Source organism: Polyodon spathula, chromosome 20 (assembly GCF_017654505.1).
Source record: "Polyodon spathula isolate WHYD16114869_AA chromosome 20, ASM1765450v1, whole genome shotgun sequence".
NCBI classification, from domain to species: domain Eukaryota; kingdom Metazoa; phylum Chordata; class Actinopteri; order Acipenseriformes; family Polyodontidae; genus Polyodon; species Polyodon spathula.
Window position 1 is genome coordinate 7,661,671 of NC_054553.1, and position 144,179 is coordinate 7,805,849.

General features: G+C 37.5%; 7 protein-coding genes across 9 annotated transcripts; 4 read left to right on the forward strand and 3 right to left on the reverse strand.

Moving 5' to 3' along the window:
* Positions 1 to 59: 59 nt before the first annotated feature.
* On the reverse strand, positions 60 to 5,534 carry LOC121295793 (glutamine amidotransferase-like class 1 domain-containing protein 3A, mitochondrial). Its single transcript, XM_041220842.1, has 5 exons — positions 5,445 to 5,534; positions 4,390 to 4,514; positions 2,707 to 2,878; positions 2,040 to 2,241; positions 60 to 837 (listed from the first exon to the last, which is right to left on the reverse strand). The coding sequence occupies exons 2-5, from the start codon at positions 4,495 to 4,497 to the stop codon at positions 645 to 647; spliced, it is 675 nt and encodes a 224-aa protein (XP_041076776.1). The 5' UTR covers positions 4,498 to 4,514; positions 5,445 to 5,534; the 3' UTR covers positions 60 to 644.
* Positions 5,535 to 8,106: 2,572 nt separating this feature from the next.
* Positions 8,107 to 14,741, forward strand: LOC121295740. The gene is made up of 9 exons (XM_041220744.1): positions 8,107 to 8,230; positions 9,342 to 9,455; positions 10,000 to 11,682; positions 11,812 to 11,911; positions 12,296 to 12,444; positions 12,715 to 12,827; positions 12,946 to 13,035; positions 13,374 to 13,496; positions 13,924 to 14,741. Exons 1-9 carry the CDS (start codon positions 8,164 to 8,166, stop codon positions 14,101 to 14,103), a joined length of 2,619 nt encoding a protein of 872 aa, XP_041076678.1. The 5' UTR covers positions 8,107 to 8,163; the 3' UTR covers positions 14,104 to 14,741.
* A 10,888-nt stretch (positions 14,742 to 25,629) lies between these two features.
* Positions 25,630 to 33,462, reverse strand: LOC121295759. Its single transcript, XM_041220777.1, has 11 exons — positions 33,435 to 33,462; positions 31,634 to 31,808; positions 29,771 to 31,237; positions 29,305 to 29,397; positions 29,060 to 29,164; positions 28,530 to 28,639; positions 28,129 to 28,326; positions 27,830 to 27,992; positions 27,095 to 27,260; positions 26,617 to 26,711; positions 25,630 to 26,503 (listed from the first exon to the last, which is right to left on the reverse strand). Exons 2-11 carry the CDS (start codon positions 31,788 to 31,790, stop codon positions 26,418 to 26,420), a joined length of 2,640 nt encoding a protein of 879 aa, XP_041076711.1. The 5' UTR covers positions 31,791 to 31,808; positions 33,435 to 33,462; the 3' UTR covers positions 25,630 to 26,417.
* A 258-nt stretch (positions 33,463 to 33,720) lies between these two features.
* LOC121295760 (cis-aconitate decarboxylase-like) lies at positions 33,721 to 37,197 on the forward strand. The gene is made up of 6 exons (XM_041220779.1): positions 33,721 to 33,827; positions 34,009 to 34,069; positions 34,254 to 34,441; positions 34,743 to 34,835; positions 35,647 to 35,852; positions 36,190 to 37,197. Exons 1-6 carry the CDS (start codon positions 33,810 to 33,812, stop codon positions 37,112 to 37,114), a joined length of 1,491 nt encoding a protein of 496 aa, XP_041076713.1. The 5' UTR covers positions 33,721 to 33,809; the 3' UTR covers positions 37,115 to 37,197.
* Positions 37,198 to 50,798: 13,601 nt separating this feature from the next.
* LOC121295187 (exocyst complex component 1-like) lies at positions 50,799 to 73,222 on the reverse strand. 3 transcript variants are annotated; one of them, XM_041219600.1, is made up of 18 exons: positions 72,870 to 72,951; positions 71,372 to 71,485; positions 69,853 to 69,977; positions 68,550 to 68,709; positions 65,222 to 65,400; positions 63,338 to 63,565; positions 62,616 to 62,748; positions 61,368 to 61,477; positions 60,626 to 60,775; positions 59,543 to 59,645; positions 58,919 to 59,040; positions 58,519 to 58,632; positions 57,089 to 57,147; positions 56,701 to 56,932; positions 56,001 to 56,184; positions 54,861 to 55,060; positions 54,270 to 54,461; positions 50,799 to 53,710 (listed from the first exon to the last, which is right to left on the reverse strand). In XM_041219600.1, exons 3-18 carry the CDS (start codon positions 69,892 to 69,894, stop codon positions 53,549 to 53,551), a joined length of 2,370 nt encoding a protein of 789 aa, XP_041075534.1. In that variant the 5' UTR covers positions 69,895 to 69,977; positions 71,372 to 71,485; positions 72,870 to 72,951; the 3' UTR covers positions 50,799 to 53,548. The 3 variants fall into 3 exon arrangements, with proteins under 3 accessions (XP_041075534.1, XP_041075533.1, XP_041075532.1); XM_041219599.1 differs by lacking the exon at positions 71,372 to 71,485 and having other exon boundaries at positions 50,800 to 53,707; positions 72,870 to 73,222; XM_041219598.1 differs by lacking the exon at positions 71,372 to 71,485 and having other exon boundaries at positions 50,800 to 53,710; positions 72,870 to 73,222.
* A 2,427-nt stretch (positions 73,223 to 75,649) lies between these two features.
* LOC121295640 (BTB/POZ domain-containing protein KCTD12-like) lies at positions 75,650 to 77,553 on the forward strand. The gene has a single exon (XM_041220551.1). It carries the CDS (start codon positions 76,509 to 76,511, stop codon positions 77,364 to 77,366), a length of 858 nt encoding a protein of 285 aa, XP_041076485.1. The 5' UTR covers positions 75,650 to 76,508; the 3' UTR covers positions 77,367 to 77,553.
* A 14,555-nt stretch (positions 77,554 to 92,108) lies between these two features.
* Positions 92,109 to 93,247, forward strand: LOC121295641 (BTB/POZ domain-containing protein KCTD8-like). Its single transcript, XM_041220552.1, has one exon. The coding sequence runs from the start codon at positions 92,385 to 92,387 to the stop codon at positions 92,940 to 92,942; it is 558 nt and encodes a 185-aa protein (XP_041076486.1). The 5' UTR covers positions 92,109 to 92,384; the 3' UTR covers positions 92,943 to 93,247.
* The last annotated feature ends 50,932 nt before the right edge of the window (positions 93,248 to 144,179 follow it).

Genomic DNA, 144,179 nt, shown 5'->3' on the forward strand with positions numbered 1-144,179 from the left:
TGAGGTCTTGAAAGCTAGTGATTGTCATTTAGTCCAATAAAAAGTATCACATCTCTGTCTCTTTGTCTAGTTATTTATTGAAACATAAACATATACACACACTGAATAAGAAGCAGGATAACTCACAGTGAAACAAACATAAGCATATACTGTTGTACCATCTAAAGCCACTATACAATAGTTTCCTAGACAATATTATAGTAAATACTATAGGTAACTATATTGTTTTAAAACAGTACTATCATATTTTTATACGGATTTTACAAAATGCACATTTTACTATGTTAAGCATCAGCTGAAACAGAACAAGTGACACTCCTTAAAATGACATTCTCTAGTACAGGAGTTTAGCTGGCTAGAGTTTCTTTAAGGATGTGATAAATAAGGCCCAACATTAAACTGCAAACTCAATACACTATGCCGTTACATGGATTTTCAACTGCAGTTTCAGGGTCATTCCACTGTTTTGGTTAGTACTGTATGTGATCTCTGTCTGGTGCAGTGTAGTCCCACATTTGAAATGGTACAGTAGTACACCTAGAAACAAATGCCTTGTAATTACACTGTAGTTTAATACCATGCTACTGTAGCTATGCTACATCTCTCTCCAGACAGTTGCACAAGGACTCCCTGTTTTGGTCCAGCTAGACAAGTTTCAGCACCTCTTCAACCATGACCCCGATCCCATCGAAGATCTCGTGCACTGGGGCGTTGCACATGAAAGCACTGGTGGTCACTAGCTTGTTTTTGACATCCACGTGAGCCTCCTTTACATGCTTGTTAATGTGTTTGCAGCCAAGCTCCTTCATCACTTTGGCTGTATTTGCATTAGGCCACCTAGAGGATAGGAGGAATAACTGTACTATTATATACAGGATATAAGAAAGGTATTGCCTTTCAGCAAGCTGTAGTATCAAAAGTATTCATGGCAATATATTTGGTATGTTGCAGATTATAAATTAAAACATGCTGAAGGCTTTTAATCACAAGTCATGTGCTGCCTTTGCACATTTTCAAACTACTGAATCTATTCTATTTAGATTACTCGTATTTTATAAACATGTAATTTTATTAAAATTTCTGTACACTAAAACCTTATTACCCCATTTATGAATACTACATTTTTTTAAAAACCTTTACTAGGTAAGCAAATTGAGATTAAAGTCTCTTTTACAAGTGCAACCTAGCCAAGAAAGGCAGCAGCAACACAATAAAACACGGAACAAAAACAAAGATACAAAATTAAAATATAAATCATAATAATACAGTCAACAATCAGTGATTATCGTGCAGTTTACTCTTAAATTGAACTAAAGTTATTTGGGACTGCAACTAAAGTTTAGATTGTAAAAAACTCCAAGACCAAGGAGCAAAATAGGCAAATTATCCTTTAGCAGTCTCTGTATGCACTTCAGGAACCGTAAAATTAAAAATGTATGCGATCTAATACTGCAGTTGCAAAAAGCGACTATAAAGTATTCATGGAGGTAATTTACAAAGAATAGCCTTATATAACAGAATATGCCAGTGCTTCAACCTTCACAAAGCCAAGGAGGTTCAACCAACCAAATGATGACTACAACACACAATGATGAGTACTGTAATTTGAATTCGTAATACATCTCAAGGCTGCCTGATATATAGGATCCAGTTTGCTTAATGTTAAGAGTGATGCAAACCTATAGACTGTGTCATCGTAATCAATTTGTGGTAGGAACATACAAGCAATTAGCCTTTATAACTACAGAAACTACAGCCTTTTGTAACTACAGAAAAACAAGATCAGAGGCTATAAAAGAAACCTATTATGAATTTCAATTTTTTTGCAAGATTTCCCATATGGATCTTAAAATCGAGATTACTATCCAACCAGATACTTTCAACTATCTCAATAACTTCATCTAAAGTAACTGAAAATCATTTTTTAGTAGCATTTGTCCTTGTAGAAGAAAATACCATATTGTCTTACTAGAATTTAAAAAGAAGCCTTAGATTAATTAAGGCTCGTAGAATGGAATTAATAGAACAGCTGCACTTACATTTCACACTCCTTGTCATGGCCCACAGTGAGCTCACAGCCAGGCAGGAGCTTGGCTGCCAGGACAGGGGAGATGCAGCACAGCCCCAGGGGTTTGCCAGCTTTGTGGAAATCCTTGATGGCTTTCTCCACAGCCGGGTTCACCTCGCAGTCCTTCCCCTGCGTCGCCCATGTGCTCAGGTTCTTGGCTACACCGAACCCACCTGAATAAAGCAACTCAATTATTATGTGGAACAAATGTGGCACAGTCTCAAAGGAAAAACTAGGTTAGGTTAGGTGCAATCCCAGCTTCTATCATTGTGCTCATCCATGCCTTCATGTAGAATGGTAACTTTACACTTACTGATAGTCAATGAAAGTACCTCAGAGCAATGTGTTATCTGTTACAGCAGTGTGTATATAACTGTGAATGTGTCTACTACTAATATTGATAAAGATCTGGCCAATTGATACATAAAATATACTGAGAACCAACAGCTTCTCATTTTGATAGGAATGCCTGCAAGCACGTAGGAACTCATTTTGATAGGAATGCCTGCAAGCACGTAGGAACTCATTTTGATAGGTGCACAACATGTTTGTGTGTGTATGCATGAACATGATAGAGCGGGTTGTTTTCTCTCTGTAAGACAGAGTGGGCTGGCTGCCCCTCCCTCTCTCTCACTCACCGGGGATGATGAGAGCATCGTTGTCGGCGAGTTTCAGTGTGGCCAGGTCCTGGATGTTTCCGCGGACAATCCGGGCGCTCTCTGTCAACACGTTACGCGACTCTCCCGTCGGCTCCCCCTTTATGTGGTTCACCACGTGCATCTGATCCACATCGGGGGCATAGGCATTAACCTGGAACACAGCACACAAACAGCCATGAGCTACCACGGGTTACTTGAGTGAATTACCATGAATGTATTGATTTGCTTGTGCATGTTACATGACTTTGCCATTAGTCTTTCCATGGAAGCCTCATCTCTGCTTGACCCAGGCCCAAGGCCCAGGGGCAGGAGCAGTGAAGTAAGGCTGGTTCTGCAATGCATTATAATATGTGAAATATGACACTACATTTTTCAATACATATAGCAATCAAGGCTGTCAATTATTGGCAGTTAACTTCTGCAATTAACGCATTAGTTTCTTTGGAGATGTGCGTTAATCTCGCGTTTTTATTATTTCTGTGTCCATATAGTGTGTCCATAAAAATACCTCTGAGGTAAGGCAATGATATGTGAGGTAACAAAAGAATCTTACCGAACTTAGCATCGCCTGTTTTATACAGAATATTCTTATTATTAGTGAAATTTGACTCTATTGCAGGTACTTTTTTTAAACACACATACACACACACACATATATCAGTATAAAAACGTTTTTGGTATATTAGTGCTGACAGTCTGTACATTACTGGGACCTGAAAATGTATCAATTCATCTCAGCCTGACAAATACTGTTTCGCCAAAATAAATAATCATGATAATAATTTACCTGTGTGTGTGTGTGTGTGTGTGTGTGTGTGTGTGTGTGTGTGTGTGTGTGTGTGTGTGTGTGTGTGTGTGTGTGTGTGTGTGTGTGTGTGTGTTTATAAACAAAGTCCAGTAAAATAATTGTAATGCAAATTGAAGTTTTAAACAGTTTGGGTTTATGTTTGCAATGTTCTATTTAAAGAATGTGTTCTATATATGCCAGCAAGCCAGCACAACAAAATTAAACAGAGAGCAATTGGGAGCAGGTCTAACATGACCAGTCAGGGATAGGGACTGTTGGACCAATGAGTGAGGAACAGGGAGGGACTTAAGGGTGTGTGTGGAGATGAAAGAGAGAAGCGGAATCTGGCAGCATAAGAGTTGAGAGAGAGTGTTGAGATGTGAGGTTTAGTCTGCGAGTGAGAGAAGAGGAATGAGAGCCACTGTTCACTAAAAGCTAAAAGAAAAAAAAGAAAAAGAAAGTAAATACAGCAGTTTCTGACTGCTTTGAACCACAACTTTTGTCTGTCTCATATCACAGAAACCCCACAGCTCAGCGCTACAATGATAATAATAATGCAATGACAATACAACACACACACACACACACACACACACACACACACACACACACACACACACACACACACACACACAATATTCTTCGAGGTTCTGGTACATTGGCCTTATTAAAGGCAATAAGAAAAACTAAAATAATAATAATAATAATAATAATAATAATAATAATAATAATAATAATAATAATAATAAAACCAGCTAATGAGATGGATGCATTAATTGTATCAATTAGATATGCAATTAAAGCCAAGATTAACTAAGATTAATTTTTGTAATTACTTGACAACCCTAGGAGCATTATATGCCAAGTCTGCCTACCTTCACATTGGCTCTGCTGAGGTGGATCATAACTGCTGAAGACTCATAGATTTCACTTCCATCGTACACCCCACAGCCAGACAGGATCACAGCTACACGCTTTGCCATGGCAACCAGAGCTCCTTCTGAACACAAACACACAGAGAGCACCATCATTAAAGCAACCTATAAGTGTGAAGAGGAACATTATTGAATTCTGACAATATATGTTTAACTGAATATGAAATGCTTTTGAGTCTGTAGCAGACAGTGATTACATCAGCTAAGGGTCACAGTTAACCCTCAAGCTTCTGAATAACATTACACCCCACTTCTTGGTCATCACCTCTGATAACAACTCGGTTTTGATCTTATCTAGGGCTATATCCTATCTATTGTCCTACTGAGCTTTCTGGTAGCACACTTGTAAAATGCACCAGCCACACCCTATCTTCAAGCTTGTAAAAATCCTGTGTATATATATATATATATATATATATATATTATATATATATATATATATATATATATATATATATATATATATATATACACACAGTTAGCTGATTCTTCCCTTGTATACTTTGATTAAAATATCTGGACCTATAATCAACCTGAATCCTGAATCTCTTTGGATAGCAGAGAATAAATTCACTACAGATTTTCCAATACAAGTGCAATGTACTATATGGAGACAGACTTGCTCTGTCACCCTCCCACAATAGAGTGGTCAATCCAGTACAGGGCAGGCTTGAGGCATGCTCATTGGACTTTGTGTGGAAGCTCACAATGCCATTGCAAAAGAGAGGACTAAGAGATTAAAAAAAAACAGAATATATCACAAAAACAACAGGAAAATCATATAATAACCTAGTAAATATGCACAGTCATTTATCTAATATACTTTACTGTAAATATTCTTTACTATACTACAGTACCTATAATATACTACGACACTATATACTATACTATACAATATATACTATGATATACAATATTCATCACAAAGACACACACCTGATCTGTAACACATTCTTCAAATATCTAAAAGTTTCTTTTAAAAATAAAACTCTTACCAGTAACGTTCCTTGAGCTTGTTAAGTAGCTTGGGGAGAGATGTTGAGGTGTAGTAGTGATCTTTTCATTTAGTGTTTCCTGCTGTTTGAAGCTTGTTTATATGCCTAGATCAGTTTTGGCAAACCCTTTGGGGGTGGGGCCTGTGTGCCTGAGTCCTGCCCCCAAGCAGAGAGGTGAGCAAAAGGGACTTTCCATGGAATAAAAAATTGCAGACTCATTGTTAGTACTGTAATTGAACACAGCCATTATTTGAATATGATTATAATTATAACAGTTTTATCAGGATTAGCATGCAGCAGTGTCCCTAGATCATACACAGCTTCAGTCTTCCTTGAACTGGGAGACTACACGTTTAGACAGAATCTTGGAGAGTTCTTCTTAAATGAAATGAAATCAGAATCTCAGTCCTGTGTGATAATTAAGTAGTCAAGTAAATTAAAATGTGACTTTGCCTTGAAGTTTGACCTACCCTAACATTAACAGGTAGTGCAGTAAACCCCCATTAAATATTGCATTTTTATTTTTGTTGAGTGCATCCAAAGATGTGAAACTGCCCTCAAGCAGTGTGTTATCTATTCAAATGAGTTTTTCACATGGTAATTTGTGTGAAATTTCAATTACATTTGGCTTCTAAACATCAGTCTTTTCTAAAATTGTTCTTCTTTCACTAACTAGCATCATCAGTAAACATTTCAATTTAATGTATGTGTCAAAGTTCAACTAAAGCAAACACATGGCGGCACTCACGTTCTTTATTGACTGCCACAACATTCTGTTTGAATGAAAATCAGCTTGACAAGGTGAACCACAAAGCATAGGGAATTTTCCAGGAAGAATTTGTTTGCAGATGTTGTCACGGTGAGCAGAATGAATAATGTAACAGGCAGCAAAGAAATGGTCACATAAAGACACCTGGCTATTGAAAAGCAAAGAGAATGGGGGTTGCTAAAAATTTAGATTTTACTTTTTAGTACTTAAATAGATACCTTTCCATACTGGATTGAATATCATTTGAATCCAAAATTATTTGACTACAAGCTTCCTTTTCACAAAATAATCAATTTCAACTCTATCTCAGAAAGCAAAGAGCTAACAGCTGCTAAAAACAGCTTGTAAAAAAAGCATTCATATTAGGTCTGGCTACCGAAACCCCACCTTTAAAATTTAAAAATTATGTAACCAATACAGAAATGAAAATTCATGCCTTAATCTGGTGAATAAGTAAGCAATAACACACAAATGGGTGTGTGCTCAGACATATGTTACACACATCTGGGTATGTGTAGGAACACCCAGCATGTTTGACTGAATAAAGACATGCAGCAGGGAGAGATTGGCACTGAATTGTTTTTATTGAATGCACCGTTCAGCTGATCTTTAATGTTTCAGTAACACAGATCAGCTTAATCAATAATCTAATCAGGGTGTATACATGACAAGGTAGTTTCTTGCAATAAGAATGTTTCTGGTAAGTCTTTGATAGTGTACCTGAATGTTAGGTGGGTTGGTGATATGTTAATAAAGCTTTTTAGAAAACAATGTACTACTTTAAACTCTCATGCATATGTGCATGTATTTAAGCAGTGTGATCAATCTTATCCATGCTTCACACTGCACCCCTGGAGTTGAAGAGCTATTTGTTCTATTGTGTGTGTGGGAGTGCCACCCTTAGTTGATCCAAACTGACTGAAACCTGTAAAACTGCTTCAGTTCACTTTTTTAAATCAGCATGTAGTATCTCTGTAAGTTTGCAATACAGTCATATGTTACCTTTCAGAGCTTCATTACTCTTATTTAATCCAATATGATTTTTGCTTTACACACATTGCCACATTGGCGACCGAATATTGCAATTTCAGTTTTAATAATAACTTTGAAAATGGTGCAACCTGGTGATCAAAGGTTAGAATTGCATCTAAATACTATCTAGTCCCCTGTCCAAAATTTGAGTATGATTTTGGGGGGTAAAGGGGGTGTGAGTACATTTTTCGGGGGATATAGAAGCTTAAAATAAAATCAAAGTTCGGGTAGCTTTACTCCTGGTGCTAGAGATTGCATATAAGGGGTAAGTTGTGTAAATGTAACTGCTTCACATTGGTTTCCTGTTACACAACTATCCTGCTTAAAAGCAGACCTACGGCTCTGTTTAATACTGCTGAAATATGACATATGTCCTAAGTTATAGAAACTATAGATTATGGAAATGTATAGAAAATAAGTGATTGTACTGTAATCTATTTTATGAATGTGCTGGTTCCACTGTATTGGGATTGTTGACTCATACACCAAATTACTGACATTTCTATATTCCATGTTGTACCCCCACAACCCAAATAACACATACATATGTATTTATTTACCCACCCATACAAAATAATTCCACAGACAGGTGAGGTCACACTGTCTGAGGTAGTGGGCAGGGTTTTTTGTTTTTGTTTGTTTTTTGTTTGTTTTTTAATCAGTATTAATATATTCTTCATTAGAAAGAATGTGCATGTTCTGCACAAACTTCCTTGTTAAAACCAAAAGACATCTCCTTTTAAGGATCTGATGCAGGTGGTTTACGTTGAAGGAAGAGGAAGGATTTTTTCTTTTTTTTTTTTTGTTGTTGTGTTTTAGAGTGACGTTCTAGTGGGAGTCTTTCTAATCAGCAACTCTATAGATACTGGGGTAGAGAAGTTTGAGCAAGTTAGTATTCCTGAACTGCGAGTCTCAGCGATGACAGAGCCACGGGTAGAGATTGAGTCCCTGCATTTCTCTGTTGGCATCCTTGGAATATCCGCAGGTAAGAAACTATATGCACCCAATGTCGCAGTTGTGTTTCTCCAGAATTGAACGCCGAAGTTAAAACCACAATGTGAAAATAATGTTGTTATGTGTGTCATACTTAACTTATACACACATTCAAATATTCCTTTCAAGATAAATGCTTTTCTTTTTTTTTTCAATTAATTTTTTTTAACGTTTTCTGTACTGGGTTACAGTTTTTCAAAACATGGCTTAGTTCAGTACTTTTTTTTTTCCTTGCCCACTAAATGAATATTAAACTGAATTTTAAACTAAATGATTCAGTCAGATTTAGGGATGTAGTATGTAAAATATTTCATAATTGCTTTTGTAGGATACTGTTAGTGCGTTTTACAACGTACATCTGACTGCTTTATTTATTCATTTATTGTGTAGTCTAGTATTACCTGTGTAAATACCACGGCCAATGGGGATATATTTCTTGATAATATCAATTCCGTTTCTGTCACACTCCGGTTATCATCACTCAGCGATACACCTGATTTCCACCCGTTATTCTGGCAATTAAAAGCATAGAATTGCAAGGTCTACATGTAAGTAGCTTTCTGTACGTTATTTAAATGTAAAGTACGGTAATGGCATACAGCATGCTGAACACTGGTTAATCGTCACAATGCACAAGAAGGCATGTGTTGTAACAACGCCTGTTTTCTGTTTAAATGCTTATTTCGGCAGATTAATCGGTGACAACCACAAAGCTAACTGCTATTTGTGATTAACTATGTTCAGTCCATTTGAAATAATATCATGCAGCACTTCAATAGTGTATAGCTAGTACACCACCACCAAAATTAATCTCTTTTGCAGTTAAATTAATTGTGCTGCAGTAGTACTGATTCATGTTACTGAACTACTCAGTTTACTATTCTGAGAATAATGCAGTAATGCTTATTTGTGTAACAGGTTGACCACTTTGCAGTGCTTCATTATTTTTGAACGTTACTCAATGCCTCGTCATTCTGCGGTTTTTATTACTCAATAACGTTAACAATTTCTTCTTTCGCTAATGATTTTGAAATGTATGTGTAGTGTGAAAACCAATCAGCAGGAATAGCGACATGTATATAATAATGTCTCAATACTCCCAGGTTCCCTTTTGCTGTTGGTCAATGGCTACAGTCACACCCAGACAGGCCCATTTATTCCAAGCACTGCACTGGGAATCTTGCTACTAATCGTTGCTGCTCTCCTGGCCTATGCAGGTAAGTGTCATTTGCCTCAGGCTCTGCAGTACACATAATGAATGACTAGGGTAACTCTTGCATGACAACCACCATGTGGCAATATTAATGATGTCAACCACGTGTAAACCTGTGGATCACATGAGCCTCACATGTTGCTTATATATTGGATTGGATATATTTATATAGATGGTTTATCCCATCTGGTATCAATGTCTGATGAATCCTGCAGCGTTCATCTGTCTATAAACCACAAGTATATGCTGTCAGTTGGGTGAAAGTAATGCAATGTTATACAAAGTTACCATTTGATAAAGACAGCCCACACCCCCCCCCCCCCCCCCCCCCCCCCAAGCTAATTTTATGGAAAATGAGTAACACTTTGTAACATTTACAACACATACAAAAGGATAATGCTCAGGCTGATTCATGATTGCCCAAACATTCTGAGTTTATTTATCTCAATTTGTCACATGTATGTTACTGTTCATCTTGATTGTATAGTAGGGTTGGAGCTGACTGCTGTGTTTATCTCCACCCCCCACCCCCCACCCCCCACCTGCAGGTGTGAGACGGAGCTTGAACCATGCCCCTCTGTTTGTGTCAGTGTTTCTAACCATTTCTGCCCTGTGGTGCGGCTCAGGACTTGTTCACATCCTGGCTGGGCAGGGGGTGGTGGTGGGGCAAGCTGAGCTGCGTGATGCCATGGTTCCAGGACTGGTGGCATTTACCCTGGCTCTGCTGATAATAGGGGTGGTGGGGGTCATGCAGAGGGAGGTTGTCCTGTCGGTCATCTCCTTCGCAGTTTGTCTGGCATGTGCACATGAAATTGCTGGGCTATATGATCGCTCCTTTGGACAGGGGGCCACGGCTGCCAATTACCTGCTGGTCTGCCTTTTGGGGGCATACTTTGGCACAGGGCGGATGCTCAAATACATCACCAAGGACAAGCTCCAGCTACCAGGCACCGGCCTGGTTAAGAAAGACAAGCTAACAGCCTCACAAGCTCAGGACAAAAATGACATTGTGATAACTGGCTTAGTGATGAACCTGCTCTCAGCCAGCGTCTTCGCTTGCCGTCTGTTGGGGGTGGTCTCCACTCTTTTCTGGGGTCATGTTCCGTGGCTGTGGACAGCTGGGGTTTACCAGATTGGGGTATGCATCCTGTCTTACCGCTGCCTTGAGACACTCTCTGCCACCTTCTACGGTTTCACCTCGGTGCTGAAATTCGCTGAAGGCTACACCCTCCTTCTGACTGTCTGGCACCCAACTGAGCCCTACTTCCCAGTCCCCTTCCCTGCTGTATTTTCCATCCTATTCTTTGTGCTGGCCCTCTTTATTACCCAGAAGAGTCTGGCATATGGGCTTTACCTCCTGTTCTATGTGTCCTATTGCATTGCCATTGCTGCCCAGCCCAAAGGCTTCTTCCAGGGAGGCACCCAGGGAGTCCAAGCCGCCATTTTCATTGTCTCTGCCATCATGATACTTGTCTCTCTCCACAACATGGCATCACCTTGGAGGATCCCCACTGGAGAAGGGCTGGTGAAGGCTTTAGTCTCCAGGACCAATGCATTAAACCTGCGAGAGCAAGATAAGGACTTGCATGCACCCTACTTGGGTTACTCCAAATATGCTGATGCAGAAGTGCTAGGCCATGCCTGCAGCGTGCTGGCTGCCTTTGCAATTACTGCAACCGTTGGCCCAAGTGGACCTCTGGGCATCGTGATCCTGCCCTGGGCAGTGGTAGCTGGTGGAGCCCTCCAGCTGCTGTCTGGCTCGGTGGCATTTGCACGGGGCAAGACCCTAGAGAGCACAGCCTTCATCCTCTATGGCATCATGTGGGTGGTGTGGGGGCTGACCAGATATGGCGGTCTTTATGGTGTCACAAGGGGCTTCAACGTGGCCGTGGGCATCATTTGCTTCATGCTTTTCAACTGCTTTGTGATGGTGGGGACCCTCTTCCTCAGTAAGGCCTGGTTTGCCTACGCTCTAACTTTCGAGCTCATCCTGATCAGCTTCCTGCTGGACGCAGTCAATGCGCTCCCCTTTGGCTACGACATCGGGGTAACCATCATCTTCGGCCTGGTCAGCTTCTACTGCTTCCTGGCCAACCTCTTTAACAGCAGCTTCCAGAGCCCCCAGCTGCCTGTCGGCGATCCCTTCATCAAGCTGAGCGGCTACGGGGGTGGCAGTGGAAAGTGTCCCCATGTCCCTGCCAGGAAGGCTACCTCTGTCCAGAAGATTGCAGGTATTTTGAAGTCTGTGGTGATGAGGTTAAACTTTATTACTACTCAATAATATAATATAATGTTATTTATATTAGTAGGGATATCCGAAAGTGAATATAAACTTTTATCCCTCCCCCCACCGGTTTCAGACATCCTAAAGAACGGTGGCACCTGCGGGATTCCCACGGACACAGTCTATGTGCTGGTAGCTGCTTGCAATCGGCCCGATGCTGTAGAAAAGGCATACAAGTAAGTTTTTACTGTGATTATAGTACAGATCCTATATCTTATCTTGTCATCTGTGTATTGTTTGGTCCATCTGTCTTCTGCCTTTTAGAACAAGCTTTAGTCATGTACAGTATTATCAACCTGTCTTATCTACTGTACACTTTCTTCCCCTGACTTTAAAGCAGCTCAACCATACAGTTGTATTGCAGTCACCTTCACAACAGCTGAAACAACATATATTAGACAAATTCATAGGGTGGTTTAAAAGTCACGACCAGCTTATGGTGGGCCACAGAGAAACGAAAACTTATGTGGTGAAGATTATGTTTACCTTGAGCACTTATCAGTGTACAGTTTGATGTCTTGGTATGCATTTGCCTAGACTTTACCTTCTTTCTGTTCCAGAGCGAAGGTGCATGCTCAGGACCGGCCCATGTCCTTGTGGATCTCCAGCATCAAGCAGTTAGAGCCAGCCAGACACCTCATTAACCCACTGCTCTGGGACTTCATGGAGGCAGCCTGGCCCTCCTCCATCAGCATGGTCATCATGCGAGGTAGGGGGCACTGCTGAGCTAGGTTGGGGTCACGTACCACTAGGACTGGGTGGGTAAGGATTAATCTGATTCCTACATTGGTAGCTTGCATTGTTTTTGGATGGTCTTTCTTTGCTTTGTACACGGACAGTGAACGATCAATATGTAGTAAGTCAACTGTGCTTCTGTTCTGTACCACACCCCAGTAGTTCTCTGCAGCTCTGCAAGTTCTATGCATTGGTGTTGTCATGCTCTGTTAACAGAGATGTTGGTGCTTGTTTTCACTTGTAGGTAAGTGGCTTGAGTGCTTTGGGCTGAAAGACTCCGCGAAGTACATCGGCACCCCTCAGAGCATCGCCATCCGTAACCCCAACTGCACCGTCACCACGCATCTCATCGACTTGGTAAGGAGTGTTGGGTTAAAGGTTGAGACCTACTGTATGAGATCAAGGCCTAAATTCCTGAGCTATATGTTAATACCCCTGGAGAGTCTTATCTAACCGAACCACTTCTTTCTGGCAGGTGGGTCCCATTGCAGTGACGTCAGCAAATCCAACAGGAGAAGCAGACACTACCCACCACAACCAGGTCTACGCTAAACTGGGAGATAAGGTGGGGCAGCTGAGATACAGTAACAGAGATACACATACATATAGAAACAAACCAAGCTTGGACCAAAACACTCAAACAAACCCAGTATCAAACGGTATCTGTGGCAGCTTAAAACAGTTGGATTTGAAAAAAGAAAGAGCATGACTACACATTGATGTAGTGAATTAGTAAATAAGGAGTTTAAGCATCTATATTATTAATAGCTGTTAATGTGTTATTAGATAATAAGAGCACGACTACACATTGATGTAATAAATTAGTAAATAAGGAGTTTAAGCTACATTGTTAGTAGTAGCTGTTAATGTGTTATTAGAGAAGTCGCTTGTTTTCTCTCTCAGGTGGACGGGGTTTTGTGTGACGGGCCTTCCCCGGAGAATATTGCCTCCACCGTTGTGGACTGCACCAAGATAGAAAGCGGGAACATTGGCTTCTTCAGAGTGGGCATCTTCCCCAAATCCCAGGTACCTCCCTGCCACCTCGGACAGTGTGGGCTTCAGTGGTGGCTTCAAACATTTTAATATTAGAAGCTTGGCTTTACTATCTACTGTTTTACAAAAACAGTGATAAATATAATTGCAATGGTTATATCACAAAATTACCCCAAACTCTTACAATTGTTCGTACTTCACAGTGGTAACAACCAGTACACACTGGTAATTGATAGCACCAGTATCACATTTGTACCAGTGTGGTACTATATCATTACCACTGTACAATACTGTTGCCAATGCTGGTCTGCTAGGGTTTATTCTGGTTATTACACTAGTATGAGAAGAGTTTCCCAATGCTATTGTTCATAACCACTGTTGACAGCATTGTGACTTCCATTTCAAAATGATGTGTATGGTATCTGTGTATTTCCACTGATAGTTATGTTCTTAAATAAAGGTGCTGCAAATCTTTGAGAGGGTTCAGAGAAAACACAAAGGAGGAGGAGTGGACAATACTGCCTTTGTGAGTGATATCGCTGAAGAGACCACAACTCCCGAGACGGCTATTCACTCCAAAGGAGAGCTTAGCTCTGTGAAGGAGGAGGTCGAACTTCAAGAAGAGGGGCAGGATAAATAGGGAAGTCTATAGGAACTTCAAGGCTATTATTTCAGAGATTCTGCATAAGGTGAAACATTCAAGAACATGTTCTTATTTGAAGTGGATACCTGGTTGAGGATGCTCCCAAGCTATATACTCATAAGAAGTACCCAAACATACAAGTATCTTATAGTTGAATAGCAACTGTTGTGACATGTCTGCTTGGCCAAGCTAGCCTGACTTGCACAGGTAAAATAATATTACTGTAAATAAGTAGACCCAGCTACTGTTCTCTGTCAATCCTGCTCACTGTATATACTGTACAGGCAACTGCCTTTGTAAACACACAGAAAAATGAGTGAAGTTTTATGTTCTTATTTAGATGTAAGCAAAGCAAATACACTGTTGAGGTATACAATTGTGTTGAGTTGTCAGTCTTGGCAGGGATGTCACAGGCTTAATCCTATGAAATTTTAATTAAACATAATAGTAAATGGTTGAAATAAAGGAAGCTTTACAGCAGATTGTACTAGTTTATATAGCTATTCCAGTTAACATTTTTAATGCCTTCTGAAGCTATCAATGTGATTAATGTTTGTAGCTTTTTATTGATATATTTATATAATTTTTGTATTTATTTTTTTAAAGTGTTATTTCAGAATTACACAAATAAAACACCCACACACTGATGTGTTTTTTTTAGAATGGTTTGCTAATAACTTTTGGACGTAACATATAAAGGAACAGCAACATTACAGTCAAATTGTCTCCAACGAGACCTACAGTTTTTATGTTTTTTACATGCGTGTGGTCCCTTTGTTATTCACTGTGGCAAAGTGGGTAAGTGTGTGCAGGTGAAGGTAATACAGCAGTGCAGAAGAAACAGACAGACAATGATATTCAGGTGCAAAGGTGTTTATTAATTGTTATTTTTCAAGAGCCTGACGGCAAATGACGGTAAGCAATAATGAAGTAAAGTGATATTGCGGTGTGTATCACTTTATCTGTAATCCCCTAGTTTGACCCGCAACCAAAAAGTCCCATTCTTTATACACCCACACGTAACACAAAACACAGTTCCTTTAGTGAGTGAATTAGTGCTCATGGTGCAGAATACGATTCTTTGTGACAACAAGGGAAGTGCTGGTGTCCTAGTTTGATGCTGGCCTTTGGCTACAGCTCTGGATCGTGTTAGCAGTCTTAAACAACAAACAAAAAGTTTTTACCAGACAAACAAATACAACATTCACGTTTTTATCACAGGGTTCTCCTTCTAGGTTGTTCTAACCACTTACAAAGGAATAGATCACTTTTACTACATCCCCTATTTATGCACTCCCTCATGACCCTTAGTTAACGAGTGCATCCATTCCTCCAATCCGCGGATGCCACGTCATTTCCCGTCTGGGTCATTGAGTTCGGATACCGTAGCTCCGCCCCTTTTCAAGATGGCCGATTTCCACCTGGCTCTGGGATTAAACTGTCATGCCATTTAGTCCAGGGTACTCTGTTACACAGCGTCCTCGCAGGTCGGGAGGGAGATCTAACACCAAGAATCATTGATCTCTGTCACATTCACTAATACATTTGAAGAGTTAATACTGTTTATTAGATTAATTATAATATACAAACACAAGCTTTCAAGTCTATTCTTCAGTTGCACAATAAGTGGATCTTGAAGGGACCAGGTGAAAAATATAACGTTATTGTCACAGAGACGGCCGAAGTGGGCGGCGTCAGAACCAGGAAAGGTAATGCAATACACAAAACACGGGACGGATGAATGAAGTGATGAAGACGCCTGTTGGCGCCGGTTTAATACCAAATAAAAGGTTTACACAAACACGAAAAACACAGGACACGGCACTCTACGCCAAAATAAATAGACAAACGAAAACAGACTAAACTTAACAAAACGGTGCACGCACAGACACTGACAAACACGGTGAGCGGATACTTTCTCCTCTTATCATTACTACTACTGCTGCTGCTGCTGCTGCTGCTGCTTATTTCCTCCGTCTCCAATCCCGTTCTCCGCTCACCGAACACCCAACCCCAGTATGTGACAACGTGCATCTATATATACTATTGTGCTGGGATTCAATTACCAATTAATTATTCACTTGAATCCCAGCACGTGAATTAATAAAGTGCAATTCCCCGTGCTCACATATTACTACATTTTACTTGCACGTGAAGTGCTGTGCAATCCTCGTGCCTAAATACACATATACATTTTTAAACACTCGTGTTACACAGACCCGTTTATATCCCGTGTACCAATGTCTATACACCAACATTTAAACACACCACACGCAACACATAACAGATAATATACACAGGGGCGGGCACTTTGTTACAGTTATACATCACCACTTGTTGCTACAACTGTTTAAATAATGTACGTGTCATTTTTATTTTCACTGTAAACATCCTGACAACATTTTACAGTTGAAAGTCTGTTTCAAAGCTCTTTTCAAAATGTCCACTCTGGTGCACTGGGGTTTGAGATCTGTTCTAAAAATCACTGCAGGAATAGCGATTAAAAAACCATGGAACAATGAGTACTGCAAATTTCATTGAAACGATTGTCATTTAATTTACTTAGTTTCTTTTAGTAACTGACACATCATGAAACATGTTGCATTACAGTGGGCAGGTACAAAAAACTGAGAGAAAGCAATTTGGATTGAAATCATAAAAGCTGTTGATCTTAATGCACGGAATGAAAGGTGGTTTGAACCATTGTTTGAAATGTATGGCTTTGGAATGTCAGCAGCCAATCAGAATGCTGGACATTTTCAAGCCATTTTATAAATCACAATAATGTGTACTGTGTTGTTGGTATGTTCAAATATTCAAATACATGATGTAAGCTACTTGGTCCACATATAACTGCTTGGTAAGGTACTCAACTGAAAGTACAAAACTGACAAAGTTTTTCCAAAAGCCTTATTGAGTATTCCTCATTTAACTGAGATTACAAGAAAAAGAATTTAGAAAGCCATTGTCAACATCTTTTTTTATGATATGCTGTTATTATAATTTAAGTGCCATATAGCTATATCCCCTGTTTCATATGTCCTTTTTAAATGTAACCTCATAGATTTAATCAGCTGTGGTGAAGAGGACTGAAGCCTAAAACCAAAGACCTCATTTTACCTGGCGAACTTAAACAACCGATGTTCCCAATGCTGCTGTACTGCTCCCAGGAGGCGAGAGCTCACCTTGGCCTGTTGCCAGTGCAGGTTCATCATTGTTCTATAATCCACGTGTTTGTTTCCTAGGTTACACAATGAATTTTCTTGTTCCAGGAAGTGCTAAAAGTGTTACAGTAATCCACCTAATATGGTTAGTGGGCAGCTCTATTTCTCTTTCAAGCAATAGTAGATTAAAAGGAATGACACAGCAACAGTCCTCCAGCCGAGTTATTTTCATGTCAACACCTTTCAATGAATCTCTGTGATAAGGAACTCATCAGTCTAGTATTTATTTTGTTTGTTTGTTTCCTCCGTATTGACATCATTTTTCAGTAAGGGCTTCCAACGTGACTTTCTGACTTGCTCTAAGTCCTACAAGGTGTGTGTTAGACATGAATGCTACCCACGTTGTCTGCTTGTAGTCCTTCATCTCTCTGCCATTACTGCACTTATGTCAGGCTGTGTTTCAGATTGTCAGAAACAGCAACTGTTTTGTATGTTATCACATAATTCTATATTACAGTTTTGTGTTCCTCAAAAATAAACACAGAAACCCTACAGTAGTTATAATACACTCCCTGTCATCTACTATTCTATATGCAACATGAAATGGTTACCAAGGGAACATAAAGATCCGAGATGGGAAGGCATATTATCCTTTGGTTGTGCATAGGTTCAAAGTTGTGAATTGAAGCCTGTACAACACTAAAATATTTCCTCCATTTCACTTTTACCAGAATCATCCAACAGGATTATTTCCACAAGTATTTTCTGGAGTAGTTAGCAAGAAATTATTGATCTTAGGAGGAACAGCAATGGAGCATTACACAGAATACTGACATTAAACAGGAAACTAAATTAAGATGATAAAAATAGTCTTTTAAAATAACATGTTACCAAAGCTGCAACAAATAATGAAGTATAAAATAAACTTGGGGGAAGATAATCAGAACAGGTGGATCTATCATGTTTTCTTTTTTCACAGTGGATGTGTTATATGTGTTTGGTACTTTAATATTTATGTAGCACAAAGAGTATGTACCTTTGTCAGTTAGACCCCCCCCCCCTCTCCCCTGTTTATTTATCTCTGTGTATGCTGGCTAGGTACGCTTCCTGGTCCGGGGTCTTTCCTCAAGAGCTGCGAATTCCTAGACAGTGTGCTGATGTCTCGCTGGGAAGCTATGATGGACTGACATTCTCTTGCCAAGAACAATTATCACAATGGAAACTGATCAGACCAAGGAACAAGAACATCATGTAGATAGTATTGTGTACAGTATATAATTAAGCAACAACTTGGCTGTAGGCATGAAGAGCATCTCTAATGGGTTGTTCCTGCTATGACTAATTAAAGCAAATGGCATTCCTGAGGTGTGCTGACCCATCCCGAGAAGCCCATACTGTGCCATTATGTGTCGTCACACCTTTGGAATCTTAAAATCAATTGTGTCATTGGTATCTGATGGTGAAGTCGCGCATCTAGTTCTGTGTTGCATAACTGCTTGGATTAGATAGTTATTTCCCAGAATGTTTAAAGAAAAGCACATAACTGACCCAAAAAAACATAATTAAACATTCCTCAGTGAGACAAATCCAAAGACTTTAGAAACCCCCTTTGACAACATCTTTTTTATTATATGTTTTTATTCTAATTGAAGTGCTGTGCTATTTACCCCTATTTTGAAATGACCATTTTAAATGTAACCTCATGGATCTAACCCACAATGTTGAGGAAAACTATAGCCTTAAATGAAGACCTCATTTTACCTGGCGATCCTAAGCAGCAGAAGATCCCAAAGCTACTTTACTGATCCCAGGAGGAGAGGACTCAGCTTGGCCGCACTATCAGGACACCTGTGACACTTGACCATTAGGGGTTGCAATGGAACGGTGAGAAAAACCATCCTTGGACGAGTTTCTCTTGCCTAACCTATGGGAGCGAAAGAACTAACGTAGCGCTCCCTGTGATCCTCAGCCTAGCTCAGCCCAGTTCCAACATTTTTAAGGACACAGGTACTATAGGTATGTCAGAGTAAATAAGGACTGTTGTCAGTTCTGTGTGTATTAATTTACACCGGATATACACACTATGGCCTATGCTAAGATATTGCCAAATACATTCTTTAGTTTTATGTGTTAGCTTGTTGTTGCCATAAAAAAATTGTGTTTTTTGATGTAAGTTCTCACTTTGTGGTTTTGTCACCAGAATCTCTCAAATATGTTGTAGACTTTCTGACTTGTTCTAAGTACTACAAGGTGTATGTTAGACATGAATGCGACCCAGGTTGTCTGCTTGTAGTCCTTCATCTCTCTGCCATTGCTGCACTTATGTCAGGATATGTTTCAGATTGTCAGAAACAGCAACTGTGTTGAATGTTATCACATGAAGCTGCAAAGGCTCCACCTTTATCAGAAACCTGTAACAGTCGTCTCAAAATAAATGCACCAGTCTAAATGGTGAGTTCTATATTACAGTACTTCCTTGTTCCAGGAAGTGCTAACAGTGTTACAGTGATCCACCCACAATAGTAGATTAAATGGAATGACACAGCAACACTCCTCCAGCCAGAGTTATTTTCATCAACACCTTTCAATGAATCTCTGTTGTAATTAACTCATCAGTCTAATATTTTTTGTTTGTTTGTTTCTTCCGTATTGACATCATTTTCCAATAAGGGCTTCCAACGTGACTTTCTGACTTGCTCTAAATCCTACAAGGTGTGTGTTAGATATGAATGCTACCCAGGTTGTCTGCTTGTAGTCCTTCATCTCTCTGCCGTTTCTGCACTTATGTCAGGCTGTGTTTCAGATTGTCAGAAACAGCAACCGTATTGATTGTTATCACATGCAGCTGCAAAGCCTCTACCTTTATCAGAAACCTGTAACAGGTTTGAATATTATTTCCATGAAAAACCTGAGTCGTATCAAAACAAATTCACCACTCTACAAGGTGAATTCTATATTACAGTTTTGTGTTCCTCAAAATAAGCACAGAAACCCTACAGTAGTTATAATAAACTCGCTGTCATCTACTATTCTATATGCAACATGAAATGGTTATCACAGGAACATAAAGGTCTGAGATGGGGAGGCATATTATCCTTTGGTTGTGCATAGGTTCAAAGTTGAAGTATTATGCTTGTGCATTGAAGCCTGTGCAACACTGAAATATTTCTCCTATTTCACATTTACCACAATCATCGAACAGGATTATTTCCAGAAGAATTTTCTGGAGTAGTTAGTAAGCAATTATTGATCTTAGGGGGAACAGCAATGAAGCATTATACAGAATACTGACATTAAACAGGAAACTAAATGAAGATGAGAAAAAATAGCCTTTTAAAATAACATGTTACCAAACCGGCAACAAGTAATGAAGTATAAAATAAACTTGGGGGATGGATCTATCATGTTTTCGTTTTTCACAATGGATATGTTATATGTGTTTGGTACTTTAATATTTATGTAGCACAGAGAGAGTATGCACCTTTGCCAGTTAGATCCCCTGTTTAATTATCTCTGTGGACGCTGGCTAGGTATGTTTCCTGGTCCGGGGTCTTTCCCCAGGAGCTGTGAATTCCTAGTCGGTGTGCTCATGTCTCGCTGGAAAGCCATGATGGACTGACATTTTCTTGCCAAGAACAATTAGCACAATGGAAACTGGTCATTGTACAGACCAAGGAACAAGAATACAATTTAGATGGTATTGTGTACAGTATATAATTAGGCAACAACTTGGCTGTAGGCATGAAGAACATCTGTAATGGATTGTTCCTGATATGACTGATTAATGCAAATGGCATTCCTGAGGTGTGCTGGTCCATCTAGAGAAGAAAATACTGTGTCACTGTGCATCATCACACCTCCGGAATCTTAAAATCAATTGTGGTATCTGATGGTGAAGTCGCACATCCAGTTCTCTGTTGCATAACTGCTTGGATTAGGTAGTCATTTCCCAGCATGTTTAAAGAAAAGTACATAACTGGCCAAAAAAACATAATTCAACATTCCTCAATGGGACCAATCCTAAGACTTTAAAAACCCTTTTTGACAACATATTTTTCATTATATGTTTTTTATTCTAATTGAAGTGCCATGTAGCTTTTCACCCCTTATTTCTCCTCTATTTGAAATTACCTTTTTAAATGTAACCTCGTGGATGTAACCCACAATGGTGAGGAGAAGTGAAGCCTGAAACTAAACACCTCCTTTTACACTGTGAATCTAAGCAGCAGATGTTCACAATGTTACTGTACTGATCCCAGGAGGAGAGAGTTCAGCTTGGCTGCACTGTCAGACCTCCTGTCACACCTGACCATTAGGGGTTGCAATAGAATGATGATAAAAAACATCCCCAGATGACTTTCCCTTGCCTAAACTACAGGAGCAAAATAACTAATGTAGCTTTCCCTGTGGACCTCAGCCTTGGTCAACCAAGTGCACAAATTTTGAAGTACACAGGTACTGTAGGTATTTTAGAGTTAATAAGGACTGTTCTCAGTCCTGTGTGTATTCATTTACACCAGATATACACAGTATGCCCTATGCTGAGATATTACCAAATACTTTCTTTAGTTTGGCATTTTAGTTTGTGCATGCCAATAAAAGTGAATCCTTCAAATATGTTGTAAACTAGTCTTCATGGATTTTGCTTATGTGGTGACACACTAAAATAAAAAAAATAAATAAAAAATGGTTTCTTTTTACAAGATAAATTATTCAGAATAATTAAAAGCATGGTACCTTTGTAATATGCTTTCTATTGTACTATTTTGACTTTTCTTGATCTGAGATACATTGGTAAGAATTTTAAAATAGCACGTAATGGATATTAAAAACATGTCTTCTTCCTGAGTTGTGTTATTCCCAGTTTCCTTTTGTGGTTGCTGCACAAGACAGGAACATCATACATACATTTTTCTTCTTGAGTTCAAGGAGTGTCATAAATATCCTTGTCTGGAAAGTCCAAGAATCACAGACACTCTGCTGTTCAGATTCATGACAAACAACATTTTTTTAGTGCTGCTCTTAGCTGTTGGTAAAATAGCTGAAATATGTTAGTTTGTGACCATGTTATACAACGTGACTGTGTTATATTTGCTGTGGAAACGGTGAAAGGAAAAGTGTTTTAAATGGTCAAACTGTAGTGTATAATAAGATGTTTCTGTAGCTTTTTTGCAGTTGGAATGGGTTCTGGTTGATGTTATAATAAACCTGTTAATGGAACAACTTGGGCGTGTTTGAGAAATTCCAGGACAAAACAGGGACAAGTTTGTTACGTGGGTGTTCAATAAATAAAAGAAACCATTCTGTGTCAGAACTGAGTATTTCATTATGGGGAACTTTTCTCACAGACTGTAGCCTCCTATTGTGTCTCCTCTGATTTAATTGCCCTCAGATTCCCTTTTCTTCTGTTTCAGATTTATGTTCACTAATTCAGGGTTACAGGACATTACCGTGTGTCCATTACCGCGAACTCACCACCGTCTCTGTTCATCAACACGTGACCCAGTACAGCACAACCCCAACACCACATTACCCAGTACAGCACAATTCCAACACCACGTGACCCAGTACAGCGCAACACCACCACCACGTGACCAATACATCGCAACCCCACCACCACGTGACCAATACATCACAACCTCACCACCACGTGACCAGTACAGTGCAACCTCACCACCACGTGACCAGTACAGTGCAACCTCACCACCACATGACCAATACAGTGTGACTCCACCACCACAGGACCCCATCACTGCGGCACACATTTACAGTGATAGACCACCATCGCAAGCCCGTTACAGCATATCACCACACACGACTTTGTAGCTATACTTGCAGCCTGCCCCAGATGCATTCAGGGTCTTTTATTTCTGAAGTAGCTGCATGGTTTGTTTCAAGTTTTTGTTATTATTTATTATTTTTTACACATTACCTTAACAAGTTGCTCTTCTTCAGTAAAGATGTATTTTCCATGCAGAAGCAATTCATGTTCAAAGCACTTTGTTATTATTATTATTATTATTATTATTATTATTATTATTATTATTATTATTATTATTATTATTATTATTATTATTTGGCATACAGTACCAAAATAAACAAATCAACTCAAAACTGCTTCCCTCTCTAACAAAAAATAGTTCCAGTGTCATGCTAATATCTGCTCGGTTGGAAAATAGAAAAAAATTACATAAATAATAACAATAATTTGAAACAAACCATTCAGCTACTTCACAATAACTTAAGACTCTGAATGCATCTCAGGCAGGCAGCAAGTACAGCTACAGCTACACCTACTGGGTCACGTGGTGGTGGGGTTGTGCTGTACTGGTCACGCGGTGGTGGGGTTGTGCTGTACTGGTCACGCGGTGGTGGGGTTGTGCTGTACTGGGTCATGTGTTGATGAACACGCACAGTGGTGGGTTTGTGGTAATGAACACACGGTAATGTCCTGTAACCCTGAACTAGTGAACATAAATCTGAAACAGAAGAAAAGGGAATCTGAGGGCAATTCAATCAGAGGAGACACAATAGGAGGCTACAGTCTGTGAGAAAAGTTCCCCATAATGAAGTACCCAGTTCTGACACAGAATGGTTTCTTTGAACACCCAAGTAACAAACCTGTCCCTGTTTTGTCCTGGAATTTCTCAAACACGCCCAAGTTGTTCCATTAACAGGTTTATTATAACATCAACCAGAACCCATTCCAACTGCAAAAAAGCTACAGAAACATCTTATTATACACTACAGTTTGACCATTTAAAACACTTTTCCTTTCACCGTTTCCACAGCAAATATAACACAATCATGTTGTATAACATGGTCACAAACTAACATATTTCAGCTATTTTACCAACAGCTAAGAGCAGCACTAAAAAAATGTTGTTTGTCATGAATCTGAACAGCAGAGTGTCTGTGATTCTTGGACTTTCCAGACAAGGATATTTATGGCGCTCCTTGAACTCAAGAAGGCAAATGTATGTATGATGTTCCAACTCAGGAAGAAGACATGTTTTTCATATCCATTACGTGCTATTTAAAAATTCTTACCAATGTATCTCAGATCAAGAAAAGTCAAAATAGTACAATAGAAAGGATATTGCAAAGGTACCATGCTTTTAATTATTCTGAATACTTTATCTTGTAAAATGAGACAATGTATAATTCATATCAAGCACAAAAAAATAACTATCAAATGGTCCTTGATCTGTATTTTGACAAATACAACATTTAGCAAATTTAGTAAACTGAAGAGCCTTATTAACCCTCTTATAAGATTTAAGATTTGCAATTCGGATGCAATAGGCTGTAACTTTTCCATTAGATAATTGTAGAACTGTTTTAACAATTGAAGTCATCAGTGAGACTAATTGATTTGGCCAGTTTTAATAAAAACAGGTTCTTGCTCTAACTGGTTATTATAGATACTGAAACTCTTGACTTTTGACACTTCTAACCAGCACTCTGACTTTTAATAATGAACTATATCACTGTACTGATTCTAGTTCAGGTTTCATCCCAAACCTGTTTGTTTGTATTTAGAATACATTTAAAATAGAGCAAATAATTATTTAGCATGAAGGATATACCATGAATGTTTGTGGAGTACTGTAGTTCTCTCCTACGAGAGGTTGGTTGTCATCCTTATGAGTGAAATACCCACAGCACTCCATGAGTGTTCTTGTATTTGTATAACAAGTATATAAAGCAAAGTTGACTTTTTCTCAGCTGTCTGTTGATACACCTAGAAATCTCTGTGATAAAAGGTGAGTAAGAGACAGATTTGAGCTTAATTAATTAAGAAAGTCTGAGTTGCTGTAAAACTCAAGTCTGAAATCCAGATAACACATAGTGGGAGTTCTGTGCTCAGTGAACTATGTACAGAAAGTAAAAATGTCAAGGGGAAATGCTTGAGTGTACCAAAGATGCATTCAGGCTTTGACAGATGTATTATATCAAGCTTTGGCAAGAGAATATACATGCACTGACCTATAGTTAACCTGTGGTATATATCGTAAGGTGATGGCTGGGACATAAGCATGATGACCTGTTTGACCAATTTCATGAGAATAGATGAAAGGAAATAGTTAAGGGGCCTCTTCTTATTTTAAACATGTTTCAGTATAAATATAAGGGTAGCTGTGAGACACCCCAAGACGATTCCAACACCTCCATATTTCCTATATACCATCACCTCTCAGCAGAAAACAGGTAGCCTGGCCATTATCTTAAATCTGCTGTTGGATGCTAGTGATTGCCTTAAAAAACTAAATGTAATGGAAGTTTAATACATGTAAGTTTGTGCTTTGGAAATTGAATAAATGTAATCTTGTTAAGTTTCAAGTATTAGTCATTCGAGTCTTAATTATTCTTTATTGATAAGGACAATTGCAGAATGAATGTTGTAATTATAAGACATTAAACCACTACCCTACAGTGCTTTAACATGTATACAGTTTTAACAAGGATTATTTACAGATTCAAAATCCAGTCACTTCTTAGACATAATATACTTTATCAAAATAGAAAAAAATATCTATGTACATATATACATAGTATTAAATATGTCTTATGAAATAAAACAGTATATGTTTAGGGAAGGAAATTCACAGCAGATACAAAACAGAAATGTCACCCTGACAAATATCATTTTCAACACTTGACCATATTTTTCTCATGCCCAGAGTAGACTATGCATTTAATTGCTTGAGACAAACATAGCAAATAGCACTGCATTCAGGAGTAAAATTCACCAAATTATTGTATTAGATTTGAGTAAATACAAACCTGTTTATAAATACAAACGTACAAGTATCATTACATAAAGTACATGGCATACACAAATTGTATTATAGTTTACCATACAAGTATTTTAAATATTTGCACACACAAAATGTTTGTTTACTATATTAATATATACATTATTCACAAATGTAAACAGTAAAATTTGATATCTTCATTTCAGGAGTAAATGTTGCCAGTCTTTACAGAAAAAAGTTTAAAAATAAATTAAATGGCACAGTTTTTATAATTATAATTACTATAATAATAATTTATGGGTGACCACAAATCCTAGTGATGTCACTTGTCACATCCTGAGAGGTGATTCACTAAGTTACTGTTATTTGTAGTGAGTGTTCCTTGTCTTTACTCCATGGAATTTTTGACTTTTTCAAAAATGTGTCTGACTTGGGCAGCAGGAAAACAGCCTTCTCTTACAATAGTGATTGTACCTGAAAGAGAAAATAAAACTGAGTAAGTCCTGCATGCTGTAGTGTACAGTGTACAGTAAACAGCTGTCAGTCCAGGCTGCCTTAAACAAAAGGAGAAAATATCAAGGAAATACCTTCATCTATCTTCAAACAGTTGACCACAGTGGAACCGACAGCTTCGTTTGATTCTCCGTCACACAGAACTCCACTGATTTTGTGGCCAAGGCGTCTGTGAGAAACAAAAAAGGAATTATATCATTTATAACAGTGACTACGAAATATTAGCTTTCATACACTAGCCCACTAGGTCATTTAATGCAGGGAAATATTATTCTAACATGCAATATTATGTATCCAGATAACAAATATACAAAAACTTTTTAATCATTAGTACCCAGTTAGGACTGACCTCCCACAGCATGACTATAGTATGGTTGCATCTGTAGAAACCAAACATCTATGATTTCTATTTTTTCCAAGACTTATTATTTTGATGAAATATATATTGTTACAGTTTCATAAACATAAAACAATTAGAATAGAAATGAATCTTCCTTAAAGCCTCCTGTTGTGGCTGTCACCTGGTCATTAGCTCACAGCACAAATACTTACGTTATCACCATGTCATGGTGTGTGCTATCAGGCTCTCCACTTGGATTGGCTGAAGTGATGGCCAGTGGTCCAGTCATATTGCACAGATGGGCGGTTACTGTGTGGTCAGGGACTCGGATCATGATGCTTTCTTTAGTCCCCACTCTATCATAGGCTGGTCCAACTCCTAAATCAGAACAAAGAGAAGGCTGTGAGTGTGGGTCTTTGGACAGAGCCTCTCTTACAAACTAAACTCACACAGGTTTTTGGATTTTCTTAAAGGAAGCAAAGTATATCCTTCAATATGAGTAAAAGAGTCAACAGATGTGCAGTGCTATAAAAGGAAGGGTGAAGTCACCGGTGGTTTTACACAGAAATTGCCATAAAACCCATAAACTACTAGACCAATGCATTGATGACTGCCAGGATTTGAAACAGAACTCGCTCTTTTCTCTAAATTATACATTGCAATTTTTGGAACGACAAAAACATCTATTAATGTCAGAAAACTGGAAATATACAACTAAACATGCAACAGGAGTTTTAAAGTACTTTTGTTAAATTAAAAAGTGTTTAAATAGTTCATATTATACTTATGTTTATTTTGTTTTTCATTTGCCAACAATATCAGTAATACAACTAAATAACAAAAAACATACCGGGTAAAATCCTATATACACAAACGGCAGCTGATCTAACTGCCTGTACGGTGGCAGGGATCATTTCATTTAGATGGAAGAGCCTGTCTGAACTTACCTAGCTTATTGAGCCATTCGCCTTTCTTGACAATGCAGCTGATGCCTCCTGGGTAGACATTCCTCATGAACTCCCAGAGCAGTGGGCTGAAGGGGGGCTTGGCGGTCGACAGCTGCTCCAGGTTGGAGATGCAGATACAGATGGGCTTCTCCTGTGGGCGATCCTGAAAGAGGGACAGAAGTGTGAGCTGAGAGCATGGCTCTGGAAAGTGGCTCTACTCCTGCCTCCATGCAAAAGAACTCTTGAGTGTTATTCTGTACGGCACAGACAAACAAATACATAAATAAGCCTGTCCATACCTTGATATTGTAGATCTTCTCTATAGCCTGTGGGTGTTTGCAGGATGCTGCTAAGGCATACACAGTATCGGTAGGAATACCACAGACCCCACCGGCATCCAGAAGTTTTGAGATGCTCAGTAGCCCACTAGTCTTTCTTGAGGTGGCGATGGGACAAGGAGGAGGAGGGGGAGTTTTGTCAGCTTTTTCCTTTGTAGCCTATAAGAAAAAGGGTATTTAAAAGCATGGTCAAATCTGCAAAAATCCACTTCAGCACTTTTGTAATAACCATTGGGAATATAAAGGCTTTGTGGACATACTTTAGTTTAAGGATCTATTAAAAAAATCTTTATTTCATATTATTTTGATAAACAAAACATTCTTTTAAAACTAATTCCAATATAGCCGGATGACAAGCTTACCTTCAGCAGCGGGGGTCCGAGAGGAAGCAGCTCCTTTGTGAAGATGGAATTTGCAAGGGAGGCCAGAGTACCATACAAACAGATCAGAGAGAAGATGGCCAGCATCGCGACTGTAATGGAAAACCAACTTAGTTATATCACCATCCTTGGAAAGAAAATGTAGTGGAGTACAGGCAGGCTCGATAGAGGTACAGAATGTGTGTAACAAAACAGACATGAGACACAACAATGGTAACATTAGGGAGAAACAGGAGAGATTGCCATGCAAGGACTGTGGGTGAGCCAAAAGGATCAGTTCAGTTCAATCAAAAGCCAAAGATGAATATTCTAGTCTAAGGAAAACATTTAGTCAAGAACTTAACCCGTTTGATCACCAATCCAAACACAGAATATGTTTTCATTATGTTTTCATGTATGGTGTTAGGGTGATAGATGTCTGCTTTCCTAATTCAAATTGTTTAAAATAACAAGTTGCTGTTAATCTTTGCTACCGGTTTCGCTTTTGGGGAAGGAGAAAGGGAGACTCTTACTTTCCAGTTGGTAAGGCAGTCTGCCCAGTGTGGAGAGCAGGAAACACACCACGATCACCTCCATGACAAGAGTCAGCAACAGTAGCACAACATTTACATAGGCACCTTGGGAAAGAGAGAAAAACACACACCAACACACATTAACATTTTCCATCCATTTACTCTGACACTTTTCTTTTCAGTCCAGCTAAACAAACCCCTAAATGTTAGACAAAGATCCAACGCATTTAAAAAAAATGACTTACCTATAAGCATTAGGAAGCCATTAAGTACCAAGAATGCTACAGCCCCAGCTGTGAATCCACCAGCAAAATCAGTAGAAATGCCAAGCAAAAAACCTACAAAATAAAGACATTCTTTTACTAATTGTAAAAGCAAGACATTCCCAACTAAGAAAATCATGAATTAGGTGCAGGACAGTCATGGGCATCCTCAGGGGGATTTCACACAAATCTAGAAAGTGTTTAGCTTGTTCTATAATCCTTGTATAATTTGTGCAGTCAAACAGAGCTACTCTTTTTTTTACAACTTGGACATACATATTTTATTTATTACTTTCAAAACCTATATACTTGCTCAACCACTTTATTTAATTAAAACAGGAGGCACTCTCACTGATATGACTGTTGCCTACCACAGGGGTTTATTAAAACAAATTGGTCGATCGCTGTAAAGTAATCATGTGAATCTACTGCCTTTTCCAAAACATACCTGCAAACCGATACCAGGTCCAGGTAGCCCAGATGGCAGCATAGCAGGATGGGATAATGGGCCCAAAACGCCTTCCCTCCTGGATGTCCAGTCGGCTCACATAGACCTGGATGATTGCTCCAGGAATCAGAACCCAGGGGACGGTGAGATGGAGGAAGGTGGGGTGCACGTCCTGGCTGTGGATGGCAGAGAGAGCAGCTATGCCATTGGTCATGTAGAAAAGGGCATCAGGTAGATGTGAAACAGTGCTGCGAGGGAGGTCTTGAGGTTTCACCCAGCACCGTTTGATGAGTCCCAGGACACTCTGGAGCTTCTCTGTGGACAGTGGCTGCATCCCAACAGGGATCAAGGTCTTCTCTCCTATGGAATTGATGAGTCGGGCAAAGGTACCGTAGAGAGACAGGGCTGTGAACAAGCTGCAGATCACCCCAAAGAAGATGTAGTAGCCCCCCAGTGGGATCTGGGAGATTGTGGATACTGTGAGCAGGAGGAATAGCAAGTTATGGGCCACCTCTAGCACATCCATGTTGAGTGACATCAAGCAGAGAACAATGGCGGTCGCTAGGAAGAACCAGTCACCAACCATCCTTTCTCTCCCGCTGACTGCTCCCTCTCTGTCAATGAGAACTGATAGAACAAACTCCTCCCATGACTTCACCAGCCAGTAGGTGCTGTGCAGACAAAACTTGGTTGTGTGGTAGACATCTTTTCGAAGGTAGGCATAGTAACTGGAGAAAAGTTGGGAGAAGGCGTTGATAGTGACCCAAATGGTGCCCACAAAAAAGGAAGGTAGGTAGCCAAAGCAGAAGAAGGCAAAGACGAAAGGGGAGATTGTGTCACAGAGGTAGCCCAGTGCCATGGGTTCAGCATATTGGGTGTTCTTCTTCTTTTCTTCCCCTATTTTTTGGGAGTTGCTGCTGTTGGCCGTCCCCAGGAGCAACACGTCGAAAAGGGGGGTCCCAAAGCCCTTGAGGATGTAACGTTGGGTGACACCTTTCAGGAGCAAGGCTGCTGCTCCATAAAGCGCACACATGAGGATCACCAGCTCCAGGACCCCAGAGACCACTAGAGCCCAACCCCCGACAAGCCCCACTGCCTCAAAGATCAGGGTCAGGGTGATAGCCCCAAAGACAAAAGGCATGATGTAGTTTACAGTGGCAGAGCAGAAGGACAGGATAAAGGAGATGGAAATGTAAGCAATTAGCCCTGCTATGGCAGACTGACCGATTGGTGGAGTAGCCAGTTCTGGATTTTGAAAAGTGCTGTTGGCTGGATTTAGCTGGTCAGTGGTGTTAGTGCTGTTAATAGAGGGTGGAAAGGCACCCAGGACTATACGGGTAGACCCATAGCTGCCCCAGAGAGCAGCAAATGCGATGAAGGATGTCCCACTTAGGTGATCATACTTCCGGAAGGATAGGAGCCCAGCAAACAGCTGGGTTACTCCCCCGATCAGAATCAGTTGAACACCTGTGAAATGTAGATAGGTAGAAGTCAGAGTCCAGCAAGGTCACCTAACAAACAAACTTCAAAGTAATTATCAACTGTGCTATTACAGGTACCGTTATTGTTGTGCAGAAGATCTTTCTTTTCTTTTTTTAAATTAGCATACAGGGTCACTGTATGTTCATTTTGTTTTTTAAAAAGAATACCAACTTTCTATGCTACGTGTCGGCCTTACACCCATGGTCTATCAGACTGGCTTGAAGCATATAAGAGAGATATACTATCGGGAAACATCAGTTTATGTGAAGGGTCCACCTTATCTTAAATATTATAGAAGAGATCAGTACAGGTTGAATTTGTGTTTAGAGAACATGGAATCATTTTTTGCCTAAAACAGACAGATAGATTTAGTTTTTTTACCAGCCAGAATGTGCTCCACTCCCTGGGATGGTACACCAGTCTGTGCTCCATTGAAGTTCTGCAGAAGAACAAGGAAAGCACTGATTCCATTGGCCAGGAGGCCCAGGACCCCAGGCTCTCCATAGAACATGGCCGCAAATTCATTTTCACCCGCCATCTTCTTAACTTCAAAACTCTGTCAAATTAGAAAACCATTGAGTACACTCAGCCAATCAGCTTACAGCTCTAGCGGGCTTCTATGAGACGTTAGGTGCCCACTGGAACGACACAGCATGAGCTGCGAATCAGACTTAAAATCAGTGCAATTAGCCAATCACAGTCTGTCAGCTCGACTGGAGCTCAGCATCTTTCAACAACAACAAACAGAGACATGGACAATTCAGTAATGTCATTCCATTTAGATATCTGGTACTGCCCAGATAAACTATGTAAATGGATAAACCAAAATGTTTATTTTCTGCTTTTCCTTTAAAGTAATTTGGAGTTCATACCATAAAAATCTGACTGATTTTTATGGTAAACACTGTACAGCTGATCACAAAATCTGTCAAACTACTGCCTTAAACAAGCATGACTGATACACAGTGCTGCTGAAATCTGCCGTCAAAAGAAAAGGCTTGAACAAACAGCCAATCAGGAGACAAGCACAGTCTGACACAAGCTGAAGACAGCCAGGAGTGTCGATATGCATGAGGAAAGTCCTGAATCTAGCTGTCAGTGATCTGTCAGCCTGCCAGCCAAGGAACAGTTTGCAATAGCAATACCAACTTAATGCCCAATAAAGCATACAAATGCAATTGCATAACCATGTACTAAGAGAATGTGCTGGATATCCAACCCATTATAATTGTACAAACATATACATCAATAATAAATAAATAAATAAATGTTTTTATTAAGTTATGGGTAATGTAATCTGTGGTAACATGCCACACACCATCCACACACTGAGGAAAAAAAGAGTACCAATGCTAAATTCAATGAGAAACAACAGGCTGTATTTATTAATGACAGGTTAAAACACAATGTGCACCCTGGGCAAAAAGTGCAAAGTGCATCAATACAAAAATCTGTGTCAATAGAAACTGAACTAAGCGCTCTTTAAAAAAAAAAAAACACCTATTTTCCACAGTGCAAGTTTATGACAGAGGCATTTCATTTCAGTCTTATGCAGATACTTGTTCAGTATAGTATGGCAATTAATGAAAGCAGGTGTCAGATAACCATATAAATATTCTATTAACCCTATTATGTGATTTAGTGCAAATGATTATAATAAAATATATATTTTTTTATGAAATATATTACCCACATTATATATACACTTTGTAAACTTAACTTATTTAAAAAACGTAATAAATTCATTATACTAGTTTATGAAAAAGTGTGTCAGTTTGATTTACTTATCCTTAGTGTTTGTAAATGTAACAAGGAAATATTCTGCCCAATCTTTGTATTTCCTTTATTATATACTGTATGGTATGTGATAATAATAATTATTATCACAATATAATACTGCCCACCCGTGGGGTACGTACGTCATGACATGCATAAATATATATATATATATATATATATATATATATATATATATATATATATATATATATATATATATTATATATATATAAAAAATTACTACTAGATAACTAAAATACAGCTGGTATTTTTAATAATACAAAAAATGATCACACACTATATAACAATTTACATTAAACAAATACATTTAAATAGTTTCTATATAATCAAACAAACATTTGTCTAACTGTAAAAATATGAAATGGGATTGGTATTACAGTACCTGGCCAACAAGGTTTCTCTTCAGCTGCAATGTGGACTTTAAGAAGTGAGAGTTTATTTTTTATAGAACCTCTCTCAAGCAGGGGAGGAGTCTCCCAGTGCTAAGATATCAGTAAGTGACCTCCCAGAACAGAGAAAGAGGGTGATTCCCCCACATTCCGGACCCATTCCTGGTCATTAAATAACCCATTTCCTGGTCAAGCTAGAAAAATCCCCCCAATTAGTTGAATAGTTTCACTAAAAGGAGGAGGGTTTTGGAACCTGGAGGACGATGGGTATCCCGGTATGAAAGAATATATAGAGAGGATGGAACCATGGCAAATTAACAGTTCAGTGACAGAACACTGTGATACACAACAATCTATTGAACAACATCATGCTCTCAGCACTCAAGGTAATTATTGCATTCAAACTCTTAGAAATGTGTGCATTTTATATTATTAATTTTACTTATTATAATATAATAAATATCATAAATAATATAATATTATTATTAATATATTATTATTAATATCATCATGCTATTTTCTATCATATATTGATTTTAGTTTAATTTTTTTCCTTTTTTAAATTAGTTTCAGAGAACCACAAGGCACTTTCTCTGCCTGCGACGTCTACATAAATCTGCAGTTGAAGGTAAACATTTTTTAAAAAGCTATTTAATTAAAAAAATGTTTTTAAAAAAGTGTAAATAATGTCAATTTTAAGGATTTCACACTAAAACCAATGTTGTTATTTTAGTCCATTATTGTAGAGCTGATGCTCTGAATACTAAAGTGAGGCACAGGCAGAGACTGACCTGTTGTTTGTTGCCCTGCAGTGCAGGAAAGGCCTGCCCCAGAGGAGACAGTCACCAGCAGTTTTGGAGGGTTCATCCACTCTGTGCACCCAGGCCAGCTGTCAGACACTGTGCTGCACCGCAGTAAGAGGATGATCCTGGACAGCATCGGAGTGGGGATGCTGGGAAGCAGCTCCCACGTCTTCGAGCTGGCTCTGCAGCACTGCCAGGTAATCCTTCAGCTGAGGTTTACATTGGACTATGGTACAGAGGGCACACAGTCTCCTGACTTTAGTGGCCCCAAAGGCAACAATGCTGTCCTAAAATGATGGCCAAAGAAGTGAGCCCTGGCTGTACAATTTTAAAATGAACCATTCCTTCAGTACTTACCCCATTTTTGAAAAGTTTCTCTGAATTTTTGAGGTTTGCATTGTCAAACCAGGATGATGATAATCAATCATTTATGTTGTTTGTTTCCACCTTAAAGAACGTTCAGATCCTTTAATGATCTGTGATTAACTCTCTTTGCAGCAAATGTATGCTCCAGATTACATCAGTTCAGTCTTTGGTCGAGGGGGCACAAGACTCTCTCCCAGTCTGGCAGCCTTTGTCAATGGAGTTGCGGTAAGTCTGTGTGTTTGTTGGCTGGCACTTCATATTTTAATGTCAGTTTGTTTATACAATGCTCAGTCCTTTCAAATTGTTATCCTGTAGTCCATGAAATGCGCACATTCTAGCAGCTGACGAGTTCTGCAGCTTGTGCCTGTGACTGGTCATTTCCTCATTACACTGTCAGCAAATATTTTCCATGAATACACATCTTGAAATACAGCATTCCAAAATGTAAAAAAAAAAAAAAAAAAAAATAAGAGAATAACAATGTAAATGTATTTATTAATTTAAAATTTAAAATGTAAGCATAAATTAATCCAAATCAATAGATCTTGTAATAGATGTGTTATTATTTCAACATTAAATAGTTTAAACATTTGTTTTATCTCTTGTTTTAAGCCATTGTTTGAGAAAAGCCAACAGGTGTACTTTACAGGTTACTTAGCTGGTGATTAAGGAGTAGTTCTATGAGAAAGTCAAAGGAGAAAAAGCTTGTTCTGAGGACTGAGGCTAAACTTTTTCATAATGCAGAAAATTCAAAAGTAATGTAATGCCTCAGTTGTGCTAATATAATATAATGAAACAATTGTAATTTGTTCATTATACTGGACATTTGCCCATCGGTGAGTGATTGTATTGAGGACACATTCCCTTTATCCTGTTTTTTTTTTTTAGAAAAGTGAAAGCTCAAGTTTGTATTCATGTCCTTGAGGTTTCTTTTGTAGAAAGACTGGGTACGGCCAGGCTTCCTCACAGTCAGGAATGTCAGTGGAAATGTCACACTGTACAGGCGCTTACTGTGCCCTCACTTTCTTCTTTGCAGGTCCATTCAATGGACTTCGATGATACCTGGCACCCAGCCACACACCCCTCAGGGGCGGTCCTTCCTGCCCTGCTCGCTATTGCTCAGATGTTACCTGGCAACGCCAAGCCCAGTGGGATGGACCTCCTGTTAGCCTTCAACGTAGGCATTGAGATTCAGGGCCGGCTCATGAGATTCTCCAATGAAGCACAAAACATCCCCAACAGGTGAGGAGACTGCTGCCAAACAAACTTGGCACAACACTGTAGTGCTGCCAAGAAGCAAGTGTGCCAGTGTTCTCCCAGTATGAAAGACCGTGTTTAAATTTGAAAGCAAATCTTAATCTGTTTTTATTTTTTTTTTTAGCATCAGTGATTATGTTGTTTTTATTTGAAATTATTATTACACTTTCCTAGCAAAATAACACATGTTCTTTTAGAAGGCATGATAATAAAGTTTGTCTATCTGAGTTTGTTTTTAAATCAGAATTTTAAAAGCATTAAAAGCATATGTAAAATACTCTCTCAGTTACCAGGATGGTAATGCCCGTGTTTCTCCCTTCAGGTTCCATCCCCCGACTGTAGTGGGCCCTCTGGGTAGTGCCGCTGCCTGCTCCAGTCTGCTCTCCCTGGATCGCTCACAGTGCTCAAACGCCCTGGCGATTGCTGCCTCGCTGGCAGGAGCTCCCATGGCCAATGCTGCCACTCAATCCAAGCCTCTTCATATTGGGAACGCAGCCCGACTTGGCCTAGAGGCGGCACTGCTGGCATCCCGGGGCCTTGAGGCCAGCACGCTGATCCTGGACTCGACCCCAGGCTGCGCTGGCTTTAATGCCTTCTATAATGACTACCTGCCACGGGCACTGCCCTCCCCAGTGGAACAGGATCCCCGCTTCCTGCTGGAGGACCAGGACATAGCGTTCAAGCGCTTCCCTGCACACCTGGGTATGCACTGGGTGGCAGACGCAGCATGCTCAGCGCGGGAGCTTTTGGTCAACACCATAGGTGACTTTAACCCCTCTATGATCCAGAACATCCTACTGAGAATCCCCCTCTCCAAGTATATCAACCGACCCTTCCCTGAATCCGAGCACGAGGCCCGACACTCCTTCCAGTTCAACGCCTGCACTGCTCTGCTGGACGGCGAGGTCAGTGTTCAATCGTTCAGCCCAGCCTTCCTGGACCGCCCCGAGCTGCTCAGCCTCCTGAGTAGAGTACGGGTCGAGCACCCCCAGGACAACCCTGCCAATTTCAATAAGATGTACGCAGAGGTGCTGGTGACCCTCACAACGGGCGATGTCTTTAAAGGTCGTTGTGACACCTTTTATGGACACTGGAGGAAGCCACTGAGTCGTGACAGTCTGCTGAAAAAGTTCCGGGCCAACGCTGGGGCAGTCCTGCCAGGAGAGAAGGTGGAGGCCATCATTGATGCTGTGGAGAACATAGAAGACATGCAGGACTGCTCCCACCTCACCATGCACCTGGAATGAAGTTCTTTATGACATCCTGAAGAAACTTGAAAAAAACAATATGAAATCATTGGGGAAACAATCTTTATGCCATTTATGTTTTGTTTTACATTATTATTATTATTATTATTATTATTATTATTATTATTATTATTATTATTATTTAATTAGCCATAATATATTAATATATATAATAAGAGATTGATATATATATATGAAATTGTATAATAATACAGTACTTTCATTGTTAATGGATATAAATGTATTGTATATAATGCAGATAATAAACTGGTAAAATTAACTGTTCTCTTTTGAAATCAATTTCCCATGCAAAGGTATATTTACTTTCCCCTCCTTCAGATGACATCAATAGACAAACTGCAGTGTGAGACTACAATGAGAAATCTCACATATATTCTAATTAAGGTACATACTGTATTAATTAAAGTAGAAAAAACCCAGCCCTTGAAATGTCCACACACATACAATAATGCAAAGGTAATGTAAATGAATGCTGAGTTGCTAGGATCTTCTTAAAGGGGTTGTAGCAAAATAGTGCTATCCAAACATACATTTTCATTAACAAAACATGGTATTTTGTCCTGCATTAGGTTACAGAAACTGTCCATGCCATTTTATAACCAAATATCATACTGATACAATCTACAAGAGAACTGTTAATCAAAAACATCATTTCTATTTCTGTTCCTCACCATTAGCATTGGGGAAAGCACAATAAAAGTAAAAAAGTATATGATAAGCATTATTTGTTTTTGGAAACAGACTCAGTTTAAAAAAAAAAAAAAGAGAGAGAGAATACTTGGTGGGTTTCATGAAGTCTCAGTGCAAATATTCTACTGTCAATAAAGCCACAGCTAAATCAAGATTGTGGAGGTAGTTTCATAAGAATGCAGACCTTCTCATCTCCTGTTTTCTCCTGGCAAGAAAAACGGGCCTCGTTCAGTTTATTGACTATAGCTGAATTCAACAAGAGGTTGCAATTGAACAAACTGTACCCAACACTCCTATAAAGAAACACGGAAAACATGTTTTGCAGCGGCATGAATTCAAGAAAATGTTGGAACAGTTGTGTCAATACTCATGAAAGACTGACAGCTCATTCTGTTTAATAACAGTAATAACAGTAATAAATAGCCACCATTGACTGCCAGGACTTATTCAGTGTTGCAAGTCCACATGTTGTTTAAATTATTCAGGAGGGGTCATTTCACATATTGTGAGCTACCTGCATTCGTGACCCTGTCTCTACAAGGGGTCCCCTCCTGCTTTACTTTGATACACCTGGGTGGTCCTGTCCTGCAGTTTAGTGATTTGGAAGAAACACGGCCTACACATCTAGGTAAGCAAGAACCAACAACAGTAAGACAGAGTGGAGTGGGCTACTGAGCTTATAAAATCTGTATTTTATAAAACAAAAACCAAACATAATAAAATTTAAAACTTTTCTGTAAACTTATGGGATTTATTTATTTATTTTTAATATTAGCGTTTGCAGCTAGCTTCTACCTTACCCTGAACCATCTGGGAATGTAAATAACTTGTCAGACTTCCTCAAATAAGTCTTTTCTCACCTCACAAAAGAGTTATATCCCCAGAAATCCCCCTTCTTCCATTTCTGGCTTATCCCTGAGGGATAGAGGCTGATCAGCTAAGAGTTGGAGATCCAGTTGAGTTGGTGTTGTAATTTGTGTCTAGCAGGGGAAACAGATGAATGCAGGGTATGTATTGACATGCATTCAGCAACTCCACTGTGGCAGGGCAAAAGAACCCTGCATGTAATCAGTGGGGCTGGGCAAAGCCCTGCTGGGAAATGCATTGTGGAACTGTATTATGATTTAAAAGTAATGGTTTATTGCTATTAGTGTTGCAATTGTATGATTTAAAAAGAAGTGTATTAGGTGATGTTATTATTGTATGAATTAAATGTATTGTTTGTATTGATTTAGAATGGGTGATGTTATTATTGTATGATTTAAATGTTTTGTTTGTGTTGATTTATAACAGGTGAATATTTGTTATTGTTTGGTAGCGTGGGTGGTTTTAAAGCCCCATCCCTCTAAACTCGTGCAGAATGTGGTCATCTCCGGATTGATGAAGTGTTTGCTGATCCTGAGATGGCCATGTGTATAAAAACCTGCAGCATTTGCTGACTTGGAGGGATGCTCAGGAAATAGGAGCGTGAGCGAGCAAGCAAGAGAAGGAGAAAGTATCAAAAGAAAAGAGATAATTGCTGCTTGTTTGGTGGAGATATTTGTGTTTGAGAATAGTTTTTTGTTTATTTGTCTCTGTGAGCAATATTTTTTTGTTGGCTTTTTTGATTTATTTGTGTAATAAATACACGCACCAGCGCCTCGACTTGCCATGTGTTTGTGTGTCAACTTTCTGGTGTGGGACGTTTCGAACCGTCCTGCCACATCTACTTTAAGCATTAGATTATTATAAATGTTTACCCCGTTTCAATGATAGGATCTACCTAAACTTAGCAATCTCAAAGGAATTACCTTTTTCTTTTTACATGTCATGCGTGTGATGAGTCTGGACATAAAGGATATATGACGTGAACAACAATATTAGAGCGACAGAATACAGGAATGATTTTGATTGAAGGAATCATCCACCAGCAACATATTGCAAATTTAGAAACCATCACAATCTTCTGTCAAATAAAAACCACAAATGTCACTGACCCCTTCCAACTGAAAGAGCTGCAATGACAATGCCTTGGCTGCCACACAATATGACATAAAAGTTGAGTAACATCAATAGAAATTACTGGAGGGGTGTGGCAAAGTGGTGAATACGTGCAGGTGAGTGCAGTGCAGAGTGGATAAATGTCACAGACGATGATGTACATGTGCAAGGGTGTTTATTAAATTAATTCAATGTCCAGAGCCTTATAGCAAACCTGCAAATAATAATAATGTTGGAAGTGGTACAGCGGCGTGTATCACTTCTGATTATAATCCCACGGGTTTGACCCGTAACCCAAAGTCCAGTCCTTTCACCCACACAAAACACAAAACACAGACACAATTCCGACAATGCGTGATTTTAGTGATCGTGGTGCAAAAGACAGTTCCTGTAGTGGAAACGGTGAGTGGTGATATCCGGATCGTGCTCAGTATTCTTGGTGAGAAACGACACACAAGACAAACCGTGTTAATACACAGACAAGCAGAACACTCACGGTTTGTCATATAAACAAGACGGACTCCTTCTTGGTTATTTGGCTTAACCATATGCAAAGGAACAGATCACAAAGCCACGCCCCCCTATTTATACCCCCCGCCTATGACCCCTAGGTTAACGAGTGCATCCGTTCCTCAAATTCTCAGATGCCACGCCGTTTACCGTCCGGGTCAGTGAGCTTGGGTGCCGTAGCTCCGCCCCTTTCCTAAATGACCGACTTCCACCGACCCTTCGGAATAAATTGTCTTGCCATTTGTTTAAGGGTACTCTGTTCCTTCTTTCTAGTGCCCTCACCGGTCGGGAAGGAGATCTAACACCAAGCGTCATTCGATCTCTGTCACAAGGGGAAACAAATGCAATTCCCATAATGTATTAATAGACATTTCCTTCTGAATAACCTGGGTGTGGGTAAGCTGTGCCAGAATAGTTTAAAAACTTGAATGAATTCCAGTGAAGATGAATAGTTTCTATTGAAACTTCCTGATTTAAGCTTATACTATTCTTAAACGTGACGCTCCCCCAGGCTGTGCGTTTTGTAAGTAATATATATAGAAAGTATAGATAGAAAGTCTACACCCCTTTGAACTTTTTTCACTTTTTTGTTTGTGTCAGTGCATCTGAATTTCATGTATTTAAATGAGGATTTTTTTTTCCAGCTTATCTACATACCATACACCACACTGTTAAGGGGAAAACATTTTTTATTGCAAAAAAAAAATTATATATTAAAAATACAAAACTGAAAGATCATAATTAAATAAGACTCCATCCCCTTGATATAATACTTGGTGGAAGCACCTTTGGCAGCAATTACAGCTGTGAGTCTGTTGGGATAGGTGAAGCTCTGTCAGGTTCCTTGGGGAGCGTTGATGGACAGCAATCTTCAATTTATGCCACAAATTTTGGATTGAATTTAGGTCAGGGCTCTGAATGGGCCACTCAAGGACATTTACCTTTTTGTTCCTTAGCCACTCCAGTGCAGCTTTGGCTGTGTGCTTTGGGTTGTTGTCATGCTGAAAGGTGAACTTCCGTCCCAGTTTCAGCTTTCTTGCAGAGGGCAGCAGGTTTTCCTCATGGACTTCTCTGTACTTTGCTATTCATTTTCCCTTCTATCCTGACCAGTGCCCCAGTCCCTGCCGATGAGAAACATCCCCATAGCATGATGCTGCTACCACCATGCTTCACAGGGTTGGGTTTGCGCCAAACATAACGCTTTGCATTTTGGCCAAAAAGTTCCATTTTAGTTTAGTCAGAACACAAAACTTTTTTGCCACGTGGCTACACAATCTTCTGAGTGTTTTTTTTTGTATACTTTAAACGGGATTCAAGGTGGGCTTTCTTGAGTAATGGCTTCCTTCTTGCCTCCCTATCATATAGGCCAGATTTGTGGAGTGCTTGGGATATTGTTGTCACCAGTCTTGGCCATAAAAGCCGGTAGCGCTTGTAAAGTTGCCATTAGCCTCTTGGTAGCCTCTCTGATCAGTCTCCTTCTTGCTCGGGCATCCAGTTTGGAGGGACGGCCTGATCTAGGCAGGGTCTTGGTGGTGCCATACACCTTCCACTTCTTAATAATCGTCTTGACCGTGCTCCAAGGGATATTCAAGGCCTTTGATATTTTTTTATACCCACCCCCTGATCTGTACCTTTCAACAACTTTGTCCCAGAGTTCTTTTGAAAGCGCCTTGGTGCTCATGGTTGAGTCTTTGCTTTGAAATGCACTACCCAGCAGAGGGAACCTACAGGAACTGCTGAATTTATCATGAAATCATGTGAATCACTACAATTTAACACAGGTGTAGGCCACTTAACTTGGTGTGTGATTTACACCTGAGCTAATTTAGGATTGCTATTACAAGGGGGGGTGGACACTTATTCAATCAAGCTATTTCACTTTTTTTATTTTTAATTAATTCTACACATTTCTAGAATATTTTTTTCGCTTGGACAATGTGGGGTCACATGTGTAGCTAAATTAAAAAAAAAAAAAACTATTTTAATGCATTTTAATTCATTAAGAAAATGAGTTGTTAGTATCATGGTAATGTATAACAAATTGTATGTGGAAAACTTTTCTTGCCTGTCTGAACCCCCTCTCATAAAAAATGATTGACCTCATTTAACATTTCCACGCACCTCCATTCTGAAGAGTTTACCTGGGTGCAGGTGCATCGCAATTCTTTATATATAGGAAATTAATATTATCAGAACAGAAACAACAAACAAATGCACTGATTACTGGAATATACTTGTGCTGAGTACAGTTTACATTGCCTCTGTAAGTTTATGATGAGATGCATTCAGGGGGGAAGGACACATACAGGTGAAGGCATGCAGGACTCTCCATTACTCTTCTTTTACAGTATTTCCTCACACACCCTTCTAGTATTACATACGTGCTGACCTGCTACAGTCTCTGCCTGATTCCAAAATCCCCTTTCTAGACACTTGCTATTTCCTGAACTGGATCAATAGTGGTGTTCATTTTCTCTTAAGTAAAAAGCCTGTTAAGTAAAAATTCCCCACAGACATTTCCCTTACTCACCCTTTCTCTCATTATCACCACTTCATTACACTTGTATTCATTTGTTATCCTTCCTTTTCTTTCAATTTGCATCATAAGTGTATTATTTATTTACTTATTTTAGTTTTTCTTTCTTTTAAGCTTTATGCACTTCACACTTTGCTCCACAAACTAGACGCCCCTCTTAGATCATTTGTGCATCGTGATTGGGGGGGGCTTGTTTAATCTTCTGTTTTAAAAAGCCACCAGGATGTAATGACTGAAATTATTTAATTTGTAAAGTGAATCTAAGCAACAAAGAGATGATTAACGCTCTTGTTTATATTGTATTGCGGGGTCTATTTTAAAAATGTAAATCTAGACTTTTCATGACTTTGTCACACTGTATTTGTAATGTTAAATCTGTAAGTAAATCCCAGCTGGGTTAACACTGAGTTAAAGAGCAGGGGTATTTACATACATCACTCTTTAGATCTTTGAAATAGACTCCTGTGTGTGTTTTGTCTTATTCGCTATTTCTTTTTCTGCTGTGATCATTGTGTATTTATCAGGCTTACAAACTGATGTTTCTCAAAAACCTCAAAAAACCTGAATTTCTGATCTGAGTTTTACCCTATGGACTAGAGGGATCTTTATTTGAGTTTAATGCCCTTTTTGAAGAGTTTTAAAGAAAGATCGCAAAACTTCTATTTTTAGACTAGGATGCCAGCATTAGTGTTGCCAGGGGCCTAAATATCATCATTACATAACAACACAATGCAACCCATATTACCAGTAAAGCAAGAAAAAGTGGGATTTCCGAAAGTGCATAAAGTTTCCCTTTAGTGTCATATAAAACATGTAAATATATAATGTCTCAAAAAAAAAAAAAAACTTAAAGGAAGTTGAATTAGGTGTCAATAGGTGAAGATGATGTCATATAGACAGCCTAGCTAGTGACACACTTATTGCCTCCTAAGCAAGTCAATGATTTTCTTTTGTTTTCTATTTTTAAAGTTAAATGGTAGATTAAACTAATCAGACAGGTGTTATGCAACGGTTAACCGTAAATCCATATTACAAACACCAACATACTCGTTTTTTTTTTTTTTTTAAACAGTAATACTTTAGTTTCTTGGTGAACAAACCTCTAAGATTTCAAAGTTCCTCAACCATGAGGATTTTTTTTTTTTTCGACTGATCGATCATACAGCTTAGTGCTATTATGATCTTACAGGAGCAACAGGTTCTGGATGTAGGGGAAATGTTCAATCTGTAACAAAACCGCAAATGTGACTGTTCCTACTCATCAGCTATAAAGCTGCTTTTATAGGTACACATGTCAATGCTGTTCAAATGATATAAAAACATGTCATTGTAACAGTATCAACATGTGAGCACCAGAAGAACAATTAATGCCCACAATAATCTATAGCAAGGTAATTGTCTTGCTGCAAGGACCTGCATTTTCCTGACACAAGGAAGTTGACTAGCTGGAAAAAGGTACTTTTACCCAGAAGTTATAAATGAATGACTTCATTTGTAATGCAAATATTTATGTGCTAAATGCAAACTCAGGTGTTGTCTTTTTATTGTCCAATAAAACTCTGGTAAATAGTAAAATGTTATCAGCAAAATGGCATTGTGTTTTTTTTTGTTTTGTTTTTTATCTACAGCTATGGCTAAATGTTTTGCATAACCCTATAGAATTAACTAATTTTGCTTCATAAAGTCAAATCAAACCTGGTCAATAATGTTAATAGACTTTTCTCCCCTGTCTATCTTGGGTGCTGGTGCATCAGAGAGAAATACAATCATATTTCATACACTTCCTAATATAGGGACATGCATTTATTTATTCAGCTTACTGACATGAAATGAATATTATCAAAAGAGATACAACAAACTAAATGTAATGATTTACTGAAATATACTGTACAAAGTGTTAAATACAGTTTACATTGCCTTGGTAAGCTTATGAGTAAATGGTCAGATGTATTTATGAAAATTCAGGGGAAAGTAAAAACAACAGCTAGAATTAAAAGAGTATCTGTAGATATTAACACACCCAGTGAAGGCATGCAGGACTCTCCATTGCGTGCTTCCCTGCTACAATCTCTACCTGTAATGATGTTTTCTGAATTTAAAAAAATCCCCTTTTTAGACCCTTGCCATTTCCTGGACTGGACCCACAAGTCTGACAGAGATTTTTGAATGCCGACTTTCCTCCTCGTGCACATTTTTTCTTAAGTAAAGAGCCTGTTGACCATTTGGAAAATAAACAAAAAAAAATAAAAAAATAAAAAAATCCCCACAGACATTTCCCTTACTCACCCTTTCTCTCACTATCACCACTTCATTACACTTGTATTTATTTGTCATCCTTCCTTTTCTTTCAATCTGCATCATATGTTTGTTATTTATTTACTTATTTTAGTTTAGGTTTCCTTTAAACTTTATGCACTTCACACTTTGCTCCACAAACTAGAAGCCCCTCTTAGATCATTTGTGCATCGTGATTGGGGGGGGGCTTGTTTAATCTTCTGTTTTAAAAAGCAACCAGGATGTAATGACTGAAATTATTTAATTTGTAAAGTGAATCTAAGCAACAAAGAGAATACATGATTAACGCTCTTGTTTATATCGTATTACGGGGTCTATTTTAAAAATGTAAATCTAGACTTTTCATGACTTTGTCACACTGTATTTGTAATGTTAATACGGTAAGTAAATCCCAGCTGGGTTAACACTGAGTTAAAGAGCAGGGGTATTTACATATGTCACTCTTTAGATCTTTGAAATAGACTCCTGTGTTTGTTTTGTCTTATTCGCTACTTCTTTTTCTGCTGTGATCATTGTGTATTTATCAGGCTTACTAACTGATGTTTCTCAAAAACCTCAAAAAAACTGAATTTTTGCTAAATGCAAATTCAGGTGTTGTCTTTTTATTATCATATAAAACGCTGGTAAATAGTAAAAGGTTATCAGTAAAATGCAAAACTTTTAGCCATAGCCGTAGATAAAAAAAATAAACAAAACTACAATGCCATTTTACTGATAACCTTTTACTATTTACCAGCGTTTTATTTGATAATAAAAAGACAACACCTGAGTTTGCATTTAGCACATAAATATTTGCATTACAAATGAAGTCATTCATTTATAACTTCTGGGTAAAAGTACCTTTTTCCAGCTAGTCAACTTCCTTGTGTCAGGAAAATGCAGGTCCTTGCAGCAAGACAATTACCTTGCTATAGATTATTGTGGGCATTAATTGTTCTTCTGGTGCTCACATGTTGATACTGTTACAATGACATGTTTTTATATCATTTGAACAGCATTGACATGTGTACCTATAAAAGCAGCTTTATAGCTGATGTGTAGGAACAGTCACATTTGCGGTTTTGTTACAGATTGAACATTTCCCCTACATCCAGAACCTGTTGCTCCTGTAAGATCATAATAGCACTAAGCTGTATGATCGATCAGTCGAAAAAAAAAAAAAAATCCTCATGGTTGAGGAACTTTGAAATCTTAGAGGTTTGTTCACCAAGAAACTAAAGTATTACTGTTTTAAAAAAAAAAAAAAACGAGTATGTTGGTGTTTGTAATATGGATTTACGGTTAACCGTTGCATAACACCTGTCTGATTAGTTTAATCTACCATTTAACTTTAAAAATAGAAAACAAAAGAAAATCATTAACTTGCTTAGGAGGCAATAAGTGTGTCACTAGCTAGGCTGTCTATATGACATCATTTTCACCTATTGACACCTAATTCAACTTCCTTTAAGTTATGTAATGATGATATTTAGGCCCCTGGCAACACTAATGCTGGCATTTTAGTTTAAAATAGAAGTTTTGCTATCTTTCTTTAAAACTCTTCAAAAAGGGCACTAAACTCAAATAAAGATCCCTCTAGTCCATAGGGTAAAACTCAGATCAGAAATTCAGGTTTTTTGAGGTTTTTGAGAAACATGAGTTAGTAAGCCTGATAAATACATAATGATCACAGCAGAAAAAGCAATAGCAAGTGAGACAAAACACACACAGGAGTCTATTTCAATGGTCTAAGAGTGATGTATGTAAATACCCCTGCTCTTTAATTCAGTGTTAACCCAGCTGAAATTAAATCATTTCAGTCATTACATCCTGGTGGCTTTTTAAAGTAGAAGATTAAACAAGCCCTCCCCAATCTAGGTGCACAAATGATTACTTGAATATATATATATATATATATATATATATATATATATATATATAGAGAGAGAGAGAGAGAGAGAGAGAGAGAGAGAGAGAGAGAGAGAGAGAGAGAGAGAGAGAGAGAGAGGCATGCCTACTCACTGGTACGTACGGAAGTGACCATACCAGACATGAAGGGGGACTTTCGTAAAGTAGTATTTTGAATGGCTCCGTAAACATTTGACATGACTTTGTGAAACATTTCATATAAGGTCATTAGTGATGTAAACAAACAATAGTAATCTCTTATGAAATATATATATATATATATATATATATATATATATATATATATATATATATGTATTCTAGGTGATGCAAAAAAGTTTTGGCCATAGATGTCAGGTATCATTTTATAAAAAAAGGAAATTAAGAATTAAGAAAGAAATTAAGAATGAAAACACAATAAACAATATGCTTTTTCTACATTGTGTCTGGTTCTTTCAAATTAAATACCCTATTTACCAGATAGTCGGGCTATTCGTGTTATTCGTGTTCCAGCACATAACAAGAATGAAAGAGCTAATGAAATAACAGTATGGGGTTAATTGCAGCTACAACTATACCACCATTCTTACATGTTCTGTGATATAGACGCCTTATCAGTGGAAGCACTGTTTATGTTTTTTTTTTTTTTTTTTTAAATGATACCTTTATTTTTATTACTTTATTTTGTATTCAGTTTGAAATGCTCAATGTGAATGTTGCCTCACCACTACCACCAAACCCATGATCAGGAGGAACTTCCATGCCCAATGGGGGAAACGGTTTCTACAAACCTCCTCAAAGTAGGGAGCAACTATTGCTTGAAAAAATCTGCAGTATAAATGGCAGAACCTCAAAAAGACAAAGAAACAGCACTGAGTAGTCCAAGTTTCCAATAAAATAAGTAGCTGGAAAAGTAAACACGTAGCCATGAAGTCTCACATACCAGAAACAGAAGGTTCCCAAAACAGCAAAGTCTGGCCACTACACAGTTCAATTGGGCTCTTCAGTTCAGACCACTCATACTGCATGCATATGGTAATGACACTTAAAACTACTTACAACAATTGAACACATCACAGTAAGGGGATTCTATTGTCCATTAGTGCTAATTTAGGTCTTTAAAACCAACTGTTTTTTTTTTGTTTTTTTTCATTAAAAATCTTTTCTATTGAATATAACCTAGTAAAATGTAATGCAATGCAAATCTAATACAGTGCTTGCATTATTCACCCAAATGTTTTGCTTCAGCTGAGGCTTACGTTAGCTTAACAGTTAAGTACAGTAACAACTAGATTAACATGAAAACACCACAAGGCAGAGTAATAACTCAAAGTTAAATCAAAGTAATCAGATATTTCAGTAATTGCTTTCTTCCTAATCAGACAAGGAATTTATAATACAGTATGTAAATGGTGTTCCTGGAGTTCAAAATCTGACCATTTCCATTCTAAGAGATTTATTGCTGTATTCCCTAAGATTTCTTTTTTGTTATGGCAGTGAATGTACCGAATATGCGGAATGAGGAGAAAAGATGGAGCTAATCCAAGCACATATGTTATAGCAGAATTTCATGTAATTCATATCACTTTTTTTTTGCTGAGAAGTATATTAGTCCTGCCTTGTATTACGTGAAATCAGATAACTCGACTGACAGTTTACTGTACATAACTTAATACAACAACACTAACAGTTGTATTAGGTATGCAGTATAGCAAACCGCAATTCTACCTCACATATTCAAGTAAAATGATTACAATTCTGAAAAAGTGACATGGATGCTAGATGCTGGGCTGTAAACTAAACAAGAATCATTTGGTTGTGAAGCAACTGAAGTCATAGAAAACCTTTGTCATCCACACACTATGAGTTGTCCTCCACCTACAGGTCATGGATGGGAATCTTGGTTATCTACTTTTTTGAAACCCAAAGAAGCAATGAAGAATAGATCTGTTTCTAGGCTGTTGAAATGCCCTCTATAACATGTCTGCAGCACCTAAATTACGTATTCATATCTTTGTGGTTTCTTCTCAAGCCATGTGTTATGTTCTAAACCCATAAATATATACAGATTTAAAAAAAAAAATTCAATTGCAATTCCACACTGAAGCAAAATATACCCTAGAGTGTTTTTACCACTGCCCATGTTGTCTTACGTGATTGGTATAATACTTCAAGTTGTATTTTCCTTTCTGCAAATATGGCGTTTTTTTAGTAAAGACATTTATTTATCTGGAACGTGCTTCATCTAATCTCATGGAACATCTTTCCTAAAGTGTTTTCCAGAAATATGTTATTTATAAAACTCATTGGTAAATGGCATTGGCACACACCCACACTTACCACAAGGGAAAAGCTGTTTCATTTTCTAACAGGTCTTGTGTCAATTTTCATGTAAAATGTTATGACATTAATGTTATGAATGTTGTCCACACCTAGGTAATTATGTAACAGATCTGGAAACTAATTTCACCTGTGACCACATTTACAAATGCTCAGATTTGTTGGCAATTTGTGCAGTACTATGCCTCTGTGGCTGTCGTTTTCACACAAATAAGCTTCAGAATTAGGATCTAATTTGAGAAAACAGTTCAGGGGTAATTTGCACTTGGCACATCTGTTTTGATCTTATCCTGAAAAGTTTCAAACCCTTTCTTGTTCTGACGTGAAACTCCAGCCACCCCTTTCGTGACCCATCTGAGGCCCATTGAGCTGAAACTGAAGAACAACGGGACGGGGTCAGCCCATTTAATTAAGCACCATTTCCCTCCCTTACTGGGTCCACTGTAGTAAAACCTTCACCAGCCTGTCTAAATATAATACACAAAGTGAAATGGGAGTAATCTCAACCTTGATTTAATAAGATTTAATTTTTTAATTGTGCCATTATAGTTTTTGTTACACTTTTATAGAAATTACAGATTTGCTTTTTAAATATATGCTTTTTGATTTTTTTGTTTTTTTAACCTTTTGCTTTGCTGAGCGTGCAGTTTACTTTTTAACACTATGAAAAACAGAGCAATTCAATTGAAGTAAAACGACCCACAACTGTATAAAGTTAAAAGAGAAAAGACCTTCATCAATCTGGAACAATTACTGAAACTTTCCATGTGCCTTGCTTGCGGAATCTCCTTGCAAATACCACAGCACTGCTCAAGGAAGTAAAATTGAAGTTAGACAAGGCTGTGTTACATAAGATCCAAAGAATGCATGGGGATGCCATTTACGGTTAAGGAAGAAAATATATGCAGCTGGTAATAACAAAGCAAAAAGAGCATATTAACCCTATGCACCTGATTAGTTTACTATACCACGCTATTAAATGTTTAAAGACTCTCTTAATTTGGGGGTAGCTAATAAAATAATTCCATAAATCTTCCATTCACATGCGCTCTTATCTGAAACATGTATTTTTTGTTTGTTTTAATTATATTGGTTACAGTACTAGAACACTGCAGCACACTTTAAATGTTCAAAAAACAACAAACACTTTATGATTAATATCAATTCCTGAGTACGATTTCATTTTTGTAATTTATGAAATGGTTAGGCATTGTCTCTTAAAGTAGAGGTTTCGTGTAACAGCTTCACTTGTTTTGGTCATACTTGAATTTTTGACAATTATTAACAAAGGGAAACTATTTATTTGTTTATTTATAACGATATCAAGCAACTCATTTATCCTCTTTCCACCCCAATCTCTATCATATCTCATCGCCTGGATGCACTAGAGAGCAGGATCACTCGCTTGGATCGGGCAGCCATTACTTCCTCTTCAGTGGCAACAGCAGCAGCAACAACCTTCTGCAAGCAACATCACATCTACCCTTCTCCCTTCAACCAGAATTTCATGCAAAAGACAAGCTGCATCTCTCCCTGGGAGCAATCAAAACTTGTCTAGCTGGAATTCAATACTATTATCGCCTATCATCCATTTCCTGTCCTCCTCTCATCTATCCCTGCTGTTTGTCTTCTATTCAAGACAATGGCAAAAACTTCCTCCTCAGATATTTTATTGCCTCATCTCAAATCTGCGCCAAGGTTGATTTTCTCCTTTTGACTTTTTTTTTTGCATTGTTCCGTTTTCTTTGCCGCTCTGAGTTTGCTGTCCCCTCCCCCTCAAGTTTTCCATCCCGGTTGCTTCATTCCTGACTCTCAATATCCCCCTTTTATTCACATTTCTAAAACAGATCAGGACCAATTTGTTCAGCTGTGCAAACTCAACTCTCCTCTTTGCCCTTATTCCACTATCTTTCCTGTTGTAACCCCTCTAACCTAACCGATCCTCTTTATCAACAATTCCATGACAACAATAAACTGGTTTTCTACTCATCTTTCCTCACTCATTTCTAAAGCTTCTCTTTGTTTCCAATTGTATCCCCCATTCATTCCATATAGGCTAAGTAACATCAGCAGCCAAAGTTAAAATCAGTCCTTAATTTAAAAAAATGGGGCGTTGGTCTTCCTCTGCAGTGGAATCTTACATTCTTGCTTCTCTCCTTGATATTATTTCTGCTCAACAAAGTATTGCTAGCATGCCTGGGGTGGGGGTCATATTTCTGCCAGGACCACCAGAAGTTTCCTCCCACAAAAACAGGGCTTTTCCTCTCTGCACAGCAGTTAGATTAGTAAACAAACAAAACAACAACAAAAAAAACTTGTGTAATTAATCACTAACATTTATGACACCATTTTCTCTCTGCATTGGTGGGGCAGTTGTGGGGAGCCAGGGGTCCACTTTTGTGGACAGGTGAAGCTCACTTCCCAACCATAGAGTCCAACAACATTATCTCGCCCTCCGAGAAGAAGGTTCCCCCTGGTCAGACGAGACACCTGGTCAAAACTTTTCTAATTACATTTCGTTTTCCATTCTCTTGCTTAAATCAATTCATTTGCACCTGTGCCAGTCTCCCCCTTCGGACCCCTGGCCCTCTTTATGTGTTTGTTTCTTTATTCTCATTTCCAGCGCCTTTGTTCTCCCTATATAGATCGCGAGGCTCTCCATGTGGCCTCGGATGGTCAGTCAAGTCTGACCTCTCTCAATCAGATGTCTCAGTAAGCCAGGGAGATCTCAGTTCCTCCTTTATCCTTCCTTAGTTTCCCCCTGACTGCCATGTATCTGAGTAATGGAAATCTGAGTGCTGACTGTATAAGTAAATCCTGTATAACGTTTACTAGTACTATACATCTATTTTCGATTAAATAATTAATGTTTAATAAATCTTTCTTCCAGAAATCAGTCAGGACATATGCACCAGGGAGTAAGCATAAAATAATAGATTTGGTGCCCAGCACCCTTTAAAATGTTCCGTGTGAGTCAATCATGTCATAGATGTTTGCTAATAATCTGGCTGAATCTAAACTGACACCTATTGGCTGAAGGACTAAATGCGTGATCATATCCTCAGAGGATTTTCCAGCCCTGTATCTTTACTGAACTCTGGAGTGTCCATGGAACCCTCACAATTAAAGCTTGGGTTACAAGACATACCTGAGGTGTATTGGAAAATTAACTGCCTAGATATGGTATGCAGATAGTTTGTGGACATTATATTACCTAATGAAACAAACCATTCAAATGTAAAAGAACAAAGCCTCCATCTAATGGTCAAACCAAGAAATTCCTTTCCTCACTGGCGAGATTTACAGTATTTTGTTGGAAATGTTTTACCGGCAAAGACAGGTGGAGATGCAACACCTGTTAGTTCTTTTTTTTAAATTATAAAATCAATATTTAGATTCATTAAGCTTTCCAAGACAATTGTTAAAGAAGTCAACAACAAAATGTTACAAGAAAAAGACATATATTCCAATCACACAGAAAAACAGCAGTTTCATGGATTACTGTAAACCAATGCTGTGTTAATATTTTCAATATTTTTTTCAACAAACATCCTGCACTAGGTCCTGTCCTTGAGGGACCTCTCTAAAAGAATGTGGAAGGTTTATCAGCTTTCCATTCTAACCCCAAGATTGCTTTCAGTGAGCGGGAGACTATGTAGACAAATTATATAAGCCAAAAACATTAAGAAATTAACACAATTCTAACAGTGTATGTAAAAACACAATTCAAACAATTGAACTGCAATAAAAATACATTTAGCATAGAACCTTGCTTACAAAGTGGTCAAAGACCAATTATAAAACTTTTGTTATATACAATATACCATACCACTTAACATATAAAAACACAGAATCACAAAGCCATCATAACATGTGGCCTTTAAAAAAAAAAAACTACATATAACATGACAAGTTGCACCAAACTGATATTGATACTGAATTCCCTGTAGCAACTACAAAGATATAAAACAGTTAAATGTCCTGTGCATTCTACAGCAATTATTTACACAGTACAGCTGAAACATTTGGACTGATATGAGATACCTTTTTAGAATTCTATATTAGAATATTTACTGTAACTTGAATTTTAGTCAGAGAGACACGTTGCATGTGTATGTACTCAAGCCAAGTCCTTGATTGTAATATTGGCCCGTCATGCTCTTCACTCTCCTTGTCTATCGTGGGTTGCTGCAGGTGACTGCAGAGAAGTACTGCAGCAGGTCCTCCACAGTGAACTCCAAGGATATTCCAGACCCTGGGTAGCAGCGCTCAATCAGCTCCTCAATCACATGGTACTGACGAATGAAATCCTCCTGCATTGCTCTCCACACCACCTGCTAACACAAACCAGAACGTTCTGGGAAAAGGATTTGCATCTCAACCCACCTGGCAACACAGGACCTTATAAAGTGGGTGAGACTGAGGAGAGCAGTGGACTGGCACTGTGCCAACATCAATGGGTTGACGATAGCCCTTTATAGTGTGTACAATAAAAAACAAAAAACAAAATCCACTCCAATACTCTAACCCCTATATACTTCCATTCCCTGTTCCCAAGGTGGACAGAATGCTAAATATTGTGCACGTTGTACATTTAGATGCCAACTGTATTCTTCTCTTTTCCACAATCATCTCCTTTATACAAAATTCCCTTGCAGCTCTGCTCCTATACTGGTGATCTATGTAGCACTGTCTCCTACATACCTGAGTGCCTTGCAGCTATATAAAGATTCCCTTTAGCTCTGCCCTCAGCATATACACTCCTCCAAACAGTTAAGACATATTAAGAAATGTGTATATTAAGCATTATAAATCCCCAGATCCTGCATTGAAATAATTGTGAACACCCCCGCAAAACAAATGTAAAATGTAACTTTAGCAACATCTTCTCATTACCTGCAGCAGGTTCTCCTCTGAGAGCTGCCTGTTGATCTTCTTGTACAGCATCTCCAGTGCCTTGCGCACCTCCCTTCCTGGGTATTTCTCTATCACCTTCCTCAGCTCCTGCTTGCTGTAGGCCAGCTGGAAATGTACTTCCTCCTCTTTTATCCCATGAGCCACACGGGCCTTCACCCCATCAAAGAACTCCTGAAACAGGGAAAATACACAGTTTAGCTACAGGAACTAGACATAGGGCAACATGGGCAGCTAAAAGGACTGTATACCACAGATACAACTGCACTGCCATCTAGTGTTACTTGACAAAAACAGCACGATATGGGAAATGGAAATAGGAAACAGTTTGATTGCACTAGGTTAGTCAGCTAAAAACTATAAAGTGTATAGTGGGGTACTTCAGAAATACAATGTACACTGTCCTTGGTGAAAAAAAATGCCCCCTAACTAACCCGAGACATAAATAAAAAAAATTAAGCCTTACTTGCTGCTGGAGCACAGTATAGTGTTTAAAAGAACGATTGTGGATATTTATATAGTGGATACTTCTACTCTGTGACAGCATAATCCTGGTGTACCTCTCAAACCTACATTGAGTTTCTCCAGGGGCAGCCCCAGATAAGTGGTGACAAAGAGCTCCAGGTATTGACTGTACTTCTCTTTTGCCTCCTTCCTCATGGTCTCCAGGCTGGGTACCTTCATTTCAAGCAGGAATGTGTAAATGTGGTGAAAGTTTACCATCATCACCACATTGAGAGGCATCTTTAGGGCCTGGAGAGCCATGTTTTCAACTACGGAAAATAGAACAGGAGATGAGTGAATGAATGACTTCCAAGTCAGGGTTTTGAGTGACACAATTCTATCAATAAAAGCCATTTGCGTGTAGTCACTTGTCTTTTGCTATGTATTCTTAAACTGTCTGAAATTGATAACACAAAAACAGGCAGTTAAGTTATTATTATGATGTTTCTTCCAGAAATTTTGCCATTGCTCTTAACACTGTCAAGACCCCCAGTCTGACTTTGTCCTCTGATGAACTTGCCTTTGTATCTTTTATCTTGAGTCTTTCCCACCTCAACCAAAACATTTGCTTTGCCAGTCTGAATTATTTTCTTCTACCAGCATGGCATCGTAACTGTATGTTATACATCAGTGTATAAAAAAACGCGGACAAATATGTCATTCATTTGTGTGCCAGCAACAATCCAACTGTGCAGATGGATCGATTTAATAGCAGTTTTAATATGGTGTAATTCTACCTGAGGACAGGGCAACATGAATACAATAACCGACAGACACAAGAACAAATTGATTTTATTCTTAAAGTAAATAGCCCTACATCACCTTCTACATTTGTTTGTATAATGTTTCTATAACTGTTTTAACTAGTTTTCCACTACTATAAATTCAGTGCTACTCATTAACTGACCACTGTCTATGATTTCCTTTTTCCAGCCATATGAAGCATGACATTTCAACTGTGTTGCTTCCACATGGTCTAAGCTACAGTATACTGTAGAGCAGATTACTTTTCATGACTGAAGAATTCACTTAATGAAAGATAATGGACAGTTAGCATTGCACATTATCAGTAAGTTGGAGCAACTGAATCACTCAAAGATACTAATGACTTATGTGATTCTAAATTAAAATTTAAACAACACCCACTTAATTTAGCTCTGGCCATTACCAGCCAACAATGAAGCATAGTTTAGCTGTCTGTGTACTCACTGCTGCTAAAAGCTGCATAAAAAAGTTTGTTGTAGGCCTTGTCCAGATCTCCACGTCCCTCAGTATTTTGAAATACGTTTTCTGCCAGAGTGACAAAATCCTCTAGCCGAGTCACAAATGGCAATATGCCGATCTTCACTTTCTTAGGAAGCTTGGCATTCTCAATCTCTTGATCTAGAACTTCCTGATAAAGTAATACATATACATACAGGTAATAAAACCACAGTAAGATACTCAATTCTCAGTCACTGTGTAACCTTAGACTAAGTTTAATTAGCCTATTTGCTATCCTATCAAAAACTGCTATAAACAAGCCCTCTCTCAAGCCAGGACTTGACCTTAACTTTATTACTCAATGTCTCAGTTATGGGGAACAGACGCATAGTCCAGACTAGCAGTAAAAACCAGCAAGCTACATCCTTCACTGAGTCTTCACCGCCAATACTGCACAACAGGCTGGCAGCTGCATGATATTGTCAAAACATTATGCAGACACATTATCAAACAAGACAATCAAAACAATTTGTTACCATCTCCTTAAATAAAACAGAAACCTCTGAGAAATGGCAACACTTGCATATTTTAAATGAATTCCTGTGTTTATTTAAGCTTAGCTACAATGATTAACAATGCTTGCCTGCGCTCCATCCTGCTTTTACTCTGCTTGTACAATGCTAATAGATTAGGGCACCACACTTACAATGCACTGCTGAAAGTTGCGCTTGCCCAGCAGCAGGGTGTGGTTGAGGACTTTGATGAGAAAGGAGGCGTAGGGAGTGTTTTGATTGATTAATAGATGCTGGCTAGTTCTCATCAGCACATACAGGCAGCTGAACAGGTCCACCTTGTCACACAGGCTCACCAAACTCAGCAGCTCCATCTCCACGCTGCCAAGCACCCCACTAACCCAGGGGTCTGACACCTCCTCCAGCCTGCAGACAGAGAAGAAGCAGACGCAACCGCCTTCACCATTCATAACTCTGTCAATAGGATGTAGTGCCAACAAAGTTCTAATGGCTATAACATGATTTGCCTAAATTATTTTATGATACAACAATAATGAGACCAGCATTGTCAAGCGTACTTACTCATCATACACAGACTCATCGGATCCTGGTGCTTCTGAACATCTTTTATTGAAAGTTGTCTGTAATAACACAAGCAGTGGTGTGAGACAAAAGTATAACCAAAAACATAGAATGTAAAAGCGTAGAATGTAGCAGTAGAATGTATATTCTTTCAGCAGTGTGTATTCTGAGCATCATGTTCACTTGCATGCTGTGTAAAAATGGTTATGTGCTACAATAGATGGACTTACTGGCTATTTTAATAAGCGAGCAGAATAAAAAAAAAAAATACTGGACAAAAGAAAATATTCCTCTTTCTTGCACCATAAGTAAGGGTTGATAATCTAAGGGTACAATTGTTCTTAGGGAATATTCTATTTAAGGTTTTGGTATTGTGTTTACAACATACCCCCATCCGAACTACTGTATAAGTGGCAAAGAAATATTTTATTTTTAAATGAGGAGCCAGAGGTCGCAAGAGAGTAATGGTAAAGTCACACATCTCTTGCTTTAATTTGTGCAAGTTGGGGTAACCTTGGAAGCTAGGGAGCCTTATTAGCTCAAAGTTTAACCTCTTCACTTGGAATGCCAGGGATTACACAAATGCTGTCAGTGATGTCTACTGAGCATCAAAAGAAAATTATCGCTATTATAACACTTGTATTTTTGAAAAAAAAATAAGGTATATAAATGATGGACATTGACAAAATGTTTTTGTTTTGTTTTTAATCACTCGATCATTAATCCTTGACCATGACATGCTTGAGTGACTATCACTGAATCACATGCACTTAATCACCTAATTAGTGAGATAGTTGATTGAACACTGGATATGGAGTGATTTCAGCTGTTGAATTGCAAGCTTGAATAAAAGCAATAAAGAAAATCACAGAAAAGCCAATATGCCACGTCTGTCAAGAGAGCAGCGCCTTTGTGCAATTGGCATGCTGGAGGCTGGACTAGGGCAACGTACTGTAGCTCACGGTCTTGGGTGCTCACACCCAGCAGTTTTCAAGCCTGCGAGACGGTATAACCAGACACACTCTGTCAATGACAGGCAAAGAACTGGGAGACCAAGAGTCACACCTGCCCAAGATCGACAGATCATTTTGCAGCATCTTTGTGATGTAAATTGTTAATCAGCACAATAAAAAGTCACTGCACCTGCTTTAAAACAGATTTTGTCCTTTTTCGATCACATCTAGTGAATTTTATCCAATTATAAGTGATAAGTTTATTTTGATGCTCCGTATAAATAGCTGATAATCTATTGTCAAGGGCTTTCTCTGATCAGATCTCAAGTACTTTATTTATATCTTAACAACAGACTGTACTAAAGGATCAGAATGTAACCTTCCATATGGTGATAAGTAGTCTGTCCACATTGTAATCACAGTTCTGCATGTACTATTCCAAACATCAGACACCAAAAAGGAAACCCCTAAACTCACCTCAGCAAACAGGTTTCGCTTGTTTTCTTTTTCCTCCAACCAAAAGAAGGAAGTGAGAAACTCCTGCTCTGCAATGCAAATGGGTTCTAGCTCTGTCAATACCAACTCCAGCACCTGGGGGAAAGCATGGGTCATTTACTTATTTAATTTATTGACTGATATCTGATGTTTTGTATGTTTTTGTTTTAACTTTGCTGCACTGGCTACCCACAAGGGCTTCCCCTCAACCCTTCCATTAATTCCTGGCCTATCCCCTGCAACACTGCATAATGTGTTGATTTTGTGATGGGGTGTGGACAAGTACACAGGGGTAGGCTGAGACTCCCAAAATTATTTCACTGAACCTTCAAGTGTATTTATTTGGCTATGCTGTGGCTAGTTAGATGACTCTTCTACTGACCTTATCCATCACCACCCTGCGAGGCATGTCCACTTCTGGCCGGTCAGTGGTGGAGAAGCTCAGTCGAGGCCGGGGCAGGCTAGATCTTGACGGAGTCGCTCTGTCAAGACTATCCTGGAAACCTGAAAGAAACTATTTGTAAACCTTATTGAAGGAAGCAGCAGTTTCTGTAGCAGGGTGGACACCCCCATTTCAAAGGATGCAGGTTAAAGTAACAAGGTGAAGTATCTGTGTTACAGTGGCAGTGATTGCGAAGCTATATCTCACCAGTGAATCACTCCTCTTCACGGAGCTGTAAAGTGACAGCAGATGTGAGCCTCTCATAGAGCTAAGGACATGTGTATGAGTACAGCAAATTCACAGACCCTGTTCTGTTCAATCATTTTTGAAAAGCAATTTAAATTTGTGAGAACAGTTCAGTGAAAAAAAAAAGCCTAAATTAACTGGTCGCCAAAGGAACTATAAACGTTTGTAGCGGTTTCAATACATTAAAAAAATTTAATTAAATTAAATTAATAAATAAATAATCCTTACTGAATATTTAGTAGATTGTGAGTATAAATTATGATTACCTGACGTTATCAGCTAAAGGTTTCACCTCACAAATAAAAATCCAGTACCTACCAAATCGTTTACTCTCCTTAAATCCACACACTTTGAACCTAGCCAGGTCAAACACATCCTTCATTTGCTTTTCATAAAGTTTGCCTAGGTTATCAGCATACACCTGCAACAAATGCATGCAGTTTTATTTTTAACATCTCATGAAAAGGCCATAGTGTTATTTTACAGACCACTGACAAATAGAAAAATGAGTGCACAATTTCTAGTTTGGCAGAAAAGGTGAGGAACCAGCTAACCATGTCAGTTATATTGTGAAGAAGACGTCAAGTACGTGTGAAATGTGTTGTATAGTACAGCTAATGGATTTATAGCCCACCAGATAACAAGTAGTAATTTAAAAATAGCAGTGGAGTCGTAGAATGGACCAGAGAATCAGAATGAAAACACAACAACAACCACTTCGCATGTTAGAGCATTTTTTGTGTCAGATATTCCTTATAACACAAAGCACACAAAAGCTGATGTTATTAAACACAGATCTGAAACGTTGCAAAGGCATGTTATATAAAATATAAATTACACAGATAGAAACAGTAAATAGCATCTATACTGCAGCTGATTAAAAATAATAGAGTTAAGAAACTGAGAAATAACGCCTGCAATGCTTATATTCCTAGGAAGTTTATACAAATTTGATCAGGGGTTTTCACTTACAGTTATTTATCAGCAGATGGCAGCAAAACAAAAGGTTGAGTCTGTAATATAGGGAGCTACAGTAGCTAAAAACCAAGAATACTTTAATTGAACAGAAACTAAAGTGGCAATGTTCTTTGCTTGTAGAAAAGTTAAATATTTCCTTAACAGTGATATATTTAAGACTCACCGGGTCTATGCAAATATTCAAAGCATAGCAAAACACAGTAAAAGCACACTGAAGGCAATTAATCGTGTTTTATCACATGATAAAGCAACGTAAATAGATCATGAGATGTTAAACACAGCACAGATACGAGAAAAGCATAGCACATTTCAAAATTCAATGAGAGAGGTTATTTTAAAAAAAGGATGTGGTCAGCTGTTCTGAAACTTCAGTTATAAACATGAAAAATGACCTGCGTTCTTGGAATAAACTGCCTTGCCCACCTTGTACAGCTCATTGAAGATGACAGGGTTGGAGTTCCTGAGCCAGCCCATGAGTGACACATAGGGCAGCAGCTGCTGGTGGAAAGCTGTGTGCTGGGGCAAAACCAAATCAGCACCGTCTTCATGTGAAGCAGCACCTTGGTCCATCCCCTTTAAAAACAAACATGTCAATAATGTGACTATAATGATTCTACACTGGAGTAAAACAGACCTGTGAATCAGTCTTGCTTTATAGGGACCATTAAATGCTGCTGTTGTTTTGTGGTACCTATTGTAGCCACGTCATGTGTTATTGTAGGCCAGACTTACGACAATGGTCTAACTGCAATCAGAAGCAGAGAACAGAACATGATTACGCTCATGGAAGCAATCATCTTCAGCACAGCAGTAGTATTGTTGCTAATGCTAATTAGAGGTAATGCTTGATTATTTCAATGGCATATGCAGTCTCTTTCTATGCAGTGGTGGTAGCTGCAGAGCGTTAATTGAATCAAGGTCATGTCAAGATTTTATATTATAACAAAAACCTTTGATATGTGTTTGTTTCACTGTTCATTCACAGATCATTTTACACTTCATAAAGTCTAATCTTTCGCGAGTCAGATAACAGTGGCTTATTTTGTGTGTGTTCTGATTTAACTTATTTTTGATAATTCCAGTTTGTTATGATTTTTTTCCTATTCTATCAATCTCTGCCTATCACAGAACAATTCTAGTCAACCCAAAGCAGAGTGCCTCCTACCTGCAAAACAATGATTTTGTTGAGGTGACTGACAAAGCGTTTTTCAAAGTTCTGTCGCAGGCTCTCAAACTGTATTAACTGTTCAGCCACACCTTGGAGCTTGCGGTGCTCTGCAGTAAAACAAAAGGAAAAGAAATCAAATGGAATGACCTACAGCACATGGATAGGAAATGACAACCAACAGGAAGCAGCAATAAAGCTGAACTGAATTCTAAATTGCATGATTGAAGGATAATCTAAAACTTCTGACCAACAAAACAGTGAGCCTCATTAATAAATGACAGAACAGACATAAAACAATCAAGCACTTGATCAGTTGAAGAATTATGTACCAATGTTGGACAAATTGCATCTATCTTGGAATTTAAGGGCTCATTATTATCACATTCTTCTTTAACAGATAGACAATTCTGGAAAGCAACAAATATATGAATAATATAATAAAAATGCCTGATGATGAATTGCTGACCAAACAAATGTGCTGTATAATGCTCAAATGAGTCAGGTACCTAGAGTAGATTAAAAAAGGTAAGCCTATGCATTGATTCCGTTGTTTGAAAAGCATGGAAGGAATTACCTTTCCTACAGGAATCTAAATGAACTGGCAACAGTTATCATTATACTTCTCCTGTGAAAAGGTGCATAGATATGCCGTTTTCTTGACCTTGGACAAGGTCAATATATGTCCCAACACACTGGTCAGGTTTACTGTATAATAATACCCACCACTATGATAAGTAAAACATCTGAATAGATTGTTTGCAAGCAGCCCTTACAACCCTAAGCAACGGGTTGCCAGAATGTGATCCTTACCATTCTTTGAGACGTTGACATTAAAAATGTAATAAAAGCTGAATTTGTTTCCCGGGTTTAATTATTCCCTGTGTTGAGATAAGAAATTTCAGCCTCAAGGTTTTTTTTTTTTTTTTCAGAGATTTAGATTTTAGTTTTTTATTCTCACTAGTAAAACACTCAGGTGTCACTGCAAAAGTATTAGATGCTGCCCCTGGGCTCATAGTGTTTTGGCAATGGACAGCCAAACAATCTCTTCTCATTATGAAGATTTTTATTTATTTTTTATCCCCACAATCAATCAAACAGTAACCATGTTTTAAGAACATGTATGAAACATGCACAAAAGACAGAATTCCAGTTTTAAAATAAAACACTAAAATTTATCTTTATTTATTAATGAATACATAATATGATATTATTATATTTTAATATTACTGTAAGGAAGGTCATTACCTGGTGCCAGGCTAGTGTTTGCACATCTGGATAAAGCCTGTGCAGCAATGCTGCAAGCCTCTATATGTTCAGTGGTGTCAAGGCTTCCATAATTCAAAGACCAGACATGTTCATCACTCAGGGTCAGACTATCCTACCAACAGAACCAATAGAGAAGCATCCATCTTAAAGCAGTAATAGAAATTAGACTGCTCTATTTGCCACTTGATGCTAAAAGATTACTTTAGCATTTATGTTGATCTTTTCTGGTCCAAATTTGTTGTAGCTAAATTGACCATGATGAATAACATTTACAGTCTCAATTCTCGCCTATTTATTTTGCATTGTATTTTATGATCAATGCTCTGCATAGAAAACAAGACTGTGTGGGTGTCAACAAATGTGACTAAAGCTGGGAGAGGGGAGTATGTAGATGATGTTAAAAAGACATTCATTTAGTTTGCTGCTTTCTCTTTTTTATTCAAGGGCTTGCATAACAAAGACACATGCATAACCTTTCCGATGAGCCACTGCTTGCAACAGCAAATGTTTAAAAGGTTTAGTGGTATGCCTGTAGGAGATCTAAAGCCGAATTAATAACACCCTTCACAAATTACTTCAGTTAAACTCTCACAGACGTTTAGTAATTTTTTACAAATTAAAGGTTTTATTGTATCAGAAGGCAATTTAGTAAAACAATTGCAAATTGTTATTTATTACTATGTAGACAAGCTTGTTCCTACCACTAAGTAGGTGACCTCTCGCTGCAGCTTCTTCTGGTTGTTGTCGATGACCTGCAGCCAGTAGTTGCTTTTGTGGATGCTGTCCATCTGTTCTTTGACGCTGCACAGCAGCTCATCATGAACATGGAGAGTATTCTCCAGACACAGCACCTCCACCAGGCCCTCATCAATCAGCTGGACCAGCTGGCTAACCTGCTTCTCTGACTCCATGATCGCCATGATGTTAGCCTGGGTGGGAAGAAGTACAGCACGTCAATATAGCTTCTAAAGCTGAATTACGCTTCAGCACTTCCATACAGTGAAACACAATTACTCATTTTGACATTAGCCAAAATATTTGTTATTTATCATGGATTGACCAGAGACAGGTACAATTTGTATTTGTTTATTATTTCTAATATTACAATGGGAAAACACAAAGTGGCAGCTTAACTCTGCATTACTCCAAAGCCCAGTTTGTATTGGGGAGGACAATAAAAGCATCAGCAAAAGTGCGGTTACACATAAGAGATGTGCAAAAAAATAAAAAATTAAATATCATAGCTTGTTTGCCCTTTCCATGTAAGATGTTTAGATGTATATTATTTAGTTTTAATATGACTTTTAAAAATCCATTTAACAAATAACATGTATTTAAATAAGATATTTAATAGAGCATAATCCACACATGGCTAAATGTTTTCTTAAAGGAAAGCTAATATTTAGCACATCAGAATCACATTGCTATTACTGTCAAGGCATGTTTATTTGCTACAACTGTTTGTGTGCATAATCTAATGATTAGCAATGCTTCTAATAATCATGACCCTGTGGTTAGTGAACTTGCGTATAATGTACATGTACTGTGTAGAAACGTTAAATGTTACAATTGTACTATTAATAAAAAAATGTTTAAATGTTTCCTCTTCCCTGGACAATCGTTTCAAAGATACTTTACCTCCTTTGAACTAATCGTCCACATACACATATATATGTGTATATATATATATATATATATATATAGATATATATATATTATATATATATATCTATATATATGTGTATATAACAGAGGCTTTCTTTTTGCAATACCTAAATTGTATCTACTGTGCTACATACAGTATGCAGTACATCTATGGGGTTGTTTTGAGCTCTCCATTACCGTGTATTGTACATACATGCTTTCAAAGCCTACTGTGGGCCTACATGACAAATATGTCATACTTGCAGACTTGGTAAGCACAAGAAAATACAGCACATAGTGCTGTAACAGACACAGGCTCTTGTGTCTGTCTGAATCTTTGAAGAGCACGTTCATGAAATATATATAGGCCTATTTATCCAGCCGGAACAGCAGCTAAAAAGTAAAATGCATGAGTGAATGCTTACCTGTGGTGGTAAATATCAGTCTTAAATAGTAAGGTTGTTAATTTAGCAAGATCACTAAAAAAAGAGCAATAACTATGAACTTAGTAGCTAGAAACCAGTTCAAGTTTTATTCTCAGTATTTAAAAAATAAAGTGCATTGCAGTGTATGAACAAAATGCTATTATCTCTACCTGTCGGTCTTACTACAGTATTTCAAATCTCTGTACATATTTATAAACATCCAATGTGGTATATTCAGATATAGTGCTGTGGTTTGCACTTCTGTACAAATGCCTATATCTTCATTTCCTGTTTTTCCATCAACCTGTTGGCAGGTCTAACTCACAAAAACCACCCCTTTAAAAAAAAAAAAATAGATAAACTGATAAACCATGTTTTTTTGCGATGAAGACTTATCACATGCGGCTCAGTGAATTCTGATATATGCTGTTAGATGCTTGTGAAAAAAGGTCCCTAATTTGAATTCAGAAAGTCTATCCAGTGACAGTTCCTGTTACTCCTCATCCAACCTCCTACCTGGTCAAGCACCTGTAGGTCAGCGCTGAGTGTCTCTGCAAAGGCCTGAGCGTTAGACACAGCCAGGTCACTCCGCTCCATTAGCAGCTCAATGTCTGCTGCCTCCTTGGCCGTCAGCTGCTGGTACCCTTCTCCCGCGGGCTCACCTGTCCCCACTTCGGCCTCCTGAACCTGGATCTCTGCAGAGAAACAGCAGGACAACTCCCAAAATCAACACAGAACAGACGCAAACGCGGATTTAAATGAACAATATACACTAATTCATTACAACCTATTCCCAAGGTGGTTAAAATCATATTCCTTTAGTTTTCTTTGTAAGCACAGAAGAACACTTTCTGTCAGAAATTGGTTTCTTGAGGTGAAGATGTTATGAGGGAGTGTTTAATGAAGTATCAGGTGATTATCAGGTACATACAATCCTGCTAGTATTATACAGCCGCAATACATCCGATTAAATGACAATTCAACCTGACCCTCACAACACAATAATGGCATTATGTCTTTCAGGTGAACAAATAATTGTGGATGACAGAAGAAATAAAAACTGTTTTTGTGCCTAACCATTACTGCATATTAAAGAGCTTAGTGAGGGGGCAGCAGGATATCACTGCTGATTTATGTTCATCTCAGCCAGCCAAGCTGCTAACGCTACAGAACAATCCCCCGATTTGCAAAAATAAAACTACATGCAGAGGTAACATAAACGGCAAGCTATATCACCAAGCTGCGTTCTTCCGTTTTACAGGAACCACTGATGGTTTTGTGTCTGTTACATGAATATCTCATTTAAAAAATGTCTTTGAAAGTTGGATAATGTTTGCCAATCGAGAAATGACTCTGTTGTTAGCATTTTAATTAACCCTGGTAATCTGTACAAATGCACTGTATATCTTTGGTATTTATATTTGTATTTATTTATATTTAAAAAAAATAAATGGTTCTGAATATCCTTGGGGTTTTTCTTTTTTTTTTTTTTTTGCAAATTACAAATAAATACCCTTATTAACAACTTTTGCACAAAAATCTGCTGTAGATCCGTTTTCCCCAGGAGTAATCTGTGCACATTTTTGTGTGGTTGTTGGATAAATTGATTCATACTGTTCAAACTGACTTAAAACAAAGTTCTGCTGCTATTGTTTTAAGCCATGTTTATATACACTTTATTACAAAAAAATATTTTCATTACTTTTCCAATTCCAGATAAAACCACCTGGCTAGCAATCCAGACTCTGGGCCAAAAACAGACAAAAAAGGTCAAAAGAAGAAATATTGAAGGTGAAGCCATTATAATTCTTCAGGAATAATTTAGGACTAAAAGGTCACTTAAAGCTACAATGCAGGTTGCAATGTAACATCTCATCATACTTATTTTGTCTGTTGAGCTCTTTTATCTCCATGCAACTGTTATTTTGTTTTAAAGGTTACGAGAGATTTCACCTTTAAGCTGGGAAGCAATTTTGAGGACATCAATATTTGATGTCACTAAAATGTATCTTATCAGGTCTGGGGTTATTGCTCAGAACTGTTTTGTAACCTTTAACCATGCTCAAATTCATCTATGTGTTGATGGCAGCTATAAAACTACAGTCTGTGTGCTTTGAGAGAATCACGTGACACTTAAGTCATTATTCAAAATAATTTTATGAAAAATAAGGCTATAAAACACAAAGTAACTGCATCCTATTCAAAAATGAAAGTATGTAATGATATCATATAAGTAGTAAGGCAAATTGCAGCTGTAGAATATAAAGATACATTTATTCTCAGCTGTTTTAAGAAAAAGGTTTGGTATAACATACAGTGGTATTATCTAATGAGCCTAAATAAGTTACATAGTAAAAAGACAAGATTATATGGTTCAATTTGTTCTATCGTTTCAACTCTCTACAAAAATATTCCTGCATAAAAAAAATAAACACATGTTTTTGTCATTTGGTCAAAATGAATGTTAACCTGGATAACATGATTCCAGCTCAAAATAAACACTGCAAAAAAGGGTACCAAATCCAACAGAGTATAATCCTGTGGCAAATGCACCTGAGTTGTTCACTTTTTGTTACAATACAGCCCTTGAAGTGCTCCGACTTCCTGCTCCAAGTATCTGTGCAACCCTTCAATGCTGCACGAGGGTACCAGGAAGGAAAGGTTCAAGGACATGTCTGTCTCACCCACACATGGTATGAGGTAGCGAAAGGTTACAATGAACAGGAAGCTGAGAAGGGTGTTGTCTGCGGTAGGTTTCCTGCCTGAGTGCAGATGATACACACTGATGCTCGACCTGGCATGAATCATGTGGTTACAGCCTGTTCCCTCTCGCTTCTTGTATCCTGTCTTTGACATCAGTTTTAGTATCATAAGACAGCACTCTTTTTGTCTCCCCTTTTTATCATTATAATTATTTTTAAAATATGTTTTGTATTATAAAACTACACAGGAAAGGAAATTCAACTAATTAAAGTTTTCATTAAGTTAATATATATCTATATATATATATTAATTGTATTATATATATATATATATAATTATATATATATATATATATTAAAAAGTTGCACTAGAGTAAGACAATTTGACATTGTTAGAAGTAGTGGCTGCAGTACTAGACAGTTCGCACAGACCCCCTCTGGCAATAATCTGGGACTACCTTACCCAAGGTAAATCCAAGATTAGTACTCATCAGGGTCTGTGAAACAAGCTGTATAAGATTGTTTCACCAATCTCCTCGCTATAAAAAAGATATTGCTGCTCTAGAAATAGTGCAAAGAAGAGCGACCAGAATTATTCCGGGCTTAAAAGGCATGTCATATGCAGACAGGCTAAAAGAATTGAATCTGTTCAGTCTTGAACAAAGAAGACTACGTGGCGACCTAATTCAAGCATTCAAAATTCTAAAAGGTATTGACAGTGTCGACCCAAGGGACTTTTTCAGCCTGAAAAAAGAAACAAGGACCAGGGGTCACAAATGGAGTTTAGAAAAAGGGGCATTCAGAACAGAAAATAGGAGACACTTTTTTACACAGAGAATTGTGAGGGTCTGGAATCAACTCCCCAGTAATGTTGTTGAAGCTGACACCCTGGGATCCTTCAAGAAGCTGCTTGATGAGATTTTGGGATCAATAAGCTACTAACAACCAAACGAGCAAGATGGGCCGAATGGCCTCCTCTCGTTTGTAAACTTTCTTATGTTCTTATGTTCTTATGAAAAATTAGCTAAGAATTATGAGCTTTCAAGTGGCAAAAGAAAAATTAGATCATAACTTAAACACAACTGGCTATTCCCCCAAGCCCCAAACAGAATATGTCTCTACATTTTAGGAGACAGTCTTACCTTGCAGGATGTCAGGGCTGATGTTGACGAACTTCACTTTGTTCTGCAGGTATCGCTGGTTGAGTTTCCACATGCAGGTCATAAATGCAATCTTCTCTGAAGGGCTACTGGCTACCCACTTATAAACCTTGTCCAGGTGGAAATCAAACTCAGCCTTATCCTGCGGAGCAAGCACAACCTTTACTTTCAATATCAGCCTATTAAAAGCAGGAGAGTCACAGTGCTGACTAATGGTCTGGACCCACACTGTCTAAAAAACAATTACCCATCGGGTCAACAACTTTCAGACTGATGACACCCTACAGTGAAAGAGAGGTTGGGGTCTATAAGGGCATCTTGCCATGGCGAGCTTTTATTACCAAAGGGAACGATTCACATCGACACTGGTGCATAATAAGAAGCACAGCCAGAAATACCTGATGTATCTTTTTTGTTAATGACTTTTCAGCTTGTAACAGGGGTTGCACAGAAGCTTGATGATAGTGATTCTACAGTCAATACAAAGTGAACGGTGTCTGTCTGTTTAGTCCATGATGCTCCCTGCATTCCCTGTATGGAGTCACGAATACTGATTGACTACTGAGTCCCACTGCTGTGTATTTAAGACTGATTGCTGGTTTCATTCAACATTCAGCCTTCAATAAACTAAATGCAGAATCAATTTTGTTTAAGCAGTGATATGACAGTAAATTTCAATTCTCTTATTAATATTCATGTTGGAAAGATGAATTTCTATCAAAAAAGGAGTTTAAAGAGTTAAAAAAAATAATAATTCTGCATTGTGTTTATAAATCCTATTTTCTTGTTACTTACATTTGAGATTGTTGCTATGTCTCTCTAAAATACCATATAAAAAATGCAAAAGCTATTTAATTTTATGTATTTTGCTTTCTACCATTCATAGAAAGGTAAGCTTGTGCCTGTCTAGCCTATAATAAGCTATTTTTTTTTTTTTTTTTTTTTTTCAATTTTTCAAGTTACAGGAAAACATGTGAAGCATAATGTTAATGACATCTAGCAGACATCCAAGGTATCACATCCTATCACATGGGAAGTCAAGCAGACAGAAGTGTTAGGAAGTAAGAGTTACGGCAGTTGCCGAAACATCTGTTCACTTGATATTCTACAACGACAGGGAAAATCCAATTTGCAGAACCTTAATAAAATATTTATTATGCCAACTAGGTTTGAAAATAAAAGGATTTATAGTTGTTTTGTTTTTTTTTCCAATAAGACAGTTCCATACATTTACAATAGTAAGTTTTTTTTTTCAAGCTGTGTTAATGTGAGATATCTTTCTGACCTTGACTGCATCCTTCCCATCTACCAGAGTCAGGTCCTCCATTGCCCAGCATGTAGACGGCTTATATTGCCCGCGGTCTGACTTCACTTTCACTAGGGAGATCTGCACAGGGCACTCAGAAGTAACTGACAAGGAGGAAAACAGAAAGAAACATAATGATTCTGAAACTCATAATGGCATTTGCACATATGCATTTGTTAACAGATCACACGAATGGGCCATCAAGAAAATAGGTTTTTATAATCACAGTCATACTGTTTAGGAGGTTGTTGATTTAATTCAAACCAGGGATGCATCAAGTACACCTTCTGAGCTGAACTACCATCGTCTCATAATAAATCTAGCCAAAATCAATATCCACAAGTGGGTAAGTGCTGACACAAATAACGCATACATCAGGGCTAAGAGTGCTTTTTGTAATTGCATGTCCTGAGGCATGAATACCTTGCTGCATCTGTTGAATGCTGGTTCAAGAAGAAATATTGTAATCACACTCTGCTTGCATGACAAGATCTCTCTGGGTGACTAAACTACAACGTTAGACGGGAAATGATTCGAGCAATTGGAAACATCCAACCTATTGTAAATCATCTTAAGCTAGAAGAATAGCTGGCAATCGTGCATCAAACTTATGAAAGTCAAACACCTAACCATTTAATTGAGTGTTTTTAGTATATTTCTCTCAGTACAGTAAAAATGGTGGCCATTACAGATTATTTTTATGTGTTGATGGGCTTACATTTTATGAACTTGATTTAGATCCTTATTTCTGAATCAAAAGCTAACATGTTGCCACCCACTTACTTTAGCTCTGCTTAACTTTCTTGGCCGGTATTGTAACAAATATTTCAATGCAAATCATAACAGCTCACTGTCTTGGTCAGATCAGTTTTATTAACAGTCTTTGACTTGCAACAAGATGATATCCCCACTCTTCAGAATGTCACAGTGGATAATAACACCTGTAAATCCACAATGACCACTCCAACATTCCCCTCCAGAGACAGGGTAACAATTGCTAACCTCACAATCAATAGAATACAATTAAATGTCACTATGCCTCACATTTTTTAAAGATAGAATAACAGTACAATAATAAAACTGGAAATATGTCAGTAGACAATTCTTAAAGCACTAAGATGCCAAAAAACAACCACAAGTGGGGTCAACAACAAACACCCAGATTTTCCAGAAGTTTTTGCTCTTGCTCTCCAGTCACCCAACTTTTGTAACTATCATTTATTTTTATCAAATGCATAGAGTAAAAAACATAATTGCGTTTGGAGAAATCAATGCTTCTGAACCTTTGTAATTGAATCCAATTAAACTCCCAACCTGATTCCAGAAACTACAGAGTGTCTTGGAATCGATTCTTCACATAAGCATCTTCATTCAGATTAGATTACTGTAAACAGAGCAAATGACTACTAGTTACACTGGGCCTTTACTGGTCTATTCAGACCTGAACAAATTCTGACACACTTGAAATTGTTACTGTGTGGTGTAACCAGCCGCTCACCTCAAAATCCAGCTCAGGTCAAGTGTACCAATGCACAAAATCACCACACAATCCAGCACCATGGTCTGTCTTTGTTTATGAGATGCCTAGGTCCTATTAAAGAGATGGCCAGGTCTGGACAGAGGAATGCAAAAACAGCTGTGAGGGGAAGCACTGATGCCGTTTAAGCTCTTGACATTGTCACTCCACTTTCATGAGCCCGGACAACTATATAAACGCATAAATAAATGCACAGTTTCTAAAATTATTTATTAGATGTGGGCAGAAAAAATTAATATTGTGAAATGTTGTAGCAAGTTAAGAGCAGCATGACTCAAATAAAACTCTAGATTGCCAGTGGAGAGGAACATTGCTAAACACACTGCTTTGTGAAAGCTGGGTTTACAGTGCGAAGCATAAATAGCCCTGCTGTGCTCCAAACAGGTTTATTTTAGAACGTGTAGGTAACCCTGCTGGGCTGCAGTTCTTTCACATCAAAGAAAGAAAACAACACTAGCTGTTCATGATCCATCACCCAGCACAGACAAAAGTTTTTTCCAGGGCTAGAAAAGTCTGGCTGAGCCACACTTCTTTACATTTTATATCATCACTGGTTTCACAATTTGAACACAACTCATGTTGTATATTATCTGCAAGCTCAGCAGCTGAGGCTTTGCAAATGTATTGCATTGCCATAGCCGGGCAGATAAAGAAAATACACCTATTTTGACATATTAACATGCTATGGTTACTGAAAGCATGATGGTTGCAAAAGAAAACAAGAAACCCAAAAGGGTATATTGTAAAACATCCCTTGATGGTGTTTGCAACAAGCCATGTTGTTTGATCATGTGTCTGTACTTCCAGACCTCAGAGAATTCTTGTGAGACTGCAATGTTTCAACTCTGATGACCATGGTCATAGCATAGAAAAAGGGTTGGTTACCTTTTAAGAAATACATCTTACAGCTAGCCAGTGTGACCCCCATTGCTCCTTAATTATTTTTTGTCATTAAAACCAAAACCTTTATCCTATCGCTACATATTAGTTTTGGCCAATTGTCCAAAGAAAAAAACAAAAAAAAAAAATATATATATATATCATATACGGATATATAATATATATCTAATATATAATATATATATATATATATATAATATCGACAGTAATGCAGCTGTCATTACCTGCAAAAATCTGATTGACAGCAGTTAAGTTTAATTGTCTACGGGTAAGGACCATTGCAGAGGATATGAACGCTATTGTAAACCAATATTCGGTTTAAATAACCTTTTTAAGATTGTAAAAAAAGTCATGTTAGCTTTAGAGGGCATCTACCAAGTGGATACTAAATGCTCAATTATTTACTGAGTTACTATTTTAACTGATTGCATTATATCTTTAAATCAACTGACACCACCTTCCTCTGATAACAGTTGGTCCTTTAATGTATACTACAGCACGGCTGGGCCATGTCCTTCCCAATGTTGTTCTAACTCTGCGGTAAAAGAGGAACTCTCACCTGCTGCACAGAGAATTGAGTTTTTCTTTTTCTTGCCCCCCTTCCAGACATGAACAATCCCCAGCAGCCTCTCCTCTTTAGGGGTGAAAATCTCCCGCTGCAGCAGGTTCCGGATGGAGGTCATGGCAATCTTGCTGGGGAAGAAAAGCACCAATCAAAAACTAAAATGTTTTGATACTTCAGTGTGTCAGGTCAGCCACACAAAATCCATGTAACCCCGATCTAATCACTGGATTGATTTAAACTCTTCAGGATACAACCCTTTTCATGAAAAAAAACGACTGCATTATGAAGTGAAGTTTGATTAGAAGAAATGTATGTTATTATTAGTTGTCTGAGGTTTTTCTATCTGAGTCAGCAATGCACTACCTGGAAGTGGTTTGAAACAGCTATGTGCTGTGCTATGTCCTGATTGGTTATAAAAAAGGCCAAGTCTCAAGCATCATGATCACAACTTTTTTTATTCTTTTTTTTTTTTAAATGCTGGTTTCAGTGTTTGTTATAGTGACAGCTGCTGGAAGACTAATTGTGCAGAGTAGGGTCATTACAATAACTAATGAAGAGGATTGAAAACCTATTCTGAGATCCCCTGGGTATACTTTTTAATGCTTGGTCCCTTCTAGTTTTAGGTTGATGTTTCATTTATTTATTTATTTATACAAATATCATACATAATAATTATTTAGTGTGATCATGTAATCAAGCTTTTAACTTATAGCTATGGCCATGTTTTGCATCACTTGGAATATAAATAAATAAATAAATAAATAAAACATCATTTAGATCTTTTATTTAACATCATGTAATCAAAGAAATTCCAAAATTATGTTGCAAAAGTCTTCCGGAAGCCATAATAGTACTACAGTATTTAACTTAACTACAAACAAACAAACTTAAAAACTACAAAGCAGTATGTAATTCAATATGTTAACGTAGACATTATTCAGCTAGTTTCATTCAACTTTATGAAGCAACAGTTGTTAATTCTGTAGGTGATGCTAAACTTTTTGCCACTGCTGTATGTCGAGCTATGAAAAAGTAATGATTGCAACACAATGGTGTAATGCACACTGCTGTGAGTGAATGCTTAATGAATTCCCTCACTGCACACGCACAGCACATGCATATAATCAATAACAATAATAATAAACGACAGAATGAATAAATATGCATGCATTTCTCTGCATGCTGAAATATATGAAATTAGGTCACTTCCTTTACACATTCTTCAAAGTAAAAATGAATTCCCCTATTCCCAAATGTGAAATCAATATGTATGTCTGGAAGAAGATATGCTATTTTGCTTACCTTTAAAAAAAAAAAAAAAATTATAACTTTACATTAAACTTCCATAGAAACATTTAAAGTCTGAAGATTCTGGAACAATTATTATTTTACTTTGGAATAGCTATAAAACAAGTCATTTATTCCATCTGATTAAGTACAATAATTCACGTTACATGTTCAACAAAAACATGTACAGTATTTATTTATTTACTCCGAATGCCACGTTCTGACATGCTTCTGTCTCTATGGATACACAGGAAGCAAAGTTCTCAAAAGCTGCTGGTACAGGTGTTTCCATGGAGACAGCGGAAGTGCGATGTTCAGCCTCGCACGCAGTGTAGCTGTTTCGCTAGAGACAACATCCTCAAATATAAAACTTAAATGTGTCTTATTTTGTATTGTTAAATGTTTAAAGCAGGAAATCTAGAAATCAGTTTCTGCAATATAGCGTTGTTTCCATGAAGAATTCAAGGACTGGTTTGATAGGAGGAGTACTTATATTTTCGTATTTATATCGGTTCAGTCGTTTTTTTTTTTGTTTGTTTTTTTTGTTTTTTAGACTTTTTTGTTTTTAAAGAAATTACAGCAGCATTTTATGTTAATGGAAAAGTGTAGTAAAGCATACTAAACATAAAGCAACTGGAATTGAGAAAAAGGAGTGTTTGGTGAAGTGTAAAATGAGCATGAACTTTAACAGATAAGCTAGCTATGGGGGAACAACAATATGTGTGTTATCCGTTTGTGGAATGTAGGATGCTGTTTTTGTCGACAATATTTACATTGGGTCTCACATTAAAATTGAAAATTGTGTAATTGTGGTGCGCAGTGACAGTGAAGTCAACATATTCCATAGGAATACTGTAGTATTTTTGGCGTAGTTCAGTGTATGTCAGTATGAGAACTAGAACATCTTTAGAGAAAAACAGGCCAAATATTTCAAACACAAATACAGTATTTGGATTTGCAGTAAAAGGGCATGACATGTTCTCCCAAATATTTGCAAGAATAAAATCTAGCGAAGTATCGTTCTTTATCCACTGGGGGTCACTGTGTTAACATGCAAAAAAATAAGTTATTTTTTCCCATTCAACGGAGAATGGGGACGTCCAACCTTCAATTTTTAATACCTCGTCTCCTTTAAGCTTTAGTCATGTCAATTAAACTATATTTAAAAACGTATTGTTATCTTTTAGTTTTTACTACATGTCAATAGTTTCGCCTTTTCTGTGCACTTTTATCTCAAACAGATTCTTGCCTCGATTTGTTTAGTAGAATGCTGTTTGTAATAAACTCCAAAGCTCTGTTAGCTTTAGCAGTTCTCAGACAATATGGGCTTAAACCATTCCTGCAATGCTAAATATTATGTTACGTTCTCATACATGGTGTGTGTGTGTGTGTGTAACATTTATGCCAGCCTCTGAATCCGGATGGAACAGAGCCAACGTGACATCAACACAGAGAGGTGGAGTTAATGAGAAGTGTATAATCTGGAGAGCACGGTGTGTTTAGCAGGAGGAAACAGCCTGAAAAGAAACGAGCATCGGGGAGAGGAGGCTAACATCGCATCTGATTGTCTTCCCTATCAAAGAAGCACCAGGGTTTATTTTTATTATTGTGGCTTCGTTTGTTGGACGTGATTTTGCCTTTTTAGAGAGAGACAGTTAATAGTGCTTTTTCCCGGAAAGGATTTATACATTTATATAAAAAAAAAAAAAATACAAAAAAAAAATAATAATAAAAAAAGAAGAAGAAAACAGCACGACTGAGGAGGGTGTAACAGACAATGCTACTAAAATCTAAACAAATTTCCGGTGGTAAAATAAATAAATCATATATATGTATATTTTTGTTTGATGCATTGCCCTGAAATTATTATATTTATAGATACGGTGTTTTGTGAAGGAGTATTTACACTAGCGTGAAGAAAGGACCGTTTGTTTTTAACCTAACCTTTTTTTATTTTTTTATTTTATTTTATTTTTTGTTATTATACCCACCAGTAAGGGCAGTTTTTCTTGCAATTTAAAAGTTTGGGCTAAGAAGGAACATACTTTGATAATAGAGAACAGACATGAGACCAATATGAATACAGCTCTTCCTGCTAAATATTTGGATATGACTGCATTTTGAACATTGTCATTCTTTTTGAAATCTGTTACAGACTGTTTTGTTTTTTGTTAGTTAATGCACAAACAGTTTAGGACCTTCCAGTGATTATCCCTTTTCAGCTTCTAACATCTTTTGGCAGTTATCAGGTGTTAAGGTTGTATAGCTGGAGGGTTGGTCAACCAACCTCTAACATATCTGAAAATAATCTGTAATCGAGGAAGTGGGATATCAACTGAAACAATCATGGCCCTGCCAGATAATGCCAGTTGTACCCTGCCAGGAGAGGAGCCCACCTTTCCAGAAATCATTGAGCTGAATGTGGGTGGACAGGTGTACATCACCCGTTACGCCACTGTCACCAGTGTTCCTGACTCCCTACTCTGGGAGATGTTTAGCCAGAAAAACATCAAGACCCTGGCCAGGGACACCAAGGGCCGTTTTTTCGTGGACAGAGACGGGTTCTTGTTCCGCTACATTTTGGATTACATGCGAGACCAGCAGCTGGTGCTCCCAGATCATTTCCCAGAGCGCAGCCGACTGCAGAGGGAGGCAGAGTACTTTAACCTGCCTGAGCTAGTCAAACTGCTCACCCCAAAGATAAGCAAACAAAACTCCATCGGGGATGACGCATGCCAGAGTGACCCAGAAGAGTCATCACCCAATGCAGACACAGCCAGGAACATCGCCTCACTAGGTGCCATAGCATGCTCTAGCATCACCCAAGGGCCCGGCTCAGAATCGCGCCGCGCTGGCTTTATCACCATCGGTTACCGTGGCTCCTACACCCTCGGCCGCGACAGCCAAACTGATGCCAAATTCAGAAGGGTGGCCCGAATTATGGTCTGTGGCAAGACCTCCCTGGCTAAAGAAGTATTTGGTGACACCCTGAATGAAAGTCGGGACCCAGACCGTCCCCCTGAGAGGTACACTTCCCGCTACTACCTGAAGTTCACCTTCCTGGAACAAGCCTTCGATAAGCTTGCAGATTCCGGTTTCCACATGGTGGCCTGCAATTCCACAGGCACCTGCGCTTTCGCCCATGACCAAACAGATGACAAAATCTGGACCAGTTACACCGAATATGTTTTCTACCGTGAGTGAGCACAGATACTATCCCACCCTTCATTTGATTCTTGTACTGTTGTGGTTCCATTGCTTTAGAGGTAGAACTTCCATCCCAATGTATCCCAGACTCCCATCCGCTGCTCTCCCGCTTGATCTCAGCTTTTCCTGCAGTCAACTGAACCACCACCTACCAACCTCTGCTTCCTCCACCCTGCGGAGAGACTAGACCTTTTGTTGTGTATATATATATATATATATATATATATATATATATATATATATATATATATATTCAGTGGGGGGGGGGGGGGGAAATTAAATCAAACAGAAATGGGCTATGAGTGACTTTGATGCTATGTCTTTAAATCAAACAGCAATGAGGGAAAGGGGATCCATCTCACTTGCTGATCACAGGTTGAGTCCTTATGGGCTGGTAAAGTTTTTTTTTTAATGGAGAAAAATAAAGAAGATGAAATACAGGACCATGTGCAATATTTTGAAACATGATCTGTCATTCATTCTTTACAGGAGATAAGTTTATTAGTTGAAAATGTATAAAAAGATACCTTGAAATGGATCCTAATGTAAGCAACATAATAGGCTTTAGATACAGCAGGTCATATTTACAAAGAATTTACCATTGTGCTAAGTTAACACTTTTTTTTTTCACGGAAATGCAAAAATAGTAACTATGCGGGGTAATTTATTAGTCTCATGTACCTTACTTGTTTATTGCAAGTTCTGTAACCCAAGCACTTTGTTTTTTGTTTTACAAAAATAATTGTAAAAACGTAGCCTGGTGGTGAGGGATTTGTGGATATGGCACAGTATGTAGGCCTGCATGTTTTTATTTATCTTTTTTTTAACTAAATGTAACTGCTTTTGAGCTGGAAATAGAAAAACTGTTTCACCTCAGTGGGTAAGGTAATGGCATAAAAAAATGACAAAATGATTCATTGTTGTTTTGTTCATAATATTTTCAGAATATAAGTGTTCTAACAAATAGTAAACTTTTCAACCCCAGATTTCCACATTTTCAGAAAGCAATGCAATTTCATTGCTAGACAGTACTGTAAAGGTTCGGTAAGACAACGTGCCCCAAGGTGTGTCAGGCACAATCAGTATGTGTCTATTAAATTCTAAAATAAAATGTAAACTATAATAACAAGAAACCACACCAATAGTCAGCTGTGTCGGACAGCATTCAGCCTTTGGGTCAAACTGATACATTTAAAGGAAATTCACCAAAAAATTTGAAGAAACAAATGGGTAGAGCAGAACTACAATGTGAGTATTGCTACTGCCTAATGACAAATAATTATATTGTATGTTTCACTATATTATTTGAAATGCCTGGGTAATGCCTTTCAACAGCTTTTAACGCCTTCTTTTAGACAGCCTTTTGTTTGTCTGATCTCGTTTGCCTTTTTGTTTCTACAACCTCATACTCCTGATTTATAATCTTAACAGGGTCATACTTTAACTATATTAACAGAGTTAGAGTGTCATTATTATATTATCCATTCTAGCTGGTGGCTTGTTGAATTTAAATGTTCATAACTAACTTCTGTAAAGGTTGATGCGCTCTATCAATCTACAGGGCAGATATAACAGCACAAGGAGATGCAGAGTGGCAGCAGAAAGCATGTTGCAATCAGGTTTTTTTGCAAGGACAGTTCAATACAGTGTAAGTCTCCCATATCCACAGGGCACACAGGTGGATAGAGTATTCCTGCACTGTTGTGATGATTTGATTGCCTATAAGTACAGTACAGTATTTCCCTGTTCTGGGTTAACTGAGTCTTTCATACTTGGGGCCATTGGGACCATTACAGGTTTCTTATTTTGTTAGTAGCCAAAAAAGCCACATTCTGTAAGAAGTTGGCTACTACTCTCCATAAATGGCTATTTAAAGGTGACAGTGTGGAGGTGTTCGCAGATCAGCTAACAAGCTGTTACATGACAAGTTCTTTAAAGTCAAGTTAAATGGAATGTTTACATACAGAGTATTTTGGGTTGTTTATTTGTGGATTAAAATACAAATAAATTTCAGCTATGTTAAGGTTAAGAAATAAATCTTATGGGATGTACTGTACACTGTGCTATGTTTGAGAAAACTTTGTAATTATAAGATAGAAATAGATCGAATAATTATTTTTTACATGGTACCTGCTTCATATAATTTACTTAATGTTTGTGTTTCAAACTGAAAATGTTCCAGTTGCCATTGGATACGTTGCTCTCTCTCTCTCTCTGGCAGCTCAAAAGTTTTCTGTCTCATATTGAATTAGAAAAACCGTTCGTATCTGATTTTTAAAAATGTATTTTATCATATATCCATAAAAATGTAATTTTAAAAATATGAGGCTACAGTTAACTGTAAACTGTGTTATGTTTAATCTTAAGGTTTATGAAGCCTGTAAAACCCCTCACTTTTTCTTTCTTCTATAATGGCTTCCATTCCATCAACTAATATTAACCTATTATTTTCAGAATAAATGCTTTATCTCATGATTCTGTTCTTGCAGTTACTGTTCCTACATGAATAATGTAAATGTACATAATGCAAAAAAATGTATCTGCATTTTTTGTGAAACTAAAAATAACATTTTTAGTAAATATCTTGTCGTTAGGTGTTTAAAGTTAAAAGTGAAAGTGCACTTTTTATCTGATGAACGAGCCCGAGTAAATTCTGTGACACTTATATTGGGTCCATTAAAAAAATCTAAACAGTGCTAAAAATTCTGTACAAATAAAAAATAATCTTAGATATAAGTTCACTGTGAGTAGTAATTAAATGTAGGGCATCTGTGGATAGTATAGCTGCCAAATAATAAATTCTAAAGCCACAAATCTTAAAATTTCCAGAACACAAAATCATATTGTTAACATTTAGCAAATCTCAGTTATACTGGTACCACTGAGTTCTTGACATATCTTTAGTGTATTAATCGCTTTGCACCTGTTTATACACATTCATTGAAATCTATTTGCTCCAGACACTTCAACTCATAACTATACATTTTGTTGCACTGTTTTCTAAATGGCATAGGTATTGTACAGTTTGCAGTGTACGGATAATCTTACAATCAGGAAGTAACGTCATGCTGTATAGAGATAGAATCTGCAAAACCATGATGTTATGTCAGAGTGGACCTTCCTAGTGTAATAAATTGGTGATGACCTCTAGACCAGTCCCTTTCATGTTGTAAGCAGGCAGAATAAAGAATAGGCGCTTTCTTTGCAGGGTAGAGTTTCCTTGCTAGTGCAGCCCACCCAGGAATGAGAGAGTTTGTCCGACGGAGCTCTTTAGCTGAGGGTACACGGTACACCTGCTAAAAACAAGCAATTCTTTCATTGCCGAGCCTGCAGAGGGTGACACAACTCAATGGCAGCTTTCCCCTCGGCAGGGAACTATGACATGTGTTATTAAACCTGCCTCAGCTGGAGTAGGAGGTTTATCTCATGTTTTTCCACTTGGTTTCTTCAAGTCACGTGAAATACCTTACTGTCTGAGGCCCTCTGCAGCTGAATTGCTAATCTTGCTGCAATACCAAGAAAATGCTAATGCATAGCACAGCACTGGAAATATATATTTCACGCAGAGAAAATGCTCAATTACAGTACAGGCTGTTAGCTATAACAATCCACCCATAACTTTTAACACTCAGCTGTTTTGATAATCTTTCGATGTCTTATTGTTTGAAAATATATAAGAAGTAAACATGGTAATCCATCAGAAGGGAGTTAAATATAAACCTTTTTTTTTTTTCCCCCCTTCTAATCATTAACACATCTAAATTCCTTTCAAAAGCACCTGTTCATAAATAGGAAGATCAGGACGTGGAATAAATCTAAATTGTAGCTCCACTATAGTCATGGTATCATATAACATGTCATGTTATTTAATGTTCTATAAAATAGCGCTGTAATCTAAGATTTAATTTAAAGTGTTTGTTTTTTTTTTGGTTCTTTGAAAGTATGAATGTTATTGATGTGTGGCTTACATGCTTGCTGCAGTACTTTTTAATTTTGGTCTGTATATACATTACTACTCTGGTACTTCAGGAAGGTGTAGGTTGTGGATCAAAAGATTTGCTGACTAGGCTGCCCTTATGTTGTTACAGAACTTGAATCAAAACCTGCAATCCTGAGACAGTACTGGAGACCCACCAGAGAGCATAATGTTTTTTTTTTTTGTTCGTTTTTTTTTGAAAAATTGAGACTACAGCTTCACTGGTAGACGATTATCAGCCTGTCGCAGTTTCGTGTCTGTAGTGTAATTAGAAGCTCAGCTAACCCTCTATAGAGAAATCAAAGTCTGTATTGTTCTATTAGGTTTCTGCTGTTCAACAAAGTATTAAGGACTTTTCATGATAGCTTTTTAAAAGGGTTTTAAATACAAAATTCCCAGTGTCTTTAAATATCTACTGGCTACAGTGAAAACCGATAGCAATAATGCTGTTTTAATCATTATATATATATAGTATATATATATATATATATATATATATATATATATATATATATATCTATATAATATATATATAATAATATATAAGTCACTAAAAAAAAAAGTCAATTTGTCTGGAAATCGTTACATATATATATAATGATTTCCAGAACAAATTGACAGGTTTTTTTTAGTGCAGCATCCTCTTCAAAACAAGGATGTCCTCTCAGTCAAACATTTTGTCTAAACCTCAAACCCAAGGAATTCATGCCTGTTTTAGGAATTACTGTCGTATCTCTGTTGTTAAAATCTTGGCTGAAAGTTTGAAGTGCATGATTGTGTGCCAAATAGTGAGCAAATCCACTGCTGATGTTTTGAAATAGTATGCCTAATGTGACCCAATTGAGAAAATAAAGCTATTTTGTGACGACCTAAGTGCTGTGCGGATTTGGTTTCTACATTGTAAATATGAATGTGCTTTTTTTTTTGTTATTACAAACAATAACTGGAGGTCAGGATATGACTACTGATGATCAGCTACTCAGTGTAGTAGCTGTATTCACAACAGTGATCTCTGTGTCAAATTAAATCCCTTGGTATAAATGCCAGGCATAAGATGTGTTGTATTGTTACATTTGTCTCTGTGCTATTCCAGATTGTACCAAAACAAGCAGATAAACCCATGGTCCCATTACTCTAGTTTAGATGGTGCCTTGTGTGTCAGATGGTGCTTGCCTTTCATGCAGGTCTCTGTCCAGACTAAAATGTCTTTCATTCCTCAGCACAATAGCAAGAAGGGAAACTTCCAGCACTGCTGTCCGGCACCCCAGTAAGCGCTACACCAGCGTTCTATTGTGAAAAAGAAAACAAAAAAAAAAACATGTTATAGTGGAATTTAATATAATATAATTTTGTGATTGTCTCCTCTTTCTTGTAGCCTGCTAGTTTCTACTTTTCTGTGCTAATTATAGTAATAACCTCAGTCTCTTTACAATAAGTGAATGAGCTTTAGCAAACAATAATCTCAGCAAGCATAGTAAACAGCCACATATGTCTAACATGGTAAACTTAGAATAGGGATTCTCATGTCTCTGTTGGTACAAGGACCTATTAAAAAAGGCTGGTCCAGAATGGAACATGCGGACTCGACTCTCGCGTTTAGCATAGGCTGCAGCTCCAAACTAGCCTGGGAGAAACGTTAAAGAAAAATTTAATATATAGAAACTATAGATAATATATTATATATATATATATATATATATATATATATATATACAATATGATATATATACTATGATCATTCTTTATATATTAATAGACCCTTTTTTGTGTACTGACTTTTAATAACTAGCTTAATAATATGTTAACAAACCTGTTTCTTTGTTAATGGTTAATAGTGATTTATTTTTCAGTTAAAGTGTAATTTTGAACATTGCCTTCATCTTGTAATGGATATTATAAATCATGTATACAAAATCAACCACAGTTACAGATCTTATCCTGTTTACTTACTAATGTCAGTTAACAATACAGTGTCACCCAGTGCATAGAAATTAACAGTTCCTCAGTAACACTTTCCTTTTTGTGATTTTGAATATAATGTACATTGCAGTGTAATTTTGCACAGCTAGCAATGTATAGTGCTTCCTTATAGTATTGAGTATGACCAGCTGGTGATTTGGTTTAAATTACAGTGAATGTTGAAACATGAACATGCTGGCTAAAAGGTTTGATTTGCAAAACCTGGCAAGTAAATACAGTATGTGTTAGACTAAAGATAATTGTGAGTAGATGTATTGTGATCAAAAGTATAAAGCTACTTTTAAAACTGATTCATGCCACCCGTTCAGTTCTTTTATGATATGGACTGATAAAAGCATAATCGTATTTTCACCAAGCAAGAATGATACTGAATATAAAATACAAATCTTGGAAAAGGCATGCCTTCTATAGCCTTCAGCTATTCTAAGCTTAAACCAAACCTATAGCAATTTAAAAATGTGAATGTTTCGCTTTTCTGAGAATGTAGCTGTGATGAGCTTGTTTTCTGTGAACAGGTAAAGATGCTTCTTGGTAGGGTCCAGAGTACAGCAACCAAACACTCAAGCTGACAGGTAACACAGTATTTACTATAAACACAAACTGTTCTTTTTAGAGTGAGGCGCTGTATGATATATTGCAGTTAATCAAAACAAACCTTGACTACACCTCTGGAGGAATGCAGAAATCACAATCAGAAAACCGATGCAAATTTCTATCTAAATGTCAATGACCTTTTATTTATTTGGATTACAACATCCAATTCTTCTCTGAGTGAGAGTTCGGATTCCCATGTATGCTGATACTTTGCAGTATTTTTTTAATGAGCAACTAGAATGAACATTTCAGAAGCAAGGACATGAACACTGTATGGTATGTTAAGCGTATGGCTCAATGTTATACATTTCAACTTCACATACTGTAAGTGTACAATATTTTCTCTAAGCCTACGTTAACATATTACTACCTTTATTAGAATATAATTACAGCCTATAGCCACAAAGTGATAGATTCCATCAAAGAAATACTGTATGACCTGCATTATTCTTTGTTCAAAAGTTGTATTCAATCAAACTTCAAAACATGGCTAAAATTGCTAAACTTGTTATTTAATAATCTCCAAATTGAAAACACATGTATGCTGTCCCTCTGGAAAATGTGTTTAACTCTGCATCAGGAGAATCACATGGAATATTATCATTGAATCCCCCTGACTGAAAGTGCCAGCTCTCTTAACTCACCCACATTTAGAGGGGAGCATTCACCAGTTGCCTTCCTGAACTAAGTGATTATTCTCTCATATTGCCAGAGTTACAACTGATTTGAAGATATGCTATAGCCTGTCTTCTTTCTGACATTTATAAATTACTTCATCTCAGAATACCTATATATATGAACTTGGAAACCAAACTTTGTAAAATTAATCTGAGAGAAGTTGAACACTAAAATATTTACTTCACCATCCCATTGTGGTGAAAACATGAAAGATGCTTTGTAACCCTGCATGCATGCTCAAAATCAAAGGGGTACCATGTTATAATAACTTCAAACGATTTCCAGTTCTCTGCAGACTTCAAACTGCTCTCATGAGCGATTCTTTCAGAGGCCCTGTGTGCAGCTTGGATCAGATGGCCTCAGCCTTTGAGAGGGAGGCAGGGTGTGTGGGTGGATCCAAAGCAGGCAGGCAGGAAACACAGACAATAATAATAATCTTGATACTGACTACCTGACAGTGAGTGCTAGATGTATTCGCTCCATCTTTTAATTCTGTATAATCTGTCTTATTGTATTTAAGGATTGTGGACCATATTCTGTAGTCTGAAATAGTATATTTAGAATGGTGTGACTTCATTATATAAGTTACAACTGGATGAGGTGTTCTCAGAGCATAAACAAAAAAAGGCATGCACATATCACAACTGATCCTCATCAGATCAATTTAATTACTGTTTCAACCTCTTAAAAGTGAAAAAATATATACATTAAAACATTTTATCACAAATGAAGTCTCTGGTTATTAATTGAAGCGAGGAACAAAATTGGTGGTAAAGTGTCTTAATATGTTGAAACAATAATTACATTGTCTTGATAAACATCAGTTGAGGTATGTGCATGGCTTTTTTTGTTTTATACTTTAAACAATATCTATGGGTTATGGGCATAAGGATGTCATAGCATTCTAAATCTGTAGGTACAATTATTACACCCAGTGGTGTCACTTGAGACCTAATTGTGGCACAGTCCTTAAATCTGATAAGCTGATATATTGAAGGCAAGAATTGTCATTGTCATTTTTGACAATACATATGCTAGTTTTGGCTATAGCTAAAGAAAGTTATACTTGTATGATGTTGATAGGTATTTGCTCTGAGACTCAGTCGAACGTGTGGTAGATCAGTGACCAAATTTTCAAGATAATTATATAATGTGTTTTTAAATCCTTTGCAAGGACCATGTATGCTACTGATATACCTTATTTAATGTGTTATATTTCACTGAGGATTGTGTTTCCATTTTAAAAAAAAGAAATAATTATTTAGGGTAAGGAAATACATTTTAATGTTTGTCACTGTAATTGCAAGGCTTTATTTTTTTATTAGTTCACAGGAGAATATGACCAGCCAACCTGCTGAATAAAGACATGTTAGCTATGTCACCTCAGCCATCTGGAAGCTTGGAAGCCTAATCTTTCCGCTAATTATCGTTAATCCCTTGGGGACTTTGTCTTTAATGTCTTAACGGAGGCTATTTATATTTGGGAAATGGCTGTGAACTGCCTTTGATTTTGCCTATAGGCTGATCTTATTAAAGGTGCCCAATAAATGTGCAGTTGCAAGGTGTGATACAGGAACAGTGCCTCCTATGGTAAAAATTATACAACATTATGTACAAAAAAACTGTAGTACACTGTTTTTGGTTTGTTTTGTTTTCTAGTATGCTATTCAATATTGCTGTGAAACAACATCCCCTCACCTCAATATTCCCTGAAGAATCCCATAGCAGAACCATTAGCAGGCCACAACATTACCAGCATTCTATCAAAATGTGCTATCAAATATGCTACTAATTTACCAATGTCTCTTACCTTTTTAGCTTTCTTTAGATGTCAAATTGTTTACTTATTACTTATGGAAATAGTACATTTAATTATAAGCCCAGTTATCCAAATCTGAATTTGATAAATGGGCTTATAATTAAGGCTACTGCTTTCATAAACATGTAACAATTCTTTTCAAAAGCACTAATACTTTAGAAAGCTGCTATAATAAATGGAGCTTCCTAACAAATCATAACAATCTGCATCAGGACGCATACAAATTGGCCAACTAGGGTTCTCCATTACAACAGTGCACAAAGGCCATAGAAGCAAAGTGTGAGCCTTACTAAGCCTGTGCTTTTCCTGCCCTTGTGCCAAAGATAATTAAAAAGATAGTGCTTAAATCTGCATTACATTTGCAAGGCCTGTAAGCTTTTAATTTCCTGCAGTGATGTCTCTCAACATGTCTGGAAATAGGCTACCATGTGTAAAAAATATTTGAAGTTAAGATTTTTTTTTTTTTTTTAGATGAGTGGGCTTGACTGTTTTGTTTGTACAGCTGTTGGGAAAAGGTATTTATTAAGCTTGGGTTACACCGACTCTCATTTGAGGAATGTGTTGGCAGTATATTGACTGCAAGCATCTCATTTTGCAAAGCTCCATGTCTTTCTGCCTGTACCTTGCATATACCTTCATCTGCATGCAAGGCTAGTGGTCCAGTAGAAGGAAAAGATTATCTATAGTGCTGAATGGAGAATAGCAAGTCAATAGAAAACACTAGCAAGTGTGGGATGTGTTGGGTTATTGGAATGTAATGCGATGGTCTTAAAATATTGAGGTTAAATCTTTAAGTCACCCATATTGTCGATGTAAGTTCTGCATTTCATTGAACATCCACAATACTAAAGTCAACCCTTTAAACTGTATTGTCGCTTTGCAATGCTGGTTTGGCTGTATGTCAGGATATGAGTGGTGTGAGGAAGAATAGGTCCAAACTGAGGGAATATTTACAAATGTTGTTTTTTTTTTATTATTTACAAGTGATTCCCCGCTACCAACAATGGTATTGGAGAACTACAATCTGAGCTTGCAGTCCCAAACAATAAATAACACATAGGAAATACAGTGTCCAGGGTGCCAGTGCTCGTGTTCTATGGTGCTGTAATCCTTGTTGTGAAAGTGCAGGTGCTCCAGGTGGTTGTGCTGGCTCAGTAGTGACAGCTCCCATAGTGTCCGCCTGCAAAATACAAAACAAAACAAACAATGCTGTACTCGCATAGCTGCGTCCCCTTTGTACCGCGAAACTTCTCCCTGTGTTCAGTTCGGTGCCACGCTCTATCCAATCACTGCACACAACACAGCTGATCACAACAGTGCCATTCAGCAGTCTTGCAGCTACACCCTTTCCCCAAGATGGCTTTACTTACGGTTCCATCCCACCATTGAGTCAACTAATCTGTAACAGCAGTGTAAAGTGAGCAAGTGAATTTATCACACTGTGTATGCACTGCAACAGCATTATAGGATTTTTAGACCTCACTAAGAGGAACATGAGTGCTCGTCTCAAGTTTGTCAAAAAGCACCTGGATGATCCTCAAGAGTTCTGGAACAATGTCTTATGGACAGATAAGTCAAAAGTGGAACTTTTTGGCCAACATGGGCCCCGTTATATCTGGCAAAAACCAAACACTGCATTCCACAGTAAGAACCTCATACCAATGGTCAAGCATGGTGGTGGTAGTGCCATGATTTGGGGATGCTTTGCTGCATCAGGACCTGGACGACATGTCTTCATTGAAGGAACCATGAATTCTGCTCTGTATCAGAGAATTCTACAGGAGAATGTCAGGCCATCCGTCCGTGAGCTGAAGCACAGCTGGGTCATGCAGCAAGACAATGATCCAAAACAAACAAACAAGTCTACATCAGAATGGTTGAAGAACAAGAAATTTAAAGTTTTGGAATGGCCTACTCAAAGTCCACACCTAAACTCCATTGAGATGTTGTGGCAGGACCTGAAATGAGCAGTTTATGCTCGAAAACCCACAAATGTCACTGAGTTTGCTGTCACACTGTTTTTTGTTTTTTGTAATTTATTACATATTTAATTTACAAAGAGTTTCAGTATACAGCACATATAAAATACCATTCAAACTATTTAATTGTACCTCATCAACAAAATAAATCATCATACAATATCTAACTACCAATCTATATACACAGCCTGGATATAAGTTCAGATCCTAATACAGCGTGCTGAATAAGAGAAGTAAAACAAACCTACATGGCCTGTTGTATCACTAGTCTAAAGATTGAATCTGCTGTATTAAATCTGCTCTTTTTAGACAATGCTACAAATCTCTCGTATTGAATTTGCTGCCTTTCGGAACCTGGTAGTTAGCAATGTGCTATGGATTGCACATTGGTTGTTAGATCCTAATGGTTGAATTCTCTGTATTGACTTTTTAGCTGGCTCTAGGACAGCTGGACAGAATTTATTGAATCTATTTATCTATTAATCTAATTTAAATTTAAATATACATTCTAACAAATTAATCAGCAATGTGAGGGCAATTTACATGAGTATGCTACATATTATAAGCCAGTCCACTGCGTTGCATTACCCAGCAGCCTTTGAGTTAAGCTATAGATTTGGTAAAAGATTTCTTTTGGGAAACATGAGCTGCTTTGATGAACCACAGGATGCAGTGGGCTGACAAACATGCAACCCAGGCACATTAAACCTGTAAGCAGATTAGTCCTTTCGCTATCCCAGGCATTCAGTTCTACTCTACTGAAGTTTACCCCTCTCCAGCTGACTGGCAAGCAGTTCCTACTGAAATGCAGTATCATTATTACAAAATAAATATTAAAAAGGAAATATCTAAATGCAAGTTTGAACAAAAGTTTAATTTAGTTTTGTAGATTATGTATGAGAAATCATAATTCCAATACATTGCATGACACAATTCAAAAGTTAAAAAAAGGAATATGTATTACTAGTAACAAATGCTCAGAACAATAAATGAATGGCTTTCTGCAACTTTGATTTCCTGTTTTATTCCTCTCAGAAAATGTGTCTTTGCCTTTGCACTTCAAAATAAAGCCCTGAATCACCTATATTGCTTTCTCCCCATCTTCCACAGCATCTTAAATACCTCCCCCCCCCAAAAAAAAAAAAAAAAAAAAAAAAAACAAACAAACCCTTCCTGAAGGGAGCCAATAAAATGTAACCAGTATTGTTGTGAGAGAATTGTGTCATGCCCCCACTCAAGGCAAGCACAACATTGACTTTCAAATCAGCAAACAATACTATGAGCCTCATCAAGAGGGATTTGTCACCAGGAGTCATGTCTGTCAGTGGAGATGTTATATTGTAGACAGCCAGGTTTAATGGGCAATACATTATATTAAACATATCTAGTTCGTGGCAGTGTTTTACAGCAGTTTATTTTTAAGGATTTATTTCTCAACTGAGAAACCAACCATTAGTATTCAGAGAACAGGTACTCATGCCAGACAAATAAGCTGAAATCTAAACTAAAAAACTCAATTGACATGTTTTCCTGTCAAATTTTTTATAAGACAGGATTTTAGGTTGGCACCAGCAGTTGTCACTAAATAGCCATTGCCAGTGGTACAATATTTTGCGGCACAAAACTGCCAAATTGCCCAGAGTCACAGCTCCTCCTACTCCCAGTGCCTGTCTTAGCCTTGCCTGATTCATAAATCATCACCAAAAAAGCAAAAAAGATATAAGATGATATATTATCATCCAACAAAACAAGAATGTCTGGTTCATTTCACATTTCTCAAAAAACATAACATAGCAACGTAAAAAGCCATAGCAACCAGACACCAGATTAACGTTTTGTGCAAAATTATAAACGTGATCGTGGGCCACTGCACCGTTAACATTAAGATCTTGTAATCAAAGAACGGCATGTTCTGTAAAGCTATGTGAATGTCACAAAGGATACACAAATAGTACAATTAGCCAACACTCTCTGCCTCTCTGTCTTGTTTTTGGAGTATATAGCATAGCTGGCAGCAGGATTTATTATTTCATTACTTTTAAAACGTGGTTTACTTCCTACTTATAAGTATTGGACAAAAACACCTGCCATATGTAGCAGCACACTTGTTGCGTGTAATTGTTACTTATGTCTTGTAAGTGATTCATACTGTATGTTATATAATTGATCTCTTTTTTAAAAAGCTACATCAGTCAAGATGGATAAGACAATATATATAATTTATGTTGATACAGGGCTGATAACAGGCACTTAGTTGGTTGGTGCTTTTGTATATATGAGGAATCATGACTCTATAGGCCATTCAGATGAGCTTCACTGCAGATCTCAACCCTTACCTTCTCTGAAGGAATTAGAGAAAGGGGTATTTTGATGGAGTACACCATGCCCCTGTGTGTATTTTGTATTGTTTTGTATTATTATTAATTAAAATGTATGGTTCTGTGTTTAAAACACATTGTTTTATTTTACAGCATGGATGGGGTTAAAATTCCCCACCCATGCTAAACTTGTGTAGAATGTGACCATCTCCAGATTGATTAATTTATTGCTAATTTGGAGATGGTCACATGTATAAAAACACGCAGCTTTAGCTGAACGAGACTGGTTGTTCAGAGGCGGAATGTGAATAAAGAGAACTGGAATAGAGAAATAACAATTGCTACGTGTGCTGGTTATATACCAGCATGATACTTGTTTGTGTTTTTGTTCAGTGTTCGTATCTGTCTGTCTATTTTGGCCAACACGCCATTTATTTTCAAAAGTGTATTGTTTTGTTTAAATATATTTATTATTAAAACATGCAGCAGCACATTCAACCCCAGTATTGTGTGTCCTGCATTTCCTGGCCTGATGTTACCTGCAAGCCATCCTTTCCACAGGCATGTATCACCCCAGGTATGCACATGTTTGCCCTACCACCCATTGGCAGTGTACAGTGCTCAGTTTTTTCAATTTTCAACAGACAAAACACTGTGTGTGTGTGTGTGGGGGGGGGTGTGTGTGTATATATATATATATATATATATATATATATATATATATATATATATATATATATATATATATATATATATGTAATTCAAAGCTAAGATGTTTGAGAACTGTAAAAAAAAAAAAAAATCCCAACCAATTACAAGACATTAACTAGCAAAACCATAAAGTGACCGCTAATGTAATCCCCCTGGCCACACATCCACACACACTGCAGTGTGGCCACTCAAACTCATAAAGCAATCAACGAAGTCTGAGCAGCTTCTCTGATTGCCTGACTTGCAGCCGTGATTATGAAACCAGTGATGAAATGGAAAGCAAAGGGCACATTAAAGGTTGCTGCAACAATACGCTAAATAACCAGCAGTACAGAACGCTAATCTAATGTTACAAGATCACAAGAGACCGGGAGCCTTTGGAAAACCATCCTCATCAGCTGCAATTGCTCTTAGGGCACAACTCAAGCTTAATTAAAAAGTATGCAGTCTGTGAGGCTGTGAAATGACTGTACTGGTGTTCTTGTACCTCACACAATGGATTGCATGTGCTGGAATCCAGGCATGAAGTAGTTAGAAAGAAAAAGTGTAAAATGATCTTGGTCTTGTCCATTGGACAAGCGATTAGTTGACAGACTCAGTTTGCACATGAAATGTTAGTTACTTTTTAGAGATTGTGAAGCCAGGGTATGCAATCTTGGAAGACAGTTGGGTATTGGAAGAGCTACAGTGCTTCTAATGCCAAAACTAATTTTGGAATACTGCCAAAAGTGTTCATTTGTTTGAAAACTTGTACTTTGTTTCTGCCTCTGTGATTTTGTTTAAACTTTGAGTAAAATGTATAATCAAAACAGTCTAGGTATAAGCAATCTTGTACTTTCCCCGCAACACAGCAACAGATTCTATTAACAACTTCTGTTAATCTGTTTCCTTGGTGCAGGAGGGAAGCTGGCTTCCAATGTCTCTCTGAGTGTCAGGGAGCAGCAGGACCAACTGGTTTATATGCAGAAGGGCTTAGACACCGGCACAGCCAACTGTAACAATCTGACTGCCTCCAGCCCAAATAGCCAAGCAGAGACCAACACAGTGCTGGATATTCGGAATATCTGCTTAGTGGTGACACCACCACCTCCAGAGCCTGAAGACCTGGGGACCTTGGTAAGCTATGACATGAAGGACAGCCAGGAGCCTACACCAGCTCCTACCCAGGATACCTCACTATCAGGTCCAACACACCAGCCTGGGAACCAAAAGCAAGAGTCATCTCCCCATGGTACCCCAACACGACCCACAACTCTCCGACTTGACCAGCCGTTCAGAAAGGTAGAGGCAGTGGAAATACCCTGCCAGCAGTTACCCAGCCAGCAGGCACCCAGCGGGCAGTCACAGGCCTGCGTAAATAGCGCTGCTCCCAAGGACCTTGAAGCTGAGGAGAAGAAGGAAATGGAGGAGCAACTGAAAAGGTGCATCGAGGATTTCAAGAGGAACAAAATTCCTCCACTCTTCCCAGACCACAAACGCCACTGGCAGAGCAATCTTCTTAAGAAATACAATGCATAGGAAAACAGGGTACTCACTGGCAACAGAGTTAAAAGCAATCTGTAACTACAACCATATAAACTTATAAATATTTTAAAACTTGCAGATGAAACATGGGGTGATGTTTAAGGAGACCCAAGGATTCAACTGCAAAATATCAATCATTTGGTGACACACACTTTGTGTAAAAAATGGACCACTCCTTCTATTACTGATTATTTTGTTATGCAAATACAACCTCTGACATTATATATACAACAGTCTCATTTGAAATTAGTTTTAGTCACTATGAGCAAGACAGCAGATCTGACAGACTTTGACAGAGGGCAGGCAGGTGCTTCTGTGCCCAAGATTGCACAAATGACATGTTTCACAAAGAACAGTCTCAAATTTGATGACTGTGGGATGTTTTGAAGAACAGACTTTGCTGAAAATTGAGGAATTACTGAGTGATGGTAACTTTTCCTTACCAGACTCATCAGGTTAATTCTGTCCAGTCTTTATTTTTTATTTTTTTCCGTTAATATCTGAAAATATGAAAATGTGTTTGTACCTGTGCACCTTATTTTGTTATTGCAGTATTTTCAGTAATCTGGAATGGTAAGGAATGCCCTGCAATAAAGTAGGACTGAGCACATTGTAGGATATTTGTTTTTGTATTTTTGTCATTTGTAAAAAAAAAAAAAAAATAATAAAATTGTTTACAAAAGCACATTTTTTGGCTTGACTTTACTTTATCTTAGATTGCAGCAATTCTCTCTCCCTCGGGGGGGTTGGTTGGGTGCTTAAATTATTTTTCCTTCTCCTCCTCTAGTCCAGGGGTCGTTTGTTTGGCGGGCCTGATCCGATACCCTGGCTGCTTGTGCGGGCCGAGTGACAGTTAAAAAAAATACAAAGACAAACCCAAACCCAAAACCCCATAAATAATGCAACATTAAAAGACATTATGAAGCAAACCATGGCAAGAAGTATGATAATGACATGATACAGGAATGTTATGTTAAGACAGATACTCTGAATTAGGAGTCATTTAAGAGCAGCAATCAATGTTCACTAAAATGATGCTGCTGTTGCGGCAAGCTATGTGATTGTTCATAAAATAGGTGTTTCTTCAAAACCATTTTCTGATGGAGAGCTTTCTAAGAAAAGCTGCTAAAAGCTGCTGAAATAATGTGTCAAGCAACAAGTTTTCTCCGTCATGAATATCAACAAATCAAAATGTCATTCTCAACTAAATGACACACAGCTTAACTCGATACTCAAGATATCCTCAACTCAGTCATTTGCTCCAGATGTTGATGTGCTGGTTCAAGCAAAGGTCCCAGGTATAAGGAAGCAGCAGTAGCAGTCACTAATATTCTTTGTCTTTATCTATTGGTGAAAGTTTAAAAAAATTGATTTATATTTTGTAATTTATTTTTACCTGTATCTTATCAAAGGGAAAGACCAGTCTTCCTAGATTGAGACATTAATCTCTTGTGCACTCTTCTAACCCAAATCTTTTTTTTTTTCTCACAGTGGTTTCAGTAGTGTAGTTACAATGCAAGAACATGCTTAATTATGAGATACAATCCAGTATCAGCATTCTAGCATTTTATTCAACTACACTATATTGATAATTAGGGTTTTACCAAAATAAATATTGAATAATTTTCAGCCGTTCTTTTTGGCAAGGGAATGTATCTTTTGTTTTTCTGTTTTCACATCCTTGCCAGAGGCTTTTTTTTTTTTTTGCACGTAAAGAACTTGCAATTTAAAACATCTCAAACTCACTGGGAAAATGTTTAGAAATGACCTTTTTTCTTCGCTCAAAAAAGCTAATCTTTAATACACATTTAAGAGACTTTAGATAAATATTTGCATGGCCCAGCTTTATGAACACATTATTCGAGAGCTGCTTTGTGTTAACCGATCGTCAAAACAAACCCAGGCTTGACAGTCATATAATCTTGGTCTTTAAGCAGCTATTCGATAAGTAAACGAAGGAACAGATTGTTCCATGGATCCTAGTTACTCATATCTGAGTCTCTGAACAAAGGAGACATGTATGAAAGCACAACTGGTTCTGAGCAGCTTCGCTGTACCTTTTGGCTTCAAACCCACTAAAATCCAAATCCAAACTGCTTTTGATTCCACTAATTTATTCATGGCAGAGTCATTTCTGTTTGATTAACCAAGTACTTTTCATACGTCTACACTCCTGAGTACAGATACTTGACTCTTCACCGGAGCTCCGTATACAGCAGTCCAATGCCCTTAAATGAATAGAAAGGCCCACAATAAAGTGCTGTTAAACCAAACTTTGTTTTAAAATTTTTTGCAAGGCTGTTATATCATTTTATTTTTTTTGTCTTCAATGAAGACTATAACATTTTGAACCGACAAGACCTTGTTGCGGTGGTCATATTATAAATGAATACAGTTACTTTGGGAATAGGACTTGATATCCTGATACTTGATTGTACACAGTATTTATCACTGCTCAGTCCAGAAATAGACATACTGTAAGCAAGGATGGCAGTTTGTTTATGGATGAAAACAGCCACAAGTCTCAGGTGGCCAAGGCAAAGCCAACAAACCTGGGCAACTGTGATGGAGTCATTTCGATTATGAGCAAGGCTTTATGCATGACTGGAATGAGTTTACTGTAGTTAATAATTTCATTTTAAATGCCATTAAAGCTGTACCGTACAAATGATTTCCAACAACTGCAATAGCAGTAATTTGGTAGTACTTTTTGGGATTGTTTTGTTACCCGAGGGTTGTCAAGATCTAAATGTTCTAAATGTTCCAGCTGTGCCTATCTATTGAAAAATCGTAATGACAGGCAACAGAGGAAGATGCAATTGTGGATGAGAGCATGGTCAGAAAAAATTGCACTTTCAGTACATCTGTACAGTCATTTTGAACTTGCTTCTACTATGCACTGCCATGTCTTTGCAAATGCGTTGTCACTTGTGTCATTTGCCATGATTGCCAGTGCTTTCCTATGCCTTCTGTCTGATTTCACTATACTGCTCTTTTACCATGGTCTACCACAGAGGTCTTTGATAAGGTGTATGCACTTGACTCCCATTACCTGGGTGTAAATGATGGCAGTGTTCGAGTTTTAATGGCCCAGCTGTTGTATGCAATTGTATACAGATACCACACTGCATGCAAACACAGTTGTAAACAAACACAAAATAACACCAGCTCCTATGTACATTTCCAGGGATATTAAACCCAGTAAATCATATTCCATATGCACTGCGAGAAACAATAAGCTGATTGGGTGCATATAGTCAAATGTGATTCCCACAAAGCACATTCTATCTACCACAGCTCTGTTTTTCTCATTAGCTTTGCAGCAAGGAGCCCACAATTCCATTTTATCTTACTCTGCACTCCGAATCTGAGTAATGGAGAAGGAGATGGGAACGCTGCTCTGTGATTATACAATGGAACCTAGATTTGTAATGTACTCTCATTTTTTAAAATGTCTCCCATCTGTGTTCTACAACTAATAGCAATCATGTCTTGAATGTAAGTTCAAAATAAAATGTTTTTTTTTTAAAGCTTTTATTTTCAACTTCTTTGCACCTTTAATTTCCATTAGATTTGGAAAAACAAAGAACAAACGTTGGAGGCATTAGTTTCTTACTCACACTGGATTTAGAAGGCATATACAGATTTGATCAAAATTCTACAAGGTATAACAGGCAGTGTGGTGCACTGTCGTTGTCAATGAGAAGAGATGAGATGTGGGTAAAAGCTCTATAGCCAAGAATTCAGACGAGCCCCACTCCTATCTCATGGTGTTTAGGCGCCAGCTTGATGTGTGCAGGGTCGTTGATTCTTGCCCAGCCTCCACCCTGCTATATTGGTGCCGTGACTTTGATATCATTGGCTGTAGCTATTCTCTGAACTTAAAGGTGGCAAGGGTGTAACGGGCAAGGTGACGCATTACTTACTGTCCCGTTCGTGAGATTAAAAGCTTAAAAGGTTAAAAGCCCTGAAATCGTGAATGCAAGCAACCCTCCCTCAGTTGCATAGTGGTTAAGATGCTCGGCTGCATGTGCAAGGCTGTTGGTTCACTCCCAGCCTCCGCTCTGTTGCGCTGGTGCTGCAGCACCAATCCCACCACTTTATCTTTATTATTTTGATAAATATAATTTAAACACAGTGGATTTTGAATGTATACTAAAATGTATTACTAAGATGTAGGCTGAGGTACAGCTTGACTAACGACAAGATGGTGGAAAAGTGCAGGCCTCCCCCTGGAATTAGCTGCATGGTGGTGGAGATAGTGTGGAGGTGGAGGTTGCATGAAACCAAAAGACAAGTACAGGTGAGTACAGGACAGTATTTACAGTACAGGCTGAGGAACACATTTATTATACCTTTACCAGATGAGTCTCAAGGGCTTCCCACTTACATACCTGTTCGATAATAACAGTGCAAAACCTTGGACTTTGTAGAGTGATCTTTACCTTTGCATTATAACTTAATCACAAATTTAAAAAAAAAAAGTTAAAAAAAAAAAGTTCTGTCACGTTGAGTTCTAGGGAGACATTCCAATCCGTAGTTGCAGTCTTCTAATGGTTCTGTTTGGGTTTATTTAGTATAATATACCTGTATTATAATACTACTCCAAACCAAGGCAAGTTAACCCAACACAGCCCAACACATTCTCCTTTCTTTCCTCCACCTGGAGTGTTGACCTTCACAGCTCCAGACCAACTGCTGCTTTGCAGACATATTTAACTGGACTCATTTGTGGCTCTCCATGATTCTCCACCTCCTACCACACTAATTATCCCCTGGAAGCCAAAGCTCAGTGCACAGGAGACGTTGGCAGGGTAATGTCCCAGCAGGAAAGAGCAGTCACTGGGAGGCAGTCTGTCGGAACTAGGAGGGCAAATCTGCAGCACAAACTCACAAGCACACACCAGGCGGTTGACATTTCAGTCACTCAATGCATTGTATTGATCCATAAAAAAAAAAAAAAAATCAATGACCTAAATAAAGTTTTAAAGAAGAAATAGCTTCAAGTGCCTTTTAATGTTTTTTTAATGTTCCCCTGTGGTGGTTTTTATAAATCATGTGACAAACTGCTATTTGTATAAACACCATGCATCGAGTCAAAAATTTTTTAATAATTTCAACTCTATGAAAACACCTATAAATTTCACAGAACAGCTTTTGAATTTCTATTGAAACTAGTTATATACTGTTAGAGGTGCTGAGAAGAAAAAGGCCCATTGAGTAGGTTTGCTTCACAAATCTTCTATGATATACAACGTATCTTGTTAATGCCTCAAGTGAAGCGGGTTATATGAAGAAAAAAAAGTAAGCTTATAGGAAATCAATGCCTTTAAAAGCTCAACAACGACAAAGTGTGCCAAGGAAGGACTGCAGAAGACACTTGCCATTCAAATGATCTAAGGTTGTTCAGGTACAGTACCATGATCATTCATTCCCATACCAAGTTCTCTAAAGGCATGAGCCTCTAGAACTCAGCTGGCACCAACTGGACTCACAAGAAGTAGTGTGTAACTGACTCACAAAGTGACATGGTGGAAAGAAAGCTTTCGGCATGTCCATACAGCTAAATGTAGCTTTGGGGAAAGTGAAAAGAAATAATAATAATAATAAAAAAAACAACAACAAGGTCTGTCTTCTTCTGATAAAAGATTTAAAGGCTGGACCAGGGAAGAATGTATGGTAAAACATTCCTCTTCTTCCTGTGTATTGTATAGTTTGGCAGTATTAGCCCAGGACAAATCCCTCCTGAATAGTGTAACTCTTCTACAAACCGTAACATGGCATGAATTGTCATGGTTTGTGTAAAATCAACTTGCCTGTGAAACCCGGCATTGAGTCTAGTGATCTTGTTTTTGCTTTTTCTTAAAATGATAATCCGGGTTATGTAATCAACCATGATTCATTTTTGGTACTGATATGGTGACATGGTATTGCAAGGTATTACTTGTGTATTGGTTTACCACTGTGATACCCCTGCAACATAAAAATATAGAAATATAACCACTGTGGTACTACCAATGGCTCATTGCATGCTCTTGTACTACAATTGCCCCTAAAGAACCGTTGCATTGCCAGTGAAGATCAATAGTTAAGAAAGACTGAGGTGAATGAGTTAACATTTCTCAGATGCAGATCTATGACAGCTGCAGTGTTTTAGAGATTGTTTTTTTAATAATTCAGAGCTCAAGCTCTTCTTGGTATGTTGGTATCTCTAGGCTGTTATGGGGTTGCTATAGAAACTATTGTATGTAGTGGAAGGGATTAATATAGAACGACCTTCAAATAACGTGTTTTTTTTTTTTTCTAGCAGTCTAATACAAACAAAATGTAACGATAGCGAGCCAACCAATAATTATTTTTTTTCAGTTATTATTTATATTATCCTTTTCACTGTCAAGTACCCATAGACACTTGAGCAGAGATATGGTCTCTTAGGGTTCTGCTAAGATTGTAATAAAACTCAAACCTGTGATTTAGACTCCCTTTTTTAAGTTAAATGGCCCAGTTTGTGGGTCTTGCTGTATGAAAATTTAAGCAGCTTTTTTATAAGGAAAATGAAAAAAATGGAGCAGTTGTAATTACAGAAAGTGCAATTATACTGTTCTTTTTTTACCTTATTAATTAAGTAATGTTGCATATTAAACCACAAATCAGCATTTGGCTCCAGTCACGCCTTACAAATGTAGTATTTCTAATATCTACCAGAGGCAGAATATTGCAGGGGAAAGGTTAATGGTTACAAAGGGAATATAAACAACAAAAATGAATACTTGTAAAGATCACTCTTTTCGCTCATTCCCATATCAAGTTGTCTTGGTTAGCCCCTTGGTTTGCAAGTACTAGAGTTCCAGTTCTTGATCTAACTTTCCCCACGTCTCAATTTTCTAAATTAGGGAAAGGCTTACTAAATCAGGAACAGATGGACACTGTGCAAACAAACTGAAAGAAGGATCCAGCCAGTCAGATCACCAAAGGGACTACATTCACACTAATCTTGTGATTGGGTTAGAGAACAGCAGGCTGGGGATTAAGAAAAGCAAAGGCTTGCATTGTACTTAGAAAACTTTAAAAAAAGAATAGAAGGAAGTAGGCTGCAGTTGCATTTTAACTTTATTAAAATGTAGCTTCAGTTTCTTGATTTCAGTGTGCCTGTTGTCTTTGCTATCAACATTGATATAACTGTTGCAAAGCAGAATGTTTGAAATGTTGGCATTTCATAGGGAAACCTATCTGATCAGATGGCAATTTATTGACTTTTTCACATTAATTCTTGTGAAAATATGTCATAAGGAGCAACAGGAGCATATTGCCAGACTTTCTTTGGCAAAAGTGTGTGTTCTTGTTTTGATAAACCTTAACATTCGTACCAAATATACTATTCAAGAGTTATTCCCATGGTAAACGTTGTTAGGTGGTTAATGCCATTCAGGGTGACTCCTTGATGCTATAAAATTTTCAAAAAATATCCAGCTTGTATAGGGTGTACAGTGTCAATCAAGTCAAACCATGAGCCAATCAAAGCCAGAGAAGATGATGAAAGATTTATTCAGCAAGAATAAACAAGCATGACCCAAAACAAGGTGCTTCCAGATGCAATAGATAGGTAACATCCACCATGTGTGCCCAACTAAAGGATAATCATAGTAGTGCTTACATCACTGTAAACAAAATAACAGACAAGATTTAAAAATAGAACCAATAGAAATCACTTGGAGATTAATATTTTGTTTTTAAAAAAAAGACACCTTGAATTGCAGGTGATGCACTGCTGTGGCACTGTAGACTCCCTATTGGATTCCATTAGTTAAAATATCCTCTATAGAAGAATCTGGTATAGAGGCGCTGCTAGATGAATACTGTTGCACTAGCTGTCTATAGAATGTTATTATTTCTAGAAGAGTGATCAGAATTAATATTAATGAAATGTAATTTCTCCCATGGCACGAAAGAGCTGGTTACTTCATTAATTGAAAAATCATTTAAAGACTGGTAGCAGCTGTAGCTAGATTTATTAAAGGCTACAATATGCTGCTTTGTAATTATAAGGTTTTTTTGGGTTTTTTTTTTAGTGGAGAGTGCGTAGGCAGGCTAATTAAAGCATAATTCTTATTCAATTATTATGAGCTGCTAACTTGTTATTGGACTGACTTATGTTGTTATAAAATTAGACGAATGTTCACAGATTATAACCTTGCATGTAAGCAATCTCAATAAAACTGCCTTTCTACAAAACAAACAGTATGGTATATGTATTAATACTGTTAGATTTAATAACCATATTATATTTGACTAAATCCAAGACAAGATTTAAGTTTTTGAAAAATACAAAGAAAGAGGGTTGGATGAGAGGGCATAGATTGAAGCTATGGAAATGTAAGTACAGAACAAATATACTTTTTTTATGCACAGTAAAAAGATTAGATATTGCCCTATTGAATTAGATTGCTTTTGAGCTCACAAGTGACAATCAGCCTCTTCTTCTAATGCAGTTCTAATGCGCTTTCAGTTTTTCGCCAGATCCATGAAAGATTTAGCAACCTGTTATAGAAGCAGTAGGGTTGATAAGGAGAAACAGCCCTTGCCGGTTTTGCCTCCCTAACACTCAAGAGCACAAAAGGCAATGTATCACTTCCTCTGGAATCCCCTGGAAAGATTGGAGACATACAATGCACTCCCCTGACAGTATAACACGCCAGTGCTTATATCAGGTGAGCCGCTCAGGGCCCTAATTGTTGCAAAAATGGCGTTTTTCTAATTGTTTCCCCGTCAGGTTAATCAGTTAAATCAATCTCCTCTTAGGGGTATCCATAGTCCTTCATTATCCAAGATTGACTTTAATCTCTAAGGAGAAGAAGATGGCAGTCAACTTGTTTTCCACACTGAGATCACTGAGCATTTGATTGAAATCACTCAATAAACTGAAAATTGCACTCTGTGTTTGGCTGCCTGTTTTCAATCTTAGTGTTAGGAGGGTTGAAAATCATTTGAAATTAATGCAGTGGAGAAGATAAATGACTCTGTTTGTTTTCATAGTGCCTAATCCGCAAAGATCAAACAGCAAGAAACATCTGTGTCACCGACAGAACATGGAGTAATCCTGTCTCTTGCATTACGGGCTAATCCAACAGCCCGGCTAAGCTTCCTTTGATATTTTAAGATGAAAATGATCACTTTGTCCAGGCTGCAATTGGTTTGGAGACAGACTACTTTCATCTGCTTTTATTAAATGGCCCCTTTGACTAAAAGGACTTTAAATTAATAGTTTTATTCATAAACCAGCACACAGTATACAAGCCTTTTTCATATGGAAAAAATGCCTCCAGGATATTTCATGTAACTGCAATTGCTAGGATTGTCATACTGTGGCATCACAAGCCTCACAACTCCAGAACGCAGTGCAATACTAATATGCTTCCCCACCTAAGTTCCTCACATTAAACCACAGTCTTTTTTGAGTATTTTTTATGCTGGAATAATTAGTAAGTTTGTAAAATATGATCTTACCCATTTAATATTTGGATAATTTGGGTAAAAAATTAGGCAAATGCAGTTGGTATAAAGTTTCAATTTAATAGGTTGTATGAAATATATTAGGAAATGATAGTAGTCATTTACAAATGCAGTAAAATTAGTATCAGCACATCATTAAGGGGACCAGTGAACAAGCTCCAATTGAGCTTCATAAATGTAATTTTAAATCTCTGGTATTACTCATTTAAATATCTTGAGTTGTTCTAATGTGAGTAACTGCAAAGCTAAATCTGTGACAAAGAAGTCTGAAGTAAATGTATTTTGAAAGAGAGTTTCTAAAATAATCTCCTGTGTAGGGAGGGAGGGAAAAGTATTCAGCGTGTAAGCGTCTGGTTTCTTGAGGAGTCCATACAATTATCCTTCTTCATATAGCAAATTGTTTTCACTGTCAGGATAACAAACACTTGTCAGAACAGGTCTGCCATTATCCTGTTTGCAAGGAAGCTGAATAACTGTGAATATCCAAGATGTGTTTCTTGAGTGATTAAAGAATGATGCCTAAGTGTGGCTCTTCTTTTCTAAACCCTTTAACTGTCAGCTGCTGAAAACAAAATTCTTTACAGTCTTTAAAGACTGGGAAATCCTGTCCTTTTTATCTATCACTGAGTTAAGAAAAAAAAAAAAAAAAAAACATTCTAACACAGTTTTTCTGTTTTAATCAAAAATGCATCCACACATAGCCTTACTGTACTGCACATTACAACCCTGGTTTTAATCTGGATGTGAAAGTTTAGTTGGTTTAGAGCTATTTGTGCTGGTAAAAGTAAAATACAAAATCATTCAAATCTGATTTTCACTGTGACGTCAAAGAAAAAAGTATTTTCACCATTTTTACTGATCACTAAATTGTTGCTGGAATTGTGGCTGCACACACCACAAAATGCTTCTAGTCGAAACTATTGTAATTTAATTAGTTTATTTTATTTTAGTATTTCTAAAAGTGACTATCACTGTAGTTTATGTTAAACTCTCACACATGCACATACACTTATCTCTCATGCACAAAAAATCCATGAGACACCCTATACTTGTAAGCACTGTCATTGACTTCAAATAATAAGTGTAGATTTACCTTTACCTCCACAATACTCAGGACTAGAGGTAAACTTAATACTAGGAACTACTAAAGTGTTTAAAATTCTCCATTCAAACACATTTCCCTCAAGAGCACTCAGTCACCACACCTAAAGCACAGTAAATGTGTTCCTGCAGACCAGGTCTCAATCTATTGCAACAAGGCCACAATGATCAGCAGCTGTATCTACATACAGGAAGATAACGACAGCAACTGCAGCACACAATCACAATGCCAGCAAGTTGAGCACAGGTTTTGCAGTCTGATTAGATAACCCAGGATACAATACAATATATATGCAAAGTAGTAACAATATGCATTTTTGATGGATGCATTTAATAAGTTACAACATTGTACATTGAGTCCACTGTAATTACAGTGTAATAGCACAGATGGGTACATCGTACTTACATTATGACTACACATCCATTTGTGTAAATATAATGTTATTACAAAAGATGCAGGCAACTTACCACATTTTTCATTTTGTAATTAAGCATGTTGTTGCATTGTAACTACACAATTGTCAGTGTAATTACTATGTTACTACAGAGTAATGATAGGACAATAAGAGATACCACCGAGTGTAAGAGAGAGAAGCTGGAATCCCATGTGTGCTGCTATATTATAATAAGGGCTCTTTAATCTTACCCAATGCTTTGCTCTCTTAATTGAATTTGTTGCTGTGATTGCACGGTCTGTGACTTTAGCAGACTAGTGGTGGTTGAATTCACCATGTGTTATTAACACAGAACATGACAATACAGTGGCAGAACAATGGTAATTCTCTGGTCCGAGTTATTGATAGAATGGTGCCACAGTTGTAGCACTTTAGATTACAAGGAATACTTAAACATGTAATAACATGGTAATATTTGGCAGTTACCCTTGTTTTCTGCTCTTATGTGGTAAATATTGCTGAAATGACATGGAAATTACCTGTGCTATGCAATTACATCAGGTAAGAAAGTGTAACACTAATTGCACAGTAGTTACCAAGTGAGAGCAGTTTATTGCAATGTTATTCATGTAATTTATAAACTGGTATTTAGATATCATATTATAAGGGTTTTTTTCATACTTGTTTATTGTTTGGGACTGTCTGTTCTTATTATATACCCCATGCTGTGTACTACCTGGGAATTATTGTTTGGTCACCAGACCTGGAAATACAAATAAAACATTTCTAAACTGGATTATAATTTATATTTCATGCACTGCAACACCCCTGCACCTGTTTACAATAAACCACTTTGCCACAGGTAGTTATTATGCATTCTTGCAATTCGCTCCCAATCCCAAATCCTATTGTAGATTCTCTGTGCCCTACGGCTGTCAATATCTGTCTTTGCACAAATGCTAAAATCTATCTATCGTTGGAAAATTAAAAAAAAAAAACATGTAAAACAGAGAAACGTATATGACCATGTCCTTCTTTTTCTCCTGTCTCCACATGCATCGATAATAAAACAAAGAAGCCAGCTGCCAATGTTCTTTATTAATGCATTCAGAAAGTGTACCGGCTTTTTTTAATTAACTTCTGTAAAACTGGGTTCTGAAAAATAAACAAAGCAAATGTAAAAAGAGCATTAGCAATGAGACTCAAGTGCAACATTTCCTGCTCCGTTCATTAAAAAAGCCTACATATTATTATCACCTAGTTTTTGATTTAGTCATAAATTCAAAGCTTGAGACCCAGCTTGATATATATGTAATGACTAAGGTAGTATAGACTGATTACAAAGTTTGTCCCAGAGCGGGCTTGGGATTATGCAGAAAAACTACAGCATTACCAGTAAATCCTTCTGCTTTCCACCATGAATCACTGCATCCAGGGGGGTCTACAGCACAACAGAATGTGCTGACACAGTGTGGTGGATGTTTGTCAAGGTCGTCACCAGCAGTGCTCTGCAGGTCTTTTGGCATGAGAGAATGCCTTTGCGCATCGTGTGCATTTCCTGGAGAGGATCTTTTATTGAGAGTTGCCTTTAATAAAGCATAAAACAGTAAATAAAGAAAGAAATCAAATAAAGTTTGGATCTGGATCTCATCTGTATAATATACTTAATGCAGGGCTCAATATTTTTTTTTTCAAACCACAATAGCTAATGGTAACTAGCTTCTTAAAGAGTAAGTAACTGGCTGCTCTTAAAATATTCCCTTTGTGCATTGTGAATGTATATCTTTAGCCATGCTGAAACAAATGAATGTGTGTGCATTTTTAATCTATATCTTCCTTCCCTGTTGTGCATTTTTGAATTTCAAAAGAAATGTTGGCTTTCATTCAGCATTCCAATTGAATGCACAAATGCTAAGGAATCTTGAATGAATTAATGCATTGAACGTGTGTACAAATTTGGGAATGAATTCCTTTTTATAATTTCCAGCTCGCCTCCTTGTGAATTGTGCAAGAGCAGAGATCACTGACAGAGCAAGAGAGGTCCAGCTGGTGGAGTGACAGGACTGGGAAACAAATTGTAAACAGATGAACGGAAGAATGTTGAGCTCCGTCAGTGCAGGCATTTGACGTAATTCCTCATAGCTCCCTGTCTCCTCAGAGAGAACACAAACTTGAGAGTCACAGACAGCAGCTTTTATTTTCCCTTGCACTTCCCCACTCAGGTTGTGGCTGCCAGCAGCGTCCCTTTAGTTTGACCCCTCACTGAACCGCCTTGTTTTTCAAGTGGTCCTCTGTGATTTTTACTGCAGGATTATTTGAGTAATACCTAGAGGCGTCAATGTAATGAATGTTACTGTATGTCCATATAATCTATTTGACTGCCCTGTCCATGTTGTACTTGTGAGATTGTCAGAATGGTATTGTTTTTTAGAAAGATGCCTCTGAGGGGTCAAGGGATGCTACAGGTTTGCTATGAAAATCCATTACAGGAGTGGATAAGTTCGATAAGCTGCTGGGCTTTTTTCAAAACAGATATCCTAAAAATATTTGAGCAAAGGCACTCAGAACTACCTGGAACGATTGCAAATACCATTTAAAAAACTGTTAGGGAACGCAAAACAGCTGATTAAATGTAAAATGACATTTACACACCCATAAACAGGTTAGTGAACAAAAACAACATGCAAACTGCTTTAAACATGGGGAAATTATTTGCATTAAAAGTAAGCAACCGCAAATGAGATTAATTTGGCTATTAGTGTTGCTATGCACTTTACTACAATAAGCCATCTCCACGCAAAATTTTAAAATAAAAATACAGAACAAATGGTAAATGTACAGTAACCTGCCACTGATGGCTTCATCCTTAACTCTAGACGTCCCTGCCTCCCTGGTTCTGCTTCCTTAATATCTCTGTCATGGTACTTTGCGCTTTTTCTTGATATTGCCGAAAAGAAAATCGGTTTAAATATAGCTTTGTCTATTTTAAACAAACGGCTGGTAAGCATTGTGTTTATGAAACTTGCTTTGCACCATGGAGGCAAATACATTTCATATTGAGCCTAAAGTATTAAATACTGCAGCAACACTGATTTCACCTTTGTTTCAAAATCTACTATCATTACTATGAACCTGAAGTTATACATAAACATTTCAATCATGGAATGGAATAGGCTTAAACTCTAGACAACATTTGCAACTTTGTGGGACAGGAAGCACTGAAAAAAACATATTTTTAATTACAATTATTGGATTTAACACACTCAGACTTCACTACAATAAAACGAGATTCTTATAAAGCAGCCCTGTCTTCACAAAAAGCAGAAGATTGTATTAAGCACAATGACTGGATAGGATATATCTTATATTTTTGTCTTTGCCTGGGAATGTTTTTTGTGTTTAGAACATCCAGTTACCATCACTGGAGTCACTTGACCCCTCAGTGAAGTCACTCTAAAAATCTGACATGGGCTGGACAGTAAATTAGACTCTATAATCAAAGTGTTATGAATTAAATTGACTAAATATTACCTGAATAAACCTACAGTAAAACTAGAAAAAGAGTGAAGGGTGAAACTAAAGGGGCTCCTCTGGTATCCATGATATAGCATTACCAGAACAAGCAAGTGCAAGATAAATCCTAGCAACACTATAGCATACCCATATATTTCAGTTAAGCACTCACAATAGCGTCTTCCTCTCTGCCTTTGTATTTGCTTTAAAATGGAGCCCAGGGTTGCTACACAGTTGGCAGTGTTACCTCTTTCTAAATAATGTATCTGGACAGCCCAGTCCTGGCATTTATGTTTCTCCAGGCAAGCTTAAAGCCAAGTAGAGATAATAATGATAAGAACTCCATATTGGAGCAACAGAGCTCTGAATCATAAACTATCCAGGGAAATGTAAAAAGCAATTCAAATGACACGTGAAGCTAGCAAGTGCTTGTTCAGACCTACAGTGCTGCAAGGTTGGGATGCATTCTACTCATTGGCTTCTTATTTCAAAATGAGAAGCCAAATGTCAAGTTTCCTTCTATTAATATAATCAAATAGAGGAAAATTCCTTTTAAGAGTCTGTATTTTTTAGTAGATTGCATATTGTCTTGCAAGCAGAAGTAAAAAACACCATGTGAAAAGAAAAACTGTTTCTCAAAAAAAACAGGCTTGTCTATTGGTTCATTGTTCATGTTTAGCAGTTAGATGGTGGGTTATGAAGTAGGAGTATTATGAAGTCTGCGTGTTACTGTGAGTACTGTGTATAACAAGTGGTTCTGACTGGTAAACAGGTTAGCCGTCCAGTGTGCTAGTAAACAACTTTTTTAAAGTTTAGTCAGGACTCTACGTGGGAGATAGGCTTTTGTTTTGTTTTGTGTAGAATAAAAGTGCACGAAAGTGCTGAAAGTGCAGAGCATTGAGAGGCTTTGTTACTCTCTCTCTCTCTCTCTCTCTCTCTCTCTCTCTCTCTCTCTCTCTCTCTCTCTCTCTCTCTCTCTCTCTCTCTCTATATATATATATATATATATATAATAACAAATTGAATGCACAAAGTATTTTTATCCACAGCTTCCTAGTTATACCACTGGATCCAACAAACACAGTTTTTATAGAGAAAGAACATCATTATAGTACATCATTCAGTCATTAGAAATAATTAATCTGAAAAACTTCCTGCACTGAGCCTCCTACACCGACAAAGACAGATGAAGGCAAAATGGAACATGTTGAGTTTGGATGTGCCTGCAGGGTCCACTGGGCTACCCCTCAGACATGTGACTGTAGCAGATCTGCTGAGGGAGTTCCCTGTACTCTCCTCCGGGTACATCTCCTCCAAAAGGCACCAATAGCAAACAAGCACTGCAGCAGCAATGCGGAGAATCAGTCTCATTCCCATAAGCTGCATGTAACATGAGTGTTGTTAATATGCAACCACTGCTGATGCTGATTAAAAGTACTGTGTTGTGGAGCTCCCCTTTCACAAATCCACAAGTCCATCCACAAACTCCCTGCCAATGTGTGCCATGGTGGTAGATTAGCCCTCCCTATACCATTCCTCCACCACCCCTAGGATGCCTGTTTCTGGACTGTTAACTACAGGTCTTGTCAGTGCTTCCCATTCTTGGAGCCAGGAGAGATTCAATGGGGGATGGGGGACCTTGTGTACGTTCAGGGAATAGGAAACCAGGGAACCAAGAAGATATTCTTCCTTACAAAGTAAAGAGGATAAAATATATGAATGACGGTCACTTGGGAATTATATTTGAGTATTAAATTGAACTCAAGTGCAAATGTTTCATTAATGCAGCATTAGATGAAATTTTTCTCCTTGACCTTGAATACAAATATAAATCCCTAGTGGATAACAGACTTTACAAACAATCACTGTACTTATATATAATTACTCACATATGAGGTATGATACTGTAATTTGACACAAGTCTATTAATGTATATGCTTATGGTAAGCTACAGCTAATTTTCCTATCCATTTTTCTTTTAACAGTTCCCCAATACACCAGTGCTACACTTCTACAGGGTGATTAGAAAGTAAGTTTACCAGATAAATGCACCATATCATTGATATGGTAAACTTTCTTTCTAATCACACTGTACACTGTATAAACCATTCATACAGCTGGAAAGAAATCTCCTCCCAAGGGCTAATAGCAAAGAGTCTTTTTTTTCACAGACCAGAGCTGGGAATGAGTATTTCAATTCAGGTAACTCATGGTCGATTGGGCTGTTCAAGTGAGTCTGCAATAATTAAACAAGGCAGCCTGGCTCCCAATGCACACAGCACACAGAAATGAGTGGATCTGAAGCACACTGCTGCCATGGAAAGCCATTACAGACTAAAAAAAATCACTCAGAGTGAAATTATATTGGTTTTGCATATGTGAGCAGCAAACCTCTTGGGTTTGCGTCACTTCGTTTAACACGGCCTCACCATGCTGTTATGCTGTTGCCATTGAATGTCAGTTTATCAGCAACACTAAAGTTAACCGAAAGGGTTATTAGCAATGGTTTATACTTTTACTGTTGTCTTTAGTGTGCAAATAAAATGGTGTTTCCCATTTAAAAGCATCAGGCAACATGAGGTGGTTCTAGTTACATATTTCATTGCTAATTACCCCATGATTACAATGTCATTACATGGTTATTTGTGCACTATAATCTAAAGTGCTACAAAATATCCAAAGTGATTCAACAAGTCTACAGCTCCTCATCAATTCACCCATCACCTGGTGGAGAAATGACAGTGTTGTTAACAGGTGGGAAGTAGGAAAAGGTTCACAGCTTATGTCATCCCCTATAAGAGTCACTGCCAGGAAGAAGAGTAAGCGATTGATTATCCTCATGCATGCTTCAGAACCAGTGTCATCTAAATCTGGGCTATGGATTAATAGTTGGTGACACAGTGTTCTGAATACCTTTGAACTCTACATGCCACTTCTACTCTCTGTCTAATTATGAATCATTGTTCAAACTGGCCTTAAAGGTTTTCTTGAAGACACTAATGTGCAGAATTACTGTTTCTATCTTTTTTTATACCTGTCTGTTTTAAAATTAAGAGGCTTAATAACACGTAAACCCCAATTAGAATGATTCTTATGTAAGGATGTCCAAGATTAGTGCTAATCGGGGTCAGTGAAACCAGACAAAAGCTCCTTGTAGAGTAGCTAAACTTATTTTCTAAAAAAACATTTAAGATGATAAGTAGAATAAATAATGAAATGCATTTAACATTAATGAACCTAAAATATAATTGAGCTAAAAAGTATTCTGTTTAGATGGCATGCCTAATTAGTCAATTATCGGAGCAGTGATTCCACTATGTAACACAATTTTTGTTCCTGGGTAGTAAGTGTTATTTCCTAATTGCTTATGCCTCAAAAGTATAGAAAATGGCTATTATTCCCCACAAACTTTGTTTTGTGCTTTTGTTAATATTGTGGGTGTAATACTACTACCCATAACTCTCCAGGAGTGCCAACTCTTTTCGTGCCCACTCTTTTCAAATATCTTTCAGAGGCCATTTACGCCTAGATGTGTATAAAATCGAGAGCAGCAGCAGCAGGTAATAGCAGAGAGGGTGCTTAGGCATCTCTCTAGAGTGCCCAAGTGTTTTGATTTAAAGGATGCCCACATCCCTGGTGTGAGTATTAATGTTCTGCCCACTGGGGCACTTGCGCCATGGAAATACATTGGCAAGGAGCTCTTTGTGATGTCAATCCCATCTGTCGTTGTGGAAGGTTCTTTCATTACTCATTCAAAGATCCCACAGCATCTGCAGCCAACAGCGGCAAAGCTAGACCTTTGTTCTTCACGGTGAAACTTTCTACCCCACACACATAAAAATACACCCTCGTCATGAAACAAGGTGCTTGAATTAAACCAACAGTCTGAGATTTGAACACTAATTGCATTTTAAACAATTACATTTTTAAATACTGGACAAACCTTACCATAATTAAGTTTAGTAGAAATGCATATTCTGCTTAAAACTGTAGTTTTTGACCTGAAACATTAGACAAACTATAGTTTTTGTGGACTAGACTAACTAGTCTTGTATTGAAAAGTCTAGATTTGGCCAAAACTACTGTATTGTTTAACTCTACTGTAGTTATGTTGGTAAAATGACAGCTGCTAAACCATATTTTTTTTTACAAAACTATGTCTTTTCTTATGGCAAATGTATGTATTTAGAGTGCTTCCTTTACAATGGATTTACTGAGAGAAACAGAAAGGCTGGGAAAGACTCCTACTGGGAATTAGGTGAGGCAGTTCCATTGGATTGGAATAGTTCGTTAAGTCTATCAAGCTGACTTGAATTCCATCAAGGCAGGATGATGCTTGATTATATCCCTAAGACTGCAAAGATACTGGGAGCAGAACATCATGGGTCGTGGAGTCCTGTCCTTTGAGAAATGTTACTTGTTAAGACAAGGTGAGAACAGAAAGTCTAAATGAAACAGCTGCATGTGTTCTGTGTTGCTACAGGTAGATCTGGTATCTAACTTGGCTTTGAGATCATAGTTCTATAAATGTGACTTTCACTCAATCAACAAGCACAATTCAGTCAATATGAATTACCCACAGTTCATTGTATAAGACTATCCTGGTCAGCAAGTAAAATGACTGCAGCAGCAGTGTTTAATTTTCTACTGTTTTTTATCGTAAGGAGAAAAACACTTATGTTATAAAACGAAACAATACAGTTGGAGTGCAGGATAAGTGAGTGTGGTTCAAATCCTGTTTGAGACAAGTTGACAGTCATGGCTTAAGACCCACAGAGGCTATAGTGGCCTTCGCACTCCCACAGGGATGGGGAGGAAAACAGTCTGCGGTAGTTCACATGTTTGAGATTTGTAGACTCCTAAACATTCAAAGACCCACAAGTCCAGACAGAGACTTTCCAGGTTGGGCCCTCACCTCTAGGATTCAGTAGCTTGGTAACTTCCATTGCTTTGGTTTAAAGGGTGAAAAGAGGCAGTTGACTTGACAGCGAGTGAAAAGGTCTGTCCATTAATGTCCAGTCACCTCCCTAAGTGGGTTGCAGTGATGAGGTGACATTTGGATTGAGTATTTTAAATTGGGTAGAAAAACAGGGGTAAAATTGATTTTAAAAAAAAAATATATATATATATATATATATATATATATATATATATATATATATATATATATATATATATATATATAAAGTGTGCTGTGTATCAAATGTTTTTCTAATTTAGTTAGACAGATGAGACAGATGAGCGTTGAGAAATTACATCTTTAATTCCAGAACTAGATTTGGATCACAGTTCATTATTACAAACCTACCTTTGAAGATTTGTTTTAGATTAGATTGACCCATCTCTATTACAACTCTGGTTTGAGGTTGGAGCCAAGGCACTGCAGTCGGTAATAGGAATTCAAGGACAGACTCTCAAATGGGATGCAGCAGTTTTTAACACAATCTTGGGCCTGAATCCCAGAGAAGTCACAACAAACACACTCTTTCCCCTGGGCTTAATGAGATAACGTGCAGGCTAGGATAATTGCCCAAGTGTACTTCTTCAAACATGTGTGAGATCAGTACATACTGTCACTTGTGTATTTGTGGCTCACTTTTTTCTAAAAATTCAAATGTTTCTGTGCAGTTTCAATAAATATCAATAGCACTCCACTCTATTCACCTGTATTTTGCGCTATATATTATAAATGTAATGTTCTATACCTCAAGGATTTTTATTGCTAAATTTGATTTCCACATCTGTCTGAAACAAACAGACTCACTGACTGACTATGGAAATTTACAGCCCGATAATTAATCATCTCTGCCCTGCTTCTGTGTTGAAGGGTATCACTCCTGGGCAGACAGGCGAGAGGTTACTTGACAGCTTGCTGCCCTCTCAGCATGCTGACTGCACGGGGGGGGGGGGGGGGGGGGGGGGGCTTATTCCCATGCAGGAGTCATTTGCTGAACTGTTTGAAAAAGCAGTTACCTGAGAAAACAGTGTCTGTTTTTTCTTTTCTATTTAAGGCGCTCCGTGTGGAGTGCAGGATGCGCTCGTTAGCCTGGAGGTCAGCGGATCGAGTCCAGGCTATCCCACTGCTGAACATGGATGGGAGTTCCCAGGGGGCGGCACAGAAATGGTCGAGCGTGGCCCAAGTGGGGAGGGCTTAGGTCATCAAGGGTGTCCTTGGCTCACTGCGCACCAGCGATTCCTGAGGACTGCCCAGAGCTGCGTTGTCCTCCGACTCTGTAGCTCTGAGGTGGCTGCATGGTGAGCAGGGGTGTAGTGGTAGCTGGGCTTAAAGTACAATTGGATATAACAAATTGGGAGAAAAACAGAGTAAAATTAATTGGCAACTACTACATTTCAAATAAATAAATAAATATCAAGTACAACAATTTTCCTATTAGGAGTATGGTACTCCTATGTGTGCAGTAAACCCTTGTTTTTGCCTAGATCTTTGTAGAGGACAGGCATACTTTTCTTGACAATGTCTTTTGCGTACAGCAGCTGCATTTCAGAAGTGCACCAAAGGCTTATCTATCAATACAAATGCTGTAAACTGACACCAGAGAATAATATTTTAGTGGAAGGGACATGGTTGCTGTAAATGTAGCTCCACTTTCACTGTGTATCCCATGTGCTTCTAATTGTTTCCCCCAGTATTAACTAAACCAGTCCTTAAGTGGTCCTTTTCTATTTAAAATAACAAATAAAATTGTAAACAGAATAACATGAATCAGGCACACACATTATGAAGATAATTAGAGTCAGAATAATTTTGGATGAACATGGATCCTCTGACCTATCGAAACCATTTCTGTCCCCTGAATAGCTTTCTGCACCCACACATAAGTGATGATCAGCTAGTTTCTTTTGCAAGTATTCATACATAATTAACTCATTATTGATTTTCTGACACATGCATGCATCTGCAGTATACTTTAATGTATATATTATGCAGTACAACAAGGAATGGAAAATTCTAAAAAGAAAAGTAAAGAAATATAGTGTACCAGGATCTGCGATGTCTTTGGATTTTTGCAGACAGACTTTCTTATAGTATAACCCTTTGGATTGTGTAGTAATTTAGTGGATGTCTCAAATGTCTTTCAGTTACTGTGTTTTATAAAATGCTAAATGGTTTGGTCTCTGTTTAACCATTTGGAATATCTAATTGTTGGTTGTGAAACAGAGCTGATTAAAACTGTTGCAAGGTTCAGGTTCACTTCTAACACATCACTAGTTATTGTTTAAGTGCTTCTTCTGAGTATATGTGTGTGATGTGGGCCTACTACAAGATTCAAATATCAATCAGCAGCTTTCCTCACTGTATGTCCAGGTTGTGATACTGAAGAATTTCTCTTGTTGTCTCGGTATACTGCCTCTGCGTCTGTGTATGTTTGCGCTCTGTGGGTACATAAATCTGACAATGATATGTCTGCCCTTGAAAATGCTGCTGTTTGGAAAGAGTCCAGTTTCAGATGCACATTCCTAGACAAAAAAAAATAAATCTCTGCTTGCCTGGGTGGAGAGTTATATACTGAATCATTGTCTAATCCCTCACTACACACAGAATCTTTAGGATAGTGGCATTACATGAACTCATGTTATTCTAAATATGTTGGTGCATCAAATAGTTTTTATTTACAATATTTCAACAGTCAGCTCCTACAAACACAATCACAAGCACTCCCAGGCTGAATAGAGTTTCCCCTGCTTTCATGGATTATTGAAATAAAAAAAAAAAAGATAGTGCACTGGTTAGTAGTAACCACTGAAGTTAAAGCATAAAAAGACTCAGTTTTAAATAATATTTTTAAAATTATTTTAGGACTAGGATTGACAGAAAACGTGTCATTTCTGTGTAGTTAATATACAAATAATACATTTGTAGAGGAAAAACATAACTATCTTTTCCTGTTATTCATGCTTCCCTAACTCATTGATTATGTTTGTGTTACCTTATTAGATCATATAGCATTAATACTGTATGTTGTATTGTGTCAAGCAAGGAGGGGCAGAGATGAGCAGTGGTCCTTGGTTAAGGATTTGGGTTAGGAAGGTACATCTTCAGCTAATGCCTGATTTTATAGTAAATTATTTTTCCAAGTGGTAACATCCCTACACTGCTGGGTTTTTTAGAACGCATGCCCATACTGAGACACATACGATGCACCTCTGTGAACCTACTCAATTATGAAGCTCCATTAACTTCTATGTATAAATTAATGTAGGATGTAGAATTATTTAGATTTTTCAATGCATAATGTAGATAGTTATTTAGTGCCATCTACTGTGTTGTACCTTGTTGAATACCTCAGAGTGTCTAGACCCGGATCTATCCAGAGTATTGTGGGTTAACTAGTGAGCAAAGTAATAGAAGTACCTGACACTGTGACATGAATGTTTTAAAATAAATGTGCTCTGTGCTTGTATCTGCAATCCATACCTGGACTCTATACTGCTTCTGGCGTGGAGGAACCTTAACCCATCCTGTCCATCATTACAAGGTTCAGTGGTTTATGTTTAGATAGGTGGAAGACACAATACAGTGATGCTTCAGGGTGATACTGGAGAGAACTGAAGAGAAAAATATGAAGTTACTACTTTTGTTCTTGGAGCTCATTCTCTTAAACACCGCTCCAAAGTGTTTTTGCATATTGCAATAAAACAACAAGCATTGCTAAAAAAGAAAAAGAAAAGAAGAAAGCATTCAAGCAAATGATGCAAGAACAGAATGGAGAAATAATCCTGCAAAACCATTTTAATGAGAGCCGATAAAATTAATTTATTTTACAAGAACCCTCCTCATCTTTTATTTCTGCCACTTTTTTCATTGAAATAGAAAGCTTGTGGAGTTTGCATCTCCAAACACATTATCTCTAGCAGGCAACTGAGTTGACATTTCCAATTCCTGTTTCTGTTCCTGTTCAGCATAAGTGAACCACTGCGTCAGATGTTTACACAGATTATGAAAACTGCTGAAAATGCTGCTGGTTTGAGATCAGCTGTGGTGGAAAATTACACAAAACATCAAATTTAATGAAGGTTGGCATGAACAATGACATGACTTTCTGCGGCAACACTACATTGATTTTCAATAATGTAAAGTTTAGAGATGTGGAACTAGTTTATTAAAAATAACAATTGTGTTGGACAAGGTGGCTCACAGATAATTTTGCTCTTATGCATGTCACCTCTGGAGGACATTTGAGTCTTGACAGACCCTATCTCAGTTGTGAAACTATAGGAATGTTTTAAAAAGTCTATTTAAATCATTTCCAGACACATGTATTAAGATAACTTTAATTACCTTGCACTCCCGGGAAGGCAGTCAGTTGTTAGAGTGCTAGATTTCCATCCTGCCTGATGGGGATGAAGCAGCAGTCAGAATGCAGCTTTGACTGCAGATTTCTGCTGGCCTCTTATCCACATCAGAGAAGCATAAAGAGAGAACAAAACTCAAGTTCTCTGTAACAACGAAACTTGACAGCTCTTCATCCAGAATCTTCTTAATATCAAGCTAGTTTGCCAAGAAACAAAATTGAGCCCTCTACTTGCTATATTCCCTCAGCTCTGTTTATTTAAGGGCTGCTTCTACCACATATACAAGTGTTATGTGCTTGTGAATTTATTGAGAGCCAATGGCACAGGGGTGTAGTAACCATAACAACCCACAGCTTTATGAGAGCACCTCAACCCCAACTGCCCTGCCATTCGTTCCTTTTTGCTCTGTCAAGCAGACTGTGTTGAATTGTGTGAGGGGTTTAAAATCTGAAGCTATATTTTTAATAATAGTTATATTATAATTCCAATACCTGCATGTGGAATTTAACATGAACACATTCACCCACACACACACACACACACACACACACACACACACACACACACACCCACATACTCACACACTTACATTCCTACACACGCATGTGTGAGTATCCATTTCCACATCATTCACTTTTCCAAAAGCAGATTGGAGAATATTGTGCATGACTATGCATCTCTGTGTGGATGCCTTACAGTCATTTGAAGAGTCTTGTTAATAAGCAACCATGCATAGCACGCTGTCCTAATCGCGTTTTCAGTGCTCACTGTTCACTGATACATACACTGGAAGTCCCCTGGGATTAGCATTAGATCACACTTATCAACACACTCAGTAAATATCAGCTTTCACTTTAACTACTGAACCTTTACATTTAAAATGAAGATAGCCATGCTGCATAACTCCCAAATGACATCACCAGAGCCTCCTTCAGGGCTATCTTGAGAGAGAATAGGATGAGCAGGGGAGTTAAAAAAAAGGAACTTCCACTACAAAAGGCAGAACATTTTTACACATCGAGTAATACTTGTAAAGAATAGCTTATCAGTTTTCTTCTTCAAAAACACTCAGATGATTTAAAATTAGATTCTACCCTGGAACTAAAAGGCAGCTTAACTATGTGATGAGTTACAGAGGGCAGTTTAAATAAAATAAACAGTCCTCTTTCTTTAATTCTCATGTGTTACCTGATAAAAACACGAACTAATTTTATAGTTTCAGCCTTATACTGAAAAATAACAAAACATGACCAAATAGATATTTGTATATTAGACTTCTAGAGCAGTCTGTGTATGTAAAATATGAATTAATTATAATTGGTGCTTCCGTTTTTTGGTTTTTATTAATGTTATATTTCGGTGCTTATACTGTATGAAATGATTGTTTTCGGTTACTTTCCAAAGTGCTTAGACGTTTTTTTTCTGTCGCAATATGTACAGTAATTTGACAGCATTTGCACACTTAAGTTGTACAGGTGACACTTCACATGCATTCATACAGTAAACATTTGCTAAAATCCCACACTGTGAGTGGAACAAAGTTCAAAACAATTACAGTTTTAGGGTTGCTTAGACTAACCCTTGGTTAAATGTTGACAGTATCAGCTTTATAGGTGTTTCCTATAGAATGGTATCAGTGTAACACCTTTTGGATAACACCTTTTTTTTTGGTTTTGCTTCTCTGCTGTAACGTATCCTGAGGACCAAGAACTAGCAGGAGAAAGCAACTGTGTTACTTTAAGGCTTTAAGTCTTGTGCATTTGCTGACTTTTTGTATAAAACAGAACGTGATTGTGCAACACTGCAGCTTTGAATCACCTCCCCTTTAAAATGTTTGTGGTTACCTTTTTTTGCTCTAAAGCACCACCAAGTGGTTAACTGGTATAACTGTGCTTTCCTTAAATGGGATTGCTGCATAGAACACATGCTATCCAGTGGACAGTTGTTGTAAATGCTTTAAAATACATTTTACTATGACTCTACTAATAATGCCTTACACTTGCATTCAATAACTGTACTGACAGAAAGCAACAAAAAAGTAGACCTACCTCTGAAACTACCTTGCTCAGTAAAAACAAACTGACCTGCGATAGAAGCCTCTCCTTTAAAGCTCTTCCAGATATTTGCACTAAGCCTGCCAGCAGTGAAATCTCCTCTGGAATGCCAGTGCTTTGTGGAACCAGGCGGAGCACACAGTCTTCCTAAAATTACAATCAAGTTGTTTTCGTTTCAGACTGCCCATGTCTGTTGTATCACTTTCACTTGGGCACAGTTTTTTATGCAGCTTTGCCCAGTTCACTGCTTATTCCAGGCTCACTGTAATACAGGACAACTGATGTTTTATTTTCTTCCAATACATTTGCACTTGTGTTTGTAAAACTGAAAGCGCAGTGTAGCTTAAATAATAAGGAAAACTCTTATACGCCGACAAAAATATTAAAGAAATACTTTTTCACATAGCGATTACCAAAGATAATATCAATATTTACATCCATCCTTTCAGTAGACCCAATACATATATTTGAATGCTATTTAGTGAGAGGCTGGAAGGTCAACAGTGTCCAACCTTGTAGGGAAGTGTCAAAATCATCCATACAATATGTGACAGGCCAGTAAAAACATAAATCAACATTGTCAATACACTACAGAAGAAGTATTTCCACAATTATGCTTCTGCAGCTAATCAATTCCAAAATCAATAGGCACACAAGATCATCTACAACAGAATACTGATATGTGTCCTTGCAATGGTTACAGCTGATCAAGTTTTCAGAAATTAGCAGAAAATAAGTCTTGTTAAATGACTTGCCGCAGCCATTTTCAATCGTTGTTTGGGGATTAAGCCATAAAAAACTTTTTTTTTTTTTTCAGCTAACAACCTATTACAGTCCTTTGTCCAATTTTCATAACTAATCATGCCATTGTGAGCCCAGCTGTACGCTAGTACGCTCTCGTTAAGCATGCATTCATTTATTAGGAACAAAAACTTGGGTGTCATGCTTTGTTTCCTTCAGCAGTTGAAAAACAGAAGGCAGTGAAATCTGTTTACCAAACTAATTGAGAATGGAGGGTATTAGTAAAATCGATTTGTTCGTGTAAAAAAAAAAAACATTATTACTGTGAAATTGTTGATATGATATCCCCAATCAAGAATGCACCAGAATTAATCAAAACTGTGGTGTTAAACTATTTTTTTTACCTCTTATTAGTACAAGACCAAATGGCATAGCATATGCTTTAATTTGGGGTAGACACATTTTTAAGGCAGCAAAGAACCAAAAGATATCCAACAGAGGAAGTTCTTGGTTGGCATTCCCTGAAATGTATAATGTCCAGTGCTGCCATAGCTGTAGAACCGAACAACACAACTGAATTCAAGGTTTGTTAGTTTATCATTTTGAAAAATTAAAGCATTAAAAAAACAGGAGTGGATAACACCGGTGCATTTTGTAAAATACGCGTCTCAATTATACTGCCCCAATTACTTGTAAGAAAGCATGCATTCCTCTGCAATGCAAGTTTAGCATACACTTGTAGGCACCTGTACATACGTAATGATGTGTGTGCAATTACATTACAAGGAAGCAGCAAACTTTTCATCTATTAGAAAAAAATGACATAGCCTTAAGAAAAGAACCAAAGCACAAGAAAAGAGGGGCCTGTGAAAATGCTATGAGTTCTGATAAGAGGTAAGAGAAAGGCTTGGACAGCACTCATTGAAAAGCTCTTCAGCTAGAGGATGGACCTGCTACTAATGGCTACTGCTGAACTGGGTATTACTGGTTAATTCAATAAAGTCATTTATTTATTTCCATTAGGACTGCCAAAGTATTTTCAGAAAGGAATGTTGTTCTATGGAAACATCAACCATTCATATTAGGACTAACTAATAAATTGTGAATGTTGTTGCACATCTTACTTTCCCCCTACTGATGTGGCTTTGTTGCTACATTGCTGTTCTAACAAGAAACATTACCAGTTTGACAGAGGCAAGCACTGCCTTGGGCTTCAGTGCATATTACATGAATGACATTAATACAACTTGTTATTGAAATCTACTGAAATTAACTGAATGACAAAGAAGTAATGAGGGGCATGATTAGACAGAGATTAAAAATGTGAATTGGAAATAAAAAGCAATGCCTATCTATGAAATTATGAACTGGAAATGTGTGGCTAGACAATAGTGGTAGAAGAGGATTGAGAAAGACATTAACGCACCTTGAGAGACTAGAAAAGCAGCGGAAACTGATGTGGGAAAGGTCATAATAACGGTAAGGAATGACAAATCAGAGAGCAGACTAAAATATAGTGAAAGCAGCAACATAATGAGATTAATTCCAAAGAGGAAATTAAGACGGAGAGATACCGATACAAGGAAATGAATCACTGGCAGAATCGTACAATAATTAGTTGCCTGTATTCACTATAAATAGGAAGTTAGCATCTTAAAATCAGTTCTGTCCAGAAAGTCCAATGGATTCATGATTATTTAATGAGGTATTTATATTGTGCTCAATTATTTTACCCCTGATTTTCTCCCCAATTTCAATCCCTCACCTCAGCAATTTCACAACCAAGCCTAATGCTGAAGAACGGATGTCGGAGAGCTACTATCAATAGTGCAATTGAGTTCACAGTGCTGTGCTGTGGTGCAGCATACATATATGGAGCCTGTCCTTAATTCATAACTTCTTGCATGAGGAAGTTCGAACACAAATTACATGTACATTCTTTAAAGATGACAAGCACATACAGTAGTTCTGACTCTCTATCTGTATAACTGGGCAGAAAATCCAATAGACACAGTTTATTCATAGATATACAGTTAAAAGTGAAGTCTGTTCTCCAGAGTGGTCCTCACTTTTGAGATTGTTCCCTGTGAAACATCTGTGATTTGTGCAGTTTGGTATGAAAAGTACCAGGCAGTTAAGCACCTATCATCCTTCTGTCAAATCTGCTGAATACATACTTACATAACAGATTAATCAGTCAAGTATGGTTCATCCCATTTGCCCTTGTGGCAGCAGATTTAACCATGCAACTGCAACAGTTGTTAAAGTGTTAAGATTATGGGGAGTAGAAGGTTAGTTAGACTATAATTGCAACTCAAACCCAATTCATTGAATGCACCTGGCCTGTTCTAATTGCCTCTTAAGAGTACAAGTCTCAGTAATTAGATTTTTTTTTTTTCTTATTTGCAGGGAATGGAGTGTTACGGATTTTAAAAAATGATCCAGGAGGGACATGACCATTTGGGGCTGCTCATTTAGCGCATAGTAATTTTAAGAACAGAAATGGTTGCTTTTAAAAGCATCAGTTATATCCATACAAGTGTGTGAATTTTGTAGATAAATGATTGGAGGAATTAGCTAAATTATTTTATTGGCAGATGTCCTCATGTTTTTTTTAGATGGTACCACTTTCTTTAGGAACTTGTGCTAGAGACTGTAGCCTTACAGTAATCTTTCCTCTGAATGTTACGAACAAAACAAGAGCTAAAACTAACCAAGCTACTGACCTCCCCAAAAAAGACAAAACAAAACATACTAGATAACCTAAAAAAGATCCCTACATTTCACTTTGATCTCCAATTTGCACTTAAAAAAAGTATACTTAATGATAAGAGATCCTATATTCATACATATAACTCTCAGCAGACTCCCTTGGGTTAGCTCTATGGAGGTGCTGTTTTTGAAGTCTGTGCCATTAATTATAGCACCATACTGTAAATAATCTTTAACTATTATTCCAATATGCACAGATGTTGATGTTTATGTTGAGTTCACAATAACACCCAGCAGAATCCATCGCTGATGAATACACTTGAGTACAAAGGCTCGTGTTACACTGTCCTGCGTTTGCAATTAAAGTTGCATTCTGCTGTTTGCGAGTCCCAAATAATAAAGCTTACTGGGGAATTTAGGGCTCTTGTACTAATGTGTGACTTTATTGCTTCAGGTTGTTGTAGTTCAATGTGGTTTTATCGTCTTAAATATTAACAGCAGGCACTGCAAACGGAAGATGTAAATTGGAGCTTGGTTGAGCAGCGTGCTACAGTATTTCACCAAGGTAAGATAAGGTAAAATATCTGAGTCCATAACTCCACCTGCACTTGGCAGTATTAGTAAAAGAAAAAACTAATTATTAATGATACACACCTGGCAAAAAAATAAACAAACAAGACACTTAAATCAACCTCCTGAGTTATTTATTTAAAGCCTTGTAATTTTTACATGTTGTCTTCATTTTATAAAATAAACTGTCTACTCTTAGGGTAAATACTTTGCAATACGGCAGTGTTTTGACGTATAATAAGCACCACCTCAATACAATAAAGGGAGTACCCCGATAGAGAGTTCTGGGGGTTTGTATTAAGAATAGATGCCCTATATGAGTGTTAGCCATATTAAAAGGCTTAATAGTGACCCATGGGTTCTACAATCTTGATTTGCTTTTCCAAAGCAAGTTGGCACAGTGTATATCTACCCACACATATGAACATAACGAAACAAGCATAGAGTGTTCTCACCCTGCTCAAGAAAGTTTTATGTCATACTGTAGCCTGGATTCATTATTGAAAACAAGGCCAACACCAGCAAACTCCCATTAGTCTTCTACCTTCATATACAAGGCTGTTTCTCAGGGAAGCTAAATCTGAACACGACCCCAGAGATAATAGCTCTGCTGCTGTACAGGAAAACAAACAAAAAAAGAAAGATGATTCAGTTCTGCTTGAAAACCCTCTCTTGTTTACATCAGGCCATTAAAGGTGGGTAAAGGTGGCACTAGATTAACATTGAGTGTATTTAATTATGCTATTACATTAGAATCACTGTATTACTATAAAAGGTTCCTGCTCTTACATGGGAACCTCTAGATGAATAAGTGTGTAATTACACACAAATAGTTACATCAGCTAACGTGATCTTCACAAGGCCATTTCCACATAGTTAGTATGCAATATAGAGCATCTGGATTTGTCATGTACCGAGAGGTTAAATGGACTTCACAAGAGTAATAGTGATAAAGCTAATCCATTTAAAGCATAAGTTGTTATACCAAGGAGGTCAGAAATGATGTCTTTAATGCCTTCCTCTAAAAGAACCTAATGCATTTAAGTTAATAACTTATAAGCGCCTCTAAATAACTAGGCTCAACGTGATATAAAAACAATATAGAGTTTCTCTAGGTTCCCCTTGAGGACCACAGAGGAATTTGATTTGAAATAATTCCTACAATTGATGAAGAAACGTTTAGGCTTTCTCGTAAACACTGAAAGAACACCAGAGACTACTGCTGATTCATAATCACTCTCCTCTGAGGCTCACAATAAACACTGCGATTCCCATCAATGTTGTAATTTAATCTGAGTGGCTCCTCAAGATGTCGAAACACATTAAAACTCCAAAGAATACTTTTGTACAGTACAGTGCCAGTCAAATCACTTTTCTGAAGGTATAATAAATAAAACGGACAGATAAATACAGAAATATAAAGCAATGCTGAGAAGAAATAAACTCTGAAAAACAGAAAGCATCACTGTGACAAGCCAGATGATAATTGCACTATCAGATGTATCATAACATCTCGGACAGACAGTCTAATTTTCCTCCACAGATTTAAAAGTCTCAGCCAGCCCCCTTACTCACGCACCCCCAGGAGTTGCCCCTTTTTCCCTGACTGGATTTACCAGCTGGATGGAAGCTTCAATAATTCAGTCCTCCCCAGGGTAGCAGAGGGGCTGCCGGCACGGTTTCCTTTGAACAGAAGGGCAGCCTTTCCAGAAGTCGTTTCAGGGAGATTAATAAAGATCTGCCCTTCGCCTACAGCCCATTAAACCTCCCTTCAATGCTGCTTGCATTACCCTTAGCTGTCACATAGGGGGCTGGCACCCCCCACGATTAAATTATTTATTTATTAACTTCCTCACTATAGCGCTTCCTTTCACTGCCTTGGTATATCCACAGTACAAACTTTGTTTAATGGAGTGCTAATAATGTGCTAACCAAATTCAATTTTATTAACTCTTAGCAGATATTTCAAATATAAACAGATTAAATTGTGTTGCTCCTCCCTGGTACATAACTACTTCCTGCGCAATTGCGCTTTGTGACCTACAGCACAGGAAATGATTAGTTACCAGGTATCAGCCATGTAATAGTTTTTATCTTACTCTTAATTTTGTATGTTATTTAATTCATAACTAACCATTTAATTGAAGTTCACTTACATGTTAATACCAGTGCTCAATTATTCAATAGGTGTGATAAATTGATATGCAATTACAACAACTGATAGTCATTTAAACATCACATATACAAGTCTTGAATATCTTCAACATGTTAAATAACACTGAAGCCCACTAGAATGTTTTGTTCAAATTTATGTTGCCCTAATAATGAGTACAAAACAGTGGTATAATCCAAAATATAATTTTGCATTGATATTTTAGAGACCACTGTACTGTACTATATGATTAAAGTAATATATCTCTTATATGGTAATGTGTATTATTAAAGCCTTGTACACAGAAAGTGCAGCAACTATCGATGTACAAACACCCACTAATTAATGGCTGGAAGGTTCGTGAAGAATATGCGTACTTATACATGTTGCTAGCATGCCCTTAGTCCTTCAGCGTTCGGATCACTGTGTTCTGTTCTCCTGCTCACACCAACAAACACTGTGAAGAAATGGCACAGTAAATAAATGATTCATTTGAGTAATTCATTCTGTCAGCTGCAGGTGGTGTTGGAATGGCATGATTTTTTTTTTTTCCTCAGCAAATATGAATAAGCTTGCAAAAACAAACAAACATTTGATTAAATTTCATGATAGTAAACAGATCCATATCTATTCAGCTCACGGTGACAGGAATGAGACTGCATCTGCTTTAGATTGTAGAACACTGCATTAGATTGTACTGGAAATACGGGTTGATATTCTATAATAGAACCAAGTAAATTTAACAAACATATTAAACATTGATAACGTTTTCATTCTGATATATATATATATATATATATATATATATATATATATATATATATATATATATATATATATATATATATATATATATATATATATATATATATCATAGAGTCATGGATGATTAATATTGTTGCACAGGTTTGTTTGTTTTTCCACTCTTGGTTAGACCCCTGTCATGGTTCATTACTATGTCCTCAATGTCCAGAAGTGTGCAAGTACACTCAATAGCAGCCAGCTGTTGCCATGCACCTTGCATCCTATTAGCAGCCTAAGTAATGTAATTTTTCTTCCACCTATTTCCATTTACGGTTTGTTCAGAAGATGCTAATGTATTAATTGATTATATTCATTACAATTATGCAGTTCTAATCAATTTTTCGCCAAGCAATGCTGATGTGGGCAGGCTACTGTCCACAAGAACCTACCCAAGTGATTGTAACTAACACAATAATTCCATAAACCTTATAGAGTGTGTGCTTCCATTTGCCATGAAGGTCTCAGCTTGTGCAGCTTTTCAATCAACACATGTTGTAGCTAACATGTATTGTGTTTTAAATAAGGTGCTACACTAGGTTATAAAAAAAAACATTCTAAGAGTTTCCATGCCCTACTGACAGGAAGTTTGTTGTAGCTTTACTTCCCACGTCACCTCAGCTGTGTTTTATGAGTCAAAGTGTATTACTTGCTGAAGTCATGGTTGTCACTAGATAAAGCAGCTGGTTGGGTAATAATAGGATAGAAGGTGCTGAAGGGCTGACAATTTCGACAATGCTTTGAGAAAGTGCAGCACTCACTCAAATCACGCCATGCAAACAAAGATGTCTTTATTGTAATACTAGATATCAGGCTTCAAAATGAAAATACACGTTTATAGCATGTGGTTCTTTCAAAACTACACATTTGAAACATATATAGTATACCTATATAGTATAGTAATGGATAGCCAGATATATACACTGTATAGTGAATTTCAAAAGTCCATTCCACCGATAATATGTTCTCAACCAGTGGGTGGCAACCAATCAGAATGCAGTTTCTTTCCCAACTCCAATAGGCTTTTTAGTCCTTTAAAATATTCCTTTAACCAATCAGAGATTAACCCTGAACAAAGGCAGATCTAAATGTCATTAACATAAGAGCTAATCAACTGCATAGACCCCTGGCTTTTTAGCCTGCTTTGCAGGAATTCTACTTTTGACTGTTTTACCCAGTTGGTTGACCTTTAGCCAAGGGTTTAATTAAAATGTGGAAGAGCATTTTACATTTTGCCTTCACCAGTGTTAACAGCAGCAGCTATGGCTCTCTGGCAGAAACAGAACAGTTGATTTATCAACAATTTTCACAACACGCCAGCCCCCAATGGCTGAAAATAATCTGCCATCAATTCATTCCCCAGCACTTCCACAGCTAAGAGAAATAGTAAATTGCTTTTCTATTGGAAATACAGATCGCTTTGCTCTGGAAATCGGAATATATGAGGCGTGTTTTATACTCTTGTATTCTGCATTATCTCTCTCTGGTTCACTTAGCTTTACATAGAGACTAGTCAGTAATTATGGTCTGGCAGTGAAACTCACTGCTCAGAGAACAGTAGGTGATAGTTAAACCACAGGGAAAGAAACATTATGTATGTGCATCAATTAAGCAACAACCAAATCCAGTGGGGCAAGCTAATTATCAGCTTCTTCTGCTTGTTGAGTATTTGTTGCAGTGTGATTGGAAGCAACAGCGAGCAAAATACAGTCATGTTGATTTCAGCATGTTCCTTTAGGTATCCCATAGATTGCTCTACGGACACAAGGTTTAGTATGATTAAACATCCACTGACATCCAGTCCTCTGGAGTGTGTGCACAGCACAGGAAACTAAGGTGCTTAGATTAAGCATTATCCATTAAGCGTCACTTTACAATACATGCAGACACTATAGAAAGATGACTGTTGCAGCTGCAATCTCTATGCAATACATATTTTTCCTGCATTTAAAATAACTATTTGAAAGACACTTGATTCCTGATGAGACGGCATGTGCTGCTCTTAACACATTACTTTGTAATCTGTAGAGTAACAGCAGACAAATCGGCTCTCCTATACTGGGGAGGCATTCTGACATTCTCTAAAGACATACTGTAGAGTATGTTAAATAAAAAATGTAAATAAAAAATATATATTATCAGTGGCTATATACTAAATGAAACATTATTAAAATATTGTTAAGAGAGATGAGAGAGCAGAAAATGTGCTTGGAAAATAAAAATACATTTGTTTTCAATGTGTTATTTATTGATAAAATAAACCAACCAGCACCTCCAAAGAGACACAGCAGTAATTATATCTGTTTAAACTTTGTGATTTCCAGCACTGTGTATATATTAAGGCTTTTAATCTTGACATTTACTATTGATCGATGAATCATACAATCTACAATCGATTAACCACACCTGTTTGCTAGTGATATGAAATTGTATTGAAAGACAATTGTAAGTAATACAAGTATTAACATAATGCTGTTTACTGCAAATTTACTGTTTCATAATGCTGGCTAATGTTTAACACATATTTGCTTACATGTAACAGTTTGAAAATATGTGCTTACATGTACAGTAATTGGGAATACATTGAATATAAAGAAACATTCCTTGCGATTAAGATGATATGATAAGCTTGTAGTACTGCCGTGAAAGGAACGCAAGTTGCAGTCTTCTTTTCTTCATTCTGAGATATTGTGAAATATTGGGTATGCAGTATCTTCCAGTTGTTCTTTTTCCAAGGTCTTTAGAAGTACCCTCTGCCATGTTTCAAGCTGTATTGCTCACTTCCCATTTTTTGATACCTCATTCAGGTACACAAGATTACTTAATCAATAATTGTTTGGTCAATCAAAGCCCACAGACGTGATTAGTAAATTAATAATGAATTGATTGAAAGCCCTAGTGTGTGTGTGTGTGTGTGTGTGTGTTTAATTAGCAGTGATACTTTCAAATATTGTTCTGGGTACCGAATGAAGTGAATTTAGTATTAGCAGTGGGCAGGAAAGAACTGAAGATATGTTTAATATGCATTTAAAAACACACATACTGTATACCAGACAGTCTGAGGTTGGTAGTGCAGTGAGTACCATTCTGAAGTGGGTGTATAATGCATAGTCTCAATTTGAATACCTTTAGTGTGCTTGATTGGGATAACTCTATTTGTCTGGGATTGCAAAATATACCTACTGCCAACCAAGTAATGTTGTTGAAGCTGATACTCTGGGATCCTTCAAGAATTTGCTTGATGAGATTCTGGGAACGATAAGCTACTAACAACCAAACGAGCAAGAATGGCCTCTTCTTCTTTGTAAACTTTCTTATGTTCTTATGTTCTTAAGCTGTACTAGACTGTGTAGAAAATAACTTTGCTAACATGACAGCTTACAAGGTCTGTTTTCTTTTTACATCAAAACCACTGTCTTGTGGTTTTCAAGGTTGGCATGTCAGTATTGTAATACATGTATACCTATAGAAAGAAACTACTCCTCACATTTATTTATCTGGATTTAATCAATTTTACTGCAACTATACTCCATTTGCTTTTCATAAGGACGCTTATTGAATGTCCAGAGTGCCTTTAGCTTCACATATTTTTATTACTTCCAATCTCTCCTTTCTATTACCAATCCTAAAATTAATTTAGGGTTATTGAATCATCTCGGTGTCCAGAAGGTAATATTATATTTACTGGAATACAAAACAAATAACTCACAAGGTAGTTAATGCAGAAATACTGAGGGAAGATTACGTTCTCAGATACACACAAGATTGTGCCATGGCTGAGTCTATTAAATCAGGAGATGCCTAGACTGTAGCTTTTTATTTGAAAAGGAAACAAGCTCTTCTGAAATAACAAAAAGTGGTGGTTAACTTTTTGGTTTTCATTTCTGTCATTACAACAGTAGGCTTGAGTAAGGGGACTATCACTATCTGTCACTGTGACAAAAAAGTAAAGATAGCTTATTGATTTCAGCTGAGGCAAAGTCTTGATGATGACATTGAATGCTGTCTCACCATGTGCAGTACATGTATGCGGTCCTGCTGGTATTATCGCTATAGTCCAGAAGCAAATCCCTATAAACTTTCTGGCACAGTGCTGGAAAAATAGTACAGGGGATAATCCCTAAGGGAACCACTTTAAATCAAATGAAAAAAAAAAAAACACAGGCTGTTGGCAACAATGCCTTAAGATCTTGCTCCTCAGTCACCATCCTTGCATCACATCTGCTTGTTTTATTGGCTGGAGGTGGGGCGTACCTATGCTTCCTATTAAATGTACCGGTCATCTGCTACTACTATAACTGGATATGACTTTTGACAGAACTTCCAAAAACAACATCACTTATCTATTTTTGTAAAATAATCTGAATTGTATTGATTGAACACAACAAGCATTATTCTATTTTACAGCCAGCCAGAATACAAAAAAGAAAAGTCCACTGCTGGGCACAGTAATATTCAACTCAACTGTCAATGAAGTGTAGTCCCACATATGGGCAGCCAAGACGGCAGTGCTCTGATGTGAAGAGCATGCTAGGCATTGACATTTTTAAGGAGGACACCATGACCATTCTTCAACGATTAGCAGCAGGCTGTTGTCCAGAATTGTGAAATTTATAACAGTGTTCTCATGAAACATCTGTATTCTGTTAATGGCCAACCAAACAAGTCCTTATCAAAGTCTGTTAGATCTGCTGCCATGCCAACCGTGACTGTTGCTGCATCAAAGTGATGAATCTCTTATATACTACAAAATACATCAAAGTGATGCATCTCTTATATACTACAAAATACATCAACGTGTTTCAGGGGTACCTTTTGAAACAAAATAAGAATTACTTCACTATAAAGCAAACCTGTTTCAAAATACGAGATATATTTTTCCATTTGTTGGAATGTATTTCAATCTACATGACTAGCATCAATTATCCTTAATCAGTCAGCAAATAATGAGGTTCACTGCTTTTGTGGCCTGGTTGGGAGTCCTGCTGAATCAAAACAAAACACTTTCAGGCTTAAAACAGACAGGTGTCCTGAGCATGAACGAAATTCCTACTGTTTCTGGCATACTGATAGCAGAGGCAGTCGTGAGTGCAAATTACAGAGAAGAATACATTAGAGGTGAAGGGTGCATGGGGCTGAGTGCAAGGAAGGCTTACTGCTGAGCTGCTACCACCAATTAATCTCACAGGCATCAGTTACGGGTCCAAGAGACACAGGTTATGTCCATTTGCGCTGATGCATTCTTATTGCTAAAATAGTGGTTTCTTGTGTGTCTTATGTCTGTAGTTTGGAAGAAAAACTGTTTTTGGTCATTGCAGCAAGTTCAGAGACAGACTTATGTGCAGAAATTCAAAGAATGCCCCTAGAGTACTCATGCTGTTTATATTTTCAGACATGACAATTTCTTAAAGCAGGCTGGGGCTCCAATGGGGATTATTTAAAATTGAAAGGCCTGCCACTCTACATTTTTCAAAGCTGTAAAATACTAAATTCCTTCTCTAGCATCGAAAATAAGCCGTAATACACTGAAGTCCCATCTTATCAATTTAATTTGATGTATTTAATCAGGATAAAAACCCTCTTATCAATTTAATTTGATGTATTTAATCAGGATAAAAACCCTCTGAGTTAGCCAGTCTATGTTGGGAACTAGAAGATAATACATAAGTAAGAATATCACCTCTTTAAACTTGAATTTGTCTCTTTGCGATTTGCATACAATTCCATAATATAGTTCTCCATTGCTAGCTAATTCTGGTGACTGAGTTCTGACAAAACAAATAACACCTGGCCATTTTGTTTGGAGCATGATGATAAGCTTTAATCATTCTTTCAGCTCCACAATCTTATTTCATTGGTTTTTCTATAACAAAATTTCAATGTCTGATTTGAGTAGGCACCCAGGAACGCATAGAGGTTTTATTTATCGGAATATGAGGAGTTCTTTCATTATCTGGAGTAAGATTGCTATTGGAATGCAGACACGTCAATGGGTTTAAGGCTGCTGGTATATCTGTCAGAAGCAATGCCGGCAGCTTTGGAACAAGACACAATCACGTCTGACAAACTGTTGTATTTATCACACAACTGGTTTCCTAGGTTTCTAACATGCTTGATAACAGTTTTATTTGTACATTATTTTCTTTTATTTTTCTCTACATGTTCTAATGATGTTTCACTGTTGTGTCAAAGTCTGGTCTTTATTGCCCAGAGAGATTCAAACAATGTGTTTCTGAGCTGTCTACCCTAGAGGGAGCAGAAACTCCTAACTTCTCATTTTGTTTTCCTAATTCAGTTAACTCCCTCCTTAGATTCCACTTGGACTTTCAAGATGGATTAGTCAATCATGTGTCTGTTTTGTTCAACAGGGCAGGATGAGTATCCATAACACTGTGCATAATTAATGTCATTCCCATAAGTCATTGCCTTTCTTATTCAAGTGCTAGTCTCACTCTCTCAGGCACACACAGCAAATTGAGAGCAGCTGCATGAATGTCTGACTTTGAAATATAATCTGCTTTCAAGCACTGAAAAGGAAATTTGCATCCCATTCACACCAAATCTGTCTTGTTGCAGTGGCATAAGCAGCGTCTAACAGCAAGGGTGCTGGAACTTGGGGTGCTGGGGTGCTGCAGCACCCCCTGGCTTTGCATGGCTTCCATCATACACAGGGGTTACAGTTTTATTCAATGGCTTTCAGCACCCCCACTTTAAAAATTGTTCCAGTGCCACTGTCTAACAGTTAACCACGTTTTAAGTGCAAACTGTCCATACTGTGCATGAAATCCACTGAGCATTATCAAATTACAATTTTTCTTTGGTTAATACATTTCAGTCATGATAAAACCAAATCAGATGTGTAGTTAGTGATCAGTTTTGTCACTGTGTAAACAAGTCCTTAAATAAAAATATGTGATAGCAACATTCCATACAAATGAGTCTAGAACAGGAAAAATACATTTGGTCAATACAAATCTGTATGTTTTCTGTTTCAGCACCTCTAGGAAATATAATCTTATATACCTATGATATCAAAGGGAATAGATGCTTGTCAGATTCTGTTTAAAAATGTATTTGGTCAACATTCCTTTTATCCTCCTTTTTCTTTTGATCTAGCATGAGGAACCGCTATCCTGGTTTCAATGATAAACACACAAAAACGTACATCAGTAAAGTGAATTGTATATATTGAATGAATAACTTGGATCTCTACAACACATAAACTGTATTCATGATTGTAATTAAAGAAACCATTAAAACATCCCTGTTCAAAAATGATTTGTAAAAGATTCTGTTTTTGATGGGTTACTAATAAGACTATTTCTAGACTGCAACAGTGTGAATACTAAACTTGATTTAAACCATTTAAATACAGAAATGCTTTTATTTTCAGAATATACATAACTGACACTCTTTTACAAATTTTAGACAGATTTTTTTTTTGCGTGTTATATACACGGTGTACAGTATCCAGGAACTCGAGGTAGCTTGGTCATATATGGTGCATCATATATTGTTCAAAAAAAGAAGGCCCAATTACAGTAAGTAGTCATTTTTTCTCTTTCTCTGTCTTTCCCCTATTTAGATTGTCTAAAGGTGTCCAGTTGATCCACTAGGTGGCCGGTCAGTAGTTTGCTATAGGGCATGGAGAATGTCCCTATGGATTCTGCAGAAGCATCACAGCCAATGTGAATCTTTCTGTGGAATCCCCAGTGAAAAACGGCAGCTTTGCAAGGGCAGGATGCAAACTTGCACCCACCTGAGTGTGTGGTGCACTCTCACACCATGTCTTTACTGGGTGAGCCACTTGGGGACCCCTAGTCCTTTCTCTAATAAAAGTTTAGCATGATAAATGTTGTTCCTATGCTTGTTTTTATTAAAATAATGTCCAATTATATCCCTAATTTACTGTAATTTACTATGGATAATGCTTACAAGTGCTTTTACACAATAGTCTTGTATAAGGAGTCTCATACAAATTGCTGTTTAGACATTCAGCTCTGGGATTCGAAGCAGAGGAAAAAGCTGACAATGTTTAAATACCGACAACGAGTTTCATTTAAATTACTATCCATCTATTAGCAGCATGAGCAAGCTGACATACTGTGAGTACATGTGAGCAATTCCTACCCATTATTAAAATTCTGACACCCACACATTCTAGGAGCCTAAAAACAACACCCACTTCCAGTAATGTTACTACAAGAGCTTGCTGCAGGCATAGATCAATTTATACCAGCACTTTTACATGCCAATGCTGCTATTATCTCTTCACTAAACTAGCAGCATTAACCACCCACCTTCTCCCAATGACACCTAATAAGATGATTTTGGACAACCTACAGTACTGGCAAACCTATAATTATGCCTTGGTTATTCCAGTTTTTTTTTTCGGACTGTTCTCATCTCAGCTGTACTTATCTTGCTAAGTTGAAAGTTTATGTCACCTTCTTACAGGAAATGATACAGATTGAACAATCAGGATGTTAACCTGAAATGTAATTTCCTGTTGTCAGCTGAGGTTGGATACAGAGTCTGATCAGTGTGTGTGCTGGTATGTAATATAAGAGTCCATTCAGTTATAGCTGTCAACACCAGTTATATCCTCATGACTCAAAAGATAAGGGATCTGTCTTTGTGAGATATTATCTCCAGCAAGTCGGTCTCTGTAGGCTTTAGCAGATAAGTTAAAAGGATTTTTTGAATGATGGGTCAAAGTGAGCCCTCACTGCGTGGAATCAGTGTTTAAAACAAGTCAAATCAAATTCCTTATTACATGCTTGGAACAGCACAAATTCAGTTTAAAACTTAGAGTAGGCCTTTTCTAAAAAAAATAAATAAATAAAGTCCCCTTATGTTTTTGTGATGTTTGCAATCACGTTAAGTGTTTTTTTATTTATTTATTTATTTTGCAGTACCCAAATATTTAAATATGTATTATTATTATTTTTATTTTTTTGAGTTTTTTTGGTAACATTTATTTAGCAACTTCACGTGATCAAAAAGTTCGCTAAGCAGCATAAAACTCCTGGATTATGATGGAAATACACCAAGATATCAGCACTTGATTTACCTTACTTAAGCTTTTACTTCCCATTTTCAAGAGCTTGCAAACTTCAGTAGGCAATTTAGTATTTGAATGTTGTGTGTGAGACCTTTTATCATGTAAGCGCTCCGCTTGCATATTGTTACTTCACTGATCTACCCTGTGTGTGCTTTTAATGGTTGAATGCAACTCAAAGCCGTTATTTGCTAATATAATGCTCTTTCCAGTTTCTGATTCAAAACTTCACTCTGCACTCCTATGATGTTTTTGAATTTGTAAAAATATCAATAGTGCCAGGGTTATTTTCCACAGGTAATTGCATCATACAAAAGAAAAGAAGCACTTTAAAGTAAACTGAAGAGATAATAGGATGTTTTTATTGGTCTTTCTCCTTTTTTATATCCTTTATTGTTCCAAAAAACTGACATTCAGCGACTTTGTATATGTTTGAGTTTTTAGAAAACTGCGCTTGGTGTGTTTGTAAGCCTAAGAGTTGCCATAACTTTAATAATATATAGATATAATTAATTAGTGTCTTTGTTTATTAGTGTCTTTATGTAATAAGAACTTGAATCTTTGGGCAATATAGCAGGTGTTTCTAATCACTGCATGACACACTAAACAAAAACAACATGACTCATCACTCATTGACTACTGGACATCCTCCTGCTGACATCACCTGTAGGGTCTGAACAGGTTTCCATGGAAACCGGGATGCAGTTAAAGTGATGTCTGGCTGTATGAAACATTAGGAGTGCTGTAGTAAAACTACAAATAACATCCAGTCATTTTCTAGTAGATATAATTTATGAAATCACTACTGCGAGATTCATAGCAAAGTATGTGTGATAGGATTGAGATCATGAAACCCAGTTCCCTCACTAACATTGACAAGCTACACAACAACAACAAAATGCACAGCTACTTGTCTAATTAAAATGTTTTTCACTGCCCCTTCTCTGTATAATTCTACTGTATATAAGTTTTTTTTTTTTTTTTTTTAATTCCCTAAACAATCAAAATTACCAGTATAGCAATTACAAAAGGTTTGTGTAAAGGTAAACATACCTTTAGGGATATCTCACAATACTTGTATTTGTCTAATTTTAAAAGTATTCTATGGAAACTGTAAAAAATGTCAACAGAAATACAAAGCTGTGTATTTTTATTTTGAAAAGTTTATCTTTATGTGTGGAAGGGGTGTGGGTAATTCACTGACCAGGAGACAGACAGGTGTATTCTGGAAACACCACACAGGTGCCCAGTTTTATTTTAGACTGGTTCTTTTTTTTTTTTGCGCCAGGGAAAGCAAACACAAATGAAAGATAAAAGGCTTTATTTTCACTGTCATATTTTTCAGTCTGTAAATCACTGAGCTAACCAAAGAAACATTTTTTGATCAATACCGCAGAACAATAATGTATTAATAATAATATATGTTAGGAATAATTGTTTTTCATGCTCTTTGCGATGCTAGAAACATTTGCAGTTAGAAAGGAAAATCATTGCAAAATATCTGGTGTTACCATATATGGGATGTATGGCTTTAAGTGACGTAGCTTGTACAGACTTTTTCAGGCACAGGACATACAGTATACCTGACCCTTAACAATTCTTGCAGCAATCTGAAATCTGAACCCATTTCCATTACCTGTAAAAAAAAAAAAAAAAAAAAAAAAAAAAAGCTCCATGATTTTTTTAGCGCTGCAGTGCAGCACAATCAAGTTCAATTTAGTTATAAAATAATTGAAACCTCAGAACTTTGATCCACCAATCAGGTAGCTCCATTGCAGAGAACCACAACACTGTAGACTGTGGAACATTTCAATTGAGTGTCTAGCTTTAAATAAAAAATGGAAGGAAAGCAAAACATTGAACTGGCAAATAAACCTCAAAATTAGAATCCTAGAACACAGCTAGTGCCTTTGTCAGTATTCAGAGACGACCTGGCGTTTGACTTTCAGTTTCTTTTAGTTTTCGCTTAGAATGCAGTGTTTTGAAATCATGGATGATAGAAATTGATTTAAAAAAAATAATACATAAAATAAAACACAAGCTTCCTCCTCCTTGAAGCTTTCTTACTAAAAAACTACCCAGTCATATTCCTGTGGCTGCCTGCAGCTGTAGGAGGTGAAATGTGAAAGTCATCGCACACTAAAATAATCAAATGAACAAGAGGATGTAAAACTTTACTGGTACATACAAAGATTATCCATGAATTCTGTCCTCCTTGAATCTCTCAACTATGTAGTTATATATTAGATATACAGATAGTTTCTGCTGATATTAATAGCAATTATAATGAATCACACTATTCCAGCATCCTAATCCCTTCAACATTTACCTCTGCAGGTTTACGATGTCCTTGGCATGACTAAATTAAGAGAGGATCTTAGTAAAATGACTGCAGAAGCTTTGTTTGTAAGTTAACATTACTTTTAGCTCTGAATCTTGGTAGACTACCTACTGTTAGAATGTAACAAAAGATTAGGGGTTTAATTATGTGAACACAGTGTTAGGAAAAGAAAAGCTGCTTCATCCATGCCTTCAGGCAACAGCATGGCAGTTTCTGCAATTACGGCTGCCTTAGACTGCAAGCACGTCTCTTGGATCTGAGTTGCAGTCATGACTCTTCTTTAAAGCCCCATGGACAGTGATCCCCTCCCCTTGTCATACACTCAGCACCCTCTCTGTTTCCATTTATGAGTTCTGTTGAATTGTGATCATTTTACAACGAGCAATCGCTGTAAAACATCAGCCTGCATTTGCTGAGTTTATATCTACTACAAACGAATATAGATTTAAAACATAAATGCACTTTCTGGTGATGTGTTGAATCATTGGGCGTGACCCTCAATATATTCAGCACCCCAGAGAGCAGCATTTGATCCACACCACCACACAACAGCACCCTGGACTGCAACCACTACCCCTCAACAACATTCAGCGCCTATCCAGTCCTTACATTTGATTGAACACCCTTATATTTAGGGCCATGGAGATGAAGGCTACATTTCCGCAAGGTACTTGTGTGAAATCATAAACCTCCTTTCTTGTGGCTCTCAAATTGGGTCTGTGTTTCTGGGCTGTGAATTGCTTTGAGCCTTCATCACCACATGTATTTTATGTCAAGCTCACAATTAGGGTTGTCCACTGTAGTGTTTCCCCAATGTCTTCTGTATCTAAAAGATATATGGAAACTGACTCAATTCTAGTTTAAAAGAAAAATGTACTGGAAATATAGTGGATCTGCATTTTCAACCAAGATATTGATTGTAATATCACAATGAAAACCAATGTTACCACAAGCATTCTTGTGTAACGCTTAATCAGAGAGAAATACAAGCGATGTAAATCACAGGCATAGTTCATTGTGGGAAAAGAATATAAATTGCAGCATGTGACTGATGTGTGAAAGCATGTGTATAGCGATCCAAATGGTAATTTAATATAGTACAATCATATCCTAATTCTACTGTGTTTGTTTAATGGATTGGATTGTGCAGTTGTGCTTTACTTGTCCCCTGATACACTACTGAAAATGAATCTCCATTTATTCCAGCAGACATTAACAATTGAAATATAAAATAACCTTGAATTAGTAGATTGGTTTTGTAAATGTTGCTACAGTATTTATTAGTTATGTGAAGCTCCTCAAGGTTTTGTAAATATAAAGCTGATTATTTCCTCATTTTTTCAGTTTTTTGTTCTGTTAGCAGCTGTTTCTCCTTGATAACTTTAAAGGCAAATTCATCCTTCTGGGAGATTTTGAATCTTGATTAAAAGTGGCAGACATCAGACTCCGCAATATTGGATGAGATGGAGAGTAAAAGCTGTTTCAAAATGTAAGATTACAATGGCTATTGTAGCAATGAAACTACAGACCCTGCTTAAGGGTCAAATGAATAACCACATACAAATTTAATAGAATGCATAATGCTGAAACTCTTTTACCTATTTAATAGTGTCCTTTCACATCAGCTTACATATTGGCTTGGGTGTTACATTTTGCCACAAGAATTACAGCATTTTGTCTTAATATTGCAATATGTATCAGTTACTATCTCCTACTAGGAATGGAATAGAGCTGTATGTATGTATGTCACACTTCACATTGTTCTGCATACTTGGAAAACTATTATTATCATAAGTTATTGAGAATATCAGATTCTGGGCATATAGGGGTGTGTGTCTATATGTCTGACTTGCATTTTTGTATATATCTGGTGAACAGCTTCTCAAATTGCAATTAAACATTGAATTGCCATGTCCTGTTTTGTCCTGACATACTTGCTGAATTTTGAGGTGGTACCTGAAGCAACTGTCTGTCATGAACTTCTTTAGAGAAACTCCTCCCAAACTGTTAGTTGCCTGAGGGTTTCATGATGCCCAGCAAATTCATTAGAATTCAAACTGTTCTGTGGTGTCAGAGGTATTCAATGAGGAGAATAAAGACATCTGACAGTATTGAATGCATGCTCCCTAATTATCAACAGTGAAAACGTGTCAACATACAGTCAACAAATACCAAGCCTGGAGATTTTCTCACACCAAATTAAAACACGTCACTACACCTATGTTGTCTTCTTAAGAGTTCCTCCCGATGAAGGCAAATCATTTTAAAAGCGATATTACCACTTAATACCAACATACATAGACCTTAATCAAGTGATCTTCAATGTCAATGCAGTAGTGGAACTACAATGGCAATTATAATGCCGTTGGTAGAAAAGTTCCACAGTGGTAACATTTTGATATATTCAGTAGGTGTTTAAAAAGCAGGGCTGGTCTCTTTTCTCCGGGAACCTCTGCTCTGGATTGCTCGGACTGAAAGCGGTTCTGGCTTAGGCTTGTGAGATCGAAGGACGCTCACACACCCTCAGAACGTCTGTGCTGTGTGGGTACCCACTGCAGTGAGGAGAAAAAAACATAATTGGACATTCCAAATTGGGGGAAAATAAATAAAAATAATAATTGGTCACTCTAAATAAAAAAAAAGAGTCCTCCTCATCTGTGTAGTTATCAGCCACAAGACATCTTGCTTGTTATTATCAACATATGATTGTATGTTCTGTGAATTATAGCAGTTTGCATAAAAGATGACTGCAATAAAGCAAATCAAGAAAAAGAGTTCCTAGTGTTCAATAACTGTTAACCCCAATAGAGAGGAGGTTTGCTGCAACGTATGTTCTGCACATTGAGCACTGTTTCGCCAATGGCACTGCACATCATGCAGTATTTATAGGATTATTTGATATTGCTCAGTACACATCACAGATCAGAGGCCTCTGTTTATGACTCTATCACATGTTAACACAATGTATCTATTCCCCATTTTCTTCATTATGCTTTTTTTTTCACCACATATTTCTTTGTTATGGAAATCTAATGAGATGTGTGCTCTTTTACTTCACCCTTGGGCTAACATAATGGCCTCTCTATATGCAGCTGGCGCAGCTAATGGGGCTTTCACATTTTTATTTTCATTTAAGCAATTTGCCACTGAATTTCTATTAAACAGACAACTTTAATTATTGTAGGCATGCTCTAACCATCTAAGGTTTTTATTGAAATTCTCAGGCTTGTTTTTTAATGACCTTTGTAATTGTGTTGCCATTTCTTATTACTGTCAGGTAAGTATGCCACTCCTCCAAGTGTTGGATAAGATGAAGGAATAGCATGTTTGAAGGGCTGAATTTGTTGCTCATTTTTTATTCCTAAAGATGGATTGTTCATTAAAATCCTTTGCATGTATTTGAAGATTAGATTATTTATTCAGGGATATGGTTACATTTGTGTCTTTTGTGCATGCAAAACTGAACAGTTCCGAAACAGTTCCTGCATTTTTACGGCCCGTATTTTAAATGATTTAAATAACGTAAGTGTACTGAGGTAGTACATCATTTGTTTTAACGGATAGTTTTAAGAATAAAAAGCTTCGAAGTACAGGTTTATATATTTTTTTTTTACTGCTTTTTATTGTGTCTGCAATCATAATTAATGGTTCTTATTGCATTTAAAAATAAATGTTATTACAAGTCTGTGCCTAACTGCATTGGCCTGAGATCGGGATCTGCTCATCAGTTCTGATTGCTTGTCATAGACATACACAACATAGGCTAGATCAGCCAAAGTGTCTGCATAGAAGCAAGAGTCAACGTCATCTAGTGATCTGCCATTTTGTTGGCAATATGCTGATGTGCTCTAGATGGCACTGGCCCTTGCCAATATAAAGACACTGGCAGATCTAGCCTGTGTCCCATTTATATATTGCAGTAAACTAGAACAGAAGAGCTCTACAGAGTGTCATATATTCTTCTACTTCTTCAGTTCAGTGCGCTTGTATCCATTGAGCTGCAGTCATTTAAGAGCCAATCACTCGAAACATGCTTAGAATGAATCACTGCTTGTTTTAATGATCTTTGTTTGGTTGAACCTTTGTTCTTTAGAGACTGCTGAGTGTTTTGCTTGCAATGAGCTCTCTCTGGTAGTTGAATGAGTTGAGTAACATAGCGACGCATCTGTCTGCTCAACTAGTAGACCTCTGTTTTTGGCACAGTAGACAAAGCTGTCTGATCCTCTGTTGCTGCCTCATACATTGTAATAGGAACCTGTTGTACCTTCCAAGCAGTTCCTTACACACACTCAAATAAAAACCAATTGAGCTGAAACAACGACTGTCACTAGCTGGCATAATCAACTGCTGATAACACCGAGAGGGTACATTACATCTGCTCATCGCCTATTGTTCTAAAAGATATTCTGAGCACCAGTTGAATCTGTCTTTATCTTGGCAGGTTTTGAAGGTTGTATTGTGTTAGCAAGTGGAACCAGTGAGCATGAACATCAGTTCACATTTGGATTTGCATAATGAAATAGATGCACGGTAGTTTACAGATGCTCCTCAGGATACTATAAAGATACTGGCTGCAAGCCTGGCAAAGTGTCACTGGCCAGAGTAACTGGGATACAGGCATCAAAGGAGTAAAAATGATAAAGATGAATTTATTTCAAATTACATTTTACAGCTTTTCCTCTAACCTTGTAATGGTATTTGTAACCTTCTGAGTAGTTATGAGTGCTGGTGCTCAGATATTAAGGTTTGTTGGTTTGTTTTCTGTATAGTCTGAGTACTTGGAGCCGTTTTGAATAGCCCAGCTCCTCACTGGTTGCTGGAACCTCTAGTTTCTCTTGGAGATCCTCACCCATGGCAATCAATAGCATCTCTTTAGTTTGCTCTACAACAATCAGATTTTGTTCATTTATTTTTATAACTACAACAAGAACTGAATAGTTTCAACAAACAAAGCCACAGCACTGAGTAGTAAAACTAAAGAGACTGGTAACCATGGAAAGAGTATCTGAATCACTTACCGAAATGAAGAAGTAAAAGCCCCTTCCAATTGATAAGCACATTAAAGCATATTTTTAATATATGAACAAGATCTACTTGTTTAAACTTTCAGTCCAGTACAACAAAAAGATAAGGCCTTTATAGAACTAAATAAAAACAACAGCAAAACAACAAAATGACTCAATGCGAGGCACATGTCAATTGACAGGTATTTTAAAATGTTATGGGGAAAATAAACATGAGCTGGAAATAGTTTTGTTATCAAAGTATTCCAGGGGCGAATCAGGCAGCAACTTTACTGTAACAAAAAGTATACGATTGCTGGACATATATTACTAAGCCATTAAGAGAGAAACACCAGAGTCATTCAAGGAAGAAAACCATAATCCTCAAAGTGATTGAGTGAGATTGCGAATCCACATTTCAATGGTCAGTTTATCCCAGTCTCAAGGACCAGCAATTGCAAATGCTGTCGTTTACTTTTATTGTCTTATTGCTAAATAAGGCAAAGGCCACAAGTTCAAGAGACTGGAAAAGTAGATAACAGCACTGTCAATAAGAAAGCTGGCCTTCATCTAGTCTATCAAAGCCCACAGCTATGAGATACATAGAACCAATATTTAAGTTTTGGCTGTAAGGGTGAAATGGTCTTTGTCCTTTCTGTTATTTAGCGCCCCTGTTTTTATATGCTCCAACACACACCTTGCACACACAATGCCTGCTTGCTAAAGCTTATTTGAGTCAGCTTGAACAAAAGGTCAAAGGGCTGGTATTTATAATAATTCTCACAAGATAACGCATCCTGTGCATTGCTCACATGTTGTGCATTGTGTGCATGTCTAAACTGTTTCTGTTGTTTTTTAATACCCCTTGTATTAGGCTCACCCCTTGTATGACATGTAAAACACACTCCTTTAGCCTATATATAATATATTACCAGTGACAGATAATCCCGAGTTATTTGGTTTTAGTTATTCCTGACAACTGCAAGAATTGGTTAGGATTTTACTTGTGATTAGCATATATACTCTGTAAAATGGTGCGTGTTTTTTATTGATAAGATATGCGTGGTCATTCTGAGGGATAAATTATACGACAGTGTTTAAGTGCTTACTTGGGAACTGAAATGTTGCACTTAGGCACTGTGTATAAATAAGTGAGAATACATGTATTTTCTCTGAATCACATTAAGCAGCTGTAAGAAACTTAAAACAATTCGGAAACAAAAACGCACAATATGAGTAATTTGAATGAATCAGGATTAGTTCTCGGGAACTATGTGTTGTTTGTTTCTTTTTCTGTATCATAAGAAGCTTGAAAGATGAGCATTATACAGAATTAACACAATTATATTGCATAATCCATAATCCTTCTTTAACATGTAACTGGTACTATTTAGTTGTGGTGGGTGTTCTTTTATGAAAAGTTATTTGTTATTTTAAAATGTAATTAGAGTTAGGCTGACAGAGCAATGGTAAGATACCAAAAAGCAGCAGTTTTTGAAATCTAGAGCATAGTAATATCTAATACATTTCTTATGGTTCTTTTGAACTTCAGGAGGCTATTTCATTTTCTGAACATGTAAGGATATTCCTTTCCTTACAGAACACCCAATTTCTGGATTACAAAAGCCACCAGAAATTTCTTAATGGGATTTATTTGTTATTAATTGAAATAAAACTCATTCAGGTGTGGTATCTCAGCTATTGTCACACATCAATATATGCAGTAATGACGGATTCTGTGAAAGTCTGAATGAGAAATTTGAGTGTAACAGAACAGAACAATATCAAAGCAGGAAGGTTTTATTTTATTCCAATCTATTTAACAAAACCCTTCATCTCTGTGGTGGGGCTGACACACGATCTTGAAAACAGAGGCTGAAGCACAAGAAAATAAGTTTGAAGAGCAAATAATTAAACTTCAGAGTTTAGATAACAGTGGGCCAATTTATTTTGAAAAAAAAC

What these genes read in the sequence shown, in the direction of transcription:
- LOC121295793 (XM_041220842.1), bottom strand. Translation starts at nt 4,497, where the DNA reads ATGGCAAAGCGTGTAGCTGTGATCCTGTCTGGCTGTGGGGTGTACGAT. An exon ending in CGATGCTCTCATCATCCCCG is followed by an intron (nt 2,242 to 2,706) that starts GTGAGTGAGAGA and finishes TGCTTTATTCAG; the next exon opens with GTGGGTTCGGTGTAGCCAAG. An exon ending in CATGACAAGGAGTGTGAAAT is followed by an intron (nt 838 to 2,039) that starts GTAAGTGCAGCT and finishes CCTATCCTCTAG; the next exon opens with GTGGCCTAATGCAAATACAG.
- LOC121295759 (XM_041220777.1), bottom strand. Translation starts at nt 31,790, where the DNA reads ATGGCGGGTGAAAATGAATTTGCGGCCATGTTCTATGGAGAGCCTGGG. An exon ending in TGGCTTCCTAATGCTTATAG is followed by an intron (nt 29,165 to 29,304) that starts GTAAGTCATTTT and finishes CTCTTTCCCAAG; the next exon opens with GTGCCTATGTAAATGTTGTG. An exon ending in AGAAGATCTACAATATCAAG is followed by an intron (nt 27,993 to 28,128) that starts GTATGGACAGGC and finishes TCCCTCTTTCAG; the next exon opens with GATCGCCCACAGGAGAAGCC.
- LOC121295640 (XM_041220551.1), top strand. Translation starts at nt 76,509, where the DNA reads ATGGCCCTGCCAGATAATGCCAGTTGTACCCTGCCAGGAGAGGAGCCC.
- LOC121295641 (XM_041220552.1), top strand. Translation starts at nt 92,385, where the DNA reads ATGCAGAAGGGCTTAGACACCGGCACAGCCAACTGTAACAATCTGACT.
- LOC121295740 (XM_041220744.1), top strand. Translation starts at nt 8,164, where the DNA reads ATGACAGAGCCACGGGTAGAGATTGAGTCCCTGCATTTCTCTGTTGGC. An exon ending in CTCTGTCCAGAAGATTGCAG is followed by an intron (nt 11,683 to 11,811) that starts GTATTTTGAAGT and finishes CACCGGTTTCAG; the next exon opens with ACATCCTAAAGAACGGTGGC. An exon ending in CCACGCATCTCATCGACTTG is followed by an intron (nt 12,828 to 12,945) that starts GTAAGGAGTGTT and finishes TCTTTCTGGCAG; the next exon opens with GTGGGTCCCATTGCAGTGAC.
- LOC121295187 (XM_041219598.1), bottom strand. Translation starts at nt 72,993, where the DNA reads ATGACCTCCATCCGGAACCTGCTGCAGCGGGAGATTTTCACCCCTAAA. An exon ending in GCAACTTTCAGCAGTGCATT is followed by an intron (nt 56,185 to 56,700) that starts GTAAGTGTGGTG and finishes TTACTTTATCAG; the next exon opens with GAAGTTCTAGATCAAGAGAT. An exon ending in TGCCCCTGGAGAAACTCAAT is followed by an intron (nt 54,462 to 54,860) that starts GTAGGTTTGAGA and finishes TCCCTGTTTCAG; the next exon opens with GAGTTCTTTGATGGGGTGAA.
- LOC121295760 (XM_041220779.1), top strand. An exon ending in TGGCTCTGCAGCACTGCCAG is followed by an intron (nt 34,442 to 34,742) that starts GTAATCCTTCAG and finishes CTCTCTTTGCAG; the next exon opens with CAAATGTATGCTCCAGATTA. An exon ending in GCACAAAACATCCCCAACAG is followed by an intron (nt 35,853 to 36,189) that starts GTGAGGAGACTG and finishes TTCTCCCTTCAG; the next exon opens with GTTCCATCCCCCGACTGTAG.